Here is a 116350-nt window from a genome sequence, read left to right as displayed (position 1 = left end):
AATCAGGTATTGTGATATCTCTAGCTTTGTTCTTTTTGCTCAAGATTGCTTTGGCTATTCAGGGTCTTTGGTAGTTCCATATGAATTTTAGGATTTTTTTTCGATTTCTGTGGAAAATGTCATTGGAATTTTGATAGGGATTGTACTGAATCTTTAGATCACTTTGGTTAGTATGGACATTTTAGCAATATTAAGTCTTCGAATCTATGAATGTGGGATATCTTTCCATTTATTTGTATCTTTAATTTCTTGTATCAATGTTTTACACTTTTCAGTGTAGAGATCTTTTACCTTCTTGGTTAAATTTATTCCTAAGTATTTTATTTTTTGTAACACTACTGCTTGTTGTATATTGATATGCCTGCAACTTTACTGAATTTGTTTACTAGTTCTAACAGTCTTTTTGGTGGATTCTTTCAACTTTTCTATATATAAGATCATCATCTGCAAACAGGGACAATCTCCTTCCTTTCCAATTTGGATGCCTTTTACTTCTTTCTCTTGCCTAATAGCTCTGGCTAGGACTTCCAGTTCCAGTACTATGTTAAACAGAAATGAGAGTGGAAGTCCTTGGATTGTTCCTGATCTTAGAGGAAAAGCTTTCAGTTTTTCAGTGTTGAGTATGGTGTTAGCTGTGGGTTTGTCACATATGGCCTTCACTTTTGAAGTACACTCCTTCTACTCCTAATTTGTTGAGAGCTTTTATCATGAAAGGATGTTAAATTTTGTCAAATGTTTGATCATATGGTTTTTGTCCTTCATTCTGTTAATGTGGTGTATTATATTTATAGATTGGCATATGTTGAACCATCCGTGAATCCCTGACACAAATCTCACTTGGTCCTGTCGCCCAGGCTGGAGTGCAGTGGCGCAATCTTGGCTCACTGCAAGCTCCGCCTCCTGGGTTCACGCCATTCTCCTGCCTCAGCCTCTCCGAGTAGCTGGGACTACAGGTGCCCATCACCACGCCCGGCTAATTTTTTTGTATTTTTAGTAGAGACGGGGTTTCACCATGGTCTTGATCTCCTGACCTCGTGATCTGCCCGCCTCGGCCTCCCAAAGTGCTGGGATTACAAGCATGAGCCACTGCGCCCGGCCATGATCAAGTTTTCAATGTGCTGTTGAATTGGTTTATTAGTATTTTGTTGAAAATTTTTGCATCTTGACCAGGCACCGTGGCTCACGCTTGTAATCCCAGCACTTCAGGAGGTCAAGGCCTGAGGATGGTTTGACCCAGGAGTTCGAGACCAGCCTGGGCAACATAATGGGACCCTGCCTTTACAAATATATATATATATATATATAATTTTTTTTTTTTTTTTTTTTTTTAGCTGGGCATGATGGTGTGCACCTGAAGTTCCAGGGGTGGAAGGATCACCTGAGTCTGAAAAGTCAAGGTGCAGTGAGCCATGATTGTACCACTGTACTCCCTCCTGGGTAACAGAGGGAGACCCTGTCTCAAAAAAGAAAAAAGAATTTTTGCATCTATGGTCATCAGAAATATTGGCCTGTAGCTTTCTTTTTGCTTTTTCTTTTTTTTTTTTTTTTTTTTTTTTTTTTTTTTTTTTTTTTTTTTTTCCATATCTGCCACAGTCTAATTGACAAGTTTTCTTCTTTAATAGTGTCTTTGTCTGGCTTTGGTGTCAGGGTAATGCTGGCCTTGTAAAATGAGTCTGGAAGCATTCCTTCCTCTTCAGTTTTTTGGAAGTGTTTGAGAAGGGCTGGTATTAGTTCTTCTTCTTTTTTTTGAGATGGAGGTCTTGCCCTGTTGCCCAGGCTGGAGTGCAGTGGCACTATCATAGCTCACTGCAGCCTTCACTGCCTGGGCTGAATTAATTCTGCCACCTTAGCCTCCCAAGTAGTTTGGACCACCGACATGCATCACCACACCCAGCTAATTTTTTATTTTTTGTAGAGACAGGTTATCCCTATGTTGCCCAGGCTGGTCTCGAACTCCTGCACTTAAGCAATCCTCCCACCTAAACCTCCCAAAGTGCTGGGATTACAGATGTGAGCCACCGTGTCTGGCCGTAGTTCTTTAAATGTTCGATAGCATTCAGCAGTGAAGCCGTCTGGTTCTGGTCTTTTCTTTGATGAGGGAATTTTTTTTTTGTTTTGTTTTTTGAGACTGAGTCTCAGTCTCTCACCAGGCTGGAGTGCAGTCACGCAATCTCGGCTCACAGCAACCTCTGTCTTCCAGGTTCAAGTGATTCTCTTGCCTCAGCCTCCTGAGTAGCTGGGACTACAGGCACATGCCACAATGCCCAGCTAATTTTTGTATTTTTAGTAGAGAGGGGGTTTCAACATATTGGCCAGGATGGTTTCGATCTCTTGACTCCGTGATCTGCCTGCCTCGGCCTCCCAATGTGCTGGGATTACTGATTCAATCTCCTTTTTTTTTCAAGGCTTAACATGTATTTTAACAAGTTGATGCTGCATTGCTGCTCCATTTCTCAGAAAAACTTCAAATTTAAAGTATCAGCAACAAATCAAACATAGTACATCAATTAAATATGCACAGCACAACTACTGCCTAAGATAGGCAAGGCTAAGAGCTGCTCTCAGACCTTCAGCATACAGCAACCCTGTTTCCAAGATTGTACTAGGCCTATCAAGGAAAGTTGTGAACAGCAACATCATAGACACAAAAGGGCCATTCCTGGTTGTCCTTATCCAAGAAAAAGATTGAGGCAAGTTAACACAAGATTTTTAAAAAAGATATACTGAAATGAAAGTCTCTAAGAGAAAATGTCTTCCTTAGGACATGAAGGGATAATATATCAGATATAAAAGAACTATACGTACATTGTTTGTGATCTCTGTGGACATTTGCCTGAATTCTCACCTGGGAATGAATGGAGCAGTGGGGCGAAGGTCATTGGAGGAGCTTGTGTTTTGTGGTGTATGTGGCAGTGTCTCTGGGGTTGGGGATTGTATGGATAAGAAAGCAAATGAAACAGGATGGAGAAAAAAAAACAATTAAGATTAATGGGTCTCTAACTGGATTCATTTCACTGTGGTTCCCCCAGGCCTTCAAGAGTCACATTTGAGACCTCAGTAATGCACCACAGAGAATTGATCAGTTAAACAATATACCACACAGAACTGATTTGTTAAATACCACTCCTCCCTTGCCCTCTTCCTCCAAAATACTCCCTAGAGTAGTACAGGTAGGGTAGACCTAACTATTGGGAGGAATCTCTTAACATTTTTCTAGGGTAGAATTCTGGCTAGTCCAAAAAGGGTCCTTTTAAAGGTTTTGAGAAACTACACACTGCAACTTTATTAGTATCAGCAACGTGTGTTTGGAGTAAATTCAGCTCCAGGAGTTGCACAGTTCAATGCAGGAGGAGTTCCGCCAATTGCCCCAATCCCTTCCACTGCAGCAGCTTGGCCAAAGCATTCCGTTGTTGGTGGGGTCAATCTAGCATCATAGGTTCAGGTTCTGGAGGAGCTGGGCTGCCAGCTGGCACAGAAGCAGGGGGCATGGTGCCTCCGTTATGCCTATTGCACCTCCCACAGCCATCTGGCCCATCTGTATCTCCTGCTGTCTCATATCAGAGAAGGTTCCAGTGAATCTTTCCTGCCATTACCAGTGCATCACTTCCTCCTAGTGCCTGCACTCCTCTCGCATGGGCTCCAGTTGCTGTCGTTTTTGCATCTCTTGGTTGTTCAGCTCTTCCATCCTCCACAGCTCTTCTTGGCACCTCATCAAATCTTGCCTCATTAGCATGACCTGGCATTGATGAAGGCGAGCAACCTCCATCTCCATCTCCAGCTTCTCATGAGCCTCCTTGATATTGCAGTCCACTTCGTCCTGCTGCTCCTTCTCCATCTCAATGAGTACCCTCCACTGCATGGCATACTTATATTCAAAAGCCATGCTGTGCACACTGGGGTGGCTGTTCTCACTCCTTGTGAAATTGCTGGTTCTTTACAACCAGCTTCTCTGGAAGTCCTTCTTTGTCACCTAATTAGCCTGTGGGCTACATAGTAACAGGATGAGGAAACTTGGTTAACAGGAAGAAGCCTTCACTGCATCTGTCCTGAGCTTTCTGAGCAACTGGCTGTCCTGAGAACTCAACAATGCCTTTCCCTGAAGGCCTTCCTTGATCATCCACAATGACTACAGCCCTCTCCACGTGGCCAAAGAAAAGCCTTCTTCCAAAAGTTTGTTAGGTTTCAGACTGTAAGGGATGCACTATGGCAGGCAGAGTGCGCACAGCTGCATACTGTCCAGACCCACTTTGGCAATCTCCACTAGGATTCGTGCTTCCAAGTGCATAAAGCCAAAGCCTTTATTCTTATGAAGACCTCACCTGCCTTCCCATATTTCTTTTTTGTCGTTGTTTTTCATTTTTTCATTTTTCCTTTTTGTTAATTTATTTAAATTCTCTTTCTGTGAAATTGCCTTCCCATATTTCTCATAGTTTCCTCATTTCCTCCTCAGTGATGTCAGAAGGAACACTGCCCACAAATATTTGGCTTCGTTTGGTGAAGGGCTTCTTTCCTGGTTTCCTTAAAATGCATCAGGTCAATAGTCAAGCCTTCATTTTGGCTGCTGGCCTTTTTCCCATTTGCAGGTATTGGCAGCAGCCATGGCTGCTGCTGTTGCTGGTGATGCTAATAATATTTCCCTAGAGTGTGGTTTTGCTCCAAGTTAAAAGTTTTACTGCTTCTCTACCTACTGGCCTCTCCTCAGAGTAACGGTGACCCTTATTTGCTTTTATTGGTCTGTTTAGATTTTCTGCTTATGATTCATTCTTGGTAGGTTGTATGCATCTGGAAATCTGTCCACTTCTAGGGTAATCCGATTTGTTGGCATATAATTGTTCCTCATAGTCTCTTTTGATCCTTTGTATTTCTGTGGTATCAAAAGATTTTTATTTTCTGCCTTCCTGACTTCTTTCCCACCTGTCTCCCTCCCTTCCTGAATAATTCAGGACAAAAGCCATTTGCTTGTTCTGTACAAAGTGCAGGAAGATGTTACCACAGGGGGCAGTGGTAGTGGCCTAGTGTAGGGCTGCAGTGTGGAGCCTGAGGAGAACGTCTGAGGGCAGCAGGGAGGGGACTGTGAATTGAGGCAGCAATAGATTGTTTATTTTTGAGGAGGACTGAGCCAAATTTCTTTTTTCTTTCTTTTGTATGTGTGTGTGTGTGTGTGTGTGTGTGCCAAAGATTTATTTGTTCATTTCTTGCATTTGAAGTACTCTTCAATGACATCCTTGGCCTGAGACTCCTTGCCATAGTTCTTAACTACTACACAACTTCAACCAACCACTTTACAGGGTTTCCCCTCTCTGTCAATTTTACAGAGGCCTACCCATTCCTCTAGTTTCTTGTCATCAACCTTAATTAGGTTGATTTGGTGTTCAGCACAAAGGGCCTCCGCCAACTTGACATACATAGGCTCATCACAGTTGGATGCAAGCACACACAGCACACAAAGATGGGCTTGGCACTTGTCTGAGGCTTTGGCAGCTTTGCAAATTTCACATGCTAGGCCATCATGGATGAGGGCAGTCTTCAGCACCTCCTGTAAAACAGTATTAATGTCCATTACACCTCCAGCAGCACTGCCTTCCTAGGCCATGGCAGTGGGTTACAAGTGAAGCCGAATCTTGAATGCACCCGAGACTCCACCTCTATACAACTCGGTGGCAGCAGGGAAAGAGCAGGAGCCAAATTTCTTATAGTCAGAGAAGAGAATTACAAATTTGGAAAGGGTGAAAACTAGAATAAGGTTGGAATTGGAAGTACTGGTATAAACTCTTACAGCTTTCAGTATGTGTAGATACAGAGATGTACAGGTGTGTGTGTATGAGTGGGGTGTGTGTGTGTGTGCATGCACATGCATTCATGTTTGTTCCCTAGCTTTGTTCCTCCATGAGAGGGCTTGGGAACAGCAATGGCACCAAACAATGAGCATACCTACTGCTCAGATCTTGGTTTCTAAATACGATTTTCTGCTAAAAGAGACCAGATCTTAGAGAAAAAGCCCCTTGCAGAGTTAGTGCAGAGGAAATACAAAGATGAGCATGGAATGTCTTTTTGTATTAGAAAGTAAGAACATGCTCCAAGAATGATGGGGACATACCAAAGGACACAGAAGCCAGCTTGAAGGGGCCACCACTGGCCAAATGAACAACTTACAACTTCTCAAATAAAATAAGCCACAAGTCCACATGATATAAATCAATGAATAAATTGGAGAGAAGGGAAAGCTCTACCTTTTAGGGTAATGCCAACCAACTAATGTAAATGGAATGATGGAATTAGAAAATCTGCATTTGGCAATCATTGTGGTACTGATTGATTCAGGTGAAAATCTTCAATGGATGCTAAAACTAGTGAGTGAAAGTTGGATGATCTCTCTACAAGATACTTATTAATTAAAAGGGGAAAAAAGAATAACCATAAAAGTGGAGAAGCCTAGTGATAATACCTAATCAATTGACCAAAGCCCCAACCAGCAACTGGACAAATCAAAACTGTGTGACACCTGATAAGATGCAAGAAGACAATCTCTTTTTTGTGGTGTTCTTGCCAAAAAGGTACAATCTGAATCTAATAAAAAGGAAACATCAGGCAAACCCAAAGAACCCTGTTCTTTGAGGAACAGTCTACAAAATAACTGACCTGAAGTATTCAAAAATGTTAAAGTAATTAAAGTCAAGAAAGACAAACTTTTAAGAGTGATGGAGACTAAAGGGACATAACGAAATGCAATGTGAGCACTTGACTATGAAGGACATTGATGGGACAACTGGCAACCTGAACGGGGTCCGTGGGTTAGATGGTAATATATCAGTGTTAATTTCCTGGTTTTGATCACTGTGTTGTGGTTAAGTAAAAGAATGTCCTTGTTTGTAGAAATTACACACTGAAGCCTTTAAGATCATGAGGCATCACTGGCTCCATGGTTCAGGGAAAAAGGTTCTTTGTGCTTTTCTTGCAACTTTTCCTGTAAGTTTAGAATTATTTCAAAATTAAAAAATTCAAAATAGAATCATAAAAGTAATATTTTTCGTAATAAACAAGGGTAGCCTTTGTTAAAAAATCAGAAAAGCTGATATCAAAGTTCATTCTCTTATGTGGACTTAAAAATCAAAGAATAATTAGCTCTAAAAGAAAAGATTTGCTAAGTAAGATGTTTTTCTCTTACAAAATGGAAATTTAACTTCTAAATTTACTTCACATAACTTGCAAATTTAACCGGTTATCTTACTTGGACATTTTTCATTTTACCAACTTTATTTTCTCTTGACTTTTCCAGGTATTCAGAGTTGATGTTTTTCCTAAAATAAACCACAGACTATATTTGGGACAAAGAGATACTAAGAAGTACAAAGCGCTCTTTCTCTAAGTGTTATGAAAAAGACTTTGAATTTAAATAAAGCTTACAAAGAAATCATAAAACTAATTTTAAAATGCTTTTATGTAGGCAAAAGGGAAACTACAGTACTCTCACTACTTAATATTCCCAGTTCTGCCTGAAACAAAGACATACATTAATTTTTAACAATCTTTGTCTCAAAATTCTAGGAACATTTGGAAGAAGTATTTAAAGCTAATGCTTACTCTTTGCTTGAAATTTTGTATAATCTCAGGAATAGAAATTTAAGAAATACAAGTCTTCTCATTTCAGTTTGCTAAGCACATTCTTCATTCTTACATATTACAGGTCCACTGGATTCAAAGCTAAGCCAAAAATACCACGCGAAAGACTGCCTCCTAAATTATTTAAATCTCTTTTGTAGCAAAATTTTCCCAGGAACTGAGGAACATCCACACAGAAATTCTTACCTTTTTATCAAAAGTTTGTTATCCTTTTCTCATTTTCTGGGCCTTTCAGTGCATTGGCATTGACAATAGTGAAAAAATTATTTGCTGTTATTCGCATATCAAACACATGGTTTCAACGTGGTATGAAACTATGTTGGTTCCAACGTGGCTGACTCCTTTGTGTCCATTAAAACCATTTTCCTCATATCTAAAGTGAATCTTGGTATCTGTGATTTATGTTTAATATAGAGATGGGAAACGGTGAGTAATCTAATACTAGTCAAGTCACATGTATTCTTAAAAAAAGCTCAAATAGTTGAATTAGGGTGATGGAAATTATACTCAAATCTGAAATTGTAATGAGGCTCCTTTCTGAAACTTAATGACCCATTCATTTTTTTTAGGTTTAGCTTAATGTTTTTCCTCTTCATAATACCAACTGAGGTTTAACTTACTAACAAATGGTAACTATATAAGATTGTATTAAATAGTCTTGGGCTATTTTTTGGTAAGCTCTTTGATTTGGTAACTACATTCCAAAAGTTAATTATCAGTTACATGAGTTTAAATGGCATCCATAGCTGCCCCTTCACACAAACTGGTGCTCAGTAATAGGGCTTATTAGAAAGACCCTAGAGACCAAGAAACTTCAGTTCTAGTCCTCAATATAGAAGTAGCTAACAATTTTGGATAAGTCATTTAACTTCTAGTCTTTGGTTTCCACATTTATAAAATGGAGACAATATCCTATCTACTTTAATAAGATATTATTAAAATGTTTATAATTGGATAATATATTGAAGCATTCTGAAATAATATCAGTTCATCTTTGTTTAGCAATCTCAATTTTTCAAATTCTTAACCCTGGGATTAAAGTTATTAAAGGCACTTGTTTCTCCTTATTTAAAAGATTTATGAAAGGCTCCTACCATGGCATGCCTTGGTTCCTACAGTTTTACTTTCCCTCCACAGGAAAAATATATTGACAATTTTAGATTGTCAAAATTCTTTCTTAATGAAAGTATTAATGAGAATTATTTCATTATTCATAGTTCAGTTAAGATTTATGACAAATCACAGCCAAAAGTACTTCATTGGTAATAGCTTGTTTGAGGCTTCCTGGGAAAAATAATAATGTCAGATTTGCATTTGCGATCTTAGAATATTATAGGATATTATGCTGCATAAATCTAGATATAACTTTTATATAGATAATTTAAAAAAATTAGAACATGATTTTAAAGGTGGTATATCTCTTGTGGAGGGAAATCTTGCTGAAATTACAGCTTCTTAGGTTAACAGAGAATGTGTCCTGTTTGTGCACCTCTCTAAATTAAAGAATTAAGGAGAATTATTTCATTATTCATAGTTTGGTTTGTGGGGGTGAAAGAGGGAATGAGAAAAATCCTAAGACATCCTTGGAACAATTTAACACAAAATATACACAAATATAGATCCTGAGATGTTACAACAAATTAACAATTATATAGATCAACATGATCCAAATGGTTTCCAAGACACCGTTATGGTGGGTAAACAGCCATTTTACGGCATGTGCTCCATGGATGTCCACATCATGCCAGGAAAACCATACTCTTTGTCTCCAAATTTGAAAGCTAGTCATCCAGAGCAGGTGGCCAGTCAACATCTACAGACTAGAAGGGAGAAAAGAAGTCATTAAAACAGATATTACTGTTGTGGTAAGCATTTGCTGGTAATGCTGTATAAATTTAATAGTTTTAATATAATGCAACAGAAGAAATTGCGTTTGAAGAAAAGAACTATTGAATACCATAAATTAACCCTCAAGTCTGTTCTAGGGATTCTTGGGCCCGAGGTCTTCTGAATTAATTGAGTAGCAGTATTTGGCTACTCAGTTGGTTATTAACTGTGCTTTTTGACTGATAAGAGAATACATTTAAATTTTTTAAATGGTATTTATGGGGCCAGGTGTGGTGGCTCACACTTTTAATCCCAGCACTTTGGGAGGCCGATCAATTATATAGATCAACATGATCAAGGTGGGCAGATCACTCAAGGTCAAGAGTTCAAGACCAGCCTGGCCAACATGGCAAAACCCCATCTCCACTAAAAATACAAAATTTAGCCGAGCATGGTGGCACATGCCTGTAGTCCTAGCTACTCGGGAAGCTGAGGCAGGAGAACGGCTTGAGCCCAGGAGGCAGAGGTTGCAGTGAGCCGAAATCACGCCACAGCACTCCAGCCTGGGCGACAGAATGAGACTCTATCTTAAAAAAAAAAAAGGGGTATTTATGGGTAAAAGTAACAAACAAATTCAAGTGACCACCAATTTTCCTTCAGAAGTCACAGAAATTTTTATTCTTCTGATCATTTTTATTCTCTCATCTTGCATTTAACAAATATTCAAGTAGTCTATAAGCCTATAGTCTTGTTGTAACACAGCAACAAAATGTGAAATAAATGATTATGAAAGATGACCTGGAACTAGAAAAGGATTAAGGATCTTTGTGCTTCAGTTCTGTAGAATTTCTGTTTCTTTAAAATCCAGTTCATCTATCTCTACTTACCTTTATTTTGTTATTCTAGGACAAAACCTTGATCTTTGAGTCAGAATGAAATTACAGTAAACAGACTATTTGTCTCCACATAAATACATACCAGGTCTATCAAAGGCTAGGGGATCTACTTTAAGAGAAAGTTAAAAAAAAAAAAAACCCACTGTATCTGTGGCTTTTATTGACATTTAAAGTTTAAAACGTAAAATTATTTACTGAAAATTTTTTCATTAATCCATGAGTCACTTCACGTACTGGCTTCAAAAAAATTTATTAGAAAAGCCTAAATAGCTATGTGTACAAATCTCAAGAAGGTATTTTGGTTCTGTTTCAGAATATAGCCATATACCAAACACCCAAATGTAAATTAATGAGTGTTTTCTCAAGCTGAAAATAAAACATGACTGATCACAATCGCATGTGTGTGTGTGTGTGTGTGTGTGTGTGTGTGTGTGTGTGTGGAGGGGAGGCAGGTTGTAGTGCTTAAAAAGCTCCACAAGTGATTCCAGTGGGCAGTCAGTATTGAGAAACACTGGCCTGTGAGTCTTTGATACTCCTAACTGTTCTGAGAATTAAGGTAAAAAAAGATTAATGCAAGCCTGGGCAACACGGTGAGACCCCATCTCAACAACAACAACAACAACAAAAGCCAGGCATAGTGGTTCATGCCTGTGGTCCCAGCTACTCGGGAGACTGAGGCAGGAGGATCGCTTGAGCCCGGGAGGTCAGGGTTGCAGTGAGCTGTGATCGCACCACTGCATTCCAGCCTGGGTGACAGTGCAAGACCCTGTCTCAAAAAAAAAAAAAAAAAAAAAAAAAAGATGAATGGAGTAGAGATTTTCTTTAACAGAAAGTTGTCTTCCTCCAAATGATAGTTTCACTAAAGAGGCTCCCTGCAACCTTGAGGGCATGATCACTGGCTGTACTGCAGGAGCTAATCTAATCCCAGAGCACTTGAGAGAATTGCTGGTAAGGAAATAATACTCCAGTGATCATTTGATTACCATAGATGTTTTCACACTGGGCAACTATGCCCACTTCTTTCTATAACTTTGATATTATTCCCAAGTACAAATCCCCAAGTCCTAAGATTCTGGGGAGAGTAGGGGGGGAGGTACTCTATTCCTAGTCAGATTGTCATGAAGAAACACCACTTGTGACTCAACACCTATTGATACTCAAATGAAAAATTTATGGAGACTTGCCCGACAGAACCATTCTTACAATTACTTTAGAATTTAACCTTGTTTCAATTCAGACTGTAAGAGCAGAGAACTTGGACCACATCACAGGGGTCCTTATAGAACTGCTTTTATGAAGAACCATTGGCTCACCTCACTTTCTACCCTTGTGAATCCATGTTTCTGAATACGCTGCTTTAAAGTCTTTATAAAACACAACAGGTATGGAAATGAGTATTTCCTTGCTTGGTTTAAGGGTTTAGATTTGATACTACATGTAAAGCATAGTTAATAAATTAGCTATATATTTGCAAGGAACATAAATGAGACCTCATATTTAAAAAAAAATATCCGAAGACAGTCCCTCCCTTCAATAAAATGTTACTGTGAGATTTTCACCATTCTCAAATACCTATGGAGGTGGGTGGTACTAAAATGGCTTAATGCCAAAGAGCATAACTTTGGTTGAATTCAATTTGCCAATGTGCATTCCACAATAAAATGGTTTACCTCAACATCCAGCTCAAGAATGTCTGCAGTCACATTCATCAGGGACCCAATGTTTGGCTTGGTTCTCCCGAAGTCTCCATGTACAAACTCTTTAATGTAGCTGGGGTTTGTTTAAGGAAAGAATGAAGACAGCATGCTGTACCAACTATTTGGTAAGATTTGACAGGCAAAAATAATAAGAGCAGAAATGTTACAAAATAAAGGTTATTTCTGAGCTCTGACTTGTATGTATTAAAAAATAAGCTTTGGCAAGGTGGTCCCTAGTAGCCTGGCAGCCAACATCAGAGCCTGGGAAATGTGTTTACATCAAACTTACCAAAAATCATTACTTTCTTTTTTCTTTATAGCTCATCTCCAAGTGCCAAGGTTTGGATGTGGATTTTAAAAATTAGCTATATAGCTCAATGCTTTTATTAAAAAACAACTTTGCCACAATTTCTATGTTATCATCTTGTTAGTCCCATTTTTTAGTAATGGCAACTGTCACATGCCAGATGGTAGGTTTCCACAGAGCCACACACAGTGATCTTAATGATGGCAATTCCTTGTAACATGACCCAGAGGCAATAGGATGGAAGGAATAATGAGACTATTAGTTTAGTCTTAATGATGGCTCTTCGGAAGAATTACCAAAGACCTAACATGGTTAGCAAAAGAACTAAGTTAATTCTCTCTCTCTTTTTTAAAGGGGCAACTTTGTATTTCCCTCAAAATTGTATTTCAAATTTTGAAATCAATAACTAATTCTAGAAGTTGTTTTTAAGATTAACATTCCTTACATAGGACTGTACTGCAGCTTTGACAATATTTATCTAAAAGATTTGTTTTTGCCAGAATTCAGTAAAAATGCAGCATTATGTTTTGTTCTACAAACAAGCATTTAGTAGAAAATATTTAATGGAACTTGAATAGAGAAATAAATTTGTTTCCAGATGATGAAAAATCTATATTATAATACGCTGATATTATGTCCTCACTTTCTGAACGTTTTACTCACTCTACCTTTGCCAAATGTTTTGACTAAAGCGTAAGACATATAATTATCTAGTAACTGTGTTTTTTGATAAACTCACAACTACCCAACAATTGTTATCCATTTTCTCTCATTTTCTTTAAAGAATCCCCTTCTGCATAGCAATGATGAGGAGAGAAAACCAAATAGCCCCAGAATAACCAGTTAAAACGTACAGAGAGGTTCTTATTCCTAACCAGAGGGACAAGGTTTAAGTCAAATGAGCTAGCTCACTGCACTGATCAAGGTAAATATATAAGGTATATGTAAATTAAATTTATTAAGTGAAAAATTCATATACTTCTGTGTATAACCATGTGGTATCTAAAGCTTTATCACATAGTCTTTCTTGGCTAATACCTTAAGTACATGTACATGGCTGGTTCTAAAAATGTCTTAATAGGATTGAAAAGACATCAAATTTTACAAAAGACATTTCTCCTTGGCCCACCAGAACTAAAGGCCAGGATTAGGTAAGAAGACTTTTAAAAATATATACATGATTTGAAATTCCATCCATGATAGGCAAATATGCTCCAAACAACAAAGATACAAAGATCTGTCCACTGGAGTCTAAACTGATCACCCTTTGATCCAAATTACAAAATTTAGAAGATTTTAAGAGTAGATAACCTATACTTGGCTTAGCTGAGTAAATCCAGGTCCTGGGGTGGGGCAGGGGAAGAAGTGAACGCAGGCTGGTGGGGAAGGACAGGCAGACTAGTTACAGCAATATAGTAAGAATGCTATTTGGTGATTAAAACCTGCTTTTTTTCCATATATATATCTAGTGTGTGTGTGTAATATATATATATACACACACACACATACAATAGTACATCATTAGTTCTATACCAGTTAGAAGGTAGTTTGTCACTTCATGCTATTGGATCACAGAATAATATAAAACCAAGAAACAAACAAAAACTAGGAAGACCTTCAAAAAGTAAACTAAAGCTAAGCCTATTGGAGCTCCCTGATATATTTTAATCAGCGACTCAGTTCTGATACAAAAATTATACAAGTCAGGTTAGATTATGAACAAATTATCAGCCTTGGACTATAGATATTTTAACTCTGAATCTCAACCTTTCTGTAACACAGTCAAAGCTCTTTGCAGTCTGAAAATGGTGCTAACTAATGATATGTCATCTGAATCGTTTTGTCTTTGTTTTTTTTCACAAGGCATGTAGAGAAAGATATTCTCTGCTGTACTAGGCCAGTGGCCAAGTAAAGATCATGATGTAAAGTAGTGCTATTCCCATCTACTAACTGTGTTTAATCATCTGAGGCAAATACTTGAAATGTTGAAAAGACCCAAATATGGTCATAAATACGTGACTTGCAAAAAATGTCAAGACAGCAAATGAATCCATCAAAAGTATTTTCTGAGTACTATGTGCTCAGCATTGCGTAAGACACTGCAATAATATATATATATATATACACACACACACATAACTTTAAAGCTGACATTGAACTGACTGCTACCTCAGGGTTTAGAATCATTTTGAAAAACAAATTTAGGCCAGGCGCGGTGGCTCACGCCTGTAATCACAGCACTTTGGGAGGCCGAAGTGGGCAGATCATGAGGTCAGGAGATAGAGACCATCCTGGCTAACACGGTGAAACCCCGTCTTTACTAAAAATACAAAAAATTAGCCAGGCGTGGTGGCAGGCGCCTGTAGTCCCAGCTACTTGGGAGGCTGAGGCAGGAGAATGGCGTGAACCCAGGAGGCGGAGCTTGCAGTGCGCCGAGATCGCGCCAGTGCACTCCAGCCTGGGCGACAGAGCGAGACTCTGCCTCAAAAAAAAAAAAAAAAAAAAAAATTTAGTGGGAAAAAACCACATCCAACAAACAAACAAACAAAAATATTCTTCTTTAGCATAATCCTTTCCCAAATCCCTCCCAGACCAAGCTGACCCAGTTTTCTAGAAGACCATGAACTTTTCCGACAGGGTTCTGGTTCGATGGCAGCAGTGCAGCAGGTGGAAGGATACGTGCCGGCCTGAGTTTTCAAGAGGAGGCGGAAGTGATGCTCATCCACATACTGTGTCTCCATGGAGTGAATGACGCGAGCTCGCACAGCCAGGGGCCTTCGGTGAAGGACGCGCAAAGGTGTTTTCTGGTCGATCTTTAAGTCCTAGGGGAGAATATGACACACAGTCCCGGAGTCAGAGCTTTGCCACCCAGTGAAGCCTGTCTTAGCCCTTCCCTCACCATCCACAGCTCACCACAGATGTTTCCTTTAGAGAACTCCACCTATCATGGGGTGGACACTAATGGTAAAATGAATTGTGTCCCCTTAGGTTCAAACTCTGTGGGACTTCTCATAACCCAGTCTATCATTACTCATTTTCTGGGCCCCAGTAACCTTGCCATTTAAAGAGGGCTTTGAAGTAAATAGGTCTCTTTTACTCTCATATTTAACAAATTGGTGAAGGCCCTGGAGTTCTGGCCTGCCCTTTAGGTTAATCGGGTTGCCCTAAAGGACAAGGCCTTTCTTTACCTTTGTTTTCTAACCCAACAGAGCGACCTAAGAGTGGGGATTTCAGGCTGGGGTGAGCAATGGCTGGTTGCAGAAGGTGGGACATCAGCATCGCCTGGGTGTATGGCAGTTTGCGTTTGTTTGTTTGAGACAAGGTCTCGCTCTGTTGCCCGGGCTTGAGTGCAGGGGCGCCATCTCGGCTCACTTGCAACCTCCGAATCCTGGGTTCAAGCGATTCTCCTGCCTCAGCCTCCAGAGTAGCCAGAATTATAGGCACACGCCGCCATGCCCGGCTAATTTTTGTATTTTTTTGATAGAGATGCAGTTTCACCATATCGGCCAAGCTAATCTCCAACTCCTGACCTCAGATGATCTGCCCTCCTCAGCCTCCAAAGTGCTGGGATTACAGGTGTGTGCCACCGCGCCCCACCGAGTTTGCGTGTTTTAGGGAGAACCACATACCTACTGTCAGGGGTAAGTTGTTTTGGGGTTTTTTGGTGAAGGAAAAGGGTTATACAAAAGGATATGTCTGGAAAAGTTATTAATACATCTTGTTTAGGGTGACATTTCAATATAATAATTACAAATCGATGTGCATAATAAACCGGGACTTTTCAATGTTTGTTAGCCCAGCTTGCAACTAATAATACCGCATGTCTTTTTACATTTCAGATTTTTTAGGGACACAGCCTTGTTTTTCTCACAATTCGTTCAAGTCAGAGATTTTCTTTTATGTCACAAGATAAAAATTAAGAAATAGAGGTTAATGCTGTAAAAGGTCAACTAATTCCAGGTTTTAAAAATTGGGCATAATCAGAAATTGAGATTCATAAGAACTGAATCCTCTGCATTTTCTTGTCGGAACAGCTCTTCCTAATTTCCACGGTTCTTGAGTGCCAGAAGGCCTGCTAAGAAAGAAAGGTTTCTGTCTGCTCTCTCCTCTATCAAGTTCTCCACCAAGAAAAAAAGAGCAAGTTCTGACAAAGACCACATTTGAAAGGGTGTGACTGCTTTTACCAAAGTGGTGAGTCAACGGCTCCTCCTAACTCTGTGGTTTTTATGACTCTTTGATTTTATTATAGAAACACTTTGTCCTGATGAGATAAGCTGTCTCCATAAGATCTGATTTTTCTCTGGTCAAAGAGACAAAAAAAAAGAAAATACATAAATAAAGGACAAGGCTGAACTGTGAAGGAATCTATAAAGACATGGCTTCCACTTTAGAGAAACAGCGGGCCTTTAAATTAACAGCTGTCTATCAAGTCCTCTCCCCTGCTTCCTTCACCTTTAGAGTTATTCCCAGTACTTTGACCATGAGACAGTTGGTCAGTGGAAATACCACGAGCCGCATGTCTTTTTTGGTTTGTTTGTTTTTAGTTGAAAAAGGAAACCACTTCATTTATTCTAACATTGCACTCTACTGCTCCCATACTGCTGAGCTTTCAGAAACACACAAACACACACATATGCTTGGTTTTTTTTTTTGTTTTTTAGAAATAAGTTGCTCCTGAAGAGGGGATAAGTAGTAAATTTGAAATGACTTTTTCTCAGAATGGAGAATTTAGTCAGTTTTTATAATTTTTATGCCAACTGGAATATTTGAAAACTAAAAACATTATTTGAAATCGACTAGTTGCATCAGTCTACTTAGGCTATGGACCATTAAAAAAGACTCTTTCACCACTTAGTCTGTACCTATGAAAATCATCTTTCAGTCCAGGCTGGAGTGCAGTGGTGCAATGATGGCTCACTGTGGCCTCAACCTCCTGGGCTCAAGCAATCCTCCTGCCTTGGCTTCCCAAAGTGTTGGGATTACAGGCATGAGCCACTGCACCTGGCCTCAGCATTATTTCTGAATTATCTCTATGGCTACCCTCAAACTATGAACCTATTTTTTTAATGAGTTTATTTTTCCCACGGCATTCTCAATGACTTGTACAACCCATGTGAAAGGCATAAAGAAATTTAAAAATTCATTTTGCAATCTTAAAGATATCTGTCTATATTATAACCACCATCCAAAGAACCTTATATAGTATGGCCAAAAACCAAAGGGTCTTAGCTATAGAATCACAGATCTAAGAACTGGAGAGGCCACTGGAGATCTAGTCCATCTCCTCATTTTATAAATGACTTTCTTTAAGCAGGTGAATGATTTGTGTGTTTTTACCAAAATATTCATACTATAAACATTATTCTGCACTTTGCTTTTTTTCTCATGTCATAAGTGCTCCTATGAGTCATGGATATAGACATACCTCCATCTTTTTTCCTAGCATTTTTAGGTACATATGTACATACTAATATGTAAATTAAACAGGGTCATATGCTGGGTTTTGTTTTTGCTTTTGTTTTGAGACAGAGTCTCACTCTGTCCCCCAGGCTGGAGTGCTGTGGCGCGATCTCAGCTCACTGCAACCTCTGACCTCTGGGTTCAAGCTATTCTCATGCCTCATCCTCCCAAGTAGCTGGGACTACAGGCATGTGCCACCACACCCAGCTAATTTTTTGTATTTTCAGTAGAGATGGGGTTTCACCATGTAGGCCAGGCTGGTCTCAAACTCCTGGCCTCAAGTGATCCACCCACCTCAGCCTCCTAAAGTGCTGGGATTACAGGTGTAAGCCACCATGCCCGGCCTGATTTCATTTTTTTTAATAGCTGTATAATATCCCAATTTACTCTACCATTTCCTTATTGAGGGATGCTGATTTTGTTCCCAGTCTTTTTGTTGTTGATTTTGCCACTTAAAGCCCTTAAACACCGTGTACATATTCTTATGCACTGGAGTTTTATTTCTACAGGACAGTTCAGTATATTTTAAATTTTTGCAGTCATTACCATGTTGTTTTTGAAAAAGGCTGAAACACTACATTTCTACTGAGAACTCTCCTCCACTCCAACCCACTGATAGGTATTATTAGTCTAAGGGGAATAAAGTGATGTCTTATCGTTACATCAACCTTTTCAAATGATTCTTGGCCACTGTTCTTTTTGCAGCTAACTGGTTCATATCCTTTGTCTATTTTTATTTGTTGTGTGTTCATATTTTTCATGATAAGTATAAATCCTATTCGTAGAATCTTTTGCCATACAATTTGTTTTCTACATAATCCTCTGTATGTGTATACATATACATATATATGCGTTTGTGTGTGCTTAAATCAGCAGTCCCCAACCTTTTTGGCATGAGGGACCAGTTTCTGGGAAGACAATTTTTCCATGAACCGAGGAAGGAGGGGATGGTTTTGGGATGATTCAAGCTCATTACATTTATTGTGCACTTTATTTCTATCATTATTACATTGTAATACACAATGAAATAATTTTACAGCTCACCATAATGTAGATTCAGTGGGAGCCCGAGCTTGTTTTCCTGCAACTAGAGGGTCCAATCTGGGGATGATGGGAGACCCAGTGACGGATCATCAGGCATTAGATTTTCATAAGGAGCATGCAACCTAGATCCCTCGCATGTGTCATTTCCAATAGGGTTCACGCTTTTATAAGAATCTAATGCCATCGCTGATGGAACAGAAGACAGAGCTCAGGTGGTAATGTGAGTGATGGGGAGCAGCTGTAAATATAGATGAAGCTTTGCTCTCTCATCCGCTGCTCATTTTCTGCTGTGTGGCTAGATTCCTAACAGGTCACCAGCTGGTACTACCAGGGGGTTGGGAACCCCTGGCTTAAATCAAAACATATCATCCTCTATAGAGTCTATACTTTTATTTTTTTCCTTAGCACTTACCAGAAACCTTTTCCTGTGTCAATAAATATTTATCTACAACATAATTTTCAATGGCTGAATAGTAGTAGTCCATTATACAGATAAGCCATTAATATTAAACCAGCTCCTTCTAGTAGGTCATCTAGGTTGTTGCAAAATATTGCCTATTTAAACAATGTGGTAACTATATGCATCTCTGTGCCCATGTATGCTCATTCCTTGCATTTGAAAGTAAACTATTTTTGGCCGGGCACGGTGGCTCATGCCTGTAGTCCCAGCACTTTGGGAGGCTGGGGCAGGTGGATGACAAGGTCAGGAGCTCGAGACCAGCCAGGCCAACATGGCAAAACCCCGTCTCTACTAAAAATACAAAAATTAACCAGGTGTGGTGGTGGGTGCCTATAATCCCAGCTACTCAGGAGACTGAGGCAGGAGAATCGCTTGAACCCAGGAGGCAGAGGTTGCAGTTAGCTGAGATTGTGCCATTGCACTCCAGCCTGGGCAACAAGAGCAAGACTCTGTCTCAAAAAGAAAAAAAAAGAAAAAAGAAAGTAAACTATTTTTATAAGAAGAGGTGGGGGCAGGTGGGAAGAAGTATGCACGTGAACAGGCACTCTACCATGACATGCTCAGGTATAGGAAAACGTCACATGTGGCAAAATGCATGTGCTTTACATACATTGTCATATGTTTTATTCATGTACTTAACCTCTGCATCAGTTCTATTAGATAAGTGCTATTTTATATTTATTTTTCACAAATGACCAAAGATAATAATGGCATTGCCAAGGGTTTCCTATGTGCCAGGTACTGTTCTAAGTGCTTTATCTAATTAAACTCATTTAATTATTTTAACTAATTTTGTAGATGAATAAATTGAAGCAGAAAGAGGTTAAGTAACTTGTCCAAAGTCACACAGCTCAGAAATGCAGATCCAGGATTTGCACCCAGGCAAACTGTCTTCAGAGTGGGGCTCTTCCCCACTGGCCACGCTGTGTGACTTGCTAGTAATAAATTAGAAGACAATGGGATCTTTGATAGGCAACAGAAAAATGAAATAAAAAGAATAAGAACACTTAAACTACCTTTATGTCATTTAGGAATTCAATGTCTTTCTTCTGTATTGCTTTATTTGTCCAAATTAAGGCACTGTAGGTCTTTGTCTTTTCTTCTTCACCTTCTTTCATATGTCCTATTGCCTCTCTAAACAAAAACAATTTTTAAAAGTTTGTCTGAATAAATAAAATACAAACAAACCTTGCCCCAAATTAGCCTTTCTTTAAAAACAGTTCCGATGAGATATAATTTACATATAATTTCCCAGTTTTAACTGTACAATTCAATGATTTTTAGTATGTTTTCAGGGTTGCACAGCTATTACCACAATCTAGTTTTAGAATACTTTCATCACCCTGAAAAAGAAACTTTGTACCCATTAGTGTCACTTCCCATTATTATTCTCCCCCAGCCCTAGACAACCATTAACTGACTTTCTATCTCTATAGATTTGCCTATTATGAACATTTCATATAATGAAATCATACAGTACGTGGTGCTTGGTGACTGGCTCCTTTCATTTCATAATGTTTTCAAGGCTCACTCAGGTTGTAGCATGTGTCAGTACTTCATTCCTTTTTATTACCAAATAATATTCCATTGTATGGATATATCACATTTTGTTTATTCATAGACACTTGGGTAGTTTTCTACTTCTTTGCTATTGTGAATAATGCTACTATGAATATTCACGTACAAGTCTTTGTGTGGATGTTTGTTCTCATTTCTCTTGCATATATAATATCTAGAAGTGGTTAAGATTTGCATTTCCCCAATGACTAATTATGTTGAGCATTTTTTCATATGTTAATTGGCTACTCCTATATACTCCTTGGAGAAATGTCTACTTAATCATTTCCCCATTTTCAGTTGTGTTGTTAAGAGTTCTTTATATATTCTGGATGCAATTCCCTTATCAAGATATGTGACCTGCAACTAAAACGTCCCTTTTGAAATCATCTCCAGTGAGCCTACTCTTACCTTGTGACAAGCTGCAAGTCACGTACTTGGATTTTGTTAGATGAGTTATTAATTTTCTGTAGTAGCAGAAAAAGAAAAGCAATTAGCAAGTCTAGCTCAGTTACAGAATTGCAGAAACATGACGATTTCCATGTCATGAAGTGGTTTACCTGCTGAAGTTCCTTAATTTCTTGTGAAGTGAAATGTACTCTATGAGGATTCACCAGCTCAATTGCAAAGGGCCTTCCTGGCAGCACACACCCCGTCATGAAACAGAAACGTGTTGATGGAGTTAACATTTGGGCTAATGCAAGAGGGTTAGGAGGTGTGAAAAATGGGTTGAGCTCTAGAGGACTGAAAGTTTAGTGACATGACTACATCTGAGGGAGGGAAGAATGTGTGAGAAGAATCAAGGGGCTTTTTGTGGGGGCAGAAGGGCTGCTAAACCCCAGCACAGGCAATATGTGAAAATAACTGCTTCCCCAAAGTCCCATGAGCAAGCCTGTGTTAATTACAAAACACAGTTTAAATAACCGCTAATTAACTTAGTCACACTAATGTAAAGTGGTCACATGCAGCAATGCCCTGTTGAAATCCATCCTCCTAGACTGATCCACTAGTGAAATGGAAAAGCTTTGGTTCCATGAGAGGAAGGAACTGTAAGCCTCAAACAGTTCAGGATTAAATGTCATCATCTTTCTGGTAATGCAATAGGGTAAAATGAGAGACATGAAGGTTAAGACAGCAGAATCACTTTTTAAATGAAGATGTACATTCTGAAAACTGTACTGGTCCTTCTGAAATGCTATTAAATGAAAAAATTAATAATCAAACTTTTGGAAAAAAATCAAGCACCTCTTTGTTAATGCACATACAAGTCCCTTATAACCTATAGGTATGCAATCAGGATGGCCTCTGAAGAAATGATTCCTGTTAAGGTGTATTTCATATAATTCATAAAGGGGCCTCCATAATCCACAAAGCTTCCTCCCTTGGAGAAGCTCTGGGCCTTGCTCACTTTGTTTTTCACTGAGTGACTATGCTAAGCTTGCTGTCTAGAAAGGATGATAATCAGAAAGTTAGTTCTAATCAAGTGATGCTGTTGCAGTCTTACCATTTCCTAATGTTCTCACATCTACATCTTCTCTTCCAGAGGATGAAAAATTAAAACCTTTGAAAAGCAGATAAAGAAAAAAAAATTAGAGACATCATAGCCCTAAGATATTCATTCCCAACCTTTGCTAGAAACCCAATTGAAGGTCTTGAACAATCTACAGGAGAATCCCCAGGGAGAGTCATCATCCCACCTCTAATGTCAATCTCTACTAAAAATAGTAATGCTAATAGTAAACACCATTTATTGAGAACTTATTATATGCCAGGCATTGGACTAAAAATTTTATATATATAATTTAAATTTTATTTATTTATTTATTTATTCTTAGAAATGAGATCTTACTCTGTCACCCAGGCTGGAGTGCAGCAGCGTGATCATGGCCCACTGCAGCCTCAAACTCCTGGGCCCAATCAATCTTCTTGTCTCAGCCTCCCAAGTAGCTGGGATCACAAGTGCATACCAGCACACCCGGCTAATTTTTTGATTTTTGTAGAGATGAGGTCTTGCTTTGTTGCCCAGACTGGTCTTTAACTCCTGAATTCAAGCTATTCTCCTGCTTTGGCCTACCAAAGCACTGGGATTATAGGTGTGAGCCACTGCACCTGGACCATGTACTATTTAATCCTTATTATAACCTTATAAAGTAGGTATAAAATAAAAGAACACCAAGCTTCAGAAAAGTTAGGTAATGTTCCCAAGGTCACACAAGTAAATGGCAGAGCTAGGTGTTTCTGATGTTAAAATCCAACCTTAACTACCATCCCATGGGAAAGGCAAGGCAGAGTCCTGTTTGGAAGAAGAGCCCACCACCCCTCTGGCCATAAGCCTGTGGTGAAAACTCGATAATCTTTCTTTCTTTCCTTAGAACAAAGCAAAAACATTCATTATTTAAGAATTAAACTCCATGAAAGGAAAAGGAGGAAAAAAAGGTTTGACTCTAAAAAGCAAATTCATTATATATTTCATCAAACCAAAGCTGGAACCATGATAAAACCAGTGTATGCTCTACGATAAGTTGATCATCACAGACTAAAAGCTGCAAATATTGGAAGGAGAAAATGGTTTAAAAAAAAAAAAAAGGACAAGGGGCTTACACAACAACTTTTCTAGATATAGAACTAGGCCAGGCAGGAAGTAGGAGTCTGTGAACCACTAAGTCCCAAAAAACTCTACATTCTGTGTTTACACTCCAGTGTGAAGTTACTAATAAATCCATAGCAATATCGGTATCTTCTAATCAGAGTCAACAGACTCAACCTGTAGTGCTAACAACAGATGGATGGCCATAGTTCAATGGTGAATTCAAAAAGGGCATCTGGGAAGCTGAAGATGCAGACTCCTTGGGGCTAGGATTTGTATTACACCTGCCCACCCCTGTCTCCCAGTCAGCCCTGTTAGGAAAACAGGGTGTCCACAGTGACTGAACAAGAACCTGTGACTGGCAGGGGTGAAGGGAATGAACAGGCCTCAAAGAAATAAGTCTACTAGTTACTGAAGGAGCAGAAATCTTAAATTCATAAGTCAGCCATAAAACTTCCCACAAATTGCAGCCCATCAGTAAGAAAGAGGTGTGGAAAGCTAGGCCCTTGAGAAGGCCACAAAAGCATTTGATCCAGACTAAAGGAGAAGGCATATTTACTGATCTTTTAGAAAAATGTTTCAAATCAGGCTGGGCGCAGTGGCTCACACCTGTAATCCCAGCACTTTGGGAGGCTGAGGCGGGTGGATCACGAAGTCAGGAGATTGAGACCATCCTGGCTAACTTGGTGAAACCTGTCTCTACTAAAAATACAAAAAAATTAGCTGGGTGTGGTGGCGCGTGCCTGTAGTCCCAGCTACTTGGGAGGCTGAGGCAGGAGAATGGCGTGAACCTGGGAGGCTGAGCTTGCAGTGAGCCGAGATTGCACCATTGCACTCCAGCCTGGGCGACAGAGCGAGACTCCGTCTCAAAAAAAAAAAAAAAAGAAAGAGAAAAAAGGAAAAAAAAAGAAAAATGTTTCAAACCTGAAATTAAGGAAACATCCTTGGACTGCAGAGTGAGAGAAACTTGGGGGGTAAACCTGAAAACTTATTAGTGTGCGATTATAAATAGCAGCTGACGAAAAAGGAAAAGAAGCCACTCCCTTAAGTATTAGAAAATACATGCTTAAAACTTGGTTGAGTTTTTTAAACTCACATTATGCCTTGTCTCATCTCCCTAAAAAACAGTATCAAGGGCAAGAATGATCAGGAACTATAAGGGGTTCAGCTAATCTGCAGTGGTCCTTGTGTGCTGATGCCTGGAACACAATGCACAAGCCTTGGACAAAGGATGCTGCAAGACCCATGGCACACTTGCCCCCTGGCTGACCGGTAGCATTTATGGTGGTGGAGCTGGCTAGGGGGGGAACATGTAGTACCCCCAGCCCAGGCACTGTGGCGCACAGAGCAACACTGGGGTAACACCACTGTGGGATGGCTACCTGTCACGGCCTGTGTAAACATAACACAGTGCTGTACCTTTATCCCTGATAATCGGCAGAACATAAAAGCAGCCCTGCAAGTGGTCTCATGGGAGATTAAGACAGTCAAGGGCTGTACTGATGACCCCCTGCAGAGATGGTGGGCATCCCTAGGCTCTAGCCTACGCCGGGCCCTAACAGACATAAGTAGCATAGCTGGGATCCTAGTGGTGATCTGTTGCTCTCTGTATTGTTGTTGTGAGTTATGGATTCAGGGCTCTGCCCTATGGCCATGTGTCCCTGCCCAGAGGACACCCTCAGCCTAGGGGGTGGAGTATAAGGGAAATGGCCACGCTTTAGTCAGGAGTAGACTGAGGCAGCCTTCCAGCACAGCATGACTCAGTAGGTTTGGTGCACAGGTGCACAACCCCACACATTATGTAACCACGTCACGTGAGGCACATTAGGTGATCACTCACATGAACTTGCGCTTGGCTCGGAGCCACTATTGTCTGTAAAAGGTATAACTACCCTGCTGATGCTGTACATATGTCTCGTGCCTGGGCTTTCGCCCAGAGAGAGAGAATAAAGCCATGTCCAAAACTCCCTAAGATTCCTTGAGTGTTCTTTCAGCTGCCCGCCACTCATCTGCCCACTCCTCTCGGTCTTCAGCTTGGGCTGGAATCTGACACTTGGCGTGACAGGTAGCCCCAAAAAGAATCCAAATGAAACTTTTTGTGCTAACGCTTTATTTTCATCCCTTCATAACTTGCATAAGTCTTATGTGATAATCCATTTGTAAATACCAAATTAAGTAGGCAAAAGCTCATGGCAAAGCCCAGGGTCTTTACTGCTAAGATTTTGGAAAATATTAGGGTGCTGGGATACTCTTTTTTCCGTTCAGTAAACAATTCTTAAAGACCCTTAAAGAAAGGCCACCTATGTGATAGGCAACAAATTATAAGAGGGATGTGGTTTGAAGTGTTTCTCTTTCCTCCTTGCAAGTCAGGGAGCTGGAAGGGTCAGCCATGTCTCATCTAGACCATGTGTTTGTCATTATCAAAGCATGCTTATCTTAAGGTCTTTCAGAGAGAAGGATGGATTTCTAGCTGGTCTGTCAAAAAAAGGTTTTCTGGCTGAGCGTGGTAGTTCACGCCTGTAATCTCAGCACTTTGGGAGGCCAAGACAGATGGATTGCTTGAGCTCGGGAGTTTGAGACTAGCCTTGGCAACATGGCAAAACTCCATCTCCACAAAAAATACAAAAAAATTAGCCAGGCATGGTGGCACATGCCTGTAGTCCCAGCTACTTGGGAGGCTGAGGCAGGAGGATTGCTTAAGCCCAGGAGCTAAAGGCTGCAGTGAGCCATGATCACACTACTATACTAGAGCCTGGGCGACAAAGTAAGACTCTATCTCAAAAAAAGGAAGGTTTTCTAATTATGCTAGGAGCCTCATTCCAAAGAGTAATATCATTCATGCCCTGCAGTTTTTCCTGACGTATAACACAATTTCCTGCAATTGAAATCACAAGACTTTATGCTGCCTTTGACCTGACAGGCCTGTTGAGACAAGGAGAACATAAACCTGATGGAACCTGACTCATCCCACGAACCTGGGCTTGTTAATACCTAAATTCAAAAACATTACAGCTGCCATTCAGTCTTTGTAAAATGGCTGCTGTTGATTTACTTTCTCTAGGCCTGAACTTTATTCCAGGACACTTTATAGGTTAAGAGAGAAGCCAAACACTTGTCAGTGATTACTCTCGAAGAAGCACTGGATGTGGAAGATGTGTTTTAATTTCCTCATATTCCCCCAAAGAGGCCAAGGCTGAAGTGTACCAAGGTCAGGGCTTAGGTGCATTCATTTAAAGTAGTCATCAGTTGTTTTGAATTTCCCCAGGAGAGAACAGTCATTTTTTAAATTTATTTTTTATTTTTTTAGGCAAAGTCTCACTCTTTTGCCCAGGCTGGAGTGCAGTAGTGTGATCTCAGCTCACTGCAACCTCCGCCTTCTGGGTTCAAGCAATTCATGCCTCAGCCTTCCAAGTAGCTGGGACTATAGGTGCACACCACCATGCCCAGCTAATTTTTGTATTTTTAGTAGATACAGTGTCTCACCATGTTGCCCAGGCTGGTCTTGAATTCCTGGCTGCAAGTGATTCGCCCGCCTCAGCCTCCCAGAGTGCTGGGATTGCAGGTACACACCACTGCACCCGGCAGAGCAGTCATCTTGAGAGAGGACAGGCAGATATTCTCGAGTGCCTTGGCTGAAATCCAGCCCAGGCCAGTGGCACCCAAAACACGATGATCCCTGTTCACAGGAAGCCTATGGCCAAGAGGCCCAGACTTGGTAGTGATTAATAAAATATAGAAATCTTTCCTGCCACCCCCAAGAAATCTATTCATGAATGTCAGTGTATTAAATATATGGCCAAGTGCAGTGGCTCATGCCTGTAATCCCAGCATTTTGGGAAGCCCAGGCAAGAGGATCACTTGAGCCCAGGAGTTCGAGACCAGCCTGGGCAACATAGTGAGACCCCCAATCTCTAAAAATATGTTAAAAAATAACCGACCATGGTGGTGTATACCTGTGGTCCCAGCTACTCAGGAGACTGAAACGGGAGGGTTGCTTGAGCCTGGGAGGTTGAGGCTGCACTCCAGCCTGGGTGACAGGGTGAGACCCTCTCTCTCAAAAAAAAAAAAAAAAAAGAATAAAATATGAAGATTAGGTCAGGTGGGGTGGCTCATGCCTATAATCCCAGGACTTTGGGAGGCCAAGGTGGGCAGATCGTTTGAGCCCAGGAGGTCAAAGCTGCCGTGAGCTGTGATGTGCTACTGCAATCTAGCCTAGTTGACAAAGCAAGCCCCTATCTCAAAATAAATAAATAAAGTATGAAGATTGTAACACTTACTCTCTGCTTTGAATACTGCCAACAGATGATCTGAAATTAATTCTTCCACTGAAGATTCCAGCTTCCTTTCTCCATCAATTATCCAAGGAGTTTGTGGTAGATTCCTGGAATATTTATTATATCTCCCTGAGAAAGAAATAATCAGATAGCCTGGATGGAATGGAGTAATTAACATAATAGGATAAAAAGAGAAGCAACAACTATAAGGGCCAATATCCTAAGTGCTACGATATAAAACAAGGCCTATCCTTTACCTAACTAACAATCCAATTTGGAGACCTGGGACATAGACATGTAGATAATTAAATAAAAAGGTTTAAAGTAACAATAAAATAGATGGGTAAATATATGATATGAATGGTACATCAAATAAGTTTGAAAGGAATGCTCAATATATTTAATTTGATTGGCTGACTAAACAAGTTATATAATATTATGAATGTACCAAGGATAAAAAAAAAACACACAACCAAACTTGCTTTTACACCTGATGAGTAAAGCTACAGTAAGGCAGGTAGCTTTCATTGCCCTAGGATAGGATATTATAGTCAAGGCTGAAGAGCAATTTCACTTCAGCTATTACTATAAAACAGTTGTAACTTTCAAACAAAAATTTGTCTGCCAGATTACCTTTTGGGAAAGTCGATGAACAATTTCTTTCCAGTGGAAGCCAAGTGTTTAGTCATTTTGGAGATAATAAATTATTTTTTCAAGTTTGTTTTTATGTTATAAAATAGCCTCTGTCCTGCTGTTTTTCTCCAAACCAGTTTTGGGTCTCTGCATCTACCCATATTTCTACTTGGCCATCTCTGATGAAAACTATTAAAACCTAGGAAGTGTCATTTCCCTTTGGCATGGCATTTAAAATAACTGATCTCCTAAGTGATCCTTTAGAATGCCCACAAAACCTAAAATAAGTTTGGCTATTGATTCTACTTCTCAAGAGAGTAAATTTATTAGAATCTAATAACAGCAATAAGAATAAAATAGAACAGGAGTCAGCTGAGTTTTTAGAAAGGAGAGTACGTTCACAGTGTATGTATATTCTAGACCAAATATTTTACCAGCCACAAAAACAGCACCATGAGCACATTCAATTTCAAGAACAGCGCATACAGCCTTTGGTGAGTTTGGAGGACAAGGAAACTGCCTGCAAAACAAAATAAATTTTATAGCTATTTTCCAGACATAATATTGAATCACAAAACTTAGATGAATCAGCATCGTCTGAGACATACACAGAGCCCGAGTCTCTCGCTAACTTTTAGTTTCAGAACAATACAGGTCTTGCAGGCCTGTGGAGTAACAATTTTAACATACGAGAGTGGCAGTAAGTAAATAAGGGCTCTGCTGCTACCTTTCACCTTCAGGAGGACTTATCTTCCTAGGCAAAAACTTGCAATTACTTTTGCACCAACCTAATACTTTCCAATAGCCTCAAGATTTGAGGGAAAATTCCATACATAGGAAGTGGAAGCCCCTTCAGGCTTTTTAACCATTTTGCTGTCCATGGTCACGTGCAGTTTACTGCTGACTCTACCCCCCTTATCACATCATCGTTTGAAATGTATTGAAGGATCTTCTGGAAAGAAAACTTACAGTAATATTTTATTTAATAAAATGAATGTACCAAGAATTAAAATGTAAGGTTTATTGCATTTATTTTATTTTAGCATATTTTAACAAGTGAGGAAACTCATGAGCCTTCCTCTCCCTTTTCTGGAGATGAACGATACTAGGAAATACAGGACTAAGGATGTAATGGGCGTAGCACTGGGCTAGAATGTCAGGACATCTGGCTCCAGGTCTACTCTATTACTAGCTTAGGCAAGTCAACTCCCTCTTTGGACACACTACCCTCTTCTAAAAGATCAAGAAGTTAGACTTGATTGGGCCGGGCACGGTGGCTCATGCCTGTAATCCCAGCACTTTGGGAGGCCGAGGCGAGTGGATCACCTGAGGTCAGGAGTTCAAGACCAGCCTGGCCAACATGGCGAAACCCTGTCTCTACTAAAAATACAAAAAATTAGCCGGGCAGTGGTGGTGCATGTCTATAATCCCAGCTACTTGGGAGGCTGAGGCAGGAGAATCACTAGAATCTGAGAGGCAGAGGTTGCAGTGAGCCGAGACTGCTCCACTGAACTCCAGCCTGGGCAACAAAAATGAAACTCCCATCTCAAAAAAATAAATAAATAAATAAGTATTTTTTTAAAAAAGACGTTAGACTTGATACTAATTTGACAAACATTTACTGAACACCACATATGCCAGGTACTGCACCAGGGGTTGGAGAGATAACAATGACTAAGACACAATCCTGGCCCCTGAAATACATCATCTTGTTTCAGAGATAATCCAGCTTATCTCTAACATTCCCTTTATTCTAAAATTTCACGATGCTTCTTTGTTTCTAAATTTCTACTTACTTAAGGAAATCCTCTTCTTTTATCTTATTCAAGGCTTTCATAACTGCCATTCTAGTGAATACAGACTATATAGGGTAAAATGAGAAGAAAAGACATTTTATTATCCAGACAAGAAAACGTCAGACGTGAAACACAGAACATGGCTGGAGAAATTGTATCATTTCATTATATCATTTCATATACTTAACATGGAGAAATACTTAAGCATTTCAAGAAAATAAATAAAACTTAAGCATTCATGTCAGTTCTGCAACTGGCATACCTCTGTAACCCTTCTCTTCAATCTGGTCTTTGTCTATAATAACAGGCAGATCTAGCAGAACAGGTCTTCTTCACCACACTGTCCCACTTCTCTCAAATTATGGTATAATTCAAATACAAAACATGATGACACTGTAGGAAGTGTCATTTAATGTTTTTTCCCTTGACTTCAACAGGAATTTGATTCAGCTACCTTTTCTTTCCTATATCGCTTCAGAGGCCACAGTATGTAATTTAGGAGTTGGCTGCCAGGGTAAGGGGTAAAGCAGAGCCAGCCTGCCTGCCCTGGCATCTAGCAACTCAGTCTCACTCACCAGCCACAGAGTAAGTAAATCCACTGTACTGAACAGAAGGGCATCTACAACAAATGTTCCACTTGGATTTTTTAAGATAAGAAAAGCCAAACTGCACGGTAGACATACTAGAACTAATTAGTGCATATATACATGGCTTACCACGATAAATCACAATTAGTTCTTCTGTTAGGAGAAATCACATTTGACTGAAAAGGATTACAGTGTAGGCAGTTCAACAGTTTATCACCAAAGGAATAATTTTCTCAAAACCATATTCTAGGGAACACTATGGCATTCTATAAGATACAATAGGGTTACAACTGAAAATTAAGTGCCTGTTTGATAAGATATGAAATCTTGGGCTTGAAAAAAATCTCAAAAGGTCATTCAATTTGCTCCCAACCATGAGGCAAGAAAACTATACTTGAGACTCTACAACTCCCACTGGCCAAATGGTGTAGTGTCTATGATGCTTTAACAAAAATCTCCTTATCCTATTACTTGATGCCTATTATTATATTTCCTTAAGGGTAAATAAAATAAAACCAGGTCTTCAATATAGATACATCTTACAGGTTATTTGGGCAGAGCTTCCCAACTGGCGTGGCAAAGCAGTGGACTATGGTTGTGCCAAGATGTTGACCTCTTTAGTTCAGAAGGGCTGCTGGGCAGGGCCTCAGACAGTGGAAACCCCAGGCCTGTTGCTGCCAATCTGAAGCAACTCCATCCTGTTAAGCTCAGGGTGCTGAACAAACATGGAATGTTTTAGATGTGCCATGATATGAGAAAAGTAGGGAGGTGCTGCTTTTGGCTTGGTCTGCATTTCTAATTATTTCTGCACGGGGCATTAGGCAAATGTTACAAACTTCTTTCCCCCAGCTCTAAAAGGCCCAGCAATTAGTCAAAGCAAGAGGCAAAACCAACAGATGTACATTTGACAATGAGCTTATGTTTTTTTTAACAATCACAACAACAAAATGAATGTCAGTAAAACTGTAGGAATGCCTAAGTCTATGTACCAAACCACCTACGAAACTGATGCGTGAAAGATGACCAATATTACACCACATAATTCTATCCTGACATGATACGAGCTAAGAGTGTATGTTAACTAACTTGTTCGTTAACATGAAGATTAGCTAACATTAAGATGATAAAGAAGAGTTTGAATAAAAATGCCCTTTTTGCAAATGTAGCCAGAAAGAGGCCATGTTAATTCAGGACTGTCGTAAATAAAACAACTTACTTTGAATTATATATTCTAAACATCAATTTCTGGAAAATGGATATTAGCTGAAAGTTTGGAATGCTACTGATACTTACCATTGATTTTCCCAGATGATGTAATTTGGGGGATTAAAATCTAAACGAATTTAATGAGTAATAGTAACATCACTGAAACACTGATTCTAAATTTAACATCGTCAGGGGAACAATCTAGACACTACACAAACATGAGGATGTTTGTGTGCTACAACTTCCTAGCCAGAGGTGAAGGTTGAAAAAGTTGAAAAAAAAAATTAATGTAGCAAATGGAAACATTTAAAGACTGATTCTTAGTATAATAGAGTTGCCATGTTTCTGATGCATATCCTTTTTGTTGGAAATTTGAATATTCAGCTCAGACAAAACTCACTCAAGAGTAAGACGCGGGAACCTTTCCTTACCTGTTTGTTTTTGGCTGGCTTAAAACAATCTGGGCATATCGCAGCTCTAAAATAAAATTCAAGTGAATATAGAACGTTAATGAGTTTATTTTGGGGTAGATATAATTCAAATATATTTCATACAAAATGGCTGCTAAACTCAGGACATCAGGAGCAGACAAAATGAGTCCCTGTATGAGCTATATCGGTTTGCCCAGGAACTATGTTCAAGGACACATTTTATTTTATTTTTTTGAGGGCACATTTTAAACCTACTAAGACATAACAAGTTCTCCTCTTCCTTATTAGGAAGAGAAGCAATACTATTTTCATGAAAACCAAACAGCATTAACAATTTTACACCATTGATGTTGTTTATATGGCAACTTACAGGAAGTGGCAATCCTCAACTGTTTCTGGGTGAGCAAAGACCACACTCACTTCAAACAAGCTCTAAAAATTATAAAGACAGTTTAAAAATGAGCAAAAGGAAACTAACATCTAACAACTTATGAATGGAAATAGAAATTAATTCTCAGAGATTGGCTCAGAAAAGAATGACCAGAAAAACTGGAAATACTACTGCTCTCAAATCAACTTGTTATCAGGGCAGCTGTAAAGGAAATAGTTTTTTTGTTGTTGTTTTTTGTTTTTTAACTTCTAAAACTCAGTCATTAGTGATCCTACCAAAAAAGTTTTAAAATAAATGTGTATACTTTTTGGACAAATGTGTAAATTAGGTGTAAAGATGAATGAGAATTTACAGAATTGAAAATAAATAATAACGGAGAGAAATGAAGAATTATTCTGCCAATACTATGATTTGAATTATTAGCAAGGCAAAAAACATACTATTCAGATCCCTAAAAACCATATGAAGCTTCTTTTTAACATGCTCAAATGTCTTAATGGATTTGAGTTTTAAAAGCAGATCTTAATTTTTTTTGTTTTATTACAAAAATTATACACATAAATTATAAAATGATCAAATACGAGATAGTTTTTCAATCCCATGCCACTGAAGCAGAACCATTAACAATTTGATGTTTCTTTCTAGGCATTTTTGTGAATATAAATGTATATGTATTATTTTTTAAGACATGCTTTTGGAAAATTGCTTTAATATTATATCATGGAAATCTTTTCAACTCTAGGGACTGTCAGACATTTAAGCTGTAGAAAATTTTTCTGTAACAAAAAAAAACGCTACAATGAACATCCTTGTACACCAAAAAAGCATGCTTTTATACTTTTACCTCCATGGAGAATATACAAAATTCCATATGGGGGAGGGGTCAGGGGGAGGAATAGCTAAAAATGCCATACTATGTTGCAATTTTGTCTTTATATTTACTGAGTTCATTGGATAGTTAGTAGACCAATTAGCTACTCTAGAATCACAATAATGAATAGCTTTTTTTTTTTTGCTCCTTATTCTAATCTATACAATAATTAAAATGAACAATGCATTCCTTTTATTCAGGGAAACTTCACTCAACCCACATCTTTTGTTTTCTATTTTCTGTTCTCACTGATATGACATGTAAAATTATTTGTGCTTCAAAACTGAAATTTGAGGTAAAAATATTTTGCATTAATGACTTCTCTAACTTCCAAAATACTTTCATTACCTCATTTCCTCTTCATGATATCTGTGAAGTGGTTTTATTCTCTATTCTCTCAATATTCAGTTTACAGAACAGAGCATATTCTTGCAGAAGGAAATATTACTGCATAATTCAGAATGGTCTTGAAAAACTGTTTAGCTTTAGTAGATGGTTTTGTGATTTTATTTGAATAGGGGTGTATCTGATATTCAAGGAATTTCCTTCTAGCAAAATGATGAAGCAATGAGGCCATAATATTAAAATCTGATTTAAGATGACCTTCCTGTTTTCACACCTGGAAGCCTGTTGAGTCTTCCCTGAAAGTCAACCCATTTCAGAGACTGAGGTAAGGTCTGCTCTGGAAAAGGGAAATGTTCTGTTTTCAAAGGCAGTTACTGCCTAAAAGTAAACAGGGGGATTTGAGATACCAACAAGGTAGGATTGAGCCCATACTCATTGTAGTTGAATAGGTTCTGTCCATGCATTTGAAAACAAGATTAGCCACAGATAAGCCAAAATTAAATAGTCCAGAGTTGACTCTATATTTGCTTGCAGTTATTTATATGTTGCTTTGCATCAAGTCTGTTCCTCCAATTGAACTATAAATACATTAAAGGCAAAGATTCATTTCTAACCTTTTAAGGTCAGTTAGGGCACCTGGTACCCTCATAAGTGTCTTCGGTCATAAAGAAGTCTTAGAGAAAAAAAAAAAAAAGAAATGCTTTGACTTCAATTTAAGACTATCAGAATTTAACATTTTAAAAGCTTAAAAATCCTTCACTGGATTATTTAAAAAGAAGTTTTTTTGGCTAACCAAAATCCTGCCATATAATTAAGTAAAACTAGTAAAATCAGAGAATAAAATTAACAATGCTGTTGACCCGATACCTTTCCATCAATGGGAATACCCAGTTCCTCTGAAAACAGGGGGTGAGTTATCCATTTGTAGGCTTCTTTTAGCTGAACTATATCATCTCTTCCCAGCGACAGACTCTGCTTTCTGAATAACATAAAAATTAATTCACTGACATGAAAAACTTTACTTTTTCTATTAAAGGCAAGAATTTATGCAATTATTTTTAAAATATTGATTGAGTGCCTAGTATGTACCAGGCAATATTCTACACAGTAAATAGAAAGCAGAGAACAAAGCAGACAAAAATTCCTTACCTCATGGACCTTATACTCTAGTAGAATCATGGAATTACTTTTTTTAATGGCATATAACACAATTTTTAAAGCTTCAAAGTCAAAAGCACACTAATGGGTTTTTCTGAGCTAGAGTTGCCAGATTCCAGGATTTATACATCAGAAGACAGAAAGATGGGATAGAGATGATTGTTTACTGCTCACAAACTATAAAACTGTGTATTACAATAATCACATCCACATTTTAATGCTTGCTTTTCCCCTCTTGTTGAAAATGGGGCTTACTTTTGGGAAATCAATGTAAAAGTTGTACTTTTTTAAAAACTTTACTGCTGAAGAAGAAATATTAAATCCTAAAGTATCAATGTTCTGAAATGTTCATCAATGTATTATCAGATAAATAGCTGAATAAAAATTTGACATTCCCCCAAAATATACTCATGAGACAATAAATAGGTTTTGGGAAGTCCCTTTTATAAATTATAGCTTTCGTTTGTAATCTAAAATTGTGATAGAAAAGAACTTGAGATAAAAGGGATGAAAAACATGGTGTGGTATTATTAAAACTCCTCTACTCTGCTGAGAACACTGGGATATTACTAACAAACTAACAAGCCCACGTCATTCAAATAATTAAAACTTCAAACCAGCCTTATGGCTATTTATAGGGCTGCTTTTAATGAAAGAGATGTAAGGGCCAACTTATGCATCATCCCTTTTAATGCCCAATTTTCACTGATAGAAATTACTCCTTATAGGCAACATCCATTGTAATTTAAGACCAAAAGACACTACTACCCACAGGTTAAAAACAAAAAGTAATTAAGCTAATGGCTGAATTCAGTTGATCAAAAAAAAAAAAAAAAAGAGTATGCAGATCACTATTCCTCTAAAAATGCAAAATAAGAAATAGTTTATCCAAAAAAAAAAAAGAAAAAAGTAGTTGATCTACCCATTCTCTATCCAGCTGAGAATATAACTTGTTACAGAGAGAGCTTTCATATGCTTTGGGATTGCGATTTAACAATGAAATACCCAGATAAACTCTACATCTGACAAATAATCAAATTATTTCTCTACATTCAAGAACTTATTCAAATACTAACTGTGTGAGCTTCATAAACTGTTCCTAATTCTCTGAATATCAGAAAGATTTTAGGTATTTTAAAAGACTATCCTGATATTGTGTCAACAGTTCAACTATTTAATATTGCACAAAATAGCATCACAGTTGAAAGTAAATAATATATGAAAATACATTTTAAAGAATAAACGTTGAAACAGAAAACACAAGAATGGAAACAATTTTTAAAATTGTTTAGATTCTGGAAAGTCCAAAGTGTTGTTACAAAAGCGAATCCCAAAAATGAGTTAAAACATTATTTAAGAAAACCAGTGTTTTAAATCCTTCACAGTCTTTGACATATATTTAGTGCACCTGAGTCCAGTTTAAAAACTTCAACTACAGGTATTTTTTCCCTCCAGATTATAGAGCCAGAGGAAAAGGTTAACAGACAGCTTGGAAACCTCATCCTTATATATAAAGCAAATATAATACTCAAAATGCCAGATTTCCAATCCTGAAAGTTAAATGCAGCTAATAACTTTCCTAAAACAATTTGGGCTAAATATCTTCACAGAGGTCCCTAGCATATATCTGATTGTCCTTTAGAGGGACTAGGACTCATTAAAGTAAATTCAGTCCCCATTTCATACTTAGTAACTACTCTTTCTCTTCTCTGTCAAATAAGTGCTTATGAGGGTGTCAGTTGCAATCACTTTTGCTGTAGATACAACACAACAACCATTCTAAAGAAAAGATGAACCAGAATAGGCAAGGCAATTAATTTTTTTTGTAAATTCCCTAAATCAATTATTTAACTGCAATTCCTCCACAATCTTTTCAACCCAGAATGAACTAGGGACACTGAGGGAAAAAAACCAATGACCTGTGTTTTTTTCTGTTCATTATCCCTATATCAATCAGAATCTTTTGGAAGAACTACACTTAGTTTAAAATCCTTTGATAAGAAATAAAAAGCTGGGAGCGGTGGCTCACGCCTGTAATCCCAGCACTTTGGGAGGCCGAGGCATGTGGATCACCTGAGGTCAGGAGTTAAGAGACCAGCCTGGCCAACATGGTGAAACCCTGTGTCTACTAAAAATACAAAAAAAATTAACCAGGCATGGTGGTGCACGCCTGTAATCCCAAGCTAGTTGGGAGGCTGAGGCAGGAGAATCGCTTGAACCCGGGAGGCAGAGGTTGCAATTAGCTGAGATTGCACCACTGCACTCCAGCCTGGGCAACAGGGGCGAAACTACATCTAAAAAAAAAAAAAAAGAAAAAAAAAAACAGTAACTCATTAGCAACATGGATATAAATTGAAAACATTTAGAAAAAAGCATGCTTTCTGACTATGCTAGCAAATTTCTAAAAACATAGGATCAAATTTTATTACACCAGAATCTAAACCATTTGAGACTAATTTAATAAAATCTAATGAAACCTCCAAACCTTATGTAGTTATTACCCTTTTGAAAATGCAGATATATAACACAAAACAAACAAAAAAGCCGAATTAATTATTTTTCTATAAGTCACTTTACCAAGTATGAGATTCTAAAATAGAAATGTATGCTTCTTCCTGGATTTTTCTCTCCAGAGTACATAGGTACTGCCAACAGTCACATGGCCCTGTTTTATACTAGTATGTTTTAGTTTCAAATGCCAAAATATTCTGGAGAATTAAAAACAATTTTTAAACTCAGTTGGGAATCAAATCCTGATTTGAAGCAGGTGATTTAGAGACTTTATCAAACTTACTATGAATATTCATATGTTTTGTTGCAGAAATATTAGTATGTTTGATTATGTAGTACCACCCCAGACCCTGGGGGGGAAGGAAATTATATACATGATCTCTAACATCATATCACATTTTAAAAATCCAAAAATTTTATATTTCAAAACAGTTTTGGCCTCCAAGGGTTTCAGATAAAGGATTGTGAATCTATGTTTTCTATGTCTTACCTATGTGTAAACTCACTGTTGTTCCACCAGTTATTTGCTTTTTATCTTTTATGACATAGTTTTATAGTTTAGTTTCTAAGACCAATATAAAATTTATTTTTAGGCTGCACGCCATGGCTCATGCCTGTAATCCCAGCACTTTGGGAGGCCGAGGCGGGTGAATCACCTGAGGTCAGGAGTTCGAGACCAGCCTGGACAACATGGTGAAACCCCATCTCTACTAAAAATACAAAAATTAGCCAGGCATGGTGGCAGTCTCCTCTAATCCCAGTTACTAGGGAGGCTGAGGCAGGAGAATCACTTGAACCAGCGAGGTGGAGGTTGCAGTGAGCTGAGATCACACCACTGCACTCCAGCCTGGGTGACAGAGCAAGACTCCATCTCAAAAAATAATAATAATAATAATAAATAAAATTTATTTTTAAAAAATAACTGCCCAAACTACATTACATAAGTGCCTAATGCATATAAAACATGTATTTACATTCATATTAAAACATACCAAAAATGAATCTGCTTTAATAAACTACTAATATGCTATGCAAATAAACTAATGAAACAAGATTGATACCCTAAATGTATACAATAAAAATTGGTTCTTTGTGCTAATTTCTCTAGTAGCTAGTGAATGCACTATAAAAATAGAGATTGTAGTAGTAAAAGTGCTTTAAGAACCAGGTAGCTTGTATTTGAATGGTAGTAAAAATTCCCTACCTAAATTACTTACCCCATTTCCTGTTTTACCAGCAACCATGCAGCATGCTGTAGGCAATTTAGTCACACCCAGAAAGAGAAAAGGGGGAAACGTGTTCAGTGAAATTAAGTCTCAATATCATTACTGAAGTGCTTAACTATTTAATCAAACTCCCCTTTTTAGGTGACGAGTTAGTATTCAAAAATTTACCAGTGACCTCAGTCTCATTTAAAATCAGAAATGAGGTAAGATTTTATTTTGCAATGCTGGTTTACTGTGGCCTAGGAATTCAGCCGGGATATCCCCCTCCTCCTTACAGATTTCTATTTCTCATTAATGAGGTATGAGTGTTTCTTTTTCTTTCTTTCTTTCTTTTTTTTTTTTTTTTTTTTGAGACGGGTCTCACTGTCACCCAAGCTGGAGTGTAGTGGCAGGATCTCAGCTCACTGCAACCTCTGCTTCCCAGGTTCAAGATATTCTTCTGCCTCAGTCTTCTGAGCAGCTGGGATTACAAGTGCCCGCCACCACACTCGGCTAACTTGTATTTTTAGTAGAGACAGGTTTTCGCCGTGTTGGCCAGGCTGGTCTCGAACTCCTGACCTCAAGTGATCCACCCGCTTCGGCCTCCCAAAGTGCTGGGATTACAGGCGTGAGCCATCGCGCCCAACCCGCATTTAATCTCGGCCGGGCGCGCTGGCTCACGCCTGTAATCCCAATACTTTGGGAGGCCGAGGTGGGCGGATCATGACGTCAGGAAATCGAGACCATCCTGGCTAACACGGTGAAACCCCGTCTCTACTAAAAAAAAAAAAAAAATACAAAAAAATTGGCTGGGCGTGGTGGCGGGCGCCTGTAGTCCCAGCTAGTTGAGAGGCTGAGGCAGGATAATGGCGTGAACCTGGGAGGCGGAGCTTGCAGTGAGCCGAGATCGCGCCACTGCACTCCAGCCTGGGAGACAGAGCGAGACTCTGTTTCAAGAAAAAAAAAGAAAAAAAAGAAAAGAAATTTATGCCAAATGCTTTGCATAGTAAGTGACTGACACTGAGATTTCTGTTTCCTGTTAGACTCCCACAGCTTTCACCTTAAAGAAAGATAACGATATGTCCCCCACAGCACACAGCATTTTGTAAACATGACGGAAACATTGTATAAGTCAATAAAATGCCATATGTAGTCTGCTTCTACGTGTCACAAAAAAAGGCCAACGATTATCATTCACATCCACTTCAAGACACGGCTTAATTTATGGATATGCTGTGGTTCATATGTAGACCTGTCCTTCTAAACTAACAGGACTTCCTTCAAATGACCAGTAGGGTACTCTATAGACTCCTAAAGACTGATGTTCACTTGGAAAGATTAGCTGCATTAATTCTTTCAGACGTGAGCCAAGTAGAATAAATTAATCGCTAACTGGGCACTACCTGTTCCCAGTGATGGCAGTGTGGACCGTCCGGAGTGGCCGCTGCCATCATGCCTGCTGCAGCGGGGAGGTGTGGGCGGTGGCGGCAGGAGGGGTTGTGGGAGCAGCAGTGGCGGCGGTGGGACCCTTGTGCTCCACATCCCCGAGGCAGCCAACTGTGCCACCTCTGCTCTCGCATGGCCGGCCAGGACCTGTTCTCAGGCCCAAAGACTCCGTTCCGGCCTCAACCTCGCTCCCCGTCACCATCTCAGGAACCCACAAGCACCCGGCCAAAGGCGCAGCGAGGACTCGTGGGTCCAGCCCTGACAGCGTCGGGTTAATTTGCACGGGGTTGGCTGGGGCGGCCTCTGCTGTGGGGAAAACGCAAAGAGGCAGGCAGTTCCTGGAGTCCCACCCAACTTGCGGCTGCGGACCTAGGCATCTCTGCACTTTCAGGGACCCGGGAAGGCCCCCCGTTGCCCCCACAGGCTTGGAGGTGTCTGCTCCCGCTGCCTGACCTCTCCCTGCTCCCAGTGCCTGCACCAATCTCGGAGCAAGGTTGGAGCCGAGCCTGGGCACTGTCGCAGCCCAGCCAGGTGTGTGCACACTCAGGGCAGTGCTGACACGCCAGCCCCATGCTGCCTCAGCCCCCTGTGGACTTTGGACACCAACAAGCACGGGAGGGAGGCCAAGGAGGGGCTGAGGGCAGTTTGGTGCTGGCCTGCAGGCACCCCTTGGCAAGAACAGCCTGGGCGCCATGAACAGCAGCAGGAGGCAGACAGGTTCCTGGGCAGAAAGCGGCAGGTCCACAGTGAAGCCCCACCTTCAAGCCGGGGAGGGCCTGAAGCCTGGGGGCTGGGCTGCCAGTCCCCGGGACAGAAGTAGGAACTTGTGGTCCTTTTTCCAGGCCTACCCATGGCTGCCCATGGACCAATTGGCACACGCTTCCTCCCTTCTGAGGCCCATGTAAAGCCCTGGACTCAGCCAGACCCAAAGGGATGAGGGGACAACCAGCAGCAGAGAGGAGCTACCCACCGCAGGGTCTCTCTACTGAAAGCTGAAGAAATGGCAGGACGACCCGCCTGCAGAGAGGAGCTTTCCTCTCTGCTCAGAGCTGAAGAAATGACAGACGACCTGCCTGCAGAGAAGAGCTACCCTCTCTGCTGAGAGCTGAAGAAATGACAGGACGACCTCCCTGCAGAGAGGAGCTACTCTCTGCTGAGAGCTGAACACTTATCAGGACACCCTGGCTATGCAGAGGAGCTACCCTACCCACCGTGGGTCTTCTCTGAACTGTTCTACCACTTGATAAAGCTCCTTTTTTTTTGGAGATGGAGTCTCGCTCTGTCACCAGGCTGGAGTGCAGTGGTGCGATATCAGCTCACTGCAACCTCCACCTCCCAAGTTCAAGTGTTTCTCCTGCCTCAGCCTCTCGAGTAGCTGGGACTACAGGCGCGTGCCACCACGCCCATAAAGCTCCTCTTCATCTTGCTCATCCTCTACTTGTTTGCATACTTCATTCTTCCCGGACGCAAGACAAGAACTTGGGACCTGACAAATGGTGGGGCTAAAAGAGCTGTAAAACAAACAGGGCTGAAACATGCCCCTTGCTCACCACGGGGGACGAGAAGGAGAGAAGAGAGAGGAAGAGAAGAGCTGTGGCCGGGAATCCAGACCTAGGAGCTCCCTGAGCCAGGGCTGTGACACCCTCTTTAGGGCTCTGCGGTTTCTAGCGTCTCCAAATTTCCAGGTGCCACCATATTCCCCGAGGTCAGCTGTGGAAGCTGTTTATGGTATGTCTGGTCCAGCCTCAGCTTCACAGGGAGCCATGCCTGCACGTGGAGCTGCCTGCCCCACTGCAGCCAGCGTGCCTGCTGTGTGCCATGGCTGGACCCCATGCTCACTCACACACCTATCGCTGCTCCACCCTGGCTTGCCCTTGGCAGGCATCGGACCCAGGCGTAGCCTGCCAGGCAGAGTGGACAGAACGAGCCTAGTGGGCCAGAGAAAAACTCGGGCAAAGACGCCACTGTCCACAGAGGTTTCCAGCTGGCAAAGCAATACTCCAAGGATCCCGTAACACCAGTGCCTGAATGTCTCACCAGTACCTTCTGATTTGTTGGTTTACTCTGCTAGCTCAACCTAATACCATTTATAGTAGTAGTATTACAAGACCCCTTCCTTTTTTCCTTTCATTTATTCGAGCCTTATTTCAAAATGTATGGGCATAGTATCACGGTTTTTGTTTTGTTTTTTGTTTGTTTGTTTGTTTGTTTTTGAGACGGAGTCTCACTCTGTCGCCCAGGCTGGAGTGCTGTGGCGTGATCTTGGCTCACTGCAACCTCCACCTCCTGGGTTCAAGCAATCCTCCTGCCTCAGCCTCCCGAGTAGCTGGGACTACAGGTGCATGCCACCATGCCCAGCTAATTTTTTTTTTTGTATTTTTAGTAGAGACAGGGTTTCACCATGTTGGCCAGGATGGTTTCAGTATCTTGACCTCGTGATCCGCCCGCCTTGGCCTCCCAAAGTGCTGGGATTACAGGCATGAGCCACTGCACCCAGACAGTATCATAGTATTATAGTATTATAATAGTATAGTATTATAGTATAATAGTATTATAACACACAAATTACTATGAGTAATGGATGGCTAAAGGTAATCATTTATAGGCATTGTTATTAAACTGTTTTGTAATATATGATTGAGACCTATGGGACTTAGGGAGCATTCAAAAAAAAAAGAATAATGGTCTCCTAAAACTGAAATCTTGTAGTTAATTTTGTCCCGCCCTTCCTTCAGCCTCATTCTTTTTCTTTGTTTTTTTTTTTTTTCTTTTTTTTTTTTTGAGACAGAGTCTCACTCTGTCACCCAGGCTGGAGTCCTGTGGCACGATCTTGGCTCACTGCACCCTCCTCCTCCCCGTTTCAAATGATTTTCCTGCCTCAGCCTCCTGAGTACCTGGGAGTACAGGCACCCGCCACCACATCCAGCTAATTTTTATATTTTTAGTAGAGACAGGGTTTCACCATGTTGGCCAGGCTGGTCTCAAACTCCTGACCTTAAGTGATCCACCTACCTTGGCCTCTCAAAGTGCTGGGATGACAGGCATGAGCCACCTCTCCTGGCCCAGCCTCCTTCTTTAAGAGATCAATAAACACATGTCCTTATATATACAAAAATATTAATACTTCCCTTGCAGGAATATTGTGAGGATTTAATGTGTTTGTAAAGACCCAAGTCATATTCCTGGCAAATACTGAATAAATGGTAATTAAAGGCCGGGCGCAGTGGCTCACGCCTGTAATCTCAGCACTTTGGGAGGCCGAGGCGGGTGGATCACGAGGTCAGGAGATTGAGACCATCCTGTCTAACACAGTGAAACCCCGTCTCTACTAAAAATACAAAAAATTAGCCGGGCGAGATGGTGGGCGCCTGTAGTCCCAGCTACTCGGGAGGCTGACGCAGGAGAATGGCCTGAACCCCAGGGGGCGGAGCCTGCAGTGAGCCAAGATCGCGCCACTGCACTCCAGCCTGGGCGACAGCGAGACTCTGTCTTGAAATTATAAAAATAAATGGTAATTAATACTGTTGTTGAACTGAAACCTTATCTGTACTTTACAAATAATAAAATTCAGATTTATACCTTAAAAGATTTACAGGACTTGATCTCATTCCATCATATTTCCAAACTGCTTTGCTATAGCTAGTTCTGAAACCTCCCTCTTCAATGAAATCTGAGCTATAGAGAACTATCTGTCTCTTCTTTAAGGGACCTCAGACTCTTCTGTCTTTTCTTAGTGACCTTTGTGTCTCTTCTTTTGAAGCAAACTCTGTTCTCTACAAGTCACTTCCAGGTGATGTCATCAAGTCTGCAATGTATCCTGCCATCCTCTAATTATAAAGTAGGGCGGAACCGGAGGTTGCCAAGGGAAACCAGGTAACCATGTGTAACACATGAAATTAAATCAAATGTCTTTAGCATCTGAGACTTGTTAAAGGGTTTTTCCTTCCTAAGCCTCTGCAGGCTCCCTGCTCCAGCATGCCAGCAGATTGGACAGAACTAACCACACAGCAGGGGCTTAAAGGCTGAATCTCAAATAAGTCAGTATTGCTTGATTATTCAATTGTTACCACAAGCTAATAATGCCCTGGACCTGCTTCTGGCAAGGAAAAAGAAGTATATTTCTCCCTTTCAAATCACCAAGATAATTTTGATAAATGTTCTGTCCCTTAGTCAATGGAAAAAAATCTATTCTCTAGAGTAAACCAGTAAATTTTTCCTCCCCAACAGAACCAAATGGCATTAAAGTTATCAGGTTTAATCAAATTTGATACCAGAAGCAGTATGTCACCTCTGGAAAATTCAGAAAACACACAATTTAATCCTGGACTATGTTTAACGTTATTAGAGAATGTTAGGCAAGTCCTAAATGGGGCAGTTGAATAAGTGCTTGCTAAAGTGCTTGTGTACTCTGCTAACACTAACACACACACCATAGACCAGAAGGTCTATGCCCAGGAATGGTGTTTGAGCTTTCTGAGTTAGAGGTTCATCTAGTACTAAATAATGAGAGTGGGTGACAGGAGGAACAGAGATTGAAGTTGATTCAAGCAGAGGTGACGGAGAAAGGATAGAGACAGAGAGAGGTGTTAAAAATGGTGTGTTGCAAAACTACAATTCGGTAAAGTTGGACACTTTAGGGTACGTTATGTGTGTTCATAAGTGAGGTTAGGGGTTCAGCGATTAAAGATGAAACTGGAAAGGTCAGAAGGTTTTGATTGCCAAGCTAGGTCATGAACCCAAAGACTGAAACCATAACATGAGATGTGATTCATTCATGTATATGCGAAAACTCGCGGCAGCACAAAGAAACATTTGATCTTTGAATCTTCTATAATTCATCAAGTTGCAACATAACCATCATTTTCATACTATTGTTTTTCTTGTGTGGTAGTTTAAGAGGAAAATATGTCTTGTGCTAAAATATTTCTTTATCATACATGGGAAAGTATAGTGTGAGAAAGTCATATTTTCCAGAAAAATGAGAGAATGTGTCCAGCCCACTTTTCTCATTTTTGTTGTCTATCTGGCTCTTATAGACATCTGAGTCTGTAATTCCTGATGGAGGGAAACAAACACTAGATCAAAAGGCAGGCTCTGCTTCTCTTATGTGATCACTAGCAAGGTGGCTTCTCTCTCTAGGTTTCTCAAACCATAAGAGGAAGGTATTCAATTTATTTAGGGGGTACTGCCTATGTGGTGAGATTGCAATTGAGAATGCAGAGATAAAAAACCAGTCTCTGCCCATGAGCAAACCCATGAACTAAGATAAAATGATAATAAACATTAAGCTATTAATAGTAACAGTAATGAAAATAATTAAAATACAGAGTGGTGGGGGCTGAGACAGAGATACACTTAGGAGGGGCATGTAAAGGATCCTCGGCTCAGTCTTGCAGGAGAAGTGACACCTAATCTAAGCTTCGAAGGATCAGCTACTTAGAATTCACAGGGCAGGCCGGCTTGGTGGCTCAAGCCTATAATCCCAGCACTTTGGGAGGCTGAGGAGGGTGGATGACCTGAGGCCAGGAGTTCGAGACCACCCTGGCCGACATGGTGAAACTCCATCTCTACTAAAAATACAAAAATTAGCTGGGTGTGGTGGTGCGCACCTGTAATCCCAGCTACTAGGGAGACTGAGGCAGGAGAATCGCTTGAACCTGGGAGGCGGAAGTTGCAGTGACCTGAGATTGCACCGCTGTACTCCAGCCTGGGCAACAGAGTGAGACTCCATCTTAAAAAAAAAAAAAAGGAATTCACAGGGTAAAAAATGTGGAAAGTATGTTCCAAACAGAGGAAACCCAAAGGTGCAAATGCCAGAGAGCACTGGGAAGGTTCTGGGGACTATGTCAGTGGTCCCCAAAGAACTGAGGATGTGTGGCTGGGAAATGCAAAGGAGGAAGCAGGACTTAGATTACAGAACTACTGGACCCATACTAAGGGGTTTAGATATTCCCCTTAAGGCAATATGGTCCCACAGAAGGATTTTAAGGAATGAAGTAGCATGATCATATTTGTCTTCAGGAATGCCCACTCTGGTTGCATTGTGAATTAGAAGAAAAAGAGGGGAATTAAAGAAAAGGAAGATTTGTCGTAAACTAAAGCAGTAATTCAAGCAAGAAATAATACATTACAGCAATGCTAGTGATGATACAGTATAGGCAACTTTAAGAAGTATTGAGAACACAGATTAGCAGGACTTGCTGATTGGCAGTGATGTTGAGGTTTCTAAATCACCACCAACGCCCTTCAAACTATATTCTTTTGAATCTTATACCTCTCTTGGACTCATTTATAATAACAAAGATAATATAAATATAGACTGAGAATAATGACAATAGAAAAATGACAATAGTTGTGTGGGCAGCTGGAGGCATTTAGCAGTACCCCCTGCTCCAAACTCTTCTCCCAACACACACACATACACATATGCATACATACATACAAACATTTATGTAATTTTTTCTTGTACTCTAATAGCCATTTGGAAACTGGGCTCAATAAGGAGGTTAGTGACAAGAGAAATTCTTCTTCCTTCTCTCTATCCAGACCACTGCCTAAGATTTCCTCCTTCTCCTCCTCCCCATCCCCAGCATGCTAGTGCCTTAAACTTCTGCTCCATCAGGGCCTGTGCCTCACCATGTGTCAGGGTTGTGGCAGCATGCTATAACCTTGAACATCTGCCTCTCCAGGGCCTGCCCCTCACCTTGTGTCTCAGGCGTGGTGGCAGAAAGAGGAAGGTAAGAGAGGAAGGGGGAGTATTTTCCTGTAACCACTGTTTGATCTACCACTTAGTTGACTCTTGCACTACCACCATCTCCTCACCCCCACCACCTCCCCATCTCAAAACTTTCTTCTTTTCCCCAAAGCCTTGGATGTCAGACCTGTGATTAAATGAACATAACAGACTGAATCTGGGTGTCTCCTCTGATAAATAAAACTTATGTCGGCCATGTTTAAAAACCATCAAAATCCTCTTTTCTTTCCCTACACGGTTGAGAAAAAAGAAAATGAAGTGAGACATAAGAAGAGACCATTTAACTCTAGATTTTCTCTCTACTTTGGCAATAAGAACTTTTAGATAGCATTGAAAAGGTTGAAGATGTTCTTTTCGGACAAGTCAAGAGGGGAAAAGCAAGGACAGATCAGCAAAGATAGAATGAATCTGTGGGGCCAAATTAGGTTTTACAGCTCTATTACTCCAGTTCCTGGAATTGCTATTTTTATGTTGTGAGTTTTAAGGAAATTGCATTGCATCTTCCAACACTGTAGGTGCTGATGTTTGTTTAGCAATGAAGGATTTGATTGGAAATAACAAGAGGAAATTCTGCAAGTGGGGTGGGGTAGGAGTAGAGGCAGGGAGGGGGATCAGAAAAGACAGGACAGTTACAATAAATGAAAGGCTCTGGGATAGATAAATGAAGACAGACATGGCTCAGTACTGTTCTTTAGTGTCATATGAAAATGAGAGAGCACACACATAGCAACTGAATTTCAGGTAACTCTAGAGTTAATAACCTCAGTGAAGCAAGGATCTCAAACATCTGTTGGCAGCCGGGTGTGGCTGAGAAGTGCAAATGTACTCCCTCTTTGAATTTGGTTTTAGAGAGCCAGCATCTTCTCTGAAACATTCATAGCGGCCAGGACTTTGTACAGTGAAGCCCCATTCTAAGGATACCTCCGAGTTCCTGCCTTGAGCACAATACAGGTTGCAAGAAATCCAGCACAACCATCAGAGGATAAGGCTGACCTGTGATGGCAGCTTCCCTGGAGGACCACCCATCTCCCACCAACTCTTCCTGCCTGTGGCTACAGAACTCTGTGCCTTTCATCCAAGACTATCATCAGAAATCCACTAGCTCACATACCTAAATCACTTCTAGAAATTTGGCCTGTGGACAAAATCAGCCACAAGAAAGAACCGAAACACCAAGTAGGTCAGTGCTTCCATTCAAGTTGCAGTTCTGCTGACAAACACACATGAACACACAATAAATGTGTAAAACCAAAAATGCATGTAAAATGTAATTATAGATATAGATGCAGATATATACCCATGTACAGTAGACTATTCTATTCAAAGAAGATTTAAAGAATTATAGAAGATGAGTACAGGCACCTTCAAAAAAATTAAATTGTTATATGTAGATCAGTGGTTCTCTAACAGTTTGGTTAAAGGACCCATTACATTCTTTTTTTATGAGACAGAGTCTCACTCTGCTGCCCAGGCTGGAGTGCAATAACACGATCTCGTCTCACTGCAACCTCCGCCTCCTGGGCTCAAGCAATTCTCCTGCCTCAGCCTCCCGAGTAGCTGGGACTACAGGCATGCGCCACCATGCCTGGCTAATTTTTGTATTTTTTTAGTAGAGATGGAGTTTCGCCATGTTGGCCAGGCTAGTCTCAAACTCCCGACCTCAGGTGATCCACCTGCCTTGGCCTCGCAAAGTGCTGGGATTACAGGTGTGCGCCACCATGCCCAGCCTACATTCTTAAGTTTTTGAGAACCTCAAGTAGCTTTTGTTTATGTTGGTTATAGCTATCAATATTTACCATATTAGCAATTAAAACCATGAATTAAATTATTTTTTTTTGAAACTGAGTCTCACTCTGTCACACAGGCTGGAGTGCAATGGCAAGATCTCGGCTCACTGCAACCTTTGCCTCCCAGGTTCAAGCAATTCTCCTGCCTCAGCCTCCCGAGTAGCTGGGATTACAGGTGCCCGCCACCACATCGGGCTAATTTTTGTATTTTAGTAGAGATGGGGTTTCACCATGTTGGCCAGGCTGGTCTTGAACTCCTAACCTCAGGTGATCTGCCTGCCTTGGCCTCCCAAAGTGCTGGGATTATTGGCGTGAGCCACTGTGCCTGGCCTAAAAAATATTTATTAATTCATTAAAAATTAATGACAAAGTAATAAATCCATTATGTGTTAACATAAATAACTTTTCTTGAAAAGTATATTTTTCAAGCAAAATAATTTAGTGAGAAAACTGATGCTGTGGGACATTTTTGCAAATCTCTTTAATATACATCTTATTAGGAGATACCTGGATTTTCATATCTGCCTCTACATTCAATTTGCTGTAATCACATAGCCTCTGGAAAACTCCACTGTATACTCTTAAAAGAATGAGAGTGAAAAAAGCAAATTATTATAAATTATAAAAATACTTTTGACCTCATGAACCCCTTGCAAGGACTTCTAGGGGTTGCTAGACCACACTTTGAAACAAACAATTTTGAAGGAAAATAAAGTAACAAATTAATTATTTGGTAATTAAATAGCTAATAGTTAATTAATCAAAACTTGACTCAAGAAGAGGGAAAAAACAGATAGCCCAACAACTTTTCTTTTTCCATCTCAATTAAAAAAATAAAAATAATAAAAAATAAAGAGGCCTCTAACTTCCTCCTAGTCACAATGCAGGCATTTGGTCCCAGGACTACAGGACTGCCTGACTCCAGCAGGAACTCCTTATACTTACTTCTCTCCTCTCTCCAGAAAATCTGTCTTTATCTTGATCCGTCCCTGGATTTACTTATTTATTTTATTATTATTATTATTATTTTTTGGAGACAGAGTCTTGCTCTGTCACCCAAGCTGGAGTGGAGTGGCACGATCTTGGCTCACTGAAACTTCCACCTCCTGGGTTCATGCAATTCTTGTGTCTCAGCCTCCTAAGCAGCTGCGATTATAGGTGCGCACCACCACACCCAGCTAATTTTTGTATTTTTAGTAGAGGCAGGGTTTTGCAATGTTGGCCAGGCTGGTCTCAAACTCCTGACCTCAAATGGTCCATCTGCCTCAGCCTCCCAAAGTGCTGGGATTACAGGCGTGAGCCACCATGCCTGGCCAGATAGAACAATAACTTTTAATAGAAGAAATTGAAAAAGTAATAAAGACCTACCTTTATAACCATCTAATATCATTTTATAAGTGAATTTAACAACATTTCAAGAAACAAAAACAGATAATTTCTTTGTTGTTAAAATTTTTGAAGCATAAGAAAGCCTCACGGTTCATTTCAAAAGGTTTACATAATCTAATATAAAATCTAATTGCATGATTTAATACCTAAACCAAATATCTATATATGTAAATATGCTAAATAAAATATTAAGTCGAATATGTATTTTTTTTGAGACAGGTCTCTTTCTGACGCCCAGGCTGGAGCTCAGTGGCGCAATCATGACTCACTGCAGCCTCTAACTCCTAGGCTCAAGTGATCCTCCACCTCGGCCAGCTGAATTGTATTCCCTTCAATTCAGCATTTCCAATTCTAAGAATTTATCAGACAAAAATATAGTCTCGAGTAGCTGGGACTACAGGCATGCACCACCATACCTAGCTAACTTTTTTCTTGGTAGAGATGGGGGTCTCGCTATGTTGACCATGCTGGTTTCAAACTCCTGGCCTTAAGCAATCCTCCTGCCTTGGCCTCCCAAAGTGCTGGGATTACAGGCATAAGCCACCACACCCAGCCCTTAAGTCTAATTATTATTATAATCAGAATGAAAAATGCTTATTTCAAGAAAACACCACAAATTCAACACAAAGAAATTATTAATTTACTTGACTACAAAATAGATAAAAGGAGAAAAATATAATTATTGCAAATATCCATTTATTATTTTTAACAAAACATTCTATACTTGGAATAGAAGCAAATTTCATTAAATAAAGGATAGGCCGGGCACGGTGGCTCATGCCTGTAATCCCAGCACTTTGGGAGGCTGAGGCAGGTGGATCACCTGAAGTCAGGAATTTGAGACCAGCCTGACCAACATGGTGAAACCCATCTCTACTAAAAAATACAAAAAAATTAGCTGAGCATGGTAGCGCATGTAATCCCAGCTACTCAGGAAACTGAGGCAGGAGAATCGCTTGAACCTGGGAGGCGGAGGTTGCAGTCAGCCGAGATCGCGTCATTGCACTTCAGCCTTGGCAACAAGAGCAAAACTGCATCTCAAAAAAAAAAAAAAAAAAAAATTAGATAAAGCATACCTATCAGAATAGAGCTGACAATATACTTAGTATTAAAATATACACATATGATACACCTAAATATACTGTATATATTTTTAAAATAGTAAAAAAGAAATGACAAAAGTATCATTATTTGCAAATAAGGTAACTACATACCTAGATAATAACTGAAAAACCACTAGGATTAATAATAGAGACCTGTAAGTTAGTCAGTTCCAAGACAAACATTAAACACACACACCTACAAACATGCATACATTACTTTCCTAATAGCCAAAGGAAAAAATGTATGGGAAAAAGAGATTCCACTCAAATTTCAACTAAAATCAAAAATAAAAAACATTTAAAAACACATAGGAATAAATAAATGTGTGAGGAAAAACTATAATATACTTGAAAGATCAAAACAAATATTGAAAAAGTACAGATAAATTTGTTCCTAGATGAAAAGTTCCATAAAATTAGAAATTTATGTTTGTTAAATGACCACAAACAAAGGTAAATGACAAATGTCAGGCTGGGAGAAACAGAATTGATGAAAGATTAATAGTCACTATGTCCAAAGAGCACTTACTAATCAATTTTAAAAAGCCAAATAACCAGATAATAGAAACCCAGACGGCTAGTAAACATATAAAAAGATGTAAAAGTTCATCTTTTGTAGTATTTGAAAATCAAATACTACAAGTGCGAACTAAAACAAGAAAACTTTTGCATATAGGTTAGAAAATATTGAAGAGTATAACTTCAGGTTTGAAAAAGACATGGGGTTGTAATACACTGCTGTAAACTGGTACCACCTTTTAGGAGGGCAATTTGGAAATACCTATCACAATTCTAAATGTGTATTCCCATCAATTCAGCAGTTCCAATTCTAAGAATTTATCAGACAAAAATATAGAAATACTAGACTCCATATACAAGTATGTTCATTGCAAATTTCATTTATAATAATAAAAACTGAAAACTGAAGGTGATCTGAATATTCTTCAACTGGATAAATGAATTAATTTAAGAAATTCTGATTTAACCATCTGTACGGGAAAGCTCATATATGCATATGTGAGCTCTGTAAGTTCTAACACAGTTGAAGGTTGTCAATGGTTGTTGCAGGATAAAAAGTTTTCAGAACATGTATGTTTCACTAAAGCAAACAAACCCAAACTATGTGCAGTCCATGTAGGTATACATTTATATGTATATAGCAAAAGGTCTTAGAAAGAGATTACCAAAATGTTACTCCAGAAAATGGGAAGTAGAAAAGAGGAAGAGAAAGAGAGAGACTAATGTTAACTTTACATACTTCTGAGTTGTTTGGCACTTTCAGTAAGCATGTGCTGTTTTTATAATTTAAAAAAGAAAAAAATTAAATGTAATACTTGTGAACCCTTTTCAGAAATTTAAAGGTTATTTTATAAACTCACAAGCAATTATCTAAGTTATCTTTTGCATAACAGTAAGTTTGCTAAAATGAATTATATCTCAATTTATATCAAACCAATTTACTAAAAAGAAATTAAAAGTAATATTAGATCACAAAATTTTAAAGTGTTACATAGTATATTTGCTTGGGTACTATTAGCTTGAGAAATCCTCATTTAAATATTATCTAAGAGGTTGAGGTCTATTTTATTTTAAAATGCACTATATTTTTAGGATCCTTGCTGCTTCACTATTACCTCTCAGCAATGAAAAACAGAGGAACAGTACAAAACAGTTTCTATCTTTGGGCTGAGAATAAATTTTTACTTTTGAAAAATTTATAGGTTTTTTGAAATTTATTATTTCTACGAGGACTTTGTGCTAAAGATGAAATATTTTTTTCTCTTTTTTTTTTTTTGAAACAGGATCTCACTGTGTTGCTCAAGCTGGAGTACAGTGGCATAATCTCGGCCCACTACAACCTCTGATTCCTGGGTTCAAGCGATTCTCACACCTCACCCTCCCGAGTACCTGGAATTACAGGCATGTGCCACCACAGCCAGCTAATTTTTGTATTTTTAGTAGAGATGGGGTTTCGCCACGGTGGCCAGGTTAGTCTTGAACTCCTGGCCTCAAGCAATCCACCCGCCTAGCCTCCTAAAGTTCTGGGACTACAGAGGTGTAAGCCACTGCACCTGGCCTTTTCTCTTTTTTATTCCTCAGTGTCTTACTTGGATGGGGCCGTATCTAATGGGTTTACTCCAGGTTGGGTCTGCAATCCGTCAGAAATATGCTCATAAGATTAGAACACTTGTTATCGGAGAAACCAGACTTTACCAAAAAAAAAAAAAAAAAAAGGTTACTTCTGCTTTTGCATCAGGGAAATCAAAGGAAAATGCATTAAAAGTACCTACTAATTCAGAATGTGTGATGTTTTTGAATGGGGTGGGGAGGATTTACCTTTCTTTAGCAAGTACTTCCTTCATTGATAGATCAATAACACAAACCAGATTTTCAGGGGCAATGCTTTAAATGTTTTAAAAAAACAGTTTTAAAGGGCTCTCATATACATTTTTAAAAACCATACAATTGACATGCTAATTACAAATTTGGTTTTATCTATTCATTAAAAGATAACTCCAAGGATTCTTTCAAGCTGAAATTTAATGAATGGACTATGTTGACCTAGTTTAAGTTACCACATGCATTTGAATGTAATACAACTACCTGTTTTAAAATTTTCTATATTTTATTTTCATTTCAAAGAGAACAGTTACCCATTTATTTGCAGGTAAACCTCATTCCCCATAAATGCAACAGCTAAACTTTAGAGGTATTGTGATATAGAATGAATGCTTTGTAAACTGTGAAATGCACACGTGTACCTAAAACTAGCAAGGTTACTATACACTCCCCAACTCACTCATGAAAAGTCTATTGAAAGATCCTTAAGGGGCAGTCCCTAAAAGAACTAAGACTCAAAAGCATTTAACTTTTAAAAGGACTTAGTGGGGCCAGGCGCGGTGGCTCACGCCTGTACTCCCAGCACTTTGAGAGGCCGAGGTGGGCCGATCACGAGGTCAGGAGATCGAGACCATCCTGGCTAACACGGTGAAACCCCGTTTCTACTAAAAATACAAAAAGTTAGCCGGGCAGGGTGGCAGGCGCCTGTAGTCCCAGCTACTCGGGAGGCTGAGGCAGGAGAATGGCGTGAACCCAGGAGGCGGGGTTGCAATAAACTGAGATCGCGCCACTGCACCCCAGCCTGGGCGACAGAGCGAGACTCCATCTCAAAAAAAAAAAAAAGGACTTAGTGGAATGCTCTCTCTTTTCCCATAAATGCAAGTTTAGCCTAATATTAGCATATGTCTGGGACATTCATTCTATAATAGTTTTGTGTGGCATTACGCTGTAGAAGTTTACAGGAATCAAACTTGCTTTGCATGGATAAGTGGACCATATAGGAACTGAAGGGAGCTCTAAACTAATCTAACCAAAAATAGGGCTACAAATTCTGAAAACTCCTTAGTAAGCTCAGAAAAGGCTTATTGAATGAACTGGACCTTGGGTTGGTCTTACATGGTGGGTGACAGAGAACACACACAGATTTAGGAAGAATGCCTGTCATACAAAATAAAAATCGAGAAGCCATGCACAAATGGACAAAAAGCAGAAAATACACATGCTAAATCAGAAAGCTGAGTTAAGGAACAAAGACAGCCAGCTCATGTCTGCACCCACAATATATATATAGCTCTCTATACTTAAAGTTGAGAATTTTGACACATTCTATTTATGAGCTAAACATAATTAGAAAAAATATAGTCCTTTAGAAAAAGAACATCAATCAATAACAGAAGGGAAATTACCAATTAAAAAAGATTCTAGGACTAATGGCCTGAGAGTTTAAGAGGCCTCTGTAAATACATACAAAATTTTTAGTATGTGCATTTTTAGGACAAAGGAATTCACTGCTTTCTTCAGATTCTGAATGAGATCAATAATCCTAAATTAGTTATGAATCCACAGATTTAAGTAAAAATCCAAAGCCATTTGAATATCCATTTTTCAGAATTTAAAAAGACAATTACAGGCCGGATGCAGTGGCTCATGCTTGTAATCCCAGCATTTTAGGAGGCCGAGGCGGACACATCACCTGTCAGGAGTTCAAGACCAGCCTGGCCAACATGGCAAAACCCCATCTCTACTAAAAACAAAAATTAGCTGGGCGTGGTGGCATGCACCTGTAGTCCCAGCTACTCAGGGAGGCTGAAGCAGGAGAATCGCTTGAACCTGGGAGGCGGAGGTTGCAATGAGCCCAGATCATGCCACTGCACTCCAGTCTGGGTGACAGAGTGAGACTTCATCTTAAAAAAAAAAAGAAAAGAAAGAAGACAATTTCCTAAATAAAAAATGCTGCTACAGAAATTGTACTGCTGTCTGTGGCCATACCACCCTGAATGTGCCTGATCTCACATGATCTCAAGAGCTAAGCAGGGTCGGGCCTGGTTAGCACTTGGATGGATAGAAATGGTACTGCTTTTATTCTTAGCTAATTTTCTAGGGTCATGTATAATTTGTAGTACTTACTGCAAAGTATGCAGATATAAAGTATAATAAATGATAGGAAAAAAGTTTTGATTTGACAAAACTCCAACCATATCAAGTTGCATATTGATAAGCAGGTGTTTCATCCAAAGTAACACTTAAAAGACCATATATACATTTAAAGTCAATGGACTAAGCAAACTGTTTCCCATACCCTACCCGTGAAGAGACCAATAAACCAAACTGATAGTACAATATTGCCCTCTACTGGACTCAACTAGTAAAGATGAACCTAAAAACTAAAACTGAAAGCATTTAGCTTTTAAAAGGACTTAATGGAATACTCTTTTCCCATAAATACAAATTTAGCCTAATATTAGCATATGTCTGGGACATTCATTCTATAGTTTTTGTGTGGCATTATGATGTAGAAGTTTAGAGGAATCAATCATGAATATAAAATAACCACTATAGGGCCGGGTGCAGTAGCCTGTAATACTAGCACTTTGGGAGGCCACACCAGGAGGATCACTTGAGCCCAGGAGTTCAAGACCAGCCTTGGCAACATAGGGAGCCCTCATCGCTACAAAAAAATAAAAAATAAGTTATCTGGGCATAGTGGCATGCACCTGTTGTCCCAGTTACTCAGGAAGGTGAAGTGGGAGGATCACTTGAGCCTAAGAGGTCAAGGCTGCAGTGAGCTGTGATCACACCACCGCACTCTGGCCTAGGTGACAGAGTGAGACCCCGTCTCAAATAAATAAACACTGTAATAAGTATTTTTCTTAAAACTATATAGAATCTTAGAGTTGAAAAGGCTTAAGATCTCTAGTCTAACCAACTATATAGTGCACACTTTCTATGTATCTTGGCCAAGTACATTGGCACTCTGTATCTGTGGATCCTACATCTATGGATTCAATCAACCCTGGATAGAAAACATTTAGGGGGAAAAAAAGGATCTGTACTGAACAGGTACAGATTTTTTCCTGTGATTATTCCCCAAATAATGTAGCATAACAACTATTTACATAGCACCCACATTGCATTATATAAGTAATCTTGAGATGATTTAAAGTATACAAGAGGATGTGTGTAAGTTATATGCAAATAGTATACCATTTTATATGAGAAACTTAAGCATCTGTGGATTTTGGTACCTGCGAGGGGCTCGGGAGTGCTGGAACCAACCCCCACATATATCAAGGGACAACTGTATTTTCCAGCCTTGGCTTAAACATGCTAGTGATGGGAAATCTCTGGAAACAATCTATCCTGTTCTGGATAATTCTCAATTCTTAATAGCTCTTGATTCTATCCTTGCAGCAATCTAATTCCTCTTTTATAAGGAAGCCCCTCAAATATTTAAGGAAAGCAAACTCATCCCACTGAATCATCTATTCTCAAAATTAAATAACCCAAGCTCCTTCAGCAGTGGCTTCTGTGACCAGGTTTCAGATGGCTCCAGCATTCTGAATGCACTAAATCCTCTAAATGTGTATTCATTTTCTATTGCTCCTATAACAAATTATCACAAATTTAGTGGTTTAAAACACCAATTTATCTTTAGGTCCCAGGTCTGACACAGGTCTCACTGGGTTAAAATCAAGGTGCCAGCAGGGCTGTGTTCCCTTCTGGAGGCTGTTAGTAGTAAATCTGTTTCCTTGCCTTTTCTAGCTTCAAAAGAACATCTGCATTCCTTGGCTCATGGCTCCCTTCCTCCATCTTCAGAATAAACGTTACATTTCTCTTACCATTATGTTATAATCACATCTCCCTCTTACCCTGACCTCTGTGGCCAACTTTCTTCCCCTTTGGAAAATTGCAACTGCCTTTATCTGTCTTCAGTCATTTGTAAAATCTGCTATTTTTAACCCATTTTCCTAGTGTTCCATTATTAGAACGCTAAGCTTGTGGGAGATATTTATATCCTACTGCTCTGGGTCATCGCCAAGGTCTGATTTTTCACCAAAAAAGTTTGCAACCTCCAGCATAAATGGGTTAAAAGCCCTCAAAAATCAAGAATAGCTGCAAGTTCTTTCTGAAGCTATACTGGAATGTAATGCACCCAGGTCTAAACACCTGAATCCATTTTGAAAAGCTTCACCATGTGGAGCATTCATTCTCCCTTACCAATGACCAGTCTACCTCTTTTCGGCAGGAAGATCATTTTCCTTGACATAAAGGACAGAAGCAAAACAGGATTTTTCAGAGCCCTGCTTTCTCTATATCATGCATCAGCAGTATACTATCAGTTCCAAATAGCAGATCTATCCATCCTTTTCATCTTTTTCTTGCTCTAAACGTAACTTTAAGTATACAAATCTTCCTTATCAATTCTTGAAAGCTTCTATTCATTAGCTTTAGCTTTCTGGTTGCTGTTCTTATACACATAAGCCATAAGCCACCTCTTTTTTTTTCAGATGTACTCTCCCCAGGCTGGAGTGCAGTGGCACAATCTTGGCTCACTGCAGCCTCCGCCTCCAGGGTTCAAATGATTTTCCTGCCTCAGCCTCCCGAATAGCTGGGACTACAGGTGCACACCACCACACCCGTCTAATTTTTGTATTTTTAGTAGAGACGGGATTTTACTATGTTGGCTAGGCTGGTCTCGAACTCCTGACCTCAGGTGATCCACCCACCTCAGCCTCCCAAAGTACTGGGATTATAGGCATGAGCCAACACCCAGTCAAGCCATCCTCTTTCATTTGCATTAATTTGACTTCATCTTTCCTGTATTTCTTTTGAAACTGATCCCAGGTTTGCAAAAAATTTAACTGTTGAAGTTGGATGATAGGTACACAGGAGCTCATAGGCCAAACTAAACAGTCAAATAAATATATCTAAATACAAGCCTTTGTGTAAAAACAGAGGCAGAGATAGAAAGAGATCCCTACTTCTTCTTTATTCAGGTGTATTTTCCCCCTACCTTTTTTTTTTAATTCATTGAGATAGTTTGGTTTGAATTAAAATGTGAATTGCACTTTCTCTGATGTTTTCAATCCTTTTAATTTATCTTCCAGCACAGAATCCTATGCCATTTTTCTTTGCCTTTTCTTTGTAGTGTTTGAAATCCACTTATCAAAAGTTTAGGATATATTCTACTTATGCCTCTTCCTCCCATCCTTCAGGAATACAAATTTAAAAGGCTATCAATTTTTCATTTAGGACTAGATTCGTTCCCCCACCATCCTTTAGGAAAATGGTTCTTAAAGTGTTGTCGTTGTAATAGCATCAGCATTACCTATGAGCTTGTTAGAAATGCAAATTCATGAGTCTCACCTGACCTACTTATTAGCATCTCTGGGAATGGGACCTGGGAAACTCTCCAAGTGGGTCTCATGCATGTTAGATAACCACTACTTTAGGAAAAGAAACAGTTCCAATCCAAGAGTTGTCAGATAACACACTTTTAGTTAAACGTGATTTCCATCATGTGCCGAGACACTGGGAGTCCCTCACACTACTGTATTCATTAGCCTTTGTGACTATTTTGTATTTGTAATTAATCAACCCTCCCCTTGGCCAGATATTATACAGTATACTTCTACTACTCTATCTATCCTATTTTGTTTTGTTTTGTTTTTTGAGACAGGATCTTACTTTGTTCCAGGCTGGAGTGGGAGCGCAGTGGTGCAATCTCAGCTCACTGCAACCTCCGCCTCCTGGGCTACAGTGATCCTCCCACCTCAGTCTCCGCAGGAGCTGGGACCACAGGTACCATCGTGAGATCACTCTCAGGATCTCAAATCTCAGTGCAGGTACATAATTTCTTGCCATATCACACTATTACATCTTTCCTCTTAACAAATCTGAGCCTTATAAGAAGGAATTATCCTTCCATTATTACATTCAAATGGTAAGACCAAACCCAGAAAGTCATCATGACAGTCGTAAGGTATTTATTACTCTCTTATGATCTCAAATTTATTATTAAAATGTTGTATGCCAATATAGACTTTGGAGACTCTAAGCATTATGTCCCACAACTTTCCATATTGTTCTCTTGTGAATCCCTGAATACTGCCTTTATTTATTCTACTTACTACGTCTTACTGTAACACTGTTTCACCAGTTAATCTGCTTATGCTTCTCCTCTTTAGCAGTATTAAGTTTAAAGCTGTTCTGATTGATTAGCTAGTTCCTTCTAAGAAAACACATTTAGGGGATATACTCCATCCTGCTTCCATATTCTCCCAAACTCAGTGGAAAATGATTATTATACTAACTGTGAACAAAAATATAGACTTTTCTTTCTAAGCTTTTAAATTAATGCTTTTATAATGATGATAAATAAAAACTATTGGGGCCGGGAGTGGTGGCTCACACCTGTGATCCCAGAACTTTGGGAGGCCGAGGCAGGCAGATCACTTGCAATCAGGAGTTCGAGACCAGCCTGACCAACATGGTGAAACCGCGTCTCTACTAAAAATACAAAAATTAGCTGGGTGTGGTGGCATATGCCTGTAATCCCAGCTACTCATGAGGCTGCAGCAGGAAAATTGCTTGAACTTGGTAGGCGGAGGCTGCAGTGAGCCGAGATTACGCCACTGCACTCTAGCCTGGGCGACAGAGCGAGACTCCATCTCAAAAAAAAAAAAAAGAACAGAAAAAAAAATTGCTATCATCAGAAAGGGATTGGTAGAACCAGGAATATAGATGTGTTAATGCAAATTTTATTGCTTAATTTTTTTTTTTTTTTTTTTTGAGACAGGGCCTCGCTCTGTCACCCAGGCTAGAGTACAGTGGTGTGATCATGGCTCACTGCAGCTTCAACCCCCCAGGCCCAAGCAATCCTCCCTCCTTGGCCTCCAGGGTAGCTGGGACTACAGATATGCATCACCACACCCAGCTAATTTTTAAATTTTTTTGTAGAGACAGAGTCTCACTGTGTTGCCCAGGCTGGTCTTGAACTGACTCAAGAGATCCTCCCACCTCAGCCTCCCAAAGTGCTGGGATTACAGGCATGAGTTACTGCGACTGGCCATTTAATTTTTAAAAAAACTTTACTTGAGGCCACCCTTTGTTTCTTTTGTAAGCAGGAATATAATAAATACCACCATATTGATAAAGTATTGTTTGCTTTAAATAGATCTGTGATAATCTACTTCTTAGAAGTGGAAAAAATCAAATCATTCAAATGGACTCAATTGTATATTCTGGTGTGAATTATGAGATAATTGACATCAATCAATTTTATGGATAGTATATTGACGTTTGTTCTACAAACAGACAAAGAAGTTCTAAGGTAGAGATATTTACAAGGTCTAAGTTGAAAGCCACAATGTAGAACATGGCACTAGAGAAATCACAGAATTTATATTCAAAATGCAGAATATTCTGAAGATATGTGTAACTAGCTTAAATTGAGATGTGTAACAAATAAGTGGTTTAAAAAGCAATTTCTATCCAACCTGGCTTGCACAGCATATCTCAACTCCAAAGAAGTAATAAAAGATGGCAATAAAAGAAAGTAACATATGGCCAAGCATGGTGGCTCACGCCTGTAATTCCAGCACTTTGGGAGGCCAAGGCAGGCAGATCATGAGGTCAGAAGATCAAGACCATCCTGGCTAACACGGTGAAACCCCATCTCTAATAAAAACTACAAAAAATTAGCCGGGCATGGTGGCGGGCACCTGTAGTCCCTGCTACTCGCGATGCTGAGGCAGGAGAATGGCATGAACCTGGGAGACGGAGCTTGCAGTGAGCTGAGATCGTGCCACTGCACTCCAGCCTGGGTGACAGAGAGAGATTCTGTCTCAAAAAAAAAAAAAAAAAAAAGAGAGAAAGTAACATAATAACAGAAAATCACGAAGTGAACCATAAACATAATTTTCTGAAGAAACCTGGGATGTGAAAAGAGTATACTGCATATAAAACTGTAATTTCTTGAATTTTTATTCTTAGGAAATGAATAGATTAAAATATATTAGTTATTACTACAAATAAAACAATAAAACATAGCACACTAAACTATGGAAACATATTAATTCTTCAATAATCAGAACAGTCACATATTTCTGCTAAATAGTTGTCTGGCTAAAATTAGTTATAAAAAGTAAAGTTTAAGCAGAATAATTCTATTTTTAAAAACAGTTATCTTCTGGCAGGGCACGGTGGCTCATGCCTGTAATCCCAGCACTTTGGGAGGCCGAGGTGGGCGAGTCACCTGAGGTCGGGTGTCCGAGACCAGCCTGACCAACGTGGAGAAACCCCGTCTCTACTAAAAATACAAAAAAAAATTAGCTGGGCTTGGTGACACATGCCTGTAAGCCCAGCTACTTGAGAGGCTAAGGCAGAAGAATCGCTTGAACCCGGGAGGCAGAGGTTGCAGTGAGCCGAGATGGTGCCATTGTATTCCAGCCTGGGCAACAAGAACGAAACTCCGTCTCAAAACAAACAAACAAAAAAAACAGTATCTTCTGTTTCTAATATGGAACATAAATACCTTATAAATAGTAACATTAAGCTAATATTGTTAAAATCATCAAATAAGTGATCAAATGGATAATATGAATCTTAATGTAAAAATATAAACTTTGATTCACAGGTTCTGAGGGTTAGGGAAATATATAAACATAAGCTTTGAGAGGAAGGGTTTGGTGGTAAGATATATAACCACATTCAGAAAATATACTTCTTATTCCTATTTGTTTCTCAAAACTCTCACTAAAGTGACAGTCACTCAGCTTTTGGAAGTCTGTTTCTCTCTACCAAAATTGGACCAGAAGATGACACATCAGGGAGAAATGCTTTGATGATTGACTAGAAAATTACTCTAAGTGTTTATAAGCCCAGTTATATCATCATCATCATCCCCTTTATTCTTCCATTTGCTCAGTTATCTTGTCAGCAACACAGATACTATATAAAATCATTCTACCCTTTTTCATTTCCTGGCTCTTCTATATCATTCTATCCAGCTTCAACAATCTTCAGCTTATTTGGGGCTAATAAACAGGCTCACCCAAAGAAAGTGAGGGTTTACGATGTAATGTTCTGTTGATACTGCAGGCTTCTTAGGGGAAAGACATCTCATAAATATAAACAAATATGCTTAGAACCCATGGTTGGAATTTGAGATTACAGAAGTTTCTCATTTCTCACTATACTTCATTTAACAGTATTAGCAAAGCTTTATGTTTTCATGTCAGTTTTGACACATAAGAATATTACAGCAATGACTTTTTTTTTCACTTAACAAAGAAAACAGTTTTGGTCGGGCGCAATGGCTCACGCCTGTAATCCCAGCACTTTGGGAGGCCGAGGCGGGCGGATCACGAGGTCAGGAGATCGAGACCATCCTGGTTAACACGGTGAAACCCCGTCTCTACTAAAAATACAAAAAATTAGCCGGGTGCCCTGGCGGGCGCCTGTAGTCCCAGCTACCCGGGGGGCTGAGGCAGGAGAATGGCATGAACCCGGGAGGCGGAGCTTGCAGTGAGCCGAGATTGCGCCACTGCACTCCCGGCTGGGCAAAAGAGCGAGACCTCGCCTCAAAAAAAAAAAAAAAAAGAAAAGAAAAGAAAACAGTTTTAAAAAATGAGGCCATTTCTCTCCCTTTTATCATTGACTGGAAGATACGCCATCTTTTTATATTTTACTCCAGAGGGAAGAAGGCTCATCATAATTGAAATGACCCTATTCTAGGACTATTCTAAAATGCACATATCCACCTCAAAAAATCTCTGGAAACCTAGTCAAATCTCTTTCTCTGACCATCATGCCTCACATGGAGCTAATAATGAATGTCTGCAACTGATTGAGGGACTTTAAAAAAGATGGCAGTCCTAGGACAAACTAACTTGCTTTGTTAGGACAAAACTAATTCCTTTTTTCATTCAGTCACTCAACAAGTATTTATTAAGCAGCTATAAATTGCTTCAATCATTCAGTAAGTACACAAAATGTAAAAAATATAATAGAGTAAGGAATATTTCTACATTCCCATTTTTTGAGAAATTCCTAGCATGCACTTCACATATAGTTTTGTGCATGCAAATGAACTTACCTCTCTTACAGATAGCTGTGGTGGGAAGGAGACTGAAAATACCAAGCTGGTGAATTCAAACCCAGAGGCCTCAACCTTTTGGCACACCTAAAAAAGCATTACAATTATGTAAATTCCCAGGAATTGCTGAAAATATTACTTACTCTAATCTTAATAACATGAATTTCTGGTCCAGGAGATGACATGGCAAAACTTCCAAACTTTCACATTTGACAGTGGAACACTCACAAATATCTTGAGATTAAATATTGCCTAACTATGACCCTGAAGACTAATACCACAAGGAACCAAAACAGCCAGGAGTAACATCTTCAGAATAAACTGTTAAGTGTCAAAATAGCTTTCTATTAGGTCACCCCCTAACTTTCAAACAAAATAAACCCAAATATAGCACTCCTGACAGAAAAAACAAACACAAGGCAATCCCACATTCAATCATTTACCTTCTACAAGGCTGTACCACTAGTCTTTTCAGGACAATAATAAGTACGACTAGAAATGAACTTTTCTGTAACTTAGTTATGTTAAACAGCAAAATGAAAACAAACTGCTATATTTTTCTTCAATTAAATAGCACTTATGACTGAAATACATGAATACACATTTTATTAATTTTCAGATATGTCAATTAAAAAGTAATTTGAGAAGAGTAGGCTTTTGGTTTTTTAAAAAAAAAAAAAGAAAATATTTTAATGATCCAATTGTGTGAAACAAGTTGAAATGAATGGCAGTGTTCCTTTCAATATAAAAATTCTTGGCCGGGCGCTGTGGCTCACGCTTGTAATCCCAGCACTTTGGGAGGCCGAGGCAGGAGGATCACCAGGTCAGGAGATCGAGACCATGGTGAAACCCCATCTCTACTAAAAATACAAAAAAAAAAATCAGCCGGGCGTGGTGGCGGGCGCCTGTAGTCCCAGCTACTCAGAGAGGCTGAGACAGGAGAATGGCGTGAACCCGGGAGGCGGAGCTTGCAGTGAGCCGAGATTGCGCCACTGCCCTCCAGCCTGGGCAACAGAGCGAGACTCCGTCTCAAAAAAAAAAAAAAAAAAAAAATTATTGGACCTGGGCATGGTGGCATGTGCCTGTAGTCCCAGCTACTTGGGAGGCTAAGGCATGAGGATCACTTGAGCCCAGAAGTGGAGGTTGCAATGAGCCGATATCATGCCACTGCACTCCAGCCTGGGTGACAGAGTGGGACCCTGTCTCAAAAAAAACAAAAACAAAAACCAGGTCGGGCGTGGTGGCTCATGCCTATGATCCCAACACTTTGGGAGGCCAAGTCAGGTGGATCACCTGAGGTCAGGAGTTCAAAGGAGGCAAAGTCAGGCGGATCACCTGAGGTCAGGAGTTCGAGACCAGACTGGCCAACATGGTGAAACCCCCGTCTCTACTAAAAATACAAAAATTAGCTGGGCGTGGTGGCACATGCCTGTAATCCCAGCTACTCAGGAGGCTGAGGCAAGAGAATCATTTGAACCTGGGAGGTGGAAGTTGTAGTGAGCTGAGATCACACCACTGCACTCCAGCCTGGGTGACAAGAGTGAAACTCTGTCTCAAAAAAAAAAAAAAAAAAAAAAAAAAAAAAACAGAAAAAAAAGAGAATTTGGCCAGGCACGGTGGCTCATGCCTGTAATCCCAGCACTTTGGGCCAAGGCGGGCGGATCACAAGGTCAAGAGATCAAGACCATCCTGGCTAACATGGTGAAACGCCGTCTCTATTGAAAATACAGAAAATTAGCTGGGCATGGTGGCGGGTGCCTGTAGTCTCAGCTACTCGGGAGGCTGAGGTAGGAGAACGGCATGAACCCGGGAGGTGGAGCTTACAGTGAGCTGAGATTGCGCCACTGCGCTCCAGCCTGGGCAACAGAGCAAGACTCCGTCTCCAAAAAAAAAAGAATTCTTGGCCTTGGCCTTGGCCTTGGCCGGGTAAAGTGACTCACACCTGTAATCCCAGCACTTTGGGAGGCCAAGGCAGGTGAATCATCTGAGGTCGGGAGTTCGAGACCAACCTGACCAATATGGAGAAAACCTGTCTCTACTAAAAATACAAAATTAGCCAGGCGTGGTGGTGCATGCCTGTAATCCCAGCTACTCCGGAGGCTGAGGCAGGACAATCGCTTGAACCTGGGAAGTGGAGGCCGCGATGAGCCGAGATCGCGCCATTGCACTACAGCCTGGACAACAAGAGCAAAACTCCATCTCAAAAAAAAGAAAAAAAATTAGGTGGGCATGGTGGTGCATGCCTGTAGTCCTAGCTACTCAGAAGGCTGATGTAGGAGGATTGCTTGAGCCCCAAGAGTTGGAGGCTGCAGTCGGCTGTGATTGTACCACTGCACTTCAGCCTAGGCAATAGAATGAGACCCAAGAAAGAATTGCCTTGTCTCGAAAAAAGGAAAGAAAAAAGAATTATTGGTTTTATGACTGAAAATCTCTACGTAACTGCACCTATAATGAAAAACAGGTTATTTACCTTTTTAATGAAATCTCTCTCACAGAATTCTTGAAGAATTCCTAGGCATACATTACATACATTTAAATTTGAGTTCTTGGAAGCAATGCTTCCATCTTGACTAACAGAGATCCTTCCCTCTCCATTTTGACTTAGATTATCAATACTATCTTCCAGTTCTTGCAGTCGAATTTTCTTGGGAGGTGGATTCATAACTTCCAAAATTAATTCATCTTTTTCAGTTTCCAGAAATTTCTGTAGTTCATTGAGCAACTCCTGGAAAGTTAATGAAAGAAAAAGTAATGACCCACTGACAATGTCCTTAAGGCTTTCTAGGTAAGATGAAACAAGAAAATACCAGTGAAAATTAGGACATATCACAAATTTTACAATGTTGACATATCAATTCTGAAGCAATCCAGTTATTTTATTAGCCAGCACTGGCTTTTGTGGAATTTAAAAGAGAATTACCTATCTCTATTATATATGTGTGAATACTTTTTCAAAAGAGTTCCATATATCAGTGAAGCAAAAGTCATAAATCTGAGGGAGAAAGGCTCCAATACAAATTTGTAGTTCTGTTGTGAGAGTCATTCATTGCTAATTTCAGTAAAAACAAACTTCAGTTCTAATGATTCACATATAAAAATACAAACTGAATTTCCATCCTTGCTAGGTTATTTAATAACCTCACAATCACTAAAAGCTCACAAGTACAATATTTATTTAATATGAAATCTGATCATTAGGGTAGTCTAATAAGTAAAAATAATTTGGAGAAAATTTACTAAGAAAGGTACACAAATGCTGACAATGCTGAAAGTTAGCACAATTACAAACCATTTCCATATATTAATTGAAAGACATGCTCTACTATATTCTAGTTTGCCTAATTTGTTTTGTATTAGAATTTAAAAACCTGCATTTCTTTGAAACTATTCTCATATTTCTCTCATTCAGATATTCCTCTCATCTAAATACTCAGAGGATTTTCCTCTGTTTTATTTAGACATGTTTTATTATGCCATTGTTGAAAAAGTATATTTTCCAAATTCATTCAGATGACAATTTACTGACTCTAAAGGGAAAAAATCTTTCACTCAAACAAACTTAAATCCATTTTATTGAGAAATTAGCTCTCCTGCTTTAACAGAGAAATATACATACATACATATACAGGTACATTTTGACTCACACAAATATGTTTGTTGTTACCTAAGATCTATAATATAGGTATAACATAGTGCATATACAGATGTGCATGTACATACATAGTTACATGAATAGAACAGATCAAAATTTAAGAACATTTCCAAAAAGCTGTCCAAATATTCTTGTATATTTCTTTACATAAAATGAACAAACAAAAGTTGATAACACTCAGTCTCTTAATATAATATAAATTAAAAATCTAATAACATATAATAGATAATAGGTTATAGTGTGTCTGAAAAAAATGTGAAAGCAGGGTTACACAAAACCAGTCTTATTACTTTATAGTCATATTGTGTATAAATGAATATACACATATTTAAATCATCACAGCACAAGTACCATTTCTGGTTTTTTGTTTTTGTTTTTTTAATTTTCAGACGGAGTCTCACACTGTCGCCCAGGCTAGAGTGCAGTGACACAATCTCAGCTCACTGCAACCTCCGCACCCCCCACCCCTGGGTTCAAGCAATTTTCCTGCCTCAGACTCCCAAGTAGCTGGGATCACAGGCATCTGCCATGGCACCCAGCTAATTTTTGTATTTTTAGTAGAGACAGGGTTTCATCATTCTTGGCCAGGCTGGTCTTGAACCCCTGACCTCATGATCCACCTGCCTCGGCCTCCCAAAGTGCTGGGATTACAGGCGTGAGCCACCGCGCCCAGCCAATTTCTGGTTTTCAAAGTGTTTCCACGTACTTTATTAGGTATTGTCCCTTAAAGTCCTGTGAGGTGGGTATTATCATCATTCCCATTTACAGAGGAGTAAACTGAAGCTGGAAAGTGGTGGAACTGGGATTCAAATCCATGTCTTCTAGTTCCAAATCCTAGGTTTTGAATTCAGTCAGACTGTTCAAATCCTAGCTTGCTCACTTAATAGCTGTGTAACTTTGGGCAGGTTGCTTAACCTCTCTGTATCTCAGTTTCTTCATCTGAAAATAGAGACAATCATAGTATGTACTTACCTAATCAGTTATTATGAGAATTATATGAGAGCTTGACATATAGTAATAATTGAATATTGTGTATTATTATTGCCAAAATAACAGAAACAACTAATAACATTTTAAAAATAACTGATACTACTAACTCCTGGACAATTTTTTAAATTACAAGAAACTGTGTGTGTATATGTTGTATACATACTGTTTATAATGTATATATTTACATATTTGTTATTACTATCTGCCTCTAAAAAGAATATCACTTTTAGATTCAAACATTTCATAAATGTTACATATCTTATGCAAAAAAGTGTTATATTAAACGTCAAAGCTCTCTGTATATTACCATAAATGTCAAAGATCTCTGCATATTACTTTTGTCATTAATAACAGTAATAATGATGATAAGCATTTATTTATAGAGGATTCCAAATACCTATTTATAAACACAACTGGTAATATAGAAAATGGGAAAAACAGAAAAAGGCAACCATACCCACAATGCTTCCACTTAGTAGGACATGTAAGGAATATTAGCCCCTCCTGGGAGGAAGCAATATTTTGTGATATTCTGTTTAGATATCCTTTAGGAAACATCTATACAAATGTTAAAACGCACCAGGGAGTTCCTCCACAAAGATCCCATTACACTAAATGTTAGATAGCTAGATATAATCACTTAAGAAGGAACTTACATTTCTGAGACTATTCCAAAATTATGAATATCACTCATTTTATTATAGTTTTTTAATTTAAAAAAGAGTTATGAATAGATACCTGCCCTCAAAAGTACAGGCATTCATTGTAAAATACAGAGAAACTTCTCTTAACTTGAAAAAAAAAAGAGAAAATACCTTGTATGGAAGTTTGTAAGGTGCATGAAAATCCACACCACAGAATCTGAAGATACATCTTGGACAAGTACCAGTATTGAGCAACAACCGGGCCACATGCTTGTTTTCCTCAGTCAGTGGGAACATACTGAATAATTATAACTAGAAAGAAAAAAAGTAAAACTAATGAGCAGCTTCTGCATTTTACTGTCACAGACAAGTCATCATGTTTAGGGATAAAAACTAGCTTTCATTTGAAAAACACTATTGTGTACTCTCTAACCAAGCCCCTTTCATTACACACATATTATAAAATACAAACTTTAAGGAAGTTCATAAGATGGATCCAGTAAAGGTTTCTAATTGCTAAGGAATTTAGTGTAGCATTCTGGATTATGATAAAATACATCAATATAACTAAGTTGATCAAAAGAAATAAAAATAATCAAGAATGGTTGCTTCTGAGGAGGGTAATGAAAACAGAGGTACAGGTCACCCTGTACCTGTACCATTCAGTATTGTCAAAGTTAATTGATTAAACTTTTCCTGTAAGAAATTAAAAATGAGTTTGCTGGTAGTGGGGCTCAGAAAGCCATACCCCAAAACGAAGGCCTCAGCAGCAGCCTCAGAAACAAAAGTTTTTCTCTGACCTTCTGCCCTCCTGTCTCATTCTTCCTCAGACTAGCCATAAAAAAACTAGTCTCTCTTCCTCAAGGTGAGTCATAGAAACCAGAACCCCCTTTCCCCAAAGCCAGCCATAAAATCTAAAAATATTACTCAAATTTGGTCAGGCACAGTGACTCATGCCTGTAATCCCAGCATTTTGGGAGGCCGAGGTGGGTGGATCACCTGGGGTCAGGAGTTTGAGACCAGCCTAGCTAACATGGTGAAAACCTGTCTCTACTAAAAATAGGGAAAAAAAAAAAAAAATATATATATATATATATATATATATATGCCTATTACTCAAATTTTCCCTCTACCTTTCTGAGTAAAAACTGACCATGAAAAACAAGGCAAGGTGCAGTGCCTCACATCTATACTCTCACCACTTCGTGGTTGTGGAGCTGAGGTAGGAGGATCGCTTGAGGCCAGGAGTTTGAGACCAGCCTGGGCAACAACCCACAAGACCCTGTCTCTACAAAAAAATTGAAAAATTAGCTGGGCATGGTGGTACATACTTGTATTCCCAGCTACTCAGAAGACTGAGGTGGGAGGATCACTTGAGCCCAAGAGGTAGAGGTTGTAGTGAATCAAGATCATGCCACTGTACTCCAACCTGGGTGACAGAGCAAGACCTTGTCTCTAAAAAGAAATAGCGAAAAAAAAAAAAAAAGAGAGACGAAGAAATTATCTAACCTCTCTTGTCTGACTGTAGGTCATAAGACTCCCCATTCCATGGCAGGTCCTGCCCCACACCCAGAAGGAAGGAATGCATGCTCTGAGAGGCCAAGAAGAACCTAGACAGGCTTGCTGGGTTTCCCCACTCAGTCGATTACCCTTTTTGTTCAATCATATTTCTACGTGCTGTCCATACTTTGCTGAACCTAAGCATAAAAATGGACAATTTCCCCTGTTATCATTATGTCTTCATTCTGAAGGCTCCTGTGTATACACATTACATAAACGTGTATGCCTTTTCTCCCATTAATCAATTTGCCTCATGTCAGTGATTTTCAGAGAACCTCTAGGTGGCTAAGGGCCTTGGCATTCGGACTAGACAAAAAAATCTGATCAGTCTACCTTATATAATACTTGACTACCCTTAATGATAGTTTAGCAGCCAACTATTTAAAACAAATTGAGGCCAGGTGCAGTGGCTCACATCTGTAATCCCAGCACTTTGGGAGGCTGAGGTGGGCAGACCACTTGAGGTCAGGAGTTCGAGACCAGCCTGACCAACATGGTGAAACCTTGTCTCTACTAAAAACACAAAAATTAGTTGGGTGTGGTGGCTGGTGCCTGCACTCCAGCCTGGGCAACAGAGTGAGACGCTCTCTCAAAAATACAAACAAACAACAACAACAAAGTTGATCAGCAGGTCCAAAGATATCAACTTTACTTTGATTATATGACTAAATGGCAACCACCTGTTAACAAAATAAAACTCTGCCCCCTTCATGAGTAAAACCTCCAACAAAAGGCCAGGCACAGTGGGTCACACCTGTAATCCCGGCACTTTGGGAAGCTGAGGCGGGCGGATCACCTGACGTCAGGAGTTTGAGACCAATCTGGCCAACGGGGTAAAACCCCATCTCTACTAAAAATACAAAAAACTATTAGCCAGGCATGTTGGCGTGCACCCAGCCACTCAGGAGGCTGAAACAAGAGAATCACTTGAACCCTGGGAGGCGGAGGTTGCAGTGAGCCGAGATCGTGCCACTTCACTCCAGCCTGGGCAATAAGAGTGAAACTCTGTCTCAAAAAAACAAACAAACAAACAAACAAACAAAAAACCTCCAACAAAAACAAATTAAGTACAAAACATTTGAGAGCAACTGTTTGCTTAAATTGCCAATTTTTGCAATTTAAATAAACTCACAAAAAAATACTATATAGAGAATGAAGGCAAATCTGTCTCCTGTTACCAGGAAGGAGGGGGTACTAAAAATTCAAACAACCTAATTTGTTCACAAAACTAGATCTTCTAATTAGTGAAACAGTTCATATTACCTTAAAATGATCAAGTGCCCATATTTTAGAAAATAATCATTGCATGGCAATCTTATGGCATGCTATAACTGTGGTCATACAGATGAAAGACAGTGGCATCTTTTAATTTGTGCAGTTTCATAATTCAAATGAACTTGCTTAAAATTTGTGGAAGGGTGAAGCTCTTCCCAACAGCTTAGTATAAAGATGTGATTCTTCTAGTCTGCGTTTTCCAAACCTCTAAAACTTCCTACTTACTTGCAAGTTGCTAAATGTTTGGGGCCACTTACCAAGATTCTTGCACAAAATAATGAGGAAGATAGGTATATAGTTACATAGAACTCTTCACCATAAAAGTCAGTTCAGCAGCCAAGACTACTAAAAACAGATTGCTTCTGGCTGAATTCTAATTCAGGGGAATATGTGAGTCAGCAGGGGGAAGAAAATCAGGCTTATATGTACACACCATACAAGCTGACAAGGTGACAACTTTGAAACACCAGAATCGAGAAACGCATAGTTAGGGTTGCCTAAGTAAATTTGGGCTCCAGGGTATTTTCAAGAAAGAAAACAGAATATGTGGAAAACAGCTTCTAAATAATGAAGATCTGGACAGGCCCAGTGACTCACGCCTGTAATCCCAGCACTTTGGGAGGCCGAGGCAGGCGTATCACTTGAGGTCTGGAGTTCAAGATCAGCCTGGCCAACATGGTAAAACTCCATCTCTACTAAAATACAAAAATTGGCCAGGTGTGGAGGTGCGCACCTGTAATCCCTGCTACTCGGGAGGCTGAGGCAGGAGAATCACTTGAACCCAGTAGGCGGAGGTTGCAGTAAGCCCAGCACTTTGGGAGGCTGAGGCAGGAGGATAATGAGGTCAGGAGATCGAGACCATCCTGGCTAACACGATGAAATCCCATCTCTACTAAAAATACAAAAAATCAGCCAGGCGTGGTGGCACGCACCTGTAGTCCCAGCTACTGAGAGAGGCTGAGGCAGGAGAATCACCCGAACCCAGGAGGCAGAGGTTGCAGAGAGCCAAGATCACGCCACTGTACTCCAGTCTGGGCAACAGAGCGAGACTCCATCTCAATAAATAAATAAATAAATAAATAAATAAATAAATAAGATCTGTGTGGTCAAGGTCAAGTCATTACTATTTACTAGTGATCTGTATCCCTTTTCCCAGCCCATTTAATCTACTTCGATGCAGAGAAGAGATCGGATGCTGTGAAGGGCTGAATATAAGCATTTACAGTGCATCTCTGACTACATACACAGAGAAACTGTTTCTGTTTCACCTGTTATTCTAAGTTATTTTTTCTCCATTAGTTAAGGTCAAGAATTTTAGTTAATTCAAAAGTAACATTTAACTCACAAAGAGACACAAATACACCCTCTTCCAATAAATCAATAAGCAATTTAAAAGGACACTTAATGAAGATTTCCCTCGATACTTAAATAGCTATATTAAAATTTATTTTATTTTCCATGGCTATAAGACAATGTTTATTTTTCCAGTAAGTTCACAAGAACAAAGGCATCATGCAAAGTGAATAAATGACACATTACAATCTCCTGGCTCTGAGAAGTTCCCAAACCTGATTGATGAGAATTACAAAACTTCCAGTCCTGAGTAATTTGCAGAAGTCTAAAAATAGACTCCAAAAAGACCTCTTTTGAATGTGTGTTAATAAACGAGCTATGAATTTACAAACCTCTCAACATCATTTTTACCTACCAACAGTCTATCAACTTCTCAAGAATGTTAACATTAAAAGGAGAAAATATGTTACGCCTTAAATTTGGTTTTTTCATCGTGAGGTAATGAAATGCCAGGATTTCATAAGAGATCAGAAATCGGTTGTCCATATTAGATTTATTACGTTTGAAAGCAAGCCCTGAGAAAGGCATTCCACAATGTTAAGTTTTCCAGTGTTGGTTACCCTCAAGATGTTTGCTTTTCGTTGATGTGTTTGTTTTATAGAAATAACTCTGTAAGAAGTTGCTACAAAGCCGCCTTTCATGTGTCAGGCTCCCTAGGAGGACTGAATCCCTCCTCCCCAAACCAAGGACAACTAGCCCAGTCTCTGGCTTACTGGATGAGAGGAAGGACTTTATTTTCACCTCTTGGACGATTACAAAAGCCAGTCATCGAAAATGAGGAAAGGGGCAGGGTGTAAGAAAAACTACCGAAATGACCAGACTGAGTCTCATATCCTAAGATCTTTTAAAACTCATTTCCCTACCGAAGGGTGTCATTCGTAACGCGGCGTGGGGCTGGGGGTGTGGATTTACGGAGAAAGAGGTGATCACACTTCACTGGGCTTCTGAAACATTAAGCTATGGAATCTACTGTGAACTCGAAAAGTTCATGCCGAGATCTAGTCTCAAGCCTCAGTTTTGGCCAAGCAAGCCCTTCCCCCTTCGGTCAGGTGCAACAAACTTCCCACTCACTCTTCCTTTGCTAACAAAGCCGCTCCAGCAGGAGAGAAACGACCTCTCTCCTGCCACACCTCTTTTGCACCCAGTCTGCACTCCTTCACCTCTTACCTACCCGCCTCACCTTCTCCCCAGACGCCGGAGCCTGAGATTTAACCCCTTCCGGCCCTCGAAGGGAACAGGGAAGACTAAACACAACGCACCTATTGCGTCTAGCAATTCTGTTCCCCGAGGAAACGTGGGCTTTAGAACGAAAGTACCAGCCCACTCTCGCTAGGACTAAGTGAGCTTCTCCCTTCTTGTTTGTAGAGAAATCCGAAAAACTGCCTGGTTTGCCACCTCACCTCACCTACCCCGCGAGCGAAGGAGTGCGTGGGGCTTTACTCCCAGCCCCACTGGTCCACTCCCAGAAAAGCCTCGGTGGGACTCCGATGTCCAGGGAGTCGTAGCCGCTACCAGAAATATCGATGAGCCTTTACCCTGCGGTTTAGAACGGGAGCTTTTTCTGGGGCAAATACAAAGACTGCGTTTCTTCCTACAAATTAGTGGCATCCTCCCGCTGTATGGATTCAGCTGGCAAAGTAACTCAAGCCTTGTCCTGACTGCAGGGGTGGGCGGGGTGGACGGCTCGGTGTTCTGCCCGTTGTGCCTTGCGCTCGAGGTGCTGGTCTACGCCGGCCTGGACAGTCCGGGCTAAGAGCGGGAGCCGAGCGGAGGCGGAGGAGATGGCGTCCCAGCCGCCACCTCCCCCAAAACCCTGGGAGACCCGCCGAATTCTGGGAGCCGGACCGGGACCAGGACCGGGCCCCACTTTCCAGTGAGTGTGGGATTCTTCAGGCTGTGAGTTTGGTGGGCCCGAGCGGGGACTTGGCATGAGGCAGTTGAAGAGGTTGTTAGGGGAGGTATTCCCTTCCCCCCTTTAACCAATCCCCAACCTTGGGGGTAGGGGCCGAGGTGGAGGTGGGGCGCTTACCAGTGCAGACTTCAGTGTCTCACAGCTGTTTCTGACCCGGCAGCTCTAATCAGCAACGTTTTTTTCGGGAGCTCCTGGGCGTCTTTCTGGGTCTCTGTGCTTGAAAGAAAGGGGGGCGGCTTCCTACCGCTTCTGTTTTCACTTTGACAGAACGGCTTCTCTACCTTTAAAGCGTAGACTTTGGTCTGTAGCAGTTGAGAGAGGCATTTGTCCAGCCACGGCATCGACAGGGAGCAAAGTCTCTCCTTAAAGGTGTTAACCTCTCGAGAAGTTGCTGAAAGCCGGAACGGTTTTACGCAACTGGAACTCAAGCCCCGTACCCTTCGCATTCTTTTCTAGCATAACTCAGCCAGTGTTTTGGATCGAGATTGGAGAAGCAACTTTAAAGCAGGAGTTCTAGATCTGAGGCCTATGGATGGCCTTTGTGTGCAAAATAGTGTATTTTTTCTGAGGCCTGTAGTTTTTTTGTTTGGTTTTTAATCAGTATCAGTTGGTTTCTAGGACTTTAAAAAGGCTAAAACATGCAGAGTTGGGAGTGTTTCGTGGCCTCGTGTGGCTTTTATTTGGTACTGCTAGACATCTTAATTCAGATAGGTGTGATTCAAATGTCAAATCACCTACTATTGTAGGTTTTCCTAAGCGTAAAAACCCCAACATATTGGAATGTATTTCTGCTGTGTTCTGAAATCTTTTATTTAAACACTAAAATGCTTTAACACAGTAACTACTTAGTTTAATAAGGTTATATACATAACAAGTAATAAGTTTAATTAGGTTGGTAAGCCACGGTGACATTATCTGCTACCTTTTTTATGAGTGGGTTCTTTTTTCCCCATTTAGACTGCTTGTCGAATGAGAGAGGTTTTATTTTTTGCATCTGTTAAAGTTCTTTTTATGTAAAATTAACCGTTTTCCCACTTTATCATGGAATATGTTAAACACAGAGACCAGTAGGGAGTAAGATAATACCTGTGTATTCACTACCCAACTTTAAACAATGTTAACATTTGCCAGATTTATGTCGAGTTTTTCAAAATAGAAGACAATTAAACTCTCCCATTCTTCTTTCTAGTGGTGACTATTGTCCTTATTTGGTGTTTCGCACACCCAGTAATGTTTTTATATTTTAGTACTTAGGTTTGTGCTATTATATGCATTTTATATCTAAAACTTAACAATGTAACAATAATATACATTTTATATCTAATTACATGTTACTATTTATGTATTTTTTGTATGTTTTTGTTTTTTCTGTTGCCCAATTTTCTGTTGGCTTTATCTTTGCTTACCAGTTTGTAAGAGTATTGTTAAACTAATCCTTTTTTGCTACTACATTTTGCTAATGTCTTTCACTGTGTGGCTTTTCTTCTTTATATTTATGTTCGATTTTTTATACAGATGTTTTTTATTTTAATATAGCCAAAATTGTCATATTTTATTGTTTATGCTTTTTGTCTTGGTTAAGAAATCCTGTCTACCTAGATCAGGACAGTTTTTCTGTATGTTTTCTTTTAAATCTTGTGGTTTTCTCACTTACATATTTAATCCACATGTAACTGACTTTGTATAAAAATCTAATTTTTTTTCCATATAGGTAACTAATTGTTCCAGCACCATTTATTGAGTAGTCTGTTCTTAGTTTATAATGCCATCTATGTCATATCAAGGTTTCCTAAATATGTACTTCTGTTTTGGGCACTTTCTGACTTTCTACTAGCACCACACTATCTTAATTACAGAATTTTGTAAGTCTTGATATGTAGTATATCAAGAGTTTCCACACATTGCTGTTCTTTGTAATTACCCTCGTTACACTTAGTCCTTTATAAAAAGACTTACTGGGATTTTTATTGGAACTGAGCTGAATTTATGGATCAAGTAAGTGTTTATTCCATGAATATTGTATAAGCTACAATTGGTGAGAATTTTATCTTTTTGCCTTAAATATCTTATAATTATCCACTTTGGGAGGCTGAGGTGGGCAGATCACGAGGTCAGGAGATCGAGACCATCCTGGCTAACTTGGTGAAACCCTGTCTCTACTAAAAATACAAAAAAAAATTAGCTGGGTGTGGTGGCGGGCGCCTGTAGTCCCAGCTAATCAGGAGGCTGAGGCAGGAGAATGGTGTGAACCCACGAGGCAGAGCTTGCAGTGAGCCAAGATCACGCCACTGCACTGCAGCCTGGGCAACAGAGGGAGACTCTATCTCAAACAACAACAGCAAAAAACATAATTATCTCCATGAAATTTTTGTCCATATTTTATTTTTTATTCCTAGATTATTTTTACTGTAGTAGTTGCAAATGGGCTTTCTTTTTTCCTTTTACATTTTCCAGTTGGTTATTAACTGGTATGGCAGAATGCTATTGATTTTTTTTAATGTAAATATTATGTACAGCATAATCTCAAACTCTTAATTAGTTCTGATGGTTTGGTTGAAATTCTCTTTAGTTCTGTGTAGCCAGTTCTGTCATTTACCGATAAGCTAGCATCCTTGTATTGGTCCTGACTTCCATTGGAGTGCTTCTGAAGTTTTACTGTTAAATGTGAAGTTTGGTTTTTGTTTTTGATAGATATCTTGTCAAAATTCTCTCTCTCTACCTTGCTCAGATTTATTTTATTTTATTTTTATTTTATTATTATTTTTGTTTGAGATGGAGTCTCACTGTGTCTCCCAGGCTGGAGTGCAGAGACGCAATCTCGGCTCATGGCAACCTCTACCTCCTGGGTTCAAGTGATTCTCCTGCCTCAGTCTCCCAGACAGTTGAGACTACAGGTGCGTGCCACTCCGCCCAGCTAATTTTTGTATTTTTAGTAGAGATGGGGTTTCACTGTGTTGGCCAGGCTGGTCTCGAACTCCTGACCTCAGGTGATCTACCCGCCTAGGCCTCCCAAAGTGCTGGGATTACAGGTGTGAGCCACTACGCCCAGCCCTTACCTTGCTCAGATTTTTATCATGAAGAAATACTAAATTTTATGAATGGCTTTTCTGCATCTCTTGAGACCATTGTATGTATTTTTGCTTCAATATGAAAATGTGGGAATAGGAACAGCTCTGGCCTGCAGCTCCCAGCGTGATTGATGCATCTCCCCGGGTGATTTCTGCATTTCCAACCGAGGTACCTGGTTCATCTCATTGGGACTGGTTGGACACTGGGAGCACCCCATGGAGGGTGAGCCGAAGCAAGGCGGGGCATCACCTCACCTGGGAAGCGCAAGGGATCCGGGGATTTCCCTTTCCTAACCAAGGGATGCCGTGACAGACTATACCTGGAAAAATAGGACACTTCCGCCTAAATAGTGGGCTTTTCCCATGGTCTTAGCAACCAGCAGACCAGGAGATTCTCTCCCATGCCTGGGTTGGCGGGTCCCATGCCAACGGAGCCTTGCTCAGTGCTAGCACAGCAGTCTGAGATCAACCTGCAAGGTAGCAGCCTGGCAGGGGGAGGGGCGTCTGCCATTGCTGAGGCTTAAGTAGGTAAACAGAGCAGCTGGGAAGCTGGAACTGCGAGAAGCCCACTGCAGCTCAGCAAGGCCTACTGCCTCTATAGACTTCACCTCTGTGGGCAGGGCATAGCTGAACAAAAGGCAGCAGAAACTTCTGTGGACTTAAACGTCCCTGTCTGACAGCTCTGAAGAGAGCAGTGTTCTCTCAGCACGGTATTTGAGCTCTGAGAACAGACAGACAGCCTCCTCAAGTGAGTCCCTGACCCCCGTGTAACCTGACTGGGAAACACCTCCCAGTAGAGGCTGACAGACAACTGAAACAGGCAGGTGTCCCTCTGGGACAAAGCTTCCAGAGGAAGGATCAGGCAGCAATATTTGCTGTTCTGTAGCCTCCGCTGGTGATACCAGGCAAACAGGGTCTGCAGTGGACCTCCAGCAAACTCCAGCAGACCTGCAGCTGAGGGACGTGACTGTTAGAAGGAAAACTAATAAACAGAAAGGAATAGCTTCAACATCAACAAAAAGGACATCCACACCAAAACCCCATTTGTAGGTTACCAACATCAAAGACCAAAGGTAGATAAAACCACGAAGATGGGGAGAAACCAGAGCAGAAAAGCTGAAAATTCTAAAAATCAGAGCACCTCATCTCCTCCAAAGGATCGCAGCTCCTTGCCAGCAACGGAACAAAGCTGGACAGAGAATGACTTTGACGAGTTGACAGAAGTAGGCTTCAGAAGGTTGGCAATAACAAACTTCTCCGAGCTAAAGGAGCATGTTCTAACCCATCGCAAAAAAGCTAAAAACCTTGAAAAAAGGTTAGATGAATGGCTAACTAGAATAAACAGTGTAGAGAAGACCTTAAATGACCTGATGGAGCTGAAAACCATGGCACAAGAACTTCGTGATGTATGCACATGCTTCAATAGCCGATCGATCAAGTGGAAGAAAGGATATCAGTAATTGAAGATCAAATTGATGAAATAAAGTGAGAAGACAAGATTAGAGAAAATGTTGTTTATTGTATCAATTAACCTTCTATTGTTGAACCATCCTCGCGTTTCTCACTGAGCTCGGATTAGTCATGATTTTTTTCTGATACACAATTCCAAATTCTATTCTAGGCCAGTTGGAGTGGTTCACATTTGTAATCCCAGCATTTTGGAAGGCCAGGGCAGGAGGATTGCTTGAGGCCGGAAGTTCAAGACTACCCTGAGCAACATAGCAAGACTCTGTCTCTATAAAAAATTTTAAGATTGGCCAGGTATAGTGGTGTGTGCCTGTAGTCTTAGCTACTAGGGAGGCTGAGGTGGGAGAATCCCTTTGAGTCCAGGAGTTCAAGGCTGCAGTGAGCTGTCATCATACCACTGCACTCCAGCCTGGGTGACATAGCAAGTCCCTGTCTCCAAAAAGAAAAAGAATTCTATTCTAATATTGTAAGATTGTTGCATACATGTTCCCAGGTGAAACTGAAATTTTCTTTCTTTGTACTATTCTGGTTTTGTATCAAAGTTTTATAGCTAGATAAGTTTTTCTGTTGAGTCTAATGTTTTGTTTTTTTTTTAGACAGTGTCTCACTCTGCCACCCAGGCTGGAGTGCAGTGGTGCAGTCATGGCTCACTGCAGCTTCTACATCCTGGGATTAAGTGGTCCTCCTGCCTCAGCCTCCTGAGTAGCTGGGACTACAGGTGCATGCTACCATGCCCAACTAATTTTTATACTTTTAGTAGAGATGGGGTTTTGCCTTGTTGCCCAGGCTGGTCTCGAACTCCTGGGCTCAAGCAATCCTCTCACCTCAGCCTCCCAAAATGCTGGGATTACAGGCGTGAGCCACCTCACCTGGCCTAATTCATTTCTTTATAGGCAGACTGCTTTGTCCTTAGTAGCCTTGATATGTTTGGTCCTCTAGCTTTATTATGTTGTATCCAGGTAGGAATATACAGACACACACACACACACACACACACACTTTTTTTCTTCCTGCTTAGTACCCATAGTATTCAGTCTGAGGATTCATTTCTTTTTTTAATTCAGGAAAATTCTCACCAATTATACCTTTAAATATTATTTTAAGTTTTGTTTGAACACTAGTCTTTACTATCTCTTCTTCTGTTAAGCATTATATCAGGAATAGTGTCTGCTATAAGTAACAGTATCTGACTTACTGTGATTTGGACTATTAAGACATTTATTGTTTAGTTAGCAAGAAGTCTAGAGATCTGCCTTCTCAACATTGTCGTCAAGGGACCTAAGTTTTTCCTGACTTCCTTTTTTTTTTTTTTTTTTTTTTTGGTCAGCTCTCTGACTTTTTGGCCATCTCTGTCTTTTGTTTGGTTTGTTTGTTTGTTTTGAAAGAAGTTTCACTCTGCCACCAGGCTGGAGTGCTTGAGCCCTAGGAGGGCTCAATCACACCTCACTGCAGCTTCCGCCTCCCAGGGCTCAATCAGTCCTCCCACCTCAGCCTCCCGAGTGGCTGGGACCACAGGTACATGCCACAACGCCCAGCTAATTTTTGTATTTTTTGTAGGGATGGGTTTTTGCCATGTTGCCAGGGCTGATCTTGAACTCCAGGGCTCAAGTGATCTTCCCACCTAGGTCTGCCAAAGTGCTGGGATTACAGGCATGAGCCACCACTCCCTCCCCATCTCTGTCTTATTCTTTGCTCCTTTAAAAAGAATCTTACCCCACTCTCCATCTGGCTGCTTTCAATATTTTTTCTCTGTTTTTAGTTTTCAGCAATTTGCTTTGTTAGGCCTCAGTGTGGTCTTCTTTGTATTATCCTGGGTGGAATTCATAGGGATACTTGAATCTGATTTTGATGCCTCTCATTAATTCCCGAAAACTTTAAGCCGTTATTTCTTTAAATATGGTTTCTATCTATTGGCACTTTACTCCTTTAACTCAACTTGCATATATACCCCATATGTCACTATACTCCCTGTATCTTACTCTCTTTTCTGTATTTATCCTTCTGTTTCTTATGCTTCATTCTGGGTATTTTCTTCCCATCTCTTTCCTAGTTCACTGATATTTTTCTTTCACTGTGTCTAATCTGGTATTAAACCAGTCATTGAGGCCGGGTGCAGTGGCTCATGCCTGTAATCCCAGCACTTTGGGAGGCTGAGGCGGGCGGATCACGAGGTCAGGAGATCGAGACCATCCTAGCTAACATGGTGAAACCCCATCTCTACTGAAAATACAAAAAATTAGCCGGGCGTGGTGGTGGGCACCTGTAGTCCCAACTACTCAGGAGGCTGAGGCTGGAGAATGGTGTGAACCTGGGAGGCAGAGCTTGCAGTGAGCCGAGATGGTGAGCCACCACACCTTTACTAAGATTTCTAATGGAATTTTTAAAATATTTAAGTGTTTTTATTTAATTTCAATTTTTATTTCACAGATATTATTTCATTTCTCTCTCTGATAATTTTTAACATATCTAAAATCATTGCTGAGCTGTTATATAAATTAGTTTTTTTAATTGGGTTTTATACTTGCTGATTTTTATTGGCTTAGTGTTTTTATTTCTTCGTGTGTGGCATTTTTGAGATGGTCATTTTGAGTAGTAATTTTGGAGTTCTGTTTTCTCTCCTTTGCCTCTTCCATGTTCCCCTCTATCTAATAGGTTTCCTGTTGCATCTACCTGTTCCCTCTACCTACCACTTAGGTAAGAATCAGGTATAAAAACAGTGGGTCAGACTGGGCATGGTGGCTCACACCTGTAATCTTAGCTCTTTGGGAGGCCAAGGCAGGAGGATTGCTTGAGCCCAGGGGTTGGAAACCAGCCTCTCAAGATGTAGCGAGAACACATTTCTACAAAAAATACCAAAAAAAAAAAAAAAAAATTGGTAGGCATAGTGGTGCACACCTGTAGTCCCAGCTACTTGGGAAGCTGAGATGGGAGGGATCACTTGAGCCTAGGAGTTTGAGGTTGCAGTGAGCCATGATTGCACCACTGAACTCCAGCTTGGGTGACAGAGCGAGACCCTGTCTCAAAAAAAAAAAAACAAACACAAAAACAGTGAGTTAGATTAAGGATATCACAGATCAAGCCGGTCAGTTGTTTCATTTCCTGGGCTGGAGGCCTTATCACAGTCCTCTCCCTCTCTTAGTTCTGTAACTTTCTCAAAATATTAAACTGTTATCAGCAAATTTTATGATCTCTTTGTAGGAGCCAAGGTGGCACATCCTCACTCACAGCCTCAAGCAATGAACTGGTTCCATTTTAATGGAGCACTTTTTGTTTTTGTTAGTTCATGGAAGCCTGCCTCTTGGCTGTCGCTGCCTGATTACAGAACCAGAATTGAGTAGGCCCGTAGCTTCAGCCTTCCTTACCATTTTACATTTCTGTTTAGTCTCTCTTCCTTAAGTCTGTCTTGTGTTAAATCTAGATAATGTCTGTTTGTTTGTCTCTCTGTTTCCTCTATTATTGCTTATACTTTGGAGCAGAACTGTTTCATCAAAGCCTGAATGCACTGCACTATCTGGTCGTTCACTGGCTCCTTTTAAGTTTTGTTCCATTTTTAAATATCAGATCCAGTAAAAGAAAGAAAAACAAAGTTCTAGTAGCTTGTTTATAATATTATGATACAAGTCTAAATTAAAACTTTAGCCTGGATTAGAAAATTACCGTTTTGCAGTTCCACATCTAATATTTGTTTCAGGCAAGGATGATGAATGGATGCTAAACTGTCAAATGAACAGTTGCTGAGGAATAGAATATTTGTGGTACCAAACTGTCATCCCATAGATTATATACTAATTACAAAGGGAAAGATACATTTTAATGGAAAGATCTAATAGTCACCTCCTTAACCAACTAATCAAACTTAGCTTCACAAATATGCCTCCTAAAGTAATACTGTGTGAAGTAAACAATGTCACTTATGAATTATTCTTGCCAAAAAATATTGAACCTGATTCCAATCAAACCATTAAATGCAATCTTAATTTAATAGGAGGCGAAATAAGAGTCCAAGTTAAACAACACTTTGAGGAAACACAAATCTGGGGTAGGACATTTCTTTCTTTCTTTTTTTTTTTTTTTTTTTTTTGGGACAGAGTCTCACTCTGTCACCCAGACTGGAGGGCAGTGGCATAATCTCAGCTCACTGCAACCTCCACCTCCGGGGTTCAAGCGATTCTCCTCCCTCAGCCTCCGGAGTAGCTGGGACTGCAGGCGCCCACCACCACGTCCGGCTAATTTTTATATTTTTAGTAGAGATGGGATTTCACCATGTTGGCCAGGCTGGTCTCGAACTCCTAACCTCAGGGGATCTGCCTGCCTCAACCTCCCAAAGTGCTGGGATTGCAGGCATGAGCCACCATGCCTGGGCTGGGGGTAGGACATTTCTAGAAAAAAACTGGGTTGACTCTTTAGAAGGTCAAGGATATTTGAAAAAATGGGATTGTTCTAGTTTAGAAAAGAAAGGAAACAAAACAACCAAATGCAGTGTGTGAGCCTTAATTGAATTTTTGTTCAAAAAAAATTTTTTAAAGGTATTTTTGACTCATGTAGCACAATAATTTAAAAAGCAGTGATAAAAAGGCTAAGCCAAGTGCAGTGGCTCATGCCTATAATCCCAGCACTTTGAGAGGCAGAAGTGGAAGGATTGCTTGAACCCAGGTATTTGAGACCAGCCTGGGCAACAAAGTGGGACCCTCATCTCCATCAAAAAGTTAGCCGGGAGTGGTGGTCTCACCTACATAGGAAGCTGAGGCAGAAGGATCACTTGAGCCGTGTTTGCGCCACTGCACTCCAACCTCAATGAGAGAGGGAGACCCTGTCTCCAAAAAAAAAAAGAAGGCGAACTTAAAAGTGGGCAAAGTATCTGAATAGATATTTTTCCAAATAAGATTGTAAAGCAACCAATAAGCACATGAAAATATGCTCAACATCGTTGGCCGTCAAGAAAATGCAAATTAAAACCACAGTGAAATACTACCTCACGCCCACTAGGATAGCTTTAATGAAAAGTGTAAGAGCAGATGTGGCCAAGGATGTGGAGAAACTGGAAACCCTCATACATTGGCGAGAATGTAAAATGGTGCAGTTGCTTTGGAACACAGTCTGGCACTTCCTCAAAAGGCTAACTGTAGAGTTTCCATATAACCCAGCAAACATGTCCATACAAAAACTTGTACATAAATGGTCATTGCAGCATTATTTGTAATAGCCAAGAAGTAAAAACAGCCCCAATATACATCAACTGATGTGTGAATAAATATAATTTGGCAATAAAAATGAATGAAATACAGTTGGCCTTCCACATCTGATCAACCAACTGTGGATCAAAAATATTCAGAAAATAGGCCAGATGTGTTGGCTAACACCTGTAATCCTGACATTTTGGGAAGCCGAGGTGGGAGGATCACTTGAGGCCAGGAGTTGGAGGCTTCAGTGAGCATGATCATGCCACAACACTCTAGCCTGGACAATAGAGTGAGACCCTGTGTCTTAAAAAAAAAAAAAAAGTATTCAGAAAAAAAAATTGCATCTGTACTGAACATGTACGACTTTTTTCCTTGTCATTATTTCCTAAACACTACAGTATAACTAATTACATAACATTTACAATGTATTAGATACTATAATCTAGAGATGATTTTAAGTATACAGGAGGATGTGCATAGGTTATATGCAAATACTATACTATTTTATATTAGGAACTTGAGCATTCATGGATTTTGGTATCTGAAGGAGATTTTGAAACCACTCCCCCACAGATACCAAGGGCTGCCTATGCTGATACATGCTATAAAATGGATAAACCCTGGAAACATTATGCTAAGTGAAAGAAGCCAGTCACAAAATACTACATATTGTATGAGTCCGTTTACCATAGATCCTCACTATTTGTGGATTCTGTATTTTCAAATTGGTCGGCTCACTAAAATTTATTTGTAATCTCAAAATCAATATTCCTGGCACTTTCACAGTCATTTGAGGACAAACGTAGATCAGGTAAAAATCTGAGTTGTCCCTCAGCTGACAACTGAGGGACAACTGACAGACAAAAAAGCAACACTCTGGTTTCTTATTTCAGCTGTCATGCTGTAAATAGTTGTCCTTATCAAAGTCTGTTTAGTGCCAGGTTTTTTCAGATTTTTTTAATGGTGATTTTGCTGTCTAAAATGGCCCCCAAGCATAGTGCTGAAGTGATCTCTAGTGTTCCTAAGCACAGGAAGGCTGTAGTGTGCCTTACAGAGAAAATACAGGTGTTAGATAAGCTTCATTCAGGCATGAGCTGTTGTGCTGTTGGCCATGAGTTGTTAATGAGTTAACAATATACCTGGAATAAAGTGACTTTAAACAGAAACACATATAAAATAAGTATATGTATTGATTGGTTGATGAAAGAAGCAGTAATTTGGTATCTGCTGGTTGAGAGTTCACAGCAACTTTACAGAATATAACTATCTTAAATAACAAGAATTAACTATATATGAAATGTCCAGAATAGACAAACCTAGGGACAGAAAGTAGATTCATGGTTGCCAAAGATGGGTGGAGGGGTGGGCAGGAAATGGGGAATAGCTGCTAATGAATATGGGGTTTCTTTTTTGAGGTGATGAAAATCTTCTGAATTAGACATGGTGATAGTTAAACACCTCTATGCGTATACTAAAAACTATTAACTTTTAAACTTTAAAGTGATGCCTGGGTACAGTGGCTCACACCTGTAATCCCAGCACTTTAGGAAACCAAGGCAGGTGGATCGTTTGAGCCCAGGAGTTTGAGACCAGCCTGGGCAACATGGCGAAACCCCATCTCTACAAAAAATATAAAAAATTAGCCAGGTGTGGTGGCATGCACCTGTAGTCCCAGCTGCTCAGGAGGCTGCGGTGGGAGGATCACTTGAGCCTGGGAGGTTGAGGCTACAGTGAGCTTTTGATTATGCTGCTACACTCCAGCCTGGGCAACAGAGTGAGACCCTGTCTCTAAATCAATTAATCAATCTTCAGTAGAATTTGTCATAGCACCAGGTATATAGGAGGTGTTTAATACTTACTTTGAATTGAATTTATTGTATGCTTAAATACATGTTTTGAATCTTTTTTGGTTTTAGATCTGCTGATTTGGGTCCTACTTTAATGACAAGACCTGGACAACCAGCACTTACCAGAGTGCCCCCACCTATTCTTCCAAGGCCATCACAGCAGACAGGAAGTAGCAGTGTGAACACTTTTAGACCTGCTTACAGTTCATTTTCTTCTGGATATGGTGCCTATGGGAATTCATTTTATGGAGGCTATAGTCCTTATACTTATGGATATAATGGGCTGGGCTACAACCGCCTCCGTGTAGATGATCTTCCACCCAGTAGATTTGTTCAGCAAGCTGAAGAAAGCAGCAGGGGTGCATTTCAGTCCATTGAAAGTATTGTGCATGCTTTTGCCTCTGTCAGTATGATGATGGATGCTACCTTTTCAGCTGTCTATAACAGTTTCAGGGCTGTATTGGATGTAGCAAATCACTTTTCCCGATTGAAAATACACTTTACAAAAGTGTTTTCAGCTTTTGCATTAGTTAGGACTATACGGTATCTTTACAGACGGTTACAGCGGATGTTAGGTTTAAGAAGAGGCTCTGAGAATGAAGACCTCTGGGCGGAGAGTGAAGGAACTGTGGCATGCCTTGGTGCTGAGGACCGAGCAGCTACCTCAGCAAAATCTTGGCCAATATTCTTGTTCTTTGCTGTTATCCTTGGTGGTCCTTACCTCATTTGGAAACTATTGTCTACTCACAGTGATGAAGTAACAGGTAAGAGAACTGTAAGGGAACATGTTCAGATACCATATAACAATCTCAAATTTCAAGAATAGATTTGTTAGTTTTCTTTATATTAATTTGTATTTACTGCTTCCAGTTATATTTTCAGTTAAGAGCTTCAAAACTAGCAGAGGAATATATAGCAAAAATAGGTTTGCTGATTAGTTTATTATTAGTTCAATTTAACAGTGCACATTACCTTACTGTTTACAAGGTACTGAAATTGGTGCTGTGGAGGATACAAAGATACATAGGGCATAATTCCTAGCTTTCTAAAATTTATTGGAAGGGAGGTGGTTTAAGACACATATACAGGTAATTGTAATGAGGCAGAAAGTGTGATAAATATGACAATTGGGGGAGAGACATAAGGTTTCTTGAACCCTTTTTTAATATGCAAGTCACTGTGCTAGGTATTTTGTGTGTTTTATCTCATTTAATTATTTCAACAACCCAAAGAAATAGGAATTATCCTCATTTTGCAAGTGATAAAACTGAGATCCAGAGAACTCACTTACCCAGGGTCACATCTTTAATAAGGCAGAACTATAAACAAAACCAGGACTAGTTGAATGTTAAGCTATATTCTTTCAACTAGTAGAGAGTATTAGCTCACTTTAGAAAAGAGAAGCTAACATTTTTTACTGTGGTATCCAGGAAGAAATGGCATCTAAGTTAGATTTTTGAAAGCTAGGCAACCTTTCAAAAGTTAGATAAAGAAACAAAAACTGTCAAGCTGATAGACCAGCTTGAACAAAAGTATATAGGCAGAAAATATGAGATTTGTTTGGTGGTTGTCCTATAGTATTGCATTGGATAGTAAGAAATAATGCTGAGAAATTAGGTTGAAAGCTAATAGTAGAAGCTCTTAATTGGCATTATGAGACTTAATCTTTACATAAGGAATGGAGGGTTTTTTGGTAGTTTATGTTTGTTTTTGTTTTTAAGCAGACTGTGATATACATGTAAACAAAAGTCAGTCTGAAGGGTTTAAGATAAATCAGTAGAAGTCAAAGCATGTTGTAATTAGATGGTAAAGTTCATAAAGGATTTGGGTTGTGTTCACCTTTGTATTTCTACTGTCTAACCTGCTTGACACATAGAAGGTACTTAATAGATATTTATTAATTTGGGGGCATCAGTTATGATACTTTTGCATTAGACTGAGAGATAATGAAGACCCAAAATAGAGTGTGTGAGAAGCAGGATTCATATAATAGATTCAGTGGATGTAGTTACTGACTAAATGAGGTATATAAAGGCAAAGTAGAAATCAAAATGCCCTAGACCTTTAAATTTGGGTTATTAGAAGGATAATGTTTTATTCATTAACTCAATAAATATTTGTTGGGTGCCAACTACATACCAGAGAATTCTCAGAGCTAGGGATATAGCAATGAATAAAATATATTCTAAAAATCTCGGCCGGGTGCGGTGCCTCACGCTTGTAATCCCAGCACTTTGGGAGGCCGAGGCGGGCGGATCATGAGGTCAGGAGATCGAGACCATGGTGAAACCCCGTCTCTACTAAAAATACAAAAAATTAGCCAGGCGTGGTGGCGGGCGCCTGTAGTCCCAGCTACTCGGAGAAGCTGAGGCAGGAGAATGGCGTGAACCCAGGAGGCGAAGCTTGCAGTGAGCCGAGATTGCGCCACTGCACTCCAGCCTGGGCAACAGAACGAGACTCCGTCTCAAAAAAAAAAAAAAAAAAAATTCTCTGCCTTTGTGGCAACCAAATAGGGAGAAACAGTAAATAAATAAGTAAAATACATAGTAAGCCAGAAGGTACTGGTAAGTGCTATAGGGGAAAAAAACTGGGAAGAATATTGGGAGTGTCAGGAGGAGGAACAGGGGTTGCAGTGCTACATATAGTCAGGGAACGCCTCCCTGAAGGAGTTAAGGGAATAAGTCCTACAGCTCTTTGAAGGAAGAGTGTTTTGAGGCATAGGGAACAGCAAAAATGCAGAGGTATGTAAGTGGCATATCATGGGAACAGGAAGGAGGCCAGTGTGATTGGAGCAAAGTGTTAGTGGCAGGAGATGAAGGGAGTAGATGGTATAAGTTGTAGACATGTGTAAGAACATTGGCCTTTATTCCAAAATGGGAAGCCATTGGAGATTTGTGAGCAAAGGAGTAATATGTCCGGACTTAGGTTTTTTTTTGGTTTTGGTTTTGGTTTTTTCAGGAGACAGAGTCTTGCTCTATCACCCAGGCTGGAGTGCAGTGGTGCGATCTCAGCTCACTGCAACCTCCACCCACCTCCTGGGTTAAAGCAGTTCTCCTGCCTCAGCTTCCCGAGTAGCTAGGACTACAGGTGTAGGCCACCACATCCGGCTACTTTTTTGTATTTTAGTAGAGACGGGTTTTCGCCGTGTTGCCCAGGCTGGTCTCAAACTCCTGAGCTCAGACAGTCTGCCCACCTCAGCCTCCCAAAGTGTTAGGATTACAGGCATGAGCCACTGCACCCAGCCGACTTAGGTTTTAAAAAGAATACCTTTTTGCGGGCAGTCGCTTCCAAGATAGCCAAATAGGAACAGCTCTGGTCTGCAGCTCCCAGCGAGATCGACGCAGAAGGTGGGTGATATCTGCATCTCCAACTGAGGTACCTAGTTCATCTCATTGGGACTGGTTGGATAGTGGGTACAGCCCATAGAGGACGAGCCGAAGCAGGGCAGGGCATCGCTTCACCTAGGAAGTGCAAGGGGTCAGGGGATTTCCCTTTCCTGCCAAGGAAAGCCATGAGTGACTGTACCTGGAGGAACGGTACACTCCTGCCCAAATACCACGCTTTTCCCATGGTCTTCGCAACTGGCAGACCAGGAGATTCCCTCCTATGCCTGGCTCGGCAGGTCCCACACCCACGGAGCCTTGCTCACTGCTAGCGCAGCAGTCTGAGATCAACCAGCAACACTGCAGCTTGATGGGGCGGGGGCAGCATCTGCCATTGCTGAGGCTTGAGTAGCTCACAGTGTAAACAAAGCAGCCGGGAAGCTCGAACTGGGCAAAGCCCACTGCAGCTCAGCAAGGACTATTGCCTGTCTAGATTCCATCTCTGTGGGCAGGGCATAGCTGAACAAAAGGCAGCAGACAGCTTCTGCAGACTTAAACGTCCCTGTCTGACAGCTCTGAAGAGAGCAGTGGTTCTCTGAGCACGGTGTTTGAACTCCAAGAACACAGACTGCTTCCTCAAGCAGGTCCCTGACCCTGTGTATCCTGACTGGGAGACACCTCCCAGTAGGGGCCAACAGACACCTCAAACAGGTGGGTGCCCTTCTGGGACAAAGCTTCCAGAGGAAGGATCAGGCAGCAATATTTGCTGTTCTACAGCCTCTGCTGGTGGTACCCAGGCAAACAGGGTCTAGAGTGGACCTCCAGCAAACTCCAACAGACCTGCAGCTGAGGGGCCTGACTGTTAGAAGGAAAACTAACAACAGAAAGGAATAGCATCAACATCAACAAAAAGGACATCCATACCAAAACCCCATTTGTAGGTCACCAACATCAAAGACCAAAGATAGATAAAACTACAAAGATGGGGAGAAACCAGAGCAGAAAAGCTGAAAATTCCAAAAACCAGAGCGCCTCTTCTCCAAAGGATCGCAGCTCCTCGCCAGCAAGGGGACAAAACTGGGTGGAGAATGAGTTTGACAAGTTGACAGAAGTAGGCTTCCAACGATCGGTAATAACAAATGTCTCCGAGCTAAAGGAGCATGTTCTAACCCATCGCAAAGAAGCTAAAAACCTTGAAAAAAGGTTAGATGAATGGCTAACCAGAATAAACAGTGTAGAGAAGACCTTAAATGACCTGATGGAGCTAAAAGCCACAGCACAAGAACTTCGTGATGCACACACAAGCTTCAATAGCTGATTCAGTGGCCAGGCACGGTGGCTCACGCGTGTAATCCCAGCACTTCGTGGGGCCAAGGTGGGCAGATCGCCTGAGGTTGGGAGTTTGAGACCAGCCTGACCAACATGGAGAAACCCCATCTCTACTAAAAATACAAAATTAGCCAGGCGTGTTGGCACATGCCTGTAATCCCAGCTACTAGGGAGGCTGAGGCAGGACAATCGCTTGAACCCGGGAGGCGGAGGTTGCAGTGAGCCAAGATCGCGCCATCGTACTCCAGCCTGGGCAACAAGAGCGAAACCCCGTCTTAAAAAAAAAAAAAAAAAAAAGCCTATTCGATCAAGTGGAGGAAAGGATATCAGTGATTGAAGATCAAATTAATGAAATAAAACGAGAATACAAGATTAGAGAAAAAAGAGTGAGAAGAAATGAACAAAGCCTCCAAGAAATACGGGACTATGTGAAAAGACCAAATCTATGTTTGATTGATGTACCGGAAAGTGATGGGGAGAATGAAACCAAGTTAGAAAACACTCTTGAGGATATTATCCAGGAGAACTTCCCTAACTAGCAAGGCAGGCCAACATTCAAATTCAGGAAATACAGAGAACACCACGAAGATACTCCTCGGAAGAGCAACCCCAAGACACGTTAATTGTCCGATTCACCAAGGCTGAAATGAAGGAAAAAATGTTAAGGGCAGCCGGGGAGAAAGGCCAGATTGCCCAAAAAGGGAAGCCCATCAGACTAACAGCAGCTCTCAGCAGAAACCCTATAAGCCAGAAGACAATGGGGGCCAATATTCAACATTCTTAAAATAATTTTCAACCCAGAATCTCATATCCAGCCAAACTAAGCTTCATAAGTGAAGGAGAAATAAAGTCCTTTACAGACAAGCAAATGCTTAGAGATTTTGTCACCACCAGGCCTGCCTTACAAAAGCTCCTGAAGGAAGCACTAAACATGGAAAGGAACAACTGGTACCAGCCACTGCAAAAACATGCCAAATTGTAAAGACCATCAACACTATGAAGAAACTGCATCAATTAACGGGCAAAATAACCAGTTAACATCATAATGACAGGATCAGATTCACACATAACAATGTTAACCTTAAATGTAAATGGGCTAAATGCCCCAATTAAAAGACACAGACTGGCAAATTGGATAAAGAGTCAAGACCCATGGGTGTGCTGTATTCAGGAGACCCATCTCTTGTTCAAAGACACACATAGGCTCAAAATAAAGGGATGGAGGAAGATCTACCAAGCAAATGGAAAGCAAAAAAAAAGCAGGAGTTGCAATCCTAGTCTCTGATAAAACAGACTTTAAACAAAAATCAAAAGAGACAAGGCCATTACATAATGGTAAATGGATCAATTCAACAAGAAGAGCTAACTGTCCTAAATATATATGCATCCAATACAGGAACACCCAGATTCATAAAGTAAGTCCTTAGAGACTTACAAAGAGACTTAGACTCCCACACAATCATAATGGGAGACTTTAACACCCCACTGTCAATATTAGATCAATGAGACAGAAGTTTAACAGGGATATCCAGGACTTGAACTCACCTCTGGACCAAGCGGACCTAATAGACATCTACAGAACTCTACACCCCAAATCAACAGAGTATACATTCTTCTCAGCACCACATCTCACATATTCTAAAATTGACCACATAATTGGAAGTAAAACACTCCGCAGCAAATGTAAAAGAACAGAAATCACAACAAACTGCCTCTCAGACCACAGTGCAATCAAACTAGAACTCAGGATTAATAAACTCACTCAAAACCACACAACTACATAGAGACTGAACAACCTGTTACTGAATGACTATTGGGTAAATAACAAAATGAAGGCAGAAATATGTTCTTTCAAACCAAGGAAAACAAAGACACAACATACCAGAATCTCTGGGACACATTTAAAGCAGTGTGTAAAGGAAAATTTATAGCACTAAATGCCCACAAGAAGCAGGAAAGATCTAAAATCAACACCCTAACATCACAATTAAAAGAACTAGAGAAGCAAGAGCAAACAAATTCAAAAGCTAGCAGAAGGCAAGAAATAACTAAGATCAGAGCAAAACTGAAGGAGATAGAGACACAAAAAACCCTTCAAAAAATCAATGAATCCAGGAGCTGGTTTTTTGAAAAGATCAACAAAATAGACTGCTAGCAAGACTAATGAAGAAAAGAGAGAAGAATCAAATAGATGCAATAAAAAATGATAAAAGGGGTATCACCACCGATCCCACAGAAATACAAACTACCATCAGAGAATACTATAAACACCTCTACGTAAGTAAACTAGAAAATCTAGAAGAAATGGATAAATTCCTGGACACATACACCCTCCCAAGACTAAACCAGGAAGAAGTTGAATCTCTGAATAGACCAATAACAGGTTCTGAAATTGAAGCAATAATTAATAACCTACCAACCAAAAAAAGTCCAGGACCAGACAGATTCACAGCCAAATTCTGCCAGAGGTAGAAAGAGGAGCTGGTACCATTCGTTCTGAAACTATTCCAATCAATAGAAAAAGAGGGAATCCTCCCTAACTCATTTTATGAGGCCAGCATCATCCTGATACCAAAGCCTGGCAGAGAAACACACACACCGAAGAATTGTAGGCCAGTATCCCCGATGAACATCGATGCAAAAATCCTCAATAAAATATTGGCCAACTGAATCCAGCAGCACATCAAAAAGCTTATCCACCATGATCAAGTTGGCTTCATCCCTGAGATGCAAGGCTGGTTCAACATACGCAAATCAATAAACGTAATCCATCACATAAACAGAACCAAAGACAAAAACCAAATGATTATCTCAATAGATGCAGAAAAGGCCTTCAACAAAATTGAACAGTCTTTCATGCTAAAAACTCTCAATAAACTAGGTATTGATGGAATGTATCTCAAAATAATAAGAGATATTTATGACAAACCCACAGCCAATATCATACTGAATGGGCAAAAAGTGGAAGCATTCCCTTTGAAAACTGGCACAAGACAAGGATGCCCTTTGTCACCACTCCTATTCAACATGGTGTTAGAAGTTCTGGCTAGGGCAGTCAGGCAAGAGAAAGAAATAAAGGGTATTCAATTAGGAAAAGAGGAACTCAAATTGTCTCTGTTTGCAGATGACATGGTCGTATATTTAGAAAACCCCATTGTGTCAGCCCAAAATCTCCTTAAGCTGATAAGCAACTTCAGCAAAGTGTCAGGATACAAAATCAATGTGCAAAAATCACAAGCATTCCTATACACCAGTAATAGCTAAATCATGAGTGAACTCCCATTCACAATTAGTACAAAGAGAATAAAATACCTAGGAATCGAACTTACAAGGGATGTGAAGGACCTCTTCAAGGAGAACTACAAACCACTGCTCAATGAAATAAAAAAGGACACAAATGGAAGAACATTCCATGCTCATGGATAGGAAGAATCAATATCGTGAAAATGGCAATACTGCCCAAGGTAATATATAGATTCAGTGCTATCCCCATCAAGCTACCAATGACTTTCTTCACAGAATTGGAAAAAACTACTTTAAAGTTCATATGGAACCAAGAAAGAGCCCACATAACCAAGACAATCCTAAGCAAAAAGAACAAAGCTGGAGGCATCACGCTACCTGACTTCAAACTATACTACAAGGCTACAGTAACCAAAACAGCATAGTACTTGTACCAACACAGATATGTAGACCAATGGAACAGAACAGAGGCCTCAGAAATAACACCACATCTACAACCATCTGATCTTTGACAAACCTGACAAAAACAAGAAATGGGGAAAGGATTCCCTATTTAATAAATGGTGTTGGGAAAACTGGCTAGCCATATGTAGAAAGCTGAAACTGGATTCCTTCCTTACACTGTATACAAAAATTAACTCAAGATGGATTAAAAACTTAAATGTAAGACTTAACACCATAAAAACCCAAGAAGAAAACCTAAGCAACACCTTCAGGACATAGGAATGGGCAAAGACTTCATGACTAAAACACCAAAAACAATGACAACAAAAGCCAGAATAGACAAATGGGATCTAATTAAACTAAAGAGCTTCTGCACAGCAAAAGAAACTATCATCAGAGTGAACAGGCAACCTACAGAATGGGAGAAAATGTTTGCAATGTACCCATCTGACAAAGGGCTAACGTCCAGAACCTACAAAGAACTTAAACAAATTTACAAGAAAAAACCCATCAAAAAGTAGGCAAAAGATATGAACAGATACTTCTCAAAAGAAGACATTTATGCAGCCAACAGACATATGAAAAAATGCTCATCATCACTGGTCATCAGAGAAATGCAAATCAAAACCACAATGAGATACCATCTCATGCCAGTTAGAATGATCATTAAAAAGTCAGGAAACAACAGATGCTGGAGAAGATGTGGAGAAATAGGAATGCTTTTACACTGTTGGTGGGAGTGTAAATTAGTTCAACCATTGTGGAAGACAGTGGGGCGATTCCTCAAGGATCTAGAACTAGAAATACCGTTTGACCCAGTGATCCCATTACTGGGTGTATATATCCAAAGGATTATAAATCGTGCTACTATAAAGACACATGCACACATATGTTTATTGTGGCACTGTTCACAATAGCAAAGACTTGGAACCAGCCCACATGTCCATCAATGATAGACTGGATTAAGAAAATGTGGCACATATACACCATGGAATACTATGCAGCCATAAAAAAAGATGAGTTCATGTCCTTTGCAGGGACGTGGATGAAGCTGGAAACCATCATTCTCAGCAAACTGTCACAAGGACAGAAAACCAAACACCGCATGTTCTCACTCATAGGTGGGAGTTGAACAATGAGAACACATGGACACAGGGCAGGGAGTATCACACACCGGGGCCTGTCAGGGGGTGGAGGGGCTTGGAGAGGGATAGCATTAGGAGAAATACCTAATGTAAATGACGAGTTGATGGGTGCAGCAAACCAACATGATAACATGTATACCTCTGTAACCGGCACATTGTGCACATGTACCCTAGAACTTAAAGTATTAAATATAAATATAAATATATACATATATATATATGTATATATACCTTTTTGCTAAGAATGGTTTGTAGGTAGAGCTAGGGCAGAAGAAACCAATCAGGAGAGTCAAGTGGCCATTACCTTAATTCAAGTGAGAAATGATGGTGGCTTGGCTCAGCATGGCAGTGACATGGGTCCTGAGATAGAGTCAGATTGGGATTACTCACCCCTGTAATCCCAACACTGGGAGGATGAGGCCTGCAGATCGCTTAAGCCTGGCAAATCACTTGAGCCCAGAAGTTTAAGGCCAGCCTGTGCAGCATAGGGAAAACCTGTCTCTACAACAATTACAAAAATTATCCGGGTGTGGTGGTGCGTGCTTATAGTCCCAGTTACTTGGGAGGCTGAGATGGGAGGGTGGCTTGAGCCTTGGAGGTTGAGCCTGAAGTGAGCTGAGATTGTACCACTGTACTCCAGTTTGGGTGACACAGTAAGACCCCGTCTCAAAATAAATAAATGGAAGAACTAATACAAGTGAATGATACTACTATCATAGAAAGACAGAAAAGAAGACAGAGTAAGATGGAAATCAGGAAGAACAGAAGTAGAACCATATTGCTGCATTATGGAGGAAGAGTGGAAGGATGATGAATGATGTAAGGTTCTACAATAAGATCAAAAACTGAGAAAAGATTATTAGATCTGGCAACTGGAAGTCATCAAGCTCCAGCAAGTAGTTTTGGTACAGTGGAGAAGACAGAAACTGTAGCAGAGGATGAAGGGTAAATAAAGTCAGAAGATGTGAAAAAAGAAAAGATTAGCAGTGAATGGAAGGAGGGAGGAAAAGAATGGCCAAATTGAGTGATCAAGTTGTTGTGGTGGGAGATTGTCAGTTTTTTGTTTTGCTTTGTCTTTTCAGAAGTGAGGAGATCTGAGAATGTTTTTAGGCTAAAAGAAAGGAGTCAGTAGAGAAGGAACAGTTATAAATAAGGGAAAGATAGGAGTTAAATGATGAAGAAGCTACTATAGGAAGTAAGAGAGGGTGTGATCTTACGGAACCTGGCAGGTGAAAAGGAAGGACAGTTTTTTATCTGAGTCAAAAGGAGAGGAAATCGGTAATGATACAAAGAGATTTTTGAGGAGAAGCAAAATTGAGGTCCTATTACTTTAGCTCTTAGAGCAGGGGTTGGCAAACCATGGCCTGTGGGCAAGATCTGGCCTGCTCCTATTTTTGTACAGCTCACAAGCTAAAAATGGTTTTTATACTTTTCAGTTGTTGGAAAATTAAAAGAACGTTTTAAAAATTGAAATAATTTGTGATGTGAAAATTATATAGAATTCGAATTTCATTAATAAAGTTGTATTGGAGCACAGCCACACTTATTTCCATACATATTGTTATGGCTGCTTTTCCACTGTAACAGTGGAATTGAATAGTTTGCACAGAGACTATGTGTGAAATTCCGATGGCTTCACTTTTGCTCTGCCCACTACAAATTTCAGTAACTTAGTTATAACTTGATAGCATGATGAGTAATACATACATTGTTATACTACAGTGGGTTTTTTTAAAATTATGAATGCATACATGGCACACAAGAAAAAAGTGTACTTTGAGTGTCATATTTTCAAGGCACAGTATAGTATGAATTATTCTGTTATTGAATTAGATGGTAAAAAAACTATTATACAGTGACACTATAGCTATGTTAAATGGCTATACTGCACATCAACATTACCAGATTGAGCACTCATCACAGAAAATCAACAGTCAAAAAAATTAGAAAATTTAAAATGGAATTCTCATCACAGCAGAATTTCCTCATCAAAAGAAAAATAAAATAAAATGAGGCTGCAACCAAAATAAGTTCCTGAGAGGTTCATGTGTTACCCAAGCAAGGAAACCTGTTTACTCATGGTAATCGCAACAACCAAAAAAAATATGTCCAGAGAAAGTAAACTTGTTTAAGGTTATTAGCTTCTCAGTGAGAACAGTTTCTTGAAGAGTTGACGGCATTTTGAACAACATGGCCAACTTAAAATAAGACAAATGATTTGAATGTTTTTCCTTGGCTCATCATGACCCAATGGATATTAATACTTGCTAAATCTGTTGGCCAAATGTTGTCATCATGGGAGTGAGTTCATTATCTTGAGAATGAGTTTGTTATACAAGCTAGTTCGGCCCTCTTACTCTCTCGTGTGCACTCTTTTGCCATGTGATGCCTCCTGCCATGTTATGACACAACAAGAAGGCCCTTACCAAATGCCCCTTGATCTCGGATTTCCTAGCCCCCAGAACTGTGAGCAAATAAACTTTCATTGTTTACAAATTACCCAGTCTATAGTATTCTGTTAAAGTAGCATAAAACAAAGACAGGCCAGGCTTGGTGGCTCATGCCTGTAATCCTAGTACTTTGGGAGGCCGAGGCAGGCGGATCATGAGGTCAGGAGATCAAGACCATCCTGGCTAACGTGGTGAAACCCCGTCTCTACTGAAGAAAAAAAAAAAAAAAGACAGTACTGCTTAGTTGTTTGAGAAGTCAATGATGAATTGGAAATGACTGAAGAATTAGCCTCTGTGAATAGTCATGGTTCAACTACAGACAAGAACATTTTCAAAGAAGGTGAAAACACTGATTCCGTACAACCTGAATCTGCTAAGATGTGTTGCACCTGATAATGGTGAAAATTATAGGTGGAGCAGGAAAAGGCCTAGTTGGACAAAAGTTACAAAGCTTTTGAAAATAGTTTTTTTGTTTATGGTTATTCATTGTATTATTCATCAGCAGCCACACTGCAGAAAATATTTGAATTTATCATGTGTTATTGAACTAGTAGTGTCAAGGTAAAGTTTATTCACTCTTGTGACATAATCATTGTCAGTTTTGTGAATTTTTGTCAGATACAGAAGCTGAAGATCCCGACTTGCCCTACCGCATGGCAATTCAATGGCAGAACAAGGCTTAAGTTTTATTTTATTTTTTTTGAGATTGAGGCCAAGAATGAAATTTTTCTGAACAGAACTCCTTTTCAGCTATTGTTATTAAACCCATTCAGCTTTGGAAATCACCTTTTACTGCAGACTTAGTTAAATTCTGAGTTCTTTTTGGAGACAGGGTCTTGCTTTGTCAGCCAGGCTGGAGTGCAGTAGCATGATCATAGGTCACTGCAACCTCACTCTTGGGCTCACATGATTCTCCCACCTCAGCTTCCCAAGTAGCTAGTACTAGAAGTACACATCACCACACCTGGCCAATTTATTTATTTATTGTGGAGACGAGATCCATATCCACTGTGTTGCTCAGTCTGGTCTTGAACTCCTGGCCTCAAGCAATCCTGCCTCAGCCTCCCAAAGTGCTGAGTGAGATTATAGGCATGAACCACCATGTCCAGCCCAGACTTAGTTATATTCTTTGTTGTTGTTTTCTTTTTGAGACAAGGCCTCTCTCAGTTGCCCAGGCTGGAGTGCAGTACTGCAGTCTTGGCTCACTGCAACCTCTGCCTCCCAGGTTCAAGCGATTCAAGCTGAGGCTACAGGTTCATGCCACCACATCTGCCTAATTTTGTTTATTTTTTTGTAGAAACAAGGTTTCCCTATGTTGTCCAGGTTGGTCTTGAACTCCTGGACTCATGCAATTTCCCCTGTCTCAGCCTCTCAAAGTACTGGGATTACAGGCATGCGCCACCATGCCCAGCTAATTTTGTATTTTTAGTAGTGATGGGGTTTCTCCATGTCGGTCAGGCTGATCTCAAACTCCCGACCTCAGGTGATCCACCCGCCTCAGCCTCTCAAAGTGCTGAGATTACAGGTGTGAACCACGGTGCCTGGCCTGTATTCTTAAGTAATTCAAACTGAAACCACAAAGCAGAACAGTGCTTATATGCAAAACCTATGCTGGAGTAAAGTTTTGACAACGCCTAATATAGTTTGACTCACAGGTAATGTCACACTGCTTTGTATCTCTCAGACTGTCAGAAGTTAACACAAGCAGTATCTCCATTCCCACGCAAGTTGGCAGCAGATACATTTTCCAAGCTTAAGTTATTAATACAATGCTAGAGCGTTTTTTGGACCTCCATGCAAGCACAAAGGAAATTTCCATATTTCAAAATCCATTTAACTATGCAATTGAGGAACTTCCACTTAATCTTCATTTGGAAGTGATTAATCTGCAACATAATAACATGGTAAAAGGCAAATATCAAGAGAAGAATTTAACAGAATTATATTCTGGCCTACTACTCTCCCAGCTAATAACTATGCTCAATTAAAACCACATACTCATAGACTCATATTAGGATTTGACATTACCTATCTGTGTGAAAAGGCATTTTCAAAAATGCAGTACCTCAAATTTTATTACAAATTAGAATTAGCAAATGAATATTTATAATTGATTTCCAATTAAGTGAAATATCCTTCCCCCAAAATATTTCATTCTTCTAAGTAACTTCCAAATAGACCTGTATTACAAAAAAGAAACATGGTTATTATATTTTTAATCTTGTCAATAAATTTATGGAAATTTTGTTTCCTCTTTTTATAAAAGTAATTGCCCAATATCCTGTTTTGCCTCTTGGCTTTCAAAGTCTAAAATACTAACTATCTGACCCTTTTCAGAAAAAATTTGCCAACCCCTGGCTTATGGTAAGGGAGCGGGAAGTTGGAGCTTAAAGAAAGGAAAAAGTTCATAATAGGTATCTTTAGTGGATCTTTTATTGATTTAACATAGTATTCATTATAGATTTTACTTGGGAGGGGAGGACTTTTCTCTTGGCAAATTTATGCCGTTTGCAAACCATAGCCATTGAAATACCTGCATTTTTCTTTTGTAAATTTTATTAACCTAATTTTAATTTGGCTTATAGACAGCATCAACTGGGCAAGTGGTGAGGATGACCATGTAGTTGCCAGAGCAGAATATGATTTTGCTGCCATATCTGAAGAAGAAATTTCTTTCCGGGCTGGTGATATGCTGAACTTAGCTCTCAAAGGTAATAAATTACGAATAAGTTGGAATTATCTGTAAATTTTGATATTCATAAATGCAGTATTAAAAATTACAACAAAGGATCTTGTTCGTTGTTAGTTAACTTAGAGACAGTTACTAGAACTTCTTTTTCATGTCAATTTAGAGCTTCCAAATCTGGAGGAGTCAGGAAGAAATGCCCCAGCAGAGTTATTCTAATAGTATTTCACTGAGATAAGGAAAGGCTTTGTTTATATAGGCTTTTCTAAACTCAAAATACTTGAATTTCAAACTGTTAATCCCCACACAAATATGTGATGTCAGTAACTAAACATAACAAATCTAATAAAGCAAAGGAATTATCTAACATCATCTAAGCATTGCTGTTAGTCCTTGATTACTGGGACTGGTGTTGCTTCTTTATTCAGTAGTGTTTACCTCAGAAATTTCATCATGAGTAGTTTAAGAAATATTGTCGTGAAGTATTATAGAACCCCAGCAAGAAATTTATACGCATCTCGGGTTTATTTTTGGACCAAGTCACTGATACTTTTTAATGACTCTAGGCAAAATGACCTTTTCCTCCACCCTTCCTGAGTAATGATTATCAGGATTTTTGTGGATTTTTTTAAATATGTGTATTTATGGGGATTCAAGTTTATTGCAAAAAGTGATGTTTTGTTGATAAAGGTACTAATAACAATAACATTATTTATTGAGTACTTAACTATGTACAAGGTACTATATTTTACATATTTCATTTAAGCCTTAGAATAATACTGTGAGGTGGTACTATTATTACCCTGTACTTGTTTTACACTTGAAGAAACTGAGACTCAGAATAAGTAAATTGTCCAGTATCACAAAGCAAAGGTGCAATAGAACTGGACTATGAATCTAGGTTTGTCTAACTTGAGACCTTGTGCTTTTAACAACTCTGCCTGTTTTTTCATGGAAGGATCTGTTAATGGAAACTTCACCCTTTTTTTTTTTGGTTTTAGTCATTCTATGCAGAGAAGAAATACCTTCAATGTTCAAATCATTACTATGTAAATAATTGAAAATTTTGGATGAGATTACTAAATCTTTGCCTCATCCCTTTTACAAAAAACCTAGACTTAAGCGAGGTGCAGTGGTGTGCACCTGTAGTCCCACCTACTCAAGGGGCTGAGGCAGGAGGATCACTTGAGGCCAGGAGTTTGAGGCTGTAGTACACTGTAATCACACCTGTGGAATAGCACCACTGCACTCCAGCCTGGGCAACGTAGTGTAACCTTGTCTCAAGAAAAAAGTAAAAAACAAACCTCTAGACTTTTAGGTATTCTATTCGTATTTTTCTTTCTTTCTTTTTTTTTTTTTTTTTTTGAGACAGAGTCTCGCTCTGTTGCTCAGGCTGGAGTGCAGTGGCACGATCTCTGCTCACTGCAACCTCTGCCTCCCGGGTTCAAGTGATTCTCCTGCCTCAGCCTCCTGAGTAGCTGGGACTACAGGCACTTGCCTCCACACCCAGCTAGTTTTTGTATTTTTAGTAGAGACAGACTTTCACCATGTTGGTCAGGCTGGTCTCGAACTCATGACCTTGTGATCTGCCCGACTCAGCCTCCCAAAGTGCTGGAATTACAGATGTGTACCACCACACTGGGCCTATTCATATTTTTCTTATAGGGAAAATAGCAATTTACTATTTTGGATTTCAAATGAATGATTTTTTAAAGATTTGTTGTTAGAGACAGGAACAACACAGATAATTTTAATTAGAGGTCATGTGGTTTCTTTCAGTCACATAACACTTCAGAAAAATTTTATATTTCATTATTCTTCAATGAATAGTGCCTCTTAACACTAGCTTGCTTCTTGGCTTTCCTCCGTTGCTCAAGGAAAGCGTGTTTGGGCATTTGGAACAAAATCGGTCATAGACGTGGTAAATTTGTTTTTTCCTGTTATTTAGAGCATTAAACATTAAAAAGTCTTATATTGTGTCTAAATTATAATGTTGAACTAAAATTGTAACAGTTAAGCAGCTTTTTAAAGATATAGATAAAATAGGAAAATACCATAGAAAATTGAGTACATTAAATAATCTTTCTTTAAGCTTAGAGTATTGCCTTTATTTATCATATGGCTAGAAATAACAGAGGTCTTAAATTTTTTGCCCATCTTGGATTGAAGTTAATATTTACTATCTTCAGGATTGTTTATCACAATCGCATGAAATGAATTTTATATTTTTGCCAAAAGTAGGCCAAGAAAGCTGAGTGCATAAAGGTATATCTTTTCTATACTTATTCCTAACTTAGCCAGTTGAGAAGGAATGAGATACTCATTTTTTAGACTCCAATTTAAAATACGAAAGACATTGATGTTTTCAGTTTTGAGAGAACTAAATCTCCTTACTCTATGAATGGACCAACTGATGATAAACTTTATGTTCTTCAAGGTGGAAGGAAATATTTAGTAAGTATAAAATAAAAATAGAAGAATGGATCCTAGAGCTGTTAAGCCTACTCAGCATTTGATTTTGAATATATATGCACGTACTATTTGTTATCTACTATGTAAGCATAACAGATTTTCCTGAATATGATATTTTACCATTAATATTCTGTTGGACCTCCCAAGTATATTGTAATTACAAGACTCTTTTTTTCCATCAGAACAACAACCCAAAGTGCGTGGTTGGCTTCTGGCTAGCCTTGATGGCCAAACAACAGGACTCATACCTGCGAATTATGTCAAAATTCTTGGTAAAAGAAAAGGTAGGAAGACGGTGGAATCAAGTAAAATTTCCAAGCAGCAACACTCTTTTACCAACCCAACACTAACTAAAGGAGCCACGGTTGCTGATTCTTTGGATGAACAGGAAGCTGCCTTTGAATCTGTTTTTGTTGAAACTAATAAGGTTCCAGTTGCACCTGATTCCACTGGGAAAGATGGAGAAAAGCAAGATCTTTGATATCTTTCATGTTTGCCTGCAGTTGAACAATACTTTAGAGTACTTTTTAAAATTATTTCTCACAAAGAAATGAATGTACAATCCAATGAAAACATTTGTTACTGGCTATTCCAGGTGTTTTGCTGCTAGAAATTATTAAAGTTACACACTAGTATGTTGATCTGGTGACCTGGTTACATTTTATTATACACATTATTGGACCATAAGGACATTTGTTTCACCTAGATTTTAAGATTATGGAGACTACTGTCATTTTCATCTTATTTAAATCTCTAGGTTTATTGGAAGAGTAAGATTGATGAACTATAGCATGGACAGTTTGGTACAGTAGGGATCATTAATATTTTTAAAAGTTCTACATTAATTGACTTGGAATCCTTAGAAATAGAGTGATAACATATCAGTATGAGAACAGGCAAAAGGTAAATTTTTTTTTTTTTTTACAACCTTAAGTAATCTCAATAATAAAATTTTCTGATCTGTATTATATCCAGTGTTGGGTTTATATTTTCACCCACAAACAACTGACACTACTATCTTTTACTGTATTTTTAAAAATTTATCTTGAAAAGGTCACCCAGAAGCATTCTGAAGGAAATGGTTCTAGAATGATAGAGTATGTAGCCCTAATAGTCTTCCCTCCTAGCAAAAAGTCTGAAATTTATCTTTCTTACAAACTGTTCCATTTCTTCTAAGGATCACTTAATTATTTATCTCTTCAAGCCAGGTGTGGTGGCTCACGCCTGTAATCCTAGCACTTTGGGAGGCCAAGGCGGGCAGATCACCTGAGGTTGGGAGTTCGAGACCACCCTGACCAACATAGAGAAAGCCCGTCTTTACTAAAAATACAAAATTAGCCAGGTGTGGTGGCACATGCCTATAATCCCAGCTACTCGGAGGCTGAGGCAGGAGAATCACTTGAACCTGGGAGGCGGAGGTTACACTGACCCGGAGATCTCGCCATTGCACTTCAGCCTGGGCAACAAAAGCGAAACTCCATCTCAAAAAAAAAAAATTATTTATTCCTTTAAAATATGACTAGTTTTCATACTGGGTGAATCAGAAGTATATGAAAGGTATACTTTCTTTTCCTACAACAAATACTTGAGTTCTTTTGAGTTTGCACTTAATGATATAATCAGTTATAATGGTAATTTTTAATCTTTTCATAGATTTTTTGCCTCTACCTTGTGTAATTTTTTAAATTCCATATTTAGGATGCTCTGTAAATATTGAAAATGTGTCACATTGGATACATTTTTCTTTTAGGTTTAATTTTTACTACTGAGACTTATTTATAGTCTTAGTGCTCAATTGCCATTTAGAATATGATAATCCTCACACCTGTAATCTCAGCACTTTGGGAGGCCAAGGCGGGCGGATCACCTGTGGTCAGAAGTTTGAGACCAGCCTGGCCAACACGGTGAAACCCTGTCTCTACTAAAAATACAAAAATTAGCTGGATGCAGTGGCATGCACCAGTAGTCCCAGCTACTCAGAAGGCTGACGCAAGAGAATCACTTGAACCCAGGAGGCAGAGGTTGCAGGGAGCTGAGATCACGCCACTGCACTCCAGCCTAGGGGACAGAGCAAGACTCTGTCTCAAAACAAAAATAATAATAATAATAATACGATAATGCTATTTGACGTGTTTTTTGGTTTATAATGATTTTAAATGCGGTTAACTTTCAGTACGCTGAGTATTTCCCCAGAAAATTGGAAACTTCATATACTTGCTATGAACATACTACAGAGTAATACTATCAGTAATACAGATGTATAAGAATACATTTATACATATTGTTGAAAACTTTGAACTGTTTGATAAAAATTGTGATTTAGTATTTTTTCTTTTTTTTTTTTTTTGGAACAGAGTCTCGCTCTGTGGCCCAGGCTCTGTGGCGCGATCTCGGCTCACTACAAGCTCGGCCTCCCAGGTTCACGCCATTCTCCTGCCTCAGCCTCCCGAGTAGCTGGGACTACAGGTGCCCGCCACCAGGCCCAGCTAATTTTTTTTGTATTTTTAATAGAGACGGGGTTTCACCATGTTATCCAGGATGGTCTCCATCTCCTGACCTCGTGATGAGCCTGCTTCGGCCTCCCAAAGTGTTGGGATTACAGGTGTGAGCCACTGCACCCGGCAATTTAGTATTTTTTTTCTAACAGACTATGTTCAACAAATAAGTAATTCTTGAATAGTTCAGATTAAAACATACAGGAACCAAGTACATACCCAGCATAGAAGAACTTTACTAAAGGCTTCTTGGAAAGCCCTTTTTTGAAATGACAGTATCATAAGTAACATGTCATTTAAAATAGAAATCTTGACCCAGTGCAGAAAAATAAATACTTCATAGTAAAATTTATTTATCTTTGGCCAATTTTTCAACACTCAGGTATTAGCCTTGAAGTTGAAGAGATAAGGTTTCTTGTATATTATTTTGCATTTGTGTTCTACAATTAAAGGTTCTACTTTGATTTGTCAGATAATTTATAGAAATTTTGTTCTCAAAACAAATTATTAAATTTGGGGTTGAGATGTCTAAATTGAATGCTAGAAGTAAAGTAGAAGTGACCACTATTAAAGATGTATAGGGAGAAGAGTACAGCACAAAGTGATAAAACAGTGACGCTTTTGTAAGGGTGTTTATTGTTTGGTTAAGTCTGCTAAATTACAGTATGCATTATCTGGTGACTGTGTGCCTGAAAATTCATTTTGTATTAAAATTCTGGAGAAGGAATTCAGGACTAGAATAAAGAGAAATTTTGTGACCTTTTTTATCATGACAGTTTTAGAATAATTTTTTTAGCTGAGATTAAATGTTCAAGGCTCCAATATTATTTTTAGGAACTTATTTAAGGAGTGCTACTTTACAGAAATTACTAACACACCAAAACATTTTTAACTAAATAAAATACAAGTTTACAATAATAAAACATGTTTCTTTTAATTTTTCTGATTATATTTTATGAGTTCAGAAAGGAAATGGTAAGAGAACTATACATTTTCATGTTTTAACATTTTATGTATGTACTTGATTCTGTCTGTGTGTCATAATTACACATTTACTTGAACACAGCTATCCTTTATCTTGTCCTTTCTTTAATAGAAAAATGAACAGAAACTGAGTGCAGTTAAATTTTTATTTTTAGTAGGTTGTGAAGTTACTTTCACTGGAGAAATAAAAATATGTTAAACTTGATTGACTTTTTTTTAAGATAAATTGTTAACGCTTTTGCAGGATTAGAATTAATATGAGGTCTCTCTGTAACATTATTGTATATATTACCTACTACAAACCTATCTGTTCTATTTCTTTGTGATTTAAAGAAAAATAGGCCAGGCGTGGTAGCTCACACCTATAATCCCAGCACTTTGGGAGGCCAAGGTGGGTGGATCACAAGGTCAGGAGTTCGAGACCAGCCTGGCCAATATGAAGAAACCCCGTCTCTGCTAAAAATACAAAAATTAGCCAGATGTGGCTGTGGGTGCCTGTAGTCCCAGCTACTCAGGAGGCTGAGGCATGAAAATTGCTTGAACCCGGGAGGCAGAGATTGCAGTGAGCTGAGATCGCGCCACTGCACTCCAGTCTGTGCGACAGAGCAAGACTCCATCTAAAAAGAAAAAAACAAACAAACAAACAAACAAATACATTTATATAGAATTACCTACAGGTGTGTTAAATAAAAAGACTTCATCCCTAGATTTTGGGGGATCTAGATTCTAGTTTAGACATCACTGCTTACTGTAAGATTTAAGTCCCATTATTTATTTTTCAGTTTCCTAATTTATAACAATAGATATAGCTGCTACACCTGCCTCACATGAAAGTGCTTTTTTTTTACGTTAATTTTAATTTTTTTTTTTGAGACAGGGTTTTGCTCTTATCACCCAGGCTGGAGTGCAGTGGCGAGATCTCGGCTCACTGCAACCCCCAACTCCTGGGTTCAAGTGATTCTCCTGCTTCAGCTTACCCAGTAGCTGGGATTACAGACACCCGCCACCATGCCCAGCTAATTTTTGTATTTTTAGTAGAGTCGGGGTTTCACCACATTGGCCAGTCTGGTCTTGAACTTCTGACCTCAGGTGATCTGCCCGCCTCAGCCTCCCCAAGTGCTGGGATTACCGTCACGAACCACCGCGCTGGGCCTGAAAATGCTTTTTAAAAAATACAGGGGCCGAGTGCGGTGGCTCACGCCTGTAATCCTAGCACTTTGGGAGGCCGAGGCGGGTGGATCACCTGAGATCAGGAGTTCGAGACCAGCCTGGGCAACACGGTGGAACGCTGTCTCTACTAAAAATATAAAAAATTAGCCAGGCATGGTGGCACACACCTCTAGTCCCAGCTACTCGGGAGGCTGCAAATTGCTGATCCAGTTGGGCAACACAAGGTCTATCTCCAAAAAAAAAAAATTTATATATATATATAGAGAGAGGAGAGTTAATCCCAGCACTTTGGGAGGCTGCGGTGAGCAGATCACCTGAGGTCAGAAGTTCAAGACCAGCCTGGCCAACATGGTGAAACCCCATCTCTCCTAAAAATACAAAAATTAGCCAGGCATAGTGGCAAGTGCCTGTAATCCCAGCTACTCTGGAGGCTGAGACAGGAGAATCAGTTAACCTGGGAGGCAGAGGTTGCAGTGAGCCAAGATCGTGCCATTGCACTCCAGCCTGGGTGACGAGCAAAACTCCATCTCAAAAAATAGAACTGTGCTTGTGTTCTGTTTTACCTTAAGAGTTTTTATTCATCTCCCTCCTGCAATTTCATACTCTACCCTCCCTATTTAATATTTGTCCTTCCAAGCCATCTCTCATGTTTTGGATATAGTTTCTTGAAAACCATATAATATTTATATGTTTAAATTTTTTACATAAATGATATTGTGGCATAAATTTTATTCTCCTAACTTTCATAAAATATTAGATTTTTAAGATCTATCCATATTACTTATATAATGTGCTTTTTTTTTTTTTTTTTTTGGGGAAGCACCGTCTCCCCCTGTCCCCCGGGGGGGGGTGTGGTGTGATCTCAACTCACTGAAAGCTCCACCTCCCAGGTTCATGCCATTCTCCTGCCTCAGCCTCCCGAGTAGCTGGGACTACAGGTGCCCACCAGCACGCCCAGCTAATTTTTTGTATTTTTAGTAGAGAGTGGGTTTCACTGTGTTAGCCAGGATGGCCTCAATCTCCTGACCTTGTGATCCGCCTGCCTCGGCCTCCCAAAGTGCTGCGATTACAAGCGTGAGCCACCACGCCTGGCCTATAATGTGCTTTTGACCGGTGCATATTATTCTATTGTATTCATATACCAAAGCTTGTCTTTTCCTCTAGTCACAAATACTTATATTTTTCCCAGCCATTTCCACTTCTGCAAGCTTGTACATGTCTTCCTATGAAGGAAGAATGCCCTTTCAGGAAACCTGCCCTTTCATTTCTTTGCTATATATGTCCTAGAGTAGAAAGGCTGGGGTTTGAAGTATATGCATATTTAATTCATGCTGGATTGTTCTCAGTAATGGTTGTCCCAGTTTTCCTTTCCATAAGCAAGACCTGAGGGTTTCATTTTCTCTTCATTTTCAGTAGCACTTGATATTTTCTGATTTTTGCTAATCTGACGTGTATAAAATTGTATTTTTTCTTAATCTGCATTACCTGATTACTTTTATCATTTGATTTTCATTCTGTGGATGGTCTGTACTTATAATTGTCTTTTTCTATTTTTTCTTCTTTCTGATTACATATATATATACATGTGTCATGTTGTTTTTATATACACATATGTGTATTGATATATATATATTTTTTTTTTTTTTTTTGAGACAAGGTCTGGCTCTCTCACCCAGGCTGGAGTGCAGTGGTGTGATCTCACCTCACTGCAACCTGTACCTCCTGAGTTCAAACCATCCTCCCACCTCAGCCTCCCAAGTAGCTGGGACTAAAGGCGTGTACCACCACACTTGGCTAATTTTTGTGTTTTTTTGTAGAGATGGGATTTCTCCATGTTGCTTAAGCTGGTCTCAAACTCGTGAGCTCAAGAGATCTGCCTGCCTCTGTGCCCCCAAAGTGGTGGGATTACAGGTGTGATCCTGTAATCCGATTCACTCGGGTTTTCCGAGTGAATGTCTGCAGAACATGCCAAGTAGGATTACAGTCAGTTTTTTCTAACACCATCTACTACATAATCCGTATCATCTCATTTCGTTACATTCCAAGTTCTATAAGCATGAAACTGGGGCTCTCTGTTTTGTTGGTATGTGTCAGTTTCTTTCCCAGTACAACATTGTCTTTTTTATTTTTTTGAGACAGAATCTCGCTCTGTCTCCCAGGATGGGGTGCAGTGGCATGATCTTGGCTCACTGCAACCTCTGCCTCACAGGTTCAAGCGATTCTCCTGCTTCAGCCTCCGAAGTAGCTGGGACTACAGGCGAGCGCCACCATGTTTGGCTAAGTTTTGTATTTTTTTAGTTGAGATGGGGTTTCACCATGTTGGCCAGGCTGGTCTCGAACTCCTGACCTCAAATGATCTTCCCACCTCAGCCTCCCAAGGTGCTGAGATTACAGGTGTGAGCCATTGCGCCTGGCATGTCCTTCCCTCACAGTCCTTATACTTCTCTTTTGTTGATTTGGCCAAGTTGTCAGTCTATATTTAACACTAACTGTGGTAGCAGGTTTTTTTTTAATCTTATTTCTGCTTTAGATTCTAAAGTTGCTCTATTAACTCGTGATGTTTGCTGTGAGTTTTATGCCAGTCTTTATCAAAAGCTTTTCTTTTTTCTCTCTCTCTCTCTTTTTTGTTTTTGAGATGAGTCTCGCACTGTCACCCAGGCTGGAGTGCAGTGGCGCAATCTCGGCTCACTACAAGCTCCGCCTCCCGGGTTCATGCCATTCTCCTGCCTCAGCCTCCCAAGTAGCTGGGACTACAGGCGCCCACCACTACATCTGGCTAATTTTTTGGATTTTTTAGTAGAGACAGTTTCACGGTGTTAGCCAGGATGGTCTCAATCTCCTGACCTTGTGATCCACCCACCTCGGCCTCTCAAAATGCTGGGATTACAGGCATGAGCCACCGTGCCCGGCCAAAAGCTTTTCTCTTTTATAGCTAATTTAAATCTGCATTAGCGGGGCCAGGTGCAATGGCTCACACATGTAATCCCAGAACTTTGGGAGGCCAAGGCAAGCAGATAATTTCAGCTCAGGAGTTCTAGACCCGCCTGGGCAATGTGGTGAAACCCCATCTCTACAAAAAATAAAATTAACCAGGCATGGTGGCACATACCTGTGTGGCACGCGCCTGTAGTCCCAGCTACTTGGGAGGCTGAGGAGAGGATTGCTTGAGCCCAGGAAGTTGAGGATGCAGTGAACCGTGATCGCACCACTGCACTTCAGCCTGGATGACGGAACGAGACCCTGTCTCAAAGAAATAAAATATAAAAGAAATATTCATTTGTCTAGATGGTTTTTAGTTTCTCACCTTTAGTAATATGGTAGATGACATTGATTTTTCTGATATTAAACCTTTGTATTCTTACTTGATACAATTTTTAAGGAAATTATTTTATTAAATATTAAAAACGGTAACATGCAGAAACCTAGCTGTATACAGAAAAGGCAATAGTACCACTATTTGGTGAGGTGTGCTAGGTGACAATAACCTGAAAAGAGGCACTAGGTCATAAGACTGGCTTCAGTTCCTCTGAGAATTTACAAGAGCCTTTTCTGGGGAGGTCATTGGGCAAGGCCCTAAGCAAATTCTGAGAAACATTGGGTTATCCATAATTAGTGTATTTTGAAAGGTGTAGTGGCTACTGGAGCACACCTGTCTAGGATTAACTCCACAGAGGACTTGCTTCTGCCTCTACTGGCAGTGTGGGAGTACCACCATTCTGGAACCACTTCAGTCCTCCCTTGAAGGTTGTGTGTAAGAATGGGAAATCATGAACAGCTTTTGCCAACTCTACTTAGTGGCCCAGTGCTCAATGTCCTGACAGCTAGGCCATTATGGGCATCCACCCTCAGGGCACTCAAACCCCCTCTCTTCTCCCTGCAGTTTCCCAGATCACTGGTTTTGATTGATTTGGGGTCCCCTCTCCCCACTTCTATGAGACCAGCAGTACTTTAATGTGTCCCAGCCAGGATCTTCCTTGTTCACCAAGAAAGTTTCCCATGTAGCCCACCACACCAGAAGTAGAAGTTCCTCCAGATTCCAGACTCTAATAGCCAGTTATTACAAAGGAAATCAATAATACCTAGTGGCTTTGTTTCTTTGGGATGTTTGGTTTTTTAACTATTAAGAATATTTACTTTAGGCCGGGCGCGGTGGCTCACACCTGTAATCCCAGCACTTTGGGAGGCCAAGGTGGGCAGATCACGAGGTCAGGAGATCGAGACCATCCTGGCTAACACGGTGAAACCCCGTCTCTACTAAAAATACAAAAAAAATTAGCCGGGCGTGGTGGTGGGCACCTGTAGTCCCAGCTACTCGGGAGGCTGAGGCAGGAGAATGGCGTGAACCCGGGAGGCGGAGCTGACTGTGAGCCGAGATCGCGCCACTGCACTCCAGCCTGGGCTACGGAGCGAGACTCCGTCTCAAAAAAAAAAAAAAAAAAAAAAAAAAATTTACTTTATACAAATTAATCGATAGTTTGAAATTAACTGGGAAATATGTCTTAATGGGATATGAGCAAGGAATGGAGGATATTAGAAAATAGAAAAGCCATAATTTCAGGAAGAAAAATGTTAGCAAACTTAATAACAAGCATGTATATTTCAACAAGTCTGTGTATTTCATCTTATTTTTCTCATTTTACCACACATCCTCATAGGGCCTTAAAGTGAGATGGGCATTTGGAAACTTCTGCTTTAAAACTTAGGAAGATTCCTAAGTGTCTTCTGACAAAAGCTGATAGATTTATAATAGTGTAGTTTTATGTATTTTTTGTAGTCTATGGTACTCTTATTTGAAATTCTTTGAAAATTGGTCATTCATGTATGATATACATGGCAGCTAAACTCATTAATTGGAAAAGCCCACTCTTTAACCATTGTCTTAATGATTAAATGTGTTTTTCCATTTGTATGTGAAAATATACAAACTTTTAAAACAATGAAAATGAGTTTCTTAATATGAATGGTAAACACATTTTCCATTTAAAACTTGTTAATATTCATTAAGTTCAAAATGGATCAAAATTTTTCATATATTTCTGAGACTGGCAAATGAAAAGATTAAGTAAGATGACTGGTAAACTAATAAAGGTTATTGTGAACACCAAATTAAGGAGTCTTTGTATTTTCCCTTTTCTAACGGTATTTTCCAGGGCAGAACGTTTCACTTCTTACAACATTGTTAAATGTGGGGTGAGACCCCTGTTTGAATTCCAGTTCTGTCACTTCCCAGTTTTTTTTCTTTTTTTAAATTGAGACAGGGTCTGGCTGTGTCGTCTAGGCTGGAATGCAGTGGTTCACTGCAACCTCTGCCTCCTGAGCTCAAGCCATCCTCCCACCTCAGCCTCCGAAGTAGCTGGGACTACAGACACACACCCCCACATCTAGCTAAGTTGTTTTTTTTTTTGTATTTTTTGTAGAGATAGGGTTTTGCCATGTTGCCAGGCTGGTCTCAAACTCCTGAGCTCAAGCAATCCACCCACCTCAGCCTCCTGAAGTGGTGGGATTACAGGTGTGAGCCACCCTGCCCAGCCTATAGTTTCCTTAGAGAACTTCACCTGTGTATCTCAGTTTCTTCATCTGTAAAATGGGGATAATAATCATACCTACTTGATTAAGTTGTTGAGAGGAGTAAACAATGCTGTGTACTGTGCACTTAGACCACTTGGCATATAGTAAGGGCTCAATATAAACTCTTGTTAAAAGTGATAAGCACTTTTTAATAACCATATTAACAAGATGCGGTTTTCAATCAGGAGCTATCTTTAAAGACTAAAGCCCTGCTAAGGGGATCAGGTGGAACAGTGTCTAGGAATAGGGATATTCTTGAATAGCAGCCTGTTAGAAGAATAGGAAAGTCTCTTTGGGAGGCCGAGGCAGGTGGATCACAAGGTCAGGAGATCGAGACCATCCTGGCTAACACAGTGAAACCCTGTCTCTACTAAAAATACAAAAAATTAGCCAGGCTTGGTGGCACACGCCTGTAGTCTCAGCTACTCAGGAGGCTGAGGCAGGAGAATGGTGTGAGCCCGGGAGGCGGAGCTTGCAGTGAGCCAAGATTGCGTCACTGTGCTCCAGCCTGGGCAAGAGAGCGAGACTCCATCTCAAAAAAAAAAAAAAATAGGAAAGTCTCTTTCTAGCACAGGTACTGAGAGACAAAGGGGAAAAATATTGTTCAACATTAAGCAGTCAGTAGAAGCTTGATAGGCTTGGGGAAAAAAGTCAACAGTCAAGATATTGCAGTGTTAGGTATGGAACTGCCCCACACATATTCACATAAGGGATGACACCATGTAGGACTTGTAGTCTCAATACTTGGCATCTCAATTTAGGAGAATATTATAAACAGGGGTCTCTACTTTTGGTAGTAAAAAGCTCCATGCTAGAACATAATTATCGGAGACTCTTGGAACATGAACATGGCCTCTAACACATACCCTTTTAATTTCTTACAGACCTTGAAATAGACAAAGTTTATTGATACCTCTTACTTTTCCACATTTTGTTGTTTTGTACAACCCTATGCCTTGTCATGGAGAAAAATATGTTTAATTTTAAACCTCGTTCTCAGGTAATATTTGGTAGTAGCTGGAGTCTCAAAGGCATTTAAATTTATTTTTATTGCCTTTTATTCATAAACATTTAACCGTATTTTTTTAGTATGAATGGGGTTCCTTTTTAGTTTCACATTTCACTGTAATTTAAAATGTTTCAAAAATGCATTCTAATGAAGTAAATAATAGAAATCTGGGTAGCATATAATCCTTGAAATTAAGCTGTTGTGTAGAGACTGCTAATTGACCACCAGTATTCACTCCCATAATTTAAAAGTGAAACTCTCCCACATTTTATTTGGCTATAGAGCTTCTCAAAGTCTACATTTTCTTTTTCTTTTTTTTTTGAGATGGAGTTTCACTCTTGTTGCCCAAGCTGGAGTGCAATGGCGTGATCTCGGCTCACTGCAACCTCCTCCTCCCGGGTTCAAGGGATTCTCCCGCCTCGGCTTCCCAAGTAGCTGGGATTACAGGCATGCACCACCACGCCCAGCTAATTTTGTATTTTTAGTAGAGATGGGGTTTCTCCATGTTGGTCAGGCTGGTCTCGAACTCCTGACCTCAGGTGATCTGCCCGCCTCGGCCTCCCAAAGTGCTAGGATTACAGGTGTGAACCACCGTGCCCAGCCAGAGTCTGCATTTTCTAGCCACCTCATTTGTAGTTAAGTTCTAGCCAATGGGATGTAAGTGAAAGTGATGCATGTAACTTTGAGATCATGTCCTTAAAAGTACTGGGGCTTGCAACAGGTATATGAAAAAATGCTCAACATCACTAATCATCAGGGAAATGCAAATTAAAGCCACAACGAGACATCATCTCATACCTGTTAAAATTGCCATAAAAAAGACAAAAGATAAGATGTTGGCGAGGGTATGGAGAAAAGGGAAGTCTTGCACATTGTTAGTGGGAATGTAAATCAGTTCAGCCATCATGGAGAACAGTTATGGAGATTCCTAAAGAAAATAAAAAATAGAACAACCATATCATCCAGCAATCCCATTACTGGGTATAAATCCAAGGGAAATGAAATCAGTAGTCAAAGAGATAGCTACATTCTTGTGTTCATTGCAGGATTATTCACAATAGCCAAGATAAGGAACCAATCTAAGTGTCCATCAATTGGTGAATGGATTAAGAAAATGTGATATATATACACAAGGGAATACTATTCACTCTTCAAAAAAGAAGGAAATCTTGTCATTTTTGGCTACATGAATGAACCTGGAGGATATTATGTTAAGTGAAATAAGCCAGGCACAGAAAGACAAATAGCACATGATCTCATATGTGGAATCTAAAAAGTTAAAGTCAGAGAGTAGAATGGCTGC

The 116350-nt window shown here is 39.9% G+C and overlaps 2 protein-coding genes and 2 pseudogenes across 5 annotated transcripts; 1 reads left to right on the top strand and 3 right to left on the bottom strand.

Moving 5' to 3' along the window:
* Window positions 1-3291: 3291 nt before the first annotated feature.
* On the bottom strand, window positions 3292-4680 carry LOC116484257 (non-POU domain-containing octamer-binding protein-like; annotated as a pseudogene).
* A 279-nt stretch (window positions 4681-4959) lies between these two features.
* LOC116484003 (small ribosomal subunit protein eS12-like) lies at window positions 4960-5593 on the bottom strand (annotated as a pseudogene).
* A 1827-nt stretch (window positions 5594-7420) lies between these two features.
* On the bottom strand, window positions 7421-75531 carry PUS10 (pseudouridine synthase 10). 2 transcript variants are annotated; one of them, XM_032178582.2, is made up of 18 exons: window positions 75285-75531; window positions 69239-69379; window positions 66252-66506; window positions 63782-63868; window positions 38876-38910; window positions 34857-34968; window positions 32753-32814; window positions 32383-32428; window positions 30159-30223; window positions 28797-28882; window positions 27733-27858; window positions 22373-22429; window positions 21429-21505; window positions 21280-21335; window positions 20328-20445; window positions 15027-15169; window positions 12014-12113; window positions 7421-9440 (listed from the first exon to the last, which is right to left on the bottom strand). In XM_032178582.2, exons 2-18 carry the CDS (start codon window positions 69362-69364, stop codon window positions 9402-9404), a joined length of 1590 nt encoding a protein of 529 aa, XP_032034473.1. In that variant the 5' UTR covers window positions 69365-69379; window positions 75285-75531; the 3' UTR covers window positions 7421-9401. The 2 variants fall into 2 exon arrangements, with proteins under 2 accessions (XP_032034473.1, XP_032034474.1); XM_032178583.2 differs by lacking the exon at window positions 75285-75531 and adding an exon at window positions 74427-74490.
* Window positions 15058-104791, top strand: PEX13 (peroxisomal biogenesis factor 13). Of its 3 annotated transcripts, none has more exons than XM_058428775.1 (6): window positions 15058-15144; window positions 15832-15923; window positions 16382-16538; window positions 86799-87493; window positions 101249-101374; window positions 104004-104791. In XM_058428775.1, the coding sequence occupies exons 4-6, from the start codon at window positions 86824-86826 to the stop codon at window positions 104300-104302; spliced, it is 1095 nt and encodes a 364-aa protein (XP_058284758.1). In that variant the 5' UTR covers window positions 15058-15144; window positions 15832-15923; window positions 16382-16538; window positions 86799-86823; the 3' UTR covers window positions 104303-104791. The 3 variants fall into 3 exon arrangements, with proteins under 3 accessions (XP_058284758.1, XP_058284757.1, XP_032034475.1); XM_058428774.1 differs by having other exon boundaries at window positions 15832-15988; XM_032178584.2 differs by lacking the exons at window positions 15058-15144; window positions 15832-15923; window positions 16382-16538 and adding an exon at window positions 74974-75128.
* The last annotated feature ends 11559 nt before the right edge of the window (window positions 104792-116350 follow it).

The sequence above is a fragment of the Hylobates moloch genome, unplaced genomic scaffold (assembly GCF_009828535.3).
Source record: "Hylobates moloch isolate HMO894 unplaced genomic scaffold, HMol_V3 SCAFFOLD_15, whole genome shotgun sequence".
NCBI lineage: Eukaryota > Metazoa > Chordata > Mammalia > Primates > Hylobatidae > Hylobates > Hylobates moloch.
This window is presented reverse-complemented; position numbering and strand designations above follow the sequence as displayed.

Bases quoted from the DNA above. Each gene is read 5' to 3' on its own strand.
- PEX13 (XM_032178584.2), top strand. From the start codon at position 75,037: ATGGCGTCCCAGCCGCCACCTCCCCCAAAACCCTGGGAGACCCGCCGA. The intron at 87,494-101,248 runs GTAAGAGAACTG...TTTGGCTTATAG, and splicing joins TCACAGTGATGAAGTAACAG to ACAGCATCAACTGGGCAAGT. The intron at 101,375-104,003 runs GTAATAAATTAC...TTTTTCCATCAG, and splicing joins GCTGAACTTAGCTCTCAAAG to AACAACAACCCAAAGTGCGT.
- PUS10 (XM_032178582.2), bottom strand. From the start codon at position 69,364: ATGTTCCCACTGACTGAGGAAAACAAGCATGTGGCCCGGTTGTTGCTC. The intron at 20,446-21,279 runs GTAAGAGTAGGC...GTTTTTGTTTAG, and splicing joins GACTTGCAGCTTGTCACAAG to AGAGGCAATAGGACATATGA. The intron at 9,441-12,013 runs GTAAACCATTTT...TCTCCCTTCTAG, and splicing joins TTCTTGAGCTGGATGTTGAG to TCTGTAGATGTTGACTGGCC.